This window comes from Brassica napus, chromosome C3, assembly GCF_020379485.1.
Source record: "Brassica napus cultivar Da-Ae chromosome C3, Da-Ae, whole genome shotgun sequence".
In the NCBI taxonomy this organism is placed as follows: Eukaryota; Viridiplantae; Streptophyta; class Magnoliopsida; order Brassicales; family Brassicaceae; genus Brassica; species Brassica napus.
In genome coordinates, this window is record NC_063446.1 from 67306671 (window position 1) to 67435795 (window position 129125).

At 36.3% G+C, this 129125-nt stretch overlaps 12 protein-coding genes, 2 long non-coding RNA genes and 2 pseudogenes across 16 annotated transcripts; 5 read left to right on the forward strand and 11 right to left on the reverse strand.

Annotated features, from left to right (window-relative positions):
* Positions 1 to 8796: 8796 nt before the first annotated feature.
* On the forward strand, positions 8797 to 9809 carry LOC106421778 (heavy metal-associated isoprenylated plant protein 25). The gene is made up of 2 exons (XM_013862597.3): positions 8797 to 9161; positions 9237 to 9809. The coding sequence occupies exons 1-2, from the start codon at positions 9084 to 9086 to the stop codon at positions 9621 to 9623; spliced, it is 465 nt and encodes a 154-aa protein (XP_013718051.1). The 5' UTR covers positions 8797 to 9083; the 3' UTR covers positions 9624 to 9809.
* A 9252-nt stretch (positions 9810 to 19061) lies between these two features.
* Positions 19062 to 20657, reverse strand: BNAC03G65600D (basic leucine zipper 19). The gene is made up of 2 exons (XM_013862538.3): positions 19520 to 20657; positions 19062 to 19345 (listed from the first exon to the last, which is right to left on the reverse strand). The coding sequence occupies exons 1-2, from the start codon at positions 20265 to 20267 to the stop codon at positions 19326 to 19328; spliced, it is 768 nt and encodes a 255-aa protein (XP_013717992.1). The 5' UTR covers positions 20268 to 20657; the 3' UTR covers positions 19062 to 19325.
* A 6568-nt stretch (positions 20658 to 27225) lies between these two features.
* LOC125583438 lies at positions 27226 to 29473 on the forward strand. The gene is made up of 2 exons (XM_048750368.1): positions 27226 to 28059; positions 28805 to 29473. Exons 1-2 carry the CDS (start codon positions 27243 to 27245, stop codon positions 28861 to 28863), a joined length of 876 nt encoding a protein of 291 aa, XP_048606325.1. The 5' UTR covers positions 27226 to 27242; the 3' UTR covers positions 28864 to 29473.
* Positions 29474 to 30125: 652 nt separating this feature from the next.
* On the reverse strand, positions 30126 to 32537 carry LOC106421796. Its single transcript, XM_013862612.3, has one exon. The coding sequence runs from the start codon at positions 32345 to 32347 to the stop codon at positions 30374 to 30376; it is 1974 nt and encodes a 657-aa protein (XP_013718066.2). The 5' UTR covers positions 32348 to 32537; the 3' UTR covers positions 30126 to 30373.
* A 2774-nt stretch (positions 32538 to 35311) lies between these two features.
* LOC106421743 lies at positions 35312 to 37487 on the reverse strand. The gene is made up of 2 exons (XM_013862575.2): positions 35915 to 37487; positions 35312 to 35739 (listed from the first exon to the last, which is right to left on the reverse strand). Exons 1-2 carry the CDS (start codon positions 36811 to 36813, stop codon positions 35343 to 35345), a joined length of 1296 nt encoding a protein of 431 aa, XP_013718029.2. The 5' UTR covers positions 36814 to 37487; the 3' UTR covers positions 35312 to 35342.
* An 8445-nt stretch (positions 37488 to 45932) lies between these two features.
* On the reverse strand, positions 45933 to 47195 carry LOC111213230 (PI-PLC X-box domain-containing protein DDB_G0293730-like). Its single transcript, XM_022714923.2, has one exon. The coding sequence runs from the start codon at positions 47104 to 47106 to the stop codon at positions 46150 to 46152; it is 957 nt and encodes a 318-aa protein (XP_022570644.1). The 5' UTR covers positions 47107 to 47195; the 3' UTR covers positions 45933 to 46149.
* A 4309-nt stretch (positions 47196 to 51504) lies between these two features.
* Positions 51505 to 55619, reverse strand: LOC106421768 (annotated as a pseudogene).
* Positions 55620 to 56759: 1140 nt separating this feature from the next.
* On the forward strand, positions 56760 to 59377 carry LOC106421700 (probable alkaline/neutral invertase B). 3 transcript variants are annotated; one of them, XM_048750369.1, is made up of 5 exons: positions 56760 to 56889; positions 57193 to 57618; positions 57690 to 58121; positions 58210 to 58768; positions 58838 to 59377. In XM_048750369.1, the coding sequence occupies exons 2-5, from the start codon at positions 57244 to 57246 to the stop codon at positions 59131 to 59133; spliced, it is 1662 nt and encodes a 553-aa protein (XP_048606326.1). In that variant the 5' UTR covers positions 56760 to 56889; positions 57193 to 57243; the 3' UTR covers positions 59134 to 59377. The 3 variants fall into 3 exon arrangements, with proteins under 3 accessions (XP_048606326.1, XP_048606327.1, XP_048606329.1); XM_048750370.1 differs by having other exon boundaries at positions 56795 to 56884; XM_048750372.1 differs by having other exon boundaries at positions 56805 to 56889; positions 57196 to 57618.
* Positions 59267 to 60812, reverse strand: LOC111213226 (type III polyketide synthase B-like). Its single transcript, XM_022714920.2, has 3 exons — positions 60594 to 60812; positions 59935 to 60501; positions 59267 to 59867 (listed from the first exon to the last, which is right to left on the reverse strand). Exons 1-3 carry the CDS (start codon positions 60775 to 60777, stop codon positions 59440 to 59442), a joined length of 1179 nt encoding a protein of 392 aa, XP_022570641.1. The 5' UTR covers positions 60778 to 60812; the 3' UTR covers positions 59267 to 59439.
* Positions 60813 to 61106: 294 nt separating this feature from the next.
* Positions 61107 to 62865, reverse strand: LOC106421765 (5'-methylthioadenosine/S-adenosylhomocysteine nucleosidase). The gene is made up of 8 exons (XM_013862592.3): positions 62705 to 62865; positions 62546 to 62609; positions 62375 to 62466; positions 62188 to 62294; positions 62007 to 62081; positions 61837 to 61911; positions 61605 to 61697; positions 61107 to 61519 (listed from the first exon to the last, which is right to left on the reverse strand). Exons 1-8 carry the CDS (start codon positions 62799 to 62801, stop codon positions 61322 to 61324), a joined length of 801 nt encoding a protein of 266 aa, XP_013718046.1. The 5' UTR covers positions 62802 to 62865; the 3' UTR covers positions 61107 to 61321.
* A 7068-nt stretch (positions 62866 to 69933) lies between these two features.
* Positions 69934 to 71011, reverse strand: LOC111207482. Its single transcript, XR_002659730.2, has 2 exons — positions 70344 to 71011; positions 69934 to 70247 (listed from the first exon to the last, which is right to left on the reverse strand). It is a non-coding gene; the product is annotated as an uncharacterized LOC111207482 (long non-coding RNA).
* Positions 71012 to 71856: 845 nt separating this feature from the next.
* Positions 71857 to 73107, forward strand: LOC125583440. The gene is made up of 2 exons (XR_007320435.1): positions 71857 to 72016; positions 72096 to 73107. It is a non-coding gene; the product is annotated as an uncharacterized LOC125583440 (long non-coding RNA).
* Positions 73108 to 77378: 4271 nt separating this feature from the next.
* On the reverse strand, positions 77379 to 79891 carry LOC125583441 (annotated as a pseudogene).
* Positions 79892 to 86022: 6131 nt separating this feature from the next.
* LOC106421787 (auxin-induced protein X15-like) lies at positions 86023 to 89963 on the reverse strand. Its single transcript, XM_048750373.1, has one exon. The coding sequence runs from the start codon at positions 87816 to 87818 to the stop codon at positions 87525 to 87527; it is 294 nt and encodes a 97-aa protein (XP_048606330.1). The 5' UTR covers positions 87819 to 89963; the 3' UTR covers positions 86023 to 87524.
* A 4883-nt stretch (positions 89964 to 94846) lies between these two features.
* On the reverse strand, positions 94847 to 97065 carry LOC125583442. The gene is made up of 2 exons (XM_048750374.1): positions 96512 to 97065; positions 94847 to 96191 (listed from the first exon to the last, which is right to left on the reverse strand). The coding sequence occupies exons 1-2, from the start codon at positions 96692 to 96694 to the stop codon at positions 95547 to 95549; spliced, it is 828 nt and encodes a 275-aa protein (XP_048606331.1). The 5' UTR covers positions 96695 to 97065; the 3' UTR covers positions 94847 to 95546.
* On the forward strand, positions 96901 to 98482 carry LOC106421742. The gene is made up of 6 exons (XM_048749928.1): positions 96901 to 96912; positions 96958 to 97118; positions 97204 to 97396; positions 97562 to 97608; positions 97716 to 97837; positions 97915 to 98482. The coding sequence occupies exons 1-6, from the start codon at positions 96901 to 96903 to the stop codon at positions 98151 to 98153; spliced, it is 774 nt and encodes a 257-aa protein (XP_048605885.1). The 3' UTR covers positions 98154 to 98482.
* The last annotated feature ends 30643 nt before the right edge of the window (positions 98483 to 129125 follow it).

The following is a 129125-nucleotide window of genomic DNA, read 5'->3' on the forward strand; positions in this document are numbered from 1 at the left end:
CTCTTCGAACTTCACTCGACGAACTTCTTTCTCCTTCGCAGCCTTCTCGTTAGCCTTCTTATGCTCCGCCTTTACCCTCTCAATGGCCTTCAACCTTGCTTGAGCAAGCTTCTCTGAAGATCCCAACTGGATCATCGTCTGCTTCAGAGCGCTGTCGTACTTCTCAACAAGGAAGTTCATGCTCCCGTCACTCTGCAGAACGACAAACACGGACCACGTGAGATGGATGAACCCAATAAATCAAAGAAGGAGATAAAAGGTGAAAGGTAGCGCAGATACCCGCGCTCTCGAGGAAGCAGCATCGATGTATTCATTCTTGAGTAAAGGTCTTCCAATTGCGGCATCTCCTTCGTCCCACCACGAATTTGACGCGTTAGCTCCGCGCACCTAAGGGGATTAAGGATAAGGGGAGTTGTCTCGTTGTAGGAAAACTCGACGCGATCAGGGAATTCGATCATCCTTCTCTTCGCTACGGAACCTTCAGATCCAGATCTTTTTCTCGCAGAAGAGTCTGGAGTAGACCTCGCGGGCTCACCACCAGAACCTCCTTCTCGTGAGCAGGTTTTCCCCCTTTCCTCTGATAGGTTTTCAGGAGTGCCGCTGGCCTCCCCAACAGCGTCGACTAAGGTCGCGTCACCAGCATTCGCGTCGGAGGTAGAAGGACGGGGCTCTGCCGCAACAGACCTCTTAGTTCTCTTCTTCGGGTGACCATATGATGCCGCCCCGACTAAAACAGCCTCCTGCCCTTCTGCTAGGCCTTCACCTCTATCGGCAGAGGAAGCTGCCCCGCCACGAGACCTTTTCCTCCCATCCTTCTTCTTTTTGGCCTTCGAACCCTCGGAAATCACATCGACGGAAGCAGACTCTTCGGGAGGAACCTCGTCGGTCGCTCCCACCTTAGTCCTTTTGGTCTTTTTCTTCTTCTTGGGACCTGAAGCAGAAGTCTCTGCCCTGCCCCCTTGATCGATTGCAGTAGGGCCCTCCTCTCTGGAGACTCCTTCTTTGGAGGCCCCTTCTCGGGAGTTTCCACCACCTTCAGAAGTGACGTCGATTCCGGAGTTTGACGGTCCTTGAGGATCGACTGTAGTCGATTTCTTCGTGAGCAGTTGCAACTTCCCTTTTAACAGGGCGCTTAGATCCGGAACTCCATCCATTTCTCTGGCTTTGTCGAGAAGTCTCTGTTGTTTGCGAGTAAACAAAGGGAGGCGCGACTTACGGGGACCGAGAACGCAAGGAAGCCTCGACTTCCAATCAACTACAGAAGCAGAGAATCAACATGAAAAATCGCAAAAGGAAACTCGAGTAGGCCTTAAAAGCAATCAGCAGGCTTACCTCTAGCGATCCTAGCTTGCTGACGACGTATCCACTCCCGACTAAGATCCGACCAACGAAGATGACTGTGCGCCGCGATCGCTTGAGCACTTTCAAAAAACTTCTCGGGTAGGCGATCGTATTCGGATGACGAACTGCAAATACAGGGATAAGAAGAGTTAGGACTAACGACTAAAACGAAACTCCAACAGACGAATCTCTACCGAGTTGCCGATTCCACAAAACGCGGTAGTCGTCCCCCGACGGCTCTTCGAAAGCATGTTCACCGGTTTTAACAAAGAAATACGCGCGTTGCCAATCATGCGTCTTATTTGGATGACCGGTCAAAACGTTGTAGTTCGAACGCATTTTCACCGAGAAGATCCCGTTTGGCTCCACCTTCGGCAGACGGGATGATGTAAGTAACGCCAGCACTGCCGCTCGCCCTTAACAGATCCCTCACGGTATGGTGAGAAGCAGAAGATCCAAACACGTTCCCCCACGACTGAGCCCGCGGGTCCCGTAGCAGTCCAGGTGGCAGGGGAGCCAGCTCTTCAAAGATCCCACCAGGATGGTAAATAGTTGGACGACAGTCTATCTGGTCGAAGGCGTCGGGGACCGACCAGACTCATCAGCGTTGCCACGTTCGGAACCAGTCGCAGTATCGCCTTGGTCTCTCCCTATATCCTCACTTCCGCTCACATCACTGTTCCCGAATTCAACACGATCTGCGCCTTCATCACGAATCATCCTATGAGCATCAGCGACCAAAAGACGCTGAGATAGAGTCATGTTTTCAGTGTCCCGAAGAGCATCGCGATGGATCAAGTCGAAATCGTCCAGTGGACTACCGGTCGCTGACGCAGCTCTGGTCGGACTCGGAGAATCTGCGATGTCCTTCCCTTTCTCTTCTCGCGACAATCGACTTGTCGGAGACATGTTCCTTAATTCAGGGGACGACTACAATCGCCGAACGATACCAACGAGTCTATACGAAGAAAAACCTATCTAGAGAGAGAAAGTAAAAGTAGAGAGAAGGGAGAGAAAACGGGATACTTGAATCTGCAGAGAAGAATGACGAAAGTAAAGGAGAGAGACCTATTTATAGCAAAAACGAAGGCACGTTTTCCGAGCACAATCATTAGGTCTACAAAGGCCTAAATGGGCCTCAAAAGGCCGCCTAAATGCCCAGACACCTACTCGCGACGGTTCGGTTTCTCGCTCGAACCGATTTTCAATCAGGTTGTCAGACCGGAATCAATTCTTGGTCTTGATTTAAACCGGCCCCCGGTTAACCAGCATAACTGATCCCCGTCGCTTTATCCGAGATGATCTATCACCCGAGTAAAATGTATCCAATCATAAAAGCAGGTAGGCAAGTAAGCGAGTCAAGACAGGCGCTACTCTGAGCGACCAGAGACACCTACAGAACACCACGCGACTAAAAGCACATACCGAGGAATAAACGAGAAGGGTTATCCCTTGTATTAGAGTCTGCTATCCGAATAAACCTGACCCACAAAGATCTGGATCTGAAGGTCCTGTAGCAAAGAGAAGGAGGATCGAATTCCCTGATCGCGTCGAGTTTTCCTACAACGAGATAACTCCCCTGATCCTTAATCCCCGTAGGTGTGCGGAGCTGACACGTCAAATTCGTGGTGGGACGAAGGAGATGCCGCAATTGGAAGACCTTTACTTCAAGAATGAATACATCGACGCTGCTTCCTCGAGAGCGCGGGTATCTGCGCTACCTTTCACCTTTTATCTCCTTCTTTGATTTATTGGGTTCATCCATCTCACGTGGTCCGTGTTTGTCGTTCTGCAGAATGACGGGAGCATGAACTTCCTTGTTGAGAAGTACGACAGCGCTCTGAAGCAGACGATGATCCAGTTGGGATCTTCAGAGAAGCTTGCTCAATCAAGGTTGAAGGCCATTGAGAGGGTAAGGGCGGAGCATAAGAAGGCTAACGAGAAGGCTGCGAAGGAGAAAGAAGTTCTTCGAGTGAAGTTCGAAGAGCTGGAGGGTAAGCTCAAATCCACCAGCACGGCGAAGAAAGAGCTTGCCCGAGAGAACACCCGTTTGGAGCAAGCGGCTGCGACCCTTGAGAAGGAGAAGACTGAGCTACTCGAAGAAAGGGACGCTGCAGTTGAGAAATTGATTGGAGAGAGGTAACGCTTGAGAGACTCCCGGGGGCTTGAGGTTACTCGTGAGAGGGAAAGGGTCGAAGCTACTATGGTCGAGAAGGCAAATCGCTTCTTTGGTCGCATGCGTGACCATTTTACTCACAAATTCACTGAGACCGCCGTGTCGCTCACAAGTGAAATGGGGGGGGGAGACTTATTGTAGGAGATGGATTACATCCCTCCACAAGGCCCATCGAATAACATGCCCTAATCCAGCCAGTTGGATTAGTTTGGTCGGCTCGGCGGCCAAACGTGTCGGTCGACCTTAGAGTACTTTTAGCCGGTCGAGTAAGCCGACCAAAAGTACCCGGCTTGGAGGAAACTTTGTCCAGGCCCGCATACTCGGCTTCTCGCATCAAGGCCCAAAGAGGTACGAAATTAGGGCATCAAGGACAGAAGACCTATAAAAGGGGGAGAAGAAGCAACAAGAAAGGGACTTTTGGACCATTGGACATACTAAGTGGTTAGATTTAGGGTTTTAGGCGATCTCTTTTATCTTGTTGCTCTTTCACTTTCCTGTCTCTCTTGTAACCCTTCAGTTCGAATCTAATAAAACGTTTTTAGTTATCCCATTTCTGATTTATTTCACTCTAGTCGACTGAATCCCGTTCAAATACTTTGCAAAGCCAAAGTAAGTGACATGTCCTGTTCTAAGTGCTACCGAAAGCTACAGCGGGGTTTCATATCCTTTACATGTGCCTGGTGTAATGACGACAATGCTGTTGGAGTAGTAAGGTGATGTATTCTCACATCAATAGCACTAATCGTTCATGCATCATATGATCATCTCCTGAAAACCTACGCCTAACTAACACTTTTTAACTGCGGGATTACACAATTGTGTCAAACGCTTCTGTTTTCGTTGCTTTTGACGCGGAAGTGACAAAGCTCACGAATGTGCGTGCAGCATAGATAGCACAGCTAATACATTAACTTTCCAACACTTTTTAGCAACCTGGAAAAATTCTTACGTTTATTAATGCCAGCTCAAACTTCCATGCCACCCTGCTTTGGAAATTGGAACACGAACATCAAAGTGAACTCCTAAAATGCCTCCAAGAAATTGTTCAAATTTTCGTCCACGCATCAGTCCATTATTGTCTCTCGGATTTTCGACACCCACCGTTGGCCAATATTACACACAAGGTACGTCCTAACACGTGCAACATGTTTTTCAGTTTTAAATATAGGCCTTAATAACAACAACGTAGCTATGGTTTCAGGGAGCTAATGACTATCCAGGGGATGACGTGTCCGGAGCTCAGAGTGTTACGGAGAAGCTCTCTGATCTCGCCCAGAATGGTGTACCAGTGAACAACAACCAATGCGATTCTGGACAGTGACTGCACCACCGCTACAAGCTCCACTGTGGCAGACGTAAGCTCTATGGAGGATCCTGCTTGAACCGAGGAGCAATGCAAAGAAGGCGCGCAAGTAGTGATGACTCAATTTAGACTCACAAGCAGTTATAAAGTTTAAAATTTGAGTCAAACTATGTTGTCCATTTCGTATTTCCAAACCCCATGTTATTTGGGTTTAGTCCTTTTTGTTTGGGATTGTCAAGAATAAGACATTAGTTTTTTGACCATATGTTTAATCTAAGTCAATTTCAAGTTTTTTACATCTTAACATCGTCATCCATATATGTAACTGAAATGGTCTTTAATATACTATGCTTTTGTTACTCTGCTAATTTGAGTTTAAGTTGGTGAATAACAGACTTCAAGACATAACATGTTTACAATTCTCAAATGGTCTAACAAAGGCCAATCAAACACCGACGTTTTTGGGAACAAATAATATGGGGTTGGTTGCGAGGCAGGAAGCATTTGCGAAACCATAAGAAGTATTCAAATAAAAACTTTGGCAAGTGGTCAACAAAGTCCAAACAAACACAAAATATATATATAGACTCTTATGAATTGAGCTTAAAGGTCCAAAGTCGTTACGACCCAAAAAATTAGTATTTCGTGGAAGAAAATTTTAAGGGTGGCGTTCGACGTACCCATTCGGATTCGGTTCGGATTTATTTGGGTTTCGAGTTTTCGGAATAAACATTTTAGTCTCTCGGGTATTTATAAATTTTGGTTCGGTTTGGATTCAGATATCCCGTTTAAACTATTTTTAAAATTTTGAAACTTATAAATATTTTAAAATTTTCAAAATCTAAAAATAAAAATAATATATAGCATATAAATTTGAGAAATGTATGCCAAAATATATAAATCTAACATAAAAATTGGTTTGGATTGAACATTTGGATGGAGAATCAATATAAATTATAAGTATTTTGAGGATTGTTTAGCTGCTTTAGATATTTACTCTTAACTATTTCTATATATTTTTCAAATATTTTTGAAAACTTCAAAATATCCTATTTATTTTAGATATTTTTGAGATATTAAATATAAAATAGCTAATATATTCAAGTATATAAAGCTGATTCAGATACATTCAAATATCCAAAATATTTTGGTTCGGACCGGGTTCAGGTTCGATTTCGGTTTCTAGATACCAAAATTTTGAACCCGTTCGGATATTTAACAAGTTTTGGTTCGGACTCGATACTACTTTTTTGGATTAGATGCAGTTCGATTCTTCGTATTTGGATTTTTTGCACAACCCTATAATTCAGTACATTTTAAGCCCGTTAAGGCCTAAAAATTTCTAAAACTCCTGTATGAGATTTGCAGTTCATTTTCTAAAAACAATTTCCAAATGTTTGTTATCAAAAACAAGTTACAGATACCACAAAGAAAGAAAATAACAACCAAGTTTGGGATAATGAACATTATTTTGAAAATACAACAATATCAAATACACCCCCACTAAATAATAGAATATTAGTTTATTGCCAAAATATATATATATAGTACGCTGCTACAACAACAAAACAACATACAGACTCGAAACACATTCATAACCACAATTCATCACTCCACCTCAACCCTGTTAAAATACTAATCTTTGCAAATCAAAGATCTCGTCAAAGTTATATAGAGCAACACCAACGTCTCAGACCCGCACTTGTGCGAGGACTATGCCCCTAATAAGGAATAAAGATTCGGTGTCTTCAAGTAAGACAGTAACCTCACCCAACTTTAATTGATTGGCGTTACATCTTGTTAAACAAAAAAAGATATTTATGAAATTGTCAAGTAATATTACGCCAGGGTATGCAGCGGGTATCCAAAATATTCGCAGTATCCGTGATCCACTCCGTTTGAAATGAATATCTATTTTTGTGATTTGCTTCGATCCGGAAAATTCGGGATATCCGAAGTTTTTTTTAAATATTCCCGGATTATACATTTCGATCCGTGAATTATTAAATAACTATATATATATATATATATATATTAAAGTTAAATAAAAAACTTCTAATTAAAATAAAAAATACAATATCATACTAGCAAACTAACATTTTCAACAGAAATTATAATGTAAAATTTAATATTAACAAACCTAATAAGAAAATTAGAGCGTTATCATTTGATTCAACATTAAATTAAATTGGATATGTAATAACCTAAAAAAATTGAAAAAAAAACTTAAAATAAAACAAAAAACGAAATTATATCATAAAATATGTATAGATATAATAGTTTGTATATACAATTATATTACATATCTATAAATACACGGATCAGTTCGAATAACTGGCTTTCCAAAAAAATAATATTTGTGATTTGCTTCGTTTTTACGGATATCATATTTTACTATTTGGTTTGATTCAAAACTTTATAGATATCCGGATTTTTCAGATCGGATCGAATCGAATCAAAACGAATAACGAATCGCATCAAATTTGACGGATAATTTTCCCACCCCTAAGTAAGATAGTGGTACAAATTATTATTGTAAGATCCAAAGAATGTGTATAACTTATGCTGCATGAAATCCATTTGTAGTGTAAGACAATAAAGCCTCACTCTTATTTTACGCTAAGATACAAAAGTAGAAAAAGAGTTTTAGGTTTTATATGTGTGTATTTTTATGATCTTTGAAAAAAAAATCTTTCTCTTTCTAAAAATTACTCAAATCTCTTTTGCAAATTCAACAAAATGTAATACACTGTCTCTGCTGCTCAACAGTTGCCATTGACGCAATATGGATGCAAACTTGCATAAGAATCTAGTTATATTTTATTAAACTCTTTAATAGGTCATAGTTTTATTTATTAAAGATATCATGGTTTTCTTTTTTTCTTCTTTTTTTTATGAGCTCAGGTTAAAGCGACGATATCATAGTTTATGTTATTTTTTTGTTTGTTTTTAAATTTTATAAATGTTTTTTTTAATTATAAGGCCATTTGAAAAAAAGTATGAAGAAAAAGGAACCTAAATAAAAACGGAAAAAAATAAATAAATAGAATTTTTAATAATAGCAGTTAGATATATTTGATTCACTGAAGGTACCACTGTAATTAACTATCATTAGAATTAACGTGAACGCGACACGTATGAAATTATAGAAATTGAAATGTAACCGTAGAAATTATTACAAAAAAAAAGATGAAAAATGAGACTTTATATAAAGTCTTATTCTGCAGTAGGTAGGAAAATAAAATCAATATTTCTTTTTTTTTGAAACTTACAAAATCAATATTTCTCTTAAGAGGTCAATTCAAAAACCATAACAACAAATATGATGTTAAGTTCTCGAAAATAAAATATAAAATGATGTTGAAACATTTGGCCGTCTAATAGCATGAGCACGTGGAATGGTCGAATAGAGCCCAAAACTAAAAAATATAAAAATTTAGAACTTTTTGAAAATAAATATATAATTATAGTTTAAAACTTCAAAATTTTAGATATAATATTAAATTTATAGCTTATAAATTTAAAAGATACGTCATATATATATAAATAGAGATATAAACTTTTAAAACTACTTTATTATATCATTAAATATAGTGTTAAAAATTTTTTGAAAAGGGCCCAGAGACGACACTGAAATGAGACATATTTTCGTGTGTGCATGAACATGTCAATAGTGGTTTACCATTACGTAACACGAGTCTATCTTAAAAGATTCCAACTTCCAATCCCAAATTAATGATCATTTATCTAATTGTTTAGTTTAGTCAGCTTTTAAATAATCGCGTACAAAAATATTTTAAGAAGTCCTTATATCGATCAATAGCAAGCATGAATTATTCTGCAAATGTCTGTTTCATATGTCTGTCAAGATTAATTATTGTTAGGTGGTGCGGTGCATATATTAGAAAAGCGACCTATATAGATTAAACTCTTCTTTATAAGAAGATTAATGCACACCAAGAATTATATATATAGCTATATTGGCTTTTCTTATTGTTCGGTAGTCAAACTCATACCCAAGTCACTAAAGTTGATGCCAAATACCAACACATATAGACATATATAAACGTATGGTCGAAAACTACTTATAGAGTTGCACAAAGAAAAATAGTTTGGTTGGTCGTATTTTCAAAATTTAAAACTCATTTTTGTGTTCACTCAGCCAGAAAAAAAAATCATATTGAATTTATCTCCAGACTTCAAAGTTTATATCTATTTGTTTTCTCTCAACCCAAAAGAAGAATCAAGAAAGCAAAGAAAAAAATGGGTGTTCTTGATCACGTCTCTGAATACTTTGATTGCTCCTCCCATGGTAGCTCCAAGAGACACAAAAGTCTACAGGTAACAAACTCGACCCATATATATAATTACGTTTTACATAACCACAACTTTTTAATATATTATGGTGGACATTAGACGGTGGATGTGAGGGTTTTGATAGACTGTGAAGGGTGCGAGAGGAAAGTGAGAAGAGCCTTAGAAAGAATGAAAGGAGTGAGAGATGTAACCATCGAGGCCAATGCTCAGAAAGTGACTGTGGTTGGTTACGTTGAGCCAAACAGAGTGGTGGCTCGGATCATTCACCGGACCGGTAAAAGAGCTGAGCTTTACCCTTTTGTTCCTTACGACGTTGTGGCTCACCCTTACGCGTCCGGTGTCTACGATAATAGAGCTCCGGTTGGGTACGTTAGGAACACCGAGTATGATCCACATGTATCGCGGCTCGCACGTGCTAGCTCCACTGAAGTTCGTTATACCACGGCGTTTAGCGACGAGAACGCCTCCGGTTGTGTGATTATGTGATTTTATTTGTTGTTCCTTTTGATTTTATTTTTCTGTGTTGATGTGTTTTCGATAATTGAATTTTGTTTGTTTGTTTGTTCATGTTGGTATGTAATGTATAACTAACACCGAGTTAAAAATGTAGACGGTATTTTGATGAATAGGTTATCAAAATGATAAAAAAATAAATATTAATTTGCGAGATAATAATGGCCAAAATGATACTAAAGATAGACTTTTTTAATATTTTCGGACATATTAAGAAAACACATTAAACTACCATAATAAATGTATCGTTTTCTGTAATTTTCAATTTTCAATAAATTTTAAACAATAATAATTCAATAAAGTCAATTAATTTTTTTGAAGTTTACAATTTTTTCGTAGAAAACACAAAAATACATTTTTGTGAAATAATTTTTTTTCTAAAAAGTCTATCTTAATGAAACGTATCTTAACGAAATGGAGGGGGTAAGTTGCATTATAACATTATTAAAAGATATTAAAACTGCTATGATTTTGTAAGTCTTTTAGAACGATTTTCAAATAACAATATAGTAAGTTACTCAAATAATTGTGGAAAAAAATTAAAAGTAAATTTGTCGTATTACAGGAATTAAAAAAGTCTAGTTTGTTTTCTCTTGGACCTAATATAGTTAGGTGGAATTGACTAGGACGAAAAATAATGCAAATTTGATAGCTTGCGGTGGCCATCTAATCATTAGCCATGATGAAGTAGGATTATTAGTTTAGTTGTCACTAATTTACCTGTTTAAAGGAAGCATCTCATTGTTAATGATGTGATTATGAAATGAGAGAAAGTATGAATAAACGTAGAAATCATTGAAGTTAAGGAAACAACATGGATACATGTGTAGCAATCAGAGCAAATAGTTGTCCCTTAACTGTCACAAGCGTTGAAATAGTGTATTGGTTGCTATAAATTTATCAATATGATTACACGAAGTTAGCCAATTGTATTTTCTATGAACTGTATTGTGATCACTTTGGATATAACTAGTCTATCTCCTTATATAATGTCAACACATATATGACCAGGGATTAATTTCGTATCAGTTGCATTAAATGCCAGGATGTGTTTCTATGAAAATAGTTTAATCTTTTATGAAGTCCAGGTTATGTTAAGATTCACATTTTATATTAACTAGAGTTTTCTCAGAGTTTTTCTCCGCGCTACGCGCAGATTATTTATTTTAAATTAATTAAATTTATAATTTGATTTTTTTTTTTGAACTGGCTAATTTAGAATTTGAATTGTGTGTTTTATATTTTATATCTTAGACTATATATATTAATTATTTTTAGTTATTCTTGTATTGATTTTCGATTAAATTTGATCTCTATTACTTAACCACATCAGTAACATATATATTTGTCATAACAATTTACTTTTGCAATATTATCTTTCACATATGGAAAGAAAGAAACAATCCTCTTTCCAATCACGTCTTGTTCGCTACCACGATCTTTAGTAACATTGACCTGGACATTCACAACACTGTGGAAGGAAAATGCAAAAGAGCACTTCAAGCTTCTAACGTCTAAGATAGCTCTCACACGTAAAAACCAGTTATAGACCCACTTTATTTTTTATTCTCTTTGACTTTTGTACAATCCAACATATTAATATATAAATATTAACGTTCTTTTTTTTTTTGAAACTCCTATAAATATTAACGTTCATAACAAAAAAAAATAGAATAAAACCGTCCGAGTTTAGCAAAACTTTTTCTTTTGGGACAGTACTGATAATTCTCTATACATGCATATACGTGTTATTTTTCTTCGGTCTGTTCTTTTAGTTTTGAATTATAGCCACTGATTTTAACTGTACATTTTCTCTTTTGGGTAGCTAAACAGAGTTGTTACTGGACCCAAATAGACTGGACGTCTTGATGAGTGAGTATCAGGATCCAGCTTTTCAGTGTTGCACAAGCACCACTATGATGGTAAGTTGGCTAGATATGCCTCGTGTTGTCCTGCAGTTAGTAACATGGTGAAACCTCATTAGGTCACTGATCAACACAGAGAGGATTCAGGTTTGATACATAATATCTTCTCATCCTATTGAGTACTGACTTCCGGTTCCAAGTAACTTCCATTCTTTTCATCTATATATATTATACCGTAATAAAAATTCATAATTTAGTTTAAAGTTACAAACTGTATAACATTAAGGAAAAAAGGTAAGCGATTCCATTAAGCTTAGCAGGACTAACACTTATTACATATTGCCATGTTGTCCTCTTGTTTCTCTCATTTATTTACTTTTTAAAATAATTTAAACGAATGCTAACACATATGACAGTATTTGTAATCTTAAGTAACGTTTGAGATGGGCTAAGATACCAATGCAAGAAGAGGACTGCTATATAGCAAGGTAGGTACGGGTGGTGAAACTTATTATTAGGGTAATTATATCATAAACATTTTGAGTTTTCAGATTCTTAGTAGTTATTGCTTAATTAAGGGCTAATCTTGCTGGTCTTAGATTATTTCAATGTAATTATGTTAACACTGAATTTCTCTAAGATTAATGCGTAAAATTTTATAAACTCACCGGAAACCTTGAGGGAGATATAACTTAAACATTATGTAGTTTGGTCTGTCAGCTTTCCATGTATTTAGTTAAAAGGTCGCACACATAAAATTAGGAAACGACTGGAATGAAAGAGCTACGTCATTATACCTGCTAAGAAACTTACTCTTAACATTTTACCAATGTGGTCATTTGTGGGCCTCTCTGAGTTTTTAATAGACGCCAAAAGATGAACTTCTCTAGATACCTCCCCTCTCTATATCCTTAAGTTTTGTTTTCTGAACTCCTCTCATCCATGTCTTTGGCAAGTGTTTTGTAAGCCTCGTCAAACAAAAAGAGAAGAAGGTTTTTTGGTCAAGTGACCCAATTAGTCTAATTAGATATCACCAACCAAATATAGAGCAAAATGTAAATATATTTGTGAAATCTCTATGAACTACTCGCAAACGAATCCAGGAAAAAACTTATGTACCATTAGTAAGGTATGATGAGACTCTCCTTTTTTATTCCATAAGTTAAAATCATAATAATCACGCATTCTGGTAAAAAAGCCAAATAATCACACCCATAAGTTGAAATTATAATAACTATAAAAAAAATCTTTCTAAGTAACCTTCTGCTGTCAAAAACTAGTTTTCATTTTTCATGATTGTTTCACAGGCCCCACTATGATGGTAAATTGGCTAGATACGCCTCGTGCTCTCCTACGCTTGGTGACATGGTTAGGCCCAATTATAATAGTAACTTTAGATATGCTTCGTGCCTATGCTTAGACATGGTGCAATATCATTTGGTCATTAATCATGGTCGCCTGCAACAACATCAACAATTGCCCCCTAGAAATTCTCTTATATGTACTTAAAGTAATTATTTGATGAGGTTATATGTATGGCCAAAGTCAATGACCAGTTTCGGTCAGCATCAGCATCATCTATACTAATATACTCATAAGCAGGTTGTTACACATCGTTTTCTATGGTTCATCTTCCTCTCACCACCAATATTCCATGAAACTCATCTGTCTCTCTATTACTTTTTCTGTTTATCAAAAAACCCACGCAAGCTCCTCTACCTCTCCATTGTGACCAATAAAGCCTCTAGATATATCTCTCTTAAGAACAATTTTTGCGCCTCATTCTCGATTTTATTGGCTAATCCCCAGTGTACAATTCTCTGTCATTTACCTTGTACACCATATCAACTCGAGCCCATTAGATGAGAGATGATATTATATTTTTTTCCAACATAGGGCAAACTTACTATTCCTTATATAAGCAGGAGTCTTCAATGTGGAAACAAAAACTTCAAAAAAGACAGTCTAGTAAAACTGATTTACCTTCTGCAGCCCACGCTAAGATTCAAATAGAGCCTTGACAATTCCAAGGATGGATGCATTCAGCTACAAAAAAATACATGTGATGTCGTTAATGATCACATTCACCCCGAGACCATAATTCAACTGCAAAGCTAGAAGGAACAGAAATGAATGTAAAGAGCATGATGTACTGTTCTTGGAAACTCACCAGCCCCACTTGTGAGCACCCATGGCAGAGAAAAGTAGCATTAAATTTGTTGTCCTTGCATGTGCGTATTTACTTTCAGCCATGAATCATATATAAAAGTTGTCTTCATCGTAGATTCCACATCCTCCATGTTGTTTCTGTCGCTATTACTGCCCCAAGCCCTCTCATTCCAAATCTGTAAATGTCTCGGGGACAAACAAATAAAAAAGGATAATCTTAATATCAAAAACAGTGATAAGAGGCATCACTAAGACCCGAACAGAACAACCCAAACATGTACTTTTTCATTTGTAAATGAGCCCAAGCGAAACTTCCTATAATACTATAAATCCGGACACTGAAAAACACACTGAAATTCACTCGAAGAGGTAGGAATATGTCATAATTTAGTGAGCTGTAAAAAAATCTTAAACAGGTATCTCAAAGACAGTAATGATAATGATCATAAAATTTAAAAATAAGTCAAACTATTCTATTCTAGTGGCCTTTTACAAAATATCAATGCTGTAAGAATACCTCAATCCTAAAGACATTAGACAATATCTAATAACCAAGGAGAGAGGCAACTCTTTTACACTGGTTTCAAGATTAAACAAAACATTACATATGTCAGAAAATCTTGTTAACTAAAGCTGAGATATTCAACAACCTAGTTAGAAGCAAAAGTCAGCAAGTAACCAGCTGTCTCACGACTGATTTACATTTTGAAAGAAAAAAAGGAACCTGCCAAAATTCTTTGTCTTTGAAAGTGTTATACACATTCATTATTTTCACATAATGAACACCGTTTTGTTCTCACCTTTGCATTGTAATTAGACTATAAGCTTAGTTGAGAACCACTCGTCTTGAAAATCTTAACCGAGTCTAGTCTAACTTTTTGTGATACTATTGTTCCTGTGAGCTATCACAATTCAATTCGAAACTCTGTCGTCATGAAAAAAACAGTGTAATTCAAAAGCTGAAAAGTGATCAGATCAAATTTCTTACAAATGGTGACTGTGTCTTTACTTGTGACTGTGTCTTTACCTGTGAACGACCCAAGGAAGATAAAACATAATATGAAACCTCGAGATTCCCAAGCCGTATGGAATTTGTATCCGATCAATGTGTAAGGAGGAGATGTACACAAGCCAGTTATGTTGCTGTCCATCGATTAGCTAATACCTACAGAGAGAGGTATACGTTACCAACAAACCATATATTAGATTTACCGTATAGATTGACTCTCCTGTCGCAGTTCGCATTGAACTCTTTGATCGAATGAAACCTGAATCCATTTATCTTCTTCGGTGGAGGCTGTAGGTTTTAGTTGATGTAAAAGGCTTCATACACTACAAGAAAACAGCCGCATACTGAGGGAAAAAATCGTCGGTATGTCGTCGGAATAACGCTATTCCGACGACATACCGACGAAAAAAGTCCTCGGAAATAACTCCTCGGAAATTCATCTTTCCTCGGAAATCCCTCGGAAATTTCCGACGGAATTCCGAGGAAATGAATTTCCTCGGAATATTCCGAGGACTTTTTTCGTCGGAAATTCCTCGGAATATTCCGAGGAATATGTCGTCGGAATATTCCGAGGGATACACTTCCTCGGAATATTTCCAAAATTCAAAAAAAAAATTATAATTTTTTTTTAAAATTGAAATTCAAAAATATAAAATTAAAATTGAAATAGAAAACATATTTAAAATACAAAAAATAATAAAATAGTTTTTATAAATAAAAAAATGTTTTATAAATACAAAATTAGTTTTAATAAATATAAATATTTTTATAAATATGAAATCATCTTTTTACAAATACAAAATAGTTTTTATCAATACAAAAAATAATAAAATAGTGTTTATAAATAAAAAAATGTTTTATAAATACAAAATTAGCTTTAATAAATATAAATATTTTTATAGATATGAAATCATCTTTTTATAAATACAAAATAGTATTTATAAATACAAAAAATAATAAAATAATGTTTATAAATCAAAAAATGTTTTATAAATACAAAATTAATTTTAAAATATGAAATCATCTTTTATAAATCCAAAAAACGAATTTATATACAAAGAACGTTTTGTATATTTAAAAATAGTTTTTATAAATACAAAAATAAAAAATAGTGTTTATAAATCAAAAAAATGTTTTATAAATACAAAATTAGTTTTAATAAATATAAATATTTTAATAAATATGAAATCATCTTTTATAAATCCAAAAATCGAATTTATATACAAAAACATTTTGTAAAATCGAATTTATATAAACGTTTTGTAAATACAAAAATAATAAACAATTTATAAAAAAAGTTCTAAATCAATTCAACACAACCAAATCACAATTCTAAACCTATTACACAACAAATCACAATCCTACCCAATCACCCTAACAAAAATCTATCAAAAAACTTCTAAAATCATCAAATCTACTTAAAAACCTAACAAATAGGACCTAAGAGAGTGGGATAAGGTCCTTACATGATTTGTAAAGGAATGGAAAGGATTCGCCGGAGAGATCGTCGCGAGAGAAGGTGGAGAACGCCGGAAGGAGAGAGAGATCGCCGGAGAGGAAGAAGAGAGAAATGGGGAAGAAGAGAGAAATGGGGAAGAAGATGCGGTTCGAGTTTATAAAACTCTGGGTCTGACGGATATTTTCCGTCGGAATTCCCTCAGTATTTTCAATTTCAATTTTCGCGAAATATTTGGCGGCTTGTTTGCCCGGTTAAATGAAAATATTCCGAGGAAATTCCGACGGCCACTTAAATATCCGTCAGAATTTCCTCGGAATATTTTCATTAATTCGAGGAAAAAGAATATCATGTGCATGTATTTCTATTAATTTATATTGTTCCTCGGAATTTCCTCAGAATATTCCGAGGAAATACCGAGGAACTAGTGTTTGGGGTTTCAAAACATCAATTTTTTTTGCCGTATTTTATTTCTTATACAATTGTAATGCATACCATTGAGGATTCTTTGTATAGATGAGCATAAACCATGAAATAACAAATTTCAAAACGAATTGTAAGTATTCCCTTTACCGTTCATTAAAGTGTATAAGTGTTTCTCTTATGTTGTGGGGATTTCGTTCATACAATCGGAAAAGTGTTTATTATAGGGTAATGAACAAATTTTTGACTTCATAATGAACGTAATACACTTAATAAGGGTTATATAGGTGTTATTCAAACCGCAAAACGTTGTTTTCGGTTTAAAAACCCTATTTCCTCGGAATTTCCTCGGAATATTCCGAGGAAATTCCGAGGAAACCCTTTTCTTCCTCAGAATTCTGTCGGAATATTCCGAGGAAATTCTGAGGAACTAGTGTTTGGGGTTTCAAAATCTCGAATGTTTTTTTATAAACAGATCGATCGATGTATTTATGTCCAAAAACGCATCGATCGATCACTAAGATGGACCAAAGCATAACAATGTGATCGATCGATGAGATTATCCCATCGATCGATCAAGGATATCAAGTGTTCCTCGGAATTTCCTCGGAATATTCCGAGGAAATTCTGAGGAACTAGTGTTTGGGGTTTCAAAATCTCGAATGTTTTTTTATAAACGGATCGATCGATGTATTTATGACCAAAAACGCATCGATCGATCACTAAGATGGACCAAAGCGTAACAATGTGATCGATCGATGAGATTATCCCATCGATCGATCAAGGATATCAAGTGTTCCTCGGAATTTCCTCGGAATATTCCGAGGAAATTCTGAGGAACTAGTGTTTGGGGTTTCAAAATCTCGAATGTTTTTTTATAAACGGATCGATCGATGTATTTATGTCCAAAAACGCATCGATCGATCACTAAGATGGACCAAAGCGTAACAATGTGATCGATCGATGGGTATATGTCCAAAAACGCATCGATCGATCACTAGTTCGTCGGAATTTCCTCGGAATATTCCGACGGATTGATGTTTCCTCGGAATTCCGTCGGTATATTCCGAGGAAATTCCGAGGAAACCCAAATTTTGGGTTTTCTCGGAATTTCCTCGAAAATTCCTCGGAAAATTCCGAGGATTTCATTTTCCGTCGGAATGTCCGTCAGAATACCGATGTTTTCTTGTAGTGATATAGGAAGAGAAACAAATGAGGTGAAACGAAATCATAAAGAAGAGAGTAAATAACATATTGAATCACTTAGAGTGATCGTGGTAACGGTGAATTTCAGAGAGTTGAAACGATGAAGATGAAGTGTAAAGGTCAGAGACGATCAAACTTGGAAGTAAAAGGCTGGGCTATCTCGAAATTTAGAAACCCATATGAATGGCCCGATTTTTTTAAATGGTGGTCAAATAAATGTTTCTGATTGGGTGATTTTCCATGCTGACGTGGATAGTCTTATTAGAGCTCATATCCCTCTTTTGGTATCGTAAGATATCTAAATGTATACAAAAATAAATGGATGGTGACAAGGATGAATGCCTAAATTACTAGAACTATGCATGTAAAGTCTTTATTTTCCAAAGCTGGGCCTCCCAACGAATAGTCCAATACAAATTTTTATTTGTCAGCTAAAACTTTCGTATCAACATGTTATCGTGAAAGACAGTGCATGCCGTGTGTGCGTAAAATAAACGGCAGAGCATTTTCTTGCAGAAGATCAAAACATCCTTGTACGCGAAGGCCTAATGGGACATGAACAAGAAGGTTATGGATTGGCTTGGAGCTCCTTTCTAGGAAGGTTATCGTTTGAGTGGGCTCACAAGGTTTGAAAATCTGCCTCTGGGATGTTTCAGCTACTGCCGATGATAAGATTTTGAATGCAATGCATGTGTATGAGTTAAAGGGCGAGTAGCTCCTTTTTTAGGTTTTACAATTTCTCAATACTCATTGTAGCTCCTTTTGTTCATTTCTTGAAATGATATTTACATATTTAGCAAAAAAACAAAAGGGCGAGTAGCTTTAGGTCCGCCAGAAGGCGTCTACCACTTTTTTAACTGCTGTTAACTTATTTGAGCCAATCTATATATACAACGTTATGGCTGTATGCTATGATTCCTATTGCAAAATCCTAAATTTTGAGATTTATTTCAAGTGAAAAGAAAAGACTCTACATGACATCAAGATATCTTTTGTTAAGCAATCTGTGATCACATTCTTGTGAGAACATTGCAACCTTACAGTAAGATTGAGGACAACACAGGTCACTCAAAATCTTAGTCACTCTTGTTCTTCATCAAGCAACATGATGCTGAATGGCAAGTAATCTCTACCTTAATACCTAGTCTGGGTATTATTAATCAATAAGATTCAAGAATCCCTAAGTATAGCTTTTTTTTTTTCATTTTAGTTGCATATAAGGTAGGAGACCTCAGGAAGTGAAACTTTTATAATGAAACACCACACCAACACCATTCAGCAGATAAAACAATTGCTACTCGTCATACACAGACATAATATCAATCAACTTAGAAACAAAAGGCAGGACCACAGTTTGTATTAACAAATCATCCTTCTTGCACCGCAAAACTCAACAAGAAAATAATACAATGGAAGGAAAAGAGATCCAAAAAAGCAAAAGGAACCTGAGTGAAACTGATGATGCAGCTGAACTCTACAACTTATTTGGAATATAAATATGAAATATCTATCCAGGTGTAAATAGATGATACAAGCTTGATGGTGGTTCAAGCTGCTTTATGCCCACCTAAAATGAAGAGCAAACAAAAAAAAGCATGAGTCAACGAGTCATACTAATTCTATGAAGCAACAGCAAAGAAACAAATAATGAAGCCCACCAAATGAATCATTGATCGACAAACTATCTCAGAGTTTCACAGTTACCCAAAAAAAACTAAACTAAATGGAGAAGAGTCTCTACCTTTTCTCTTATTGGAGGCAGATGCATTGGCACTGCTGTTAAATGATCCGTTTCCATTGCCAACTAAGTTCTGATTAGCCACGCACTGTTGTAACTGATCAAAACCACAACCATCATTGATCGACACACCTCCTTGGCTACTCCCTCCAAACCCATCCTGAAGGCAATAAACCTCATCACCACACTCCACGTTACAAGGATTCATCAACATGTGTGAGAAAGAAGGAACATTAGGTTTCTGGTAAGGAAAAGACCCAATCTCCCCATCAATCCTCCCTCTCAAATCCACAAGCAAGCACTTGAGCCTCGAGACCTCAGCTTCCAAGGCCCCCTGACTCTGCAGCCTCTTCACAAGCTGGTGATTCACAGCCGTTAGCCTAGCAACCTCGTCCTCCAAGGAAGCGGCCTTAGCCTTCTTCTTCTCTCTATACTTTCTAACGGCTTCTCTGTTCCCCAAAGGCCTCTTATTATCTCCCTTCTTCCCGCAGGACTCGGCTGTATCGTCGGTGGAGACCTTCTCGTCGCTGTCCTCTGGGAGGATCTTGGTGTGGACGTGGAAGCAGGTGTGAGTGTGGGCGTTCTCAGGACCCGTGGGGTTACAGGTGTGTGTGTGGGTGCAAGCTGCGTTGGAATCCATGAGAAGCTCGTCGAAGAAAGTATCCATGGAACAGTTTGTAAGAGGTAACCCATTCATGTCGGAAGTTGAAAATACTTCCTGGTTCGAGAACTCGAGCTCGCCGTCTTCCATTGACAGAGCACACCAAGGTCGGTACTTTCTAGCTAAACCAGTGAAACTCTCAAAACTCTGATTTCACAGCAATTCGATCTGTAATTGAGAAGAGAGATTGTAGAAAAGCCCTAAAAATCAATAATACTTTCGGGCTAAACCAGTTAAATCTCCAGCTTCCGAATCGATCAAAACCCTAATTTCACAACAATTCGAGCAATTAGATCCAAGAAAACCCCTAAAAATCGACACTTTCTAGCTAAAACCCGTGAAATCTCGAGCTCCCGAATCAATCAAAACCCTAATTTCACAACAACCCGAGGTGGAATTCGATCAGTTATTGAGAAGAGAGATAAACCCTAAGATTCCAAAATTGAGATGAGAGTGATGGATGATGATGGGAAGGGGGGAGAGAGAAAGGGGGACCGTTGATTATATAGTAGCTTTTACAATACAGTTGTCATCACTCAAGTGGTCGGCTAAAAGACATGGATGTACGATCGCGATTTCGAGTTGAAAAGAGATTCTCTTTTTCTTTTTTTATTCTTAAAAAGTTTAATTACAAAAATATGAACGTGATTGGCTCAGCATCTTCTATATTTAAATAATTAAGTAGACTTGTATTATCATCATTTTTTATTTGTCAAAATTATGTTATCATTATAATAAATGAGAAAATGATTAAGATAACACTAAAAAAGTTTTTGTCATAAATATAGTCTCTAAAAATAAAAATGACTAAAATAGCACTTAATATTTTATCAAAAGAGATAAATATACACTTATACCTCAATGGTAAATTAATTTAGACATTAGGGTTTAGAGTTAAGGTGTGAGATTTAAGATTTAGGATTTAGAGTTCAGAGTTTAGGGTTTAGGGTTTAGAGTTTAGGGTTTAGGGTTTAGAGTTGGGGAGTCGGATTTTGGGATAAGATTTCAAATTTTGAAAAATAAAAAAATTTAAATTTTTCAAAAGATAAAATGTTATTTTGGTCATTTTAGTTTTTGAGGCTATTTTTGTGACATAAACTTAGAAATGTGCTATTTCGGAGATTTGTCCGTAATAAATTGATAATATGGGGATGTAGCAAACAACTTACTTGAGAAAACAAAATCTATATTAATAAAATGGACTAATCGAGGATCCAGAGAGCGTCCACATCGTTTTAGAGACCCTCTTCGAAAAGAAGCCACCTGACATGACTAATATTATTACCTTATTGCAATAAATCATATTACCATACTACACATTATTACCATATATACGTTATATCATACGAAAATATAAGTAAATATACATTTAAATATGTAAATATATAATATAAGAATTATATATACAATAATAAATAAATACACAATTTAAAAATATATATAATATACGAAAAATAATATTAATAAGTAAATACATAATAAAAAATATATAAAAAATATATTAAGCATTAAAAATTTATCTTAAAATGTAAATACACAATTTAAAAAAAATAGAAAAGTACATTAAACCTTAAACATCTATCTTAAAATGTAAAATATTGATATTAAGTAAGCATATAATATACTAAAATAATATTAATAAGTAAATACATAATATAAAAAAAATCTATACTAATAAAAAGGACTAATCGAGGTTCCAGGGAACGTCCACGTCGTTTTAGAGACCCTCTTCGAAAAGAAACCACGTGGCATAACTAATATTATTACCTTATTACATTAAATCATATTACCATACTACACATTATTACCATATATACGTTAAATCATACGATCTATACTAATAAAAGAGACTAATCGAGGCTCCAGGGAGCGTCCACGTCGTTTTAGAGACCCTCTTCAAAAAGAAGCCACGTGGCATGACTAATATTATTACCTTATTACATTAAATCATATTACCATACTACACATTATTACCATATATATGTTAAATCATACGAAAATATAAGTAAATATACATTTAAATATGTAAATATATAATATAAGAATTATATATACAATAATAAGTAAATACACAATTTAAAAATATATATAATATACGAAAAATAATATTAATAAGTAAATACATAATAAAAAGTATAAAAAATATATTAAGCATTAAAAATTTATCTTAAAATGTAAATACACAATTTAAAAAAATAGAAAAAGTACATTAAACCTTAAACATCTATCTTAAAATGTAAAATATTGATATTAAGTAAGCATATAATATACTAAAATAATATTAATAAGTAAATACATAATATAAAAATGAAAAAATATACATTTAAATATGTAAATATATAATATAAGAATTATATATACAATAATAAGTAAATACACAATTTAAAAATATATATAATATACAAAAAGTAATATTAATAAGTAAATACATAATAAAAAATATAAAAAATATATTAAGCATTAAAAATTTATCTTAAAATGTAAATACACAATTTAAAAAAATAGAAAAAGTATATTTAACCTTAAACATCTATCTTAAAATGTAAAATATTGATATTAAGTAAGCGTATAATATACTAAAATAATATTAATAAGTAAATACATAATATAAAAAATGAAAAAATTACATTAAGAACTAAACATCTATCTTAAAATATAAAAAAAATAAAGAATGGAAATATTACAATAGACATCTATCTTAAAATATAAAAATTAAATACATATAAATATACATTTAAATATGTAAATATATAATATACAAAAAGTAATAATAAGTAAGTACATACAAAAATATAAGTAAATATAGATTTAAATGCATAAATATATAATTTACAAATTATATATACAATAATAAGTAAATAATTTAAAAAATATATAATATACATACATATTATTAATAAGTATATACATAATATAAAAAATATAAAAAGTACATTAATCATTAAACATTTATCTTAAAATGTAAATACACAATTAAAAAAATTAGAAAAAGTACATTAAACCTTAAACATTTATCTTAAAATGTAAAATATATATATTTTATGTAAATATATAATATACGAAAAATAATATTGATAAGTAAATACATAATATAAAAAATGGAAAAGGTACGTTAAGCATTAAACATCTATCTTAAAATGTAAATAAAAAAATAAAATTTAAATGAAAATACTACATTAGACATATATTTTAAAATGTAAAAATTAATTATATGTAAATATTCATTTAAATATGTAAATATATTATATACAAAAATTAATAGTAATTAAGTACACAATTTAAAAAATGAAAATACTACATTAAAAAGTAATATACAATGTAGAAAATGTAAATACTGCATTAGTCAAAATAAAGTTGGTAGATATTAATCTATCAATAATAGGAATCCAAAAGAATGTAAAAGAATTATCGTTTAATTGTAAACATTACATTAGTTTTTTTTATGAAATTATTAAATTTATAAGAATTTAATATTTTATAATTAATTATCTATTTTTCATATTAAAAACCAAGTGTTTTCCATAGACACATAAATATAAAAATCTTTTTTTTCAAAAAAACCCATGTGGTACAATATAAATAAATACACAATATAAAAATAATAAGTTAATATATAATATCAGAAACATAAATATTACATAAAACTTCTATCGTAATATTATCATTTGATATGAGGAAAATAAAAATATATAATAAGTAAATATTCAATATAAAAAATATAAATATTACATTAAATCTATCTTAATATTACTATTTAATATAAAAATAAAAAAAATAAGAATAAGCAAATATAAAATATAAGAAAAATAAACAATAAATAAATATACAATATAAGAAATATAAATATTACAAAAACCATCTGACGTAATATTAAAATTAGTAAATATACAATATTGAAAAAATAAATAAATAAATATATAATATAAGAAATAGAAAAAGTTCATCAAAATCTATCTGCAAAATGTATAATAAAATAAATAAATAGTGAATATTACATTAAAATACTATTATAATATTATCATTTGATATAAAAGAAAGAAAATTATAATAAATAATATAACATTTGAAAATCAATATAAAAGCAGGAAAAAACTAAATTACACATCGATCTAAAAAAGGTATAGTAAAATAAGTAGTAAGTAAATATGAATATAAATATTACATTAAGCATCTAAAGTAAATATAAACTAAGTAAGTTAATAATATAAGAAAAAATCACTACTATATAAATATATAATATAAGAAATATAAATATTTCACTAAACATCTATCATGTTATTATAATTTGATATAAAGCAAGAAAATTAGAATATGTATATATACAATATAAGAAAAAAAATAGAAATTATAAAAATGGAAAAACTAAACTAAATATCTATCTGAAAAATATATATAAAATAACCAATATAAGAAATAAAAATAGCACATTAAACATCTATCATAATATTAAAATAAATAAATATACAAGAAATAAAAAACTACATTAAACATCTATCTGAAAATTGTATACTAAAATAAATAATAAATAAATATACAGTATAAAAACAGAAATATTACATTAAACATTTATCATTATATTACCATTAGATATAAAAGTAATAAAATTAGATTAAGTAAATATACAATATAAAAAATTAAAAAACTACATTAAATATCTATCTAAAAAATGTATACTTTTACATTTTTATTATTTCCAAAAAAATTTATAAGTAAATGTATGATATAGAAATAAATAATAAGTAAATATACAATATAAGAAATAAAAATATTACATTAAACATTTATCGTAATATTATCATTTAATATAAAAGCAAAAAATTAGAATAAGTAAACATAAAATATAAGAAAAATATACAATAAGTAAATATGCAATATAAGAAATAGAAAAACTAAATTAAACATCTATCTAAATTTTTTATACTAAAATAAATAATCAGTAAATATAGAATATGAAAATATAAATATTACATTAAACATCTATCGTAATGTTAGAATAAGTAAATATGCAATATAAGAAAAAATAAATAATAAGTAAATATTCAGTAGAAGAAATACAAATATTACGTTAAAATATTATCTCAATATTGTTATTTAATATAAAATAAAAAAATAGAATAAATAAATATACAATATAATAATAAAAAACTAAACAATAATTTAATGTACAATATAAGAAATAAAAATATTACAATGAATTTCTAGCGTAATATTAGTATAAGTAAATATACAAGATAGAAAAAATAAATAATAAAAAAATTATATAATATAAGAAGTAGAAAAGGTTTATTAACTATCTATCTGAAAAATGTTAAATAAAATAAATAATAAGTAAACAATATCTTAAAAATATATTTTAGTATTACCGTTTCTATAAAACAATAAGAATAATTAGATAATTAACATTTGAAAATTAATATAGTTCCGCGCGTAGCGCGGATTAATCCCTAGTATTGACTTAAAACGAATAATAAAGTTAAAACAATAATAAGTTTTTGTGATTAAAGAAAAAAACAAATAAGATCGTTAAAACGAATATTGTCTTCAACTTGTTTTATTTGTCTTCTTTTTGGAAAGCTTTCTTTAATCACCATCTACTAAAGTAAAAAAAAAAATAGATCGTTAATCACGTTGACGTGAACATTAGCGATCGTGATGGACGTAGGTTTTGTACTTTATATCTTTACTTTAGATCATAAGAATAAAAGCAGGTTTGATGCAGAAATTCTATTTCTTTTGGGCTAGTGGTGTACTTATTGTAAGTAATTAATTTATTCAATGTTCTTGGTTCTAACGAGGATGATGGGAACACCAGGAGCATATTTGTCAGTTCAGTAACCCACTGAGAAACAAGAAACAAGAAACCAAAACCGAATGATGAAATGAAACCTATCAGAACCACTTGAGAAATGTAGAAAACAGGAGCGAAAATAGAAAGATGAAACCTTTTAATATAATTTCATCACTTCCTTAATGAATGATTGAAATTTTGATCTTGAGCTTGCATAACATTTGCAAGTAGGCCATCCCATTTCTGTTGTTAACTGATATTTGACAAGTTCAGTTTGTGGTGGGTGACAGGATGAAATGATGCATCCTTTAGAGACTATGCTGAATCGCGCAACAAACACTCCTGAGCTCTGTTTCAACTCCACCTCCTCTGCGGTTAAGACGGTCGCAGACAGTTCTGGCACAGAGCGCGTTTGGGGTTTGCGATTGCTGCTGCCTTTTGGTTACTTTTACGAGATTCGAAGTAAATGTTGGAAGGAAAACACACACGAAAGCAGTAAAGAACCTTACTTATTCTCTTATTTGGCATTAAAGAAGTATTAATAATCATCAATAACATTTCTAGTGCTCATTGCAAAGGGAGGGAACTACTATTAATAATCATCAATAACATTTCTAGTGCTCATTGCAACGTTTGTGAACTACATTGGCATAGTTGTTCAGAATTCAGATCATCACATCTGCGAAACTATAAAGAGAGGGAGGGAGGGAGGGAGGGAACTACTATTAATAATCATCAATAACATTTCTAGTGCTCATTGCAACGTTTGTGAACTACATTGGCATAGTTGTTCAGAATTTGAGGGAGGGAGGGAGGGAGGGAGGGAGGGAGGGAGGTTGTGTGTTTTGTCATATCATTCTTCATCCCATTTGTCTTTAGGGATCTCTCCAGAATCAGCAATCACAACTTTCTTCCTGGGTTTGCCACTGTAAGTACCAGCTCCACCTTCAATGGCGAACACATTGTCCATGCTTATCTTTCCACACCCATCCAAATATATTGTTCCATGCTTATATTCTACATGTAGTTATCCATGTTTTTCAAACATCCACACATCACTCATCCTTAACACAATAATTGAATACATGTAATGTATAAGTATAGATTTTAAAATATAACAAAAAAATATATCAAAGTGGATATCAAATTATAGAGAATTAAAAAATATAATTTATTATATCAACAAAATTTGTTATATGTATTTTTAGTTTAAAAATAAATAAAAACAGAATATTAAAAAGTAGACTAAATAGTAATAAAGAAACAGCACCAACTGGATGAACACAGCCGTTCTTGTAACGTGCATTAGGAACTTCCGGAGAAACCGTGGTCCTGTTTCAGGGATTCTCAAAGGCTACGTCGGCTTGAGCACTGCTATTTTCACGGTGGTGTGCACTGCTCTGTTCTCCTCCGATCCAGCTTCCTTTCTCGTCCTCCTCTCCGTCGTGCCTTTCGCCGTCTGTCTCACGGCGGTTTTCTTCCTCCGTGAAGTCCCTCCGGCTACTTCCACCGCCGAGGAAAACGAAGAGTCTCGCTACTTCGCAGTGTTCAACATAGTGGCAATTGTCGTCGCCGTGTACCTTCAGTCGTACGACGTTATCGGAATCAAAACCGGAGCTGTCTCCGTCGCATTCGCCTCCGTGCTTCTCATACTCTTAGCTTCACCTATCGCCGTCCCTTTCCACGCCTACGTTCGGAGTTTAAATCTGAACGAAGAAGACGTAGAAGTACGAGTCGATGAACCTTTGCTGAGATCGGAGATCGCCGAAGAGACGGTGGTTGGTGCTGCCGCGGCGGCGGATAATGAGTTACCACCGTCTCCTACGCTTCTAAAGGAGGAGGAAAAGAATCAAGGAGGTATAAAGAAGAGGAGACCGGTGCTTGGAGAAGACCACACCATATTAGAAGCGGCGTTGACCGTTGACTTTTGTGTCGTTTTTGTGTGGAGTAGGAACTGGTTTAGCTGTAATGAACAACATGGGTCAGATAGGGCTTGCGCTTGGTTTTACAGACGTCTCCATCTTTGTCTCCATGATGAGCATTTGGGGTTTCTTTGGTCGGATTCTCTCCGGTACCATCTCCGAGCACTTTATCGTAAGTCACTTCACTAAACCCTAAAGATTCGTCTAAATATGGAAACTAATTTGATAATTGGAAAGAAACTAATTGTTTAACGTGACTTGGAAGCTTCTCATGATCATTTTAAGAGAAAAGTATATTTGATTTCTTTTCCAGTTACTCTGAATTAAATATTTTTCCATTTACATGATCTTTTATTTATGATGATTTTTTAAAATAAGACATGAAAGTAAATTCCATTTACGTAGTTATTTAATTCCTTATGTAAAAGTTTCCTTGTCTAATAATGGACCGGTACAATATCTTGTACCCGGGGACCATTAAAAGATCTTTTATAATTTTATTTGACATGAAATCATGGAAATTTTGAATAGTTTAGACCATGATTATCGGTAAAACCCCAAATGAGATCCTTAAGAATATCTTTTTTTCTAAAAAAAAATAATATTAAAAAATAAACCAATCGCAGGTCGCCACGCGTCGGTGAGACCCGCAAACAGTGCAAAAACTCCCCAAAGACCAATCTTTATTTCGTGATTTTGAGGACTGTTTTTTAAATTTTTTGTGGGACCCACGCGTCAGTGGGGCCCACGCGTCAGTGGGGCCCACGCGTCAGTGAGGCCCAGTTCAAAAACCTTATTTAGAAACCAGCGATATTTATGCTCTTAGTACTTTTTCTTTTAGGACAAAGGCTATTAAGAGAACTTTTATTACATTGACAAATCTTGTAAGTTTGATATTTTCCTTTCCAATTTTATAGAAAAAATGGAACACCAAGACCATTATGGAACGCAGCATCTCAAGTTGTCATGGCCGTAGGATATCTACTGATGGCTTTAGCTATACCCGGTTCACTCTACTTCGGTTCAGTTGTTGTTGGGGCTTGCTACGGAGTCCGGTTAGCCATAACAGTACCAATCGCCTCAGAACTCTTTGGTCTCAAGTACTACGGACTCTTGTACAACATCCTCATACTTAATTTTCCTCTTGGTTCATTCCTTTTTTCTGGTCTTCTTGCGGGTTTGCTCTACGATGCTGAAGATACACCGACTCCTGATGGAGGCAACACGTGCGTGGGAGCACATTGTTACCGTTTAGTCTTCATTGTAATGGCATTTACATCCATCATTGGAGTTGGTCTTGACCTCTGACTTGCGTTCAGAACTAAGGAGATTTATACCAAGATTCATGCGAGCAAGAAGGTTAAGAGATCTAGTGGTAGTGTTAGATGAAAAATTGTGTTTAAACTAGATAGCTTTTGGGTAAAATCATTTTTGGGTACACTAGTTCTATTAGTAATATGTAGACTATATTCGTTACCATTGGATGGGATGTTTGTACACTTTCACTTTTGAAGTGTTTGTGTAAAAACCAGTTGTATGGTTCAAAATTTCAGATAGGAAATCAGTATTTTACATTTTCACGATTACTTTCTGTTTGTATCTTGTCTTTTTTTTTTCAAAGTTGTCCAAAAATTAAGGTTTAACACTTAACAGTATGTTTTATGTAGAATCACAAGTTTAGGTCCTTAGTTTTTGGTCAATGAAACGAGCCTAAACGCCTAAACCAAAAACATGATTACAATATAAGTCAGTCTAAAGAGACTTAGCAATGTTTTCATAATTGTTGTTTACTTTTTTATGCACTTTCTCTGTTAATCACACATTTTGTTTGTAAACTATCCAAATAATGTACTTAGAAAATGGAACATTAAAAATTGGAAAACATAAACCATGTACTTTTTTGGACAAACCATACTTCCATTCATTCATTTAGAGTTTCAAACTCCATTAGAGGAGGAAATATTACAAGATAAAAAGGCATAACCAGCCACCACAAGAGCCATATAACATGCCAAATGAAATACAAGATGAAGATACAAATCATCAACAACCAAGATATCGAATAGCGAATAGATCCGATGAACATCATTTGACCTATTCTCTGAAAAAGGTGAATGAGTTCTTGACAGTCTGACTTGTAGACAAACTTTGAAATGCCTATACAGAGGTCAGAACATGTGCAACCAAAAAGGCTAGACACTCTTCAACAATGGCAGAAAGGTCATAAACCATGTATTGACAAACAAAATACTATGAAATTAGCCTGATAAAATTGAAATCCACATAACACATGAGACTATCCTATATATAATAACCTAAAATAAATATATAGTTTTGACTTACAACACATTCTATACACTTAAAACAATGTCTATGAGCATCACCAATGTATATACAACGAGTATCATCAAACATTGGAGAAGACGAATAGAACACATCAAAGAAGAAAACAAAAAGAGAATGTTCATACTAGAGAGTGAAGCTCATCAATGAAATCCTCTTGACCCTCTAGATTGATAAAGCTCCAATCTACTCTTTGCTTCTGGCAAAATCTCATCAATCGTCGGTGCTTCAACCAAATGAGATTGCTTTGTCGACCATTCAAGCACAACAAGAACCTCTTCTTGCGCTAGAGTCTCACTGTCAGGTACATTCAATGCGATGTAACATAGTAGTACCAAAGCCGGGGCTTGAACCATCTGTTCTCCAAAGTACACCAGCTGAATCAAATGCTTTGCACCTCCTGCTGCTATGATGGCCTTAGAGTGGTTATCGCGCAAGAAATTCTCAGTACATGCGAACTTGATAAGCGCCACGGCTGCTTCCATTGCAACCTCAGCTTCTCTTTCATCAAGAAGCTTCACAAGTGGTGCAATGATTCTTGTCTCCGTTGCACGGAACGTTCTTGAGAGACTACCTATCGATTTGACACACGGGATTAGAAGGTCCGGTACTTCGTTTTCGATCACTTTTAGTAGCTGTTCAACCACAGCTTTAGCAGCAGGAGAGGTTGGTTTGAAGGCTGAGCGTCTTAGCTCCGAATATTGCTCAGCAACATCAGTGATCTCCATCATTGCTAATGCAGAATATGACTTGACTTCATCGTCTCCTTTCTCTAACAGAACCGCGAAACAGAGTAACGCTCTTGACTCTGTTATGCTTCTACATATTTGGAGATTCCCTCTTGAGAGTTGCCATAATGCTCTTGCGGCCATTGCTTTCATCTGAGCTTTAGTTTCTGGATCCTCATACTCTCTTCCTTTAATGCTTGTCCCCATCAAAGAAACATGTGTTGGATTGTTCCCTCTAGGAGCTGGACCACCTTTTGTATGATGCTGGTGTTGTTGATTACTTTGTTTCGTCTGATTCTTATTAGTACCCGAACCCGAACCTGAACCAGAACCCTTTATTGCAAACGTGTTTGCAACCAAACTGTGCATCTGGCTCGGTGTTTGGTTACTCATAGGATGTGAAATATTGCTGTTTGTCTCATCCTGGTCGTGGTTCTTATCACTCGGGTTCGTGTTGCTAGCCATCACAACCGTGTGGATCGAAGACAAACTTTGCTTGTTACTCACGATAGCGTATTTGCTATGCTCCTGAACCGTCTCGAAAGCGAGATGGCTCACGAGGAAGCGTATGATGTTGTTCTGAGCGAAATGGTCTTGACATTTGGGATGATTAGATGCTAGTTCCGACACAGCCCATGCAACAACGGTCTGAACCTTCATATGACCTTCTTTGAGAATCTTCGCAAAGACTTGACACACACCTGAGTTAACGATCTGCTCGACGCTCTCAGGGTCTCGCCCTAATAAACCAATGGCCCGAGCCGCGTTTTCTTGCCCTTCAAGTTTCCCTTCTTTAGCGAGTTTCAACAACGGAGGCACCCCACCTTCTTCAATAATCAACCTCCCGTATCGATCATTGTCACGTGCGAGCGACACGAGGGAAGCCGCCGCGTCGGAACGGTCGTCGAGGGAGCCTGTGAAGAGGATAGCGACTTGCTCCCATATCAAACAGAGGATAGGTTCGTTTGCAGCGATAGGAGGGAGACCACCTAAGTACTCGTCGTCACGGTCGTCCCCCGAGGCGGAGACACGGAGGAGCCAAGATACGTCTCCGAGCGAATTCTCTAACTGCATCGTGATCTTTCTAAACGCGGCGGCGGGGATGATGGTGAAGAGGCGTTTCATCAGCCCCGTGGCGCGGCATTTCTCGACGAGGGCTATGGCTTTGAAGAGGACTTGCTCCGTGTCGTCGATGATGCGGCGCGTGGGACGTTCGTAGAGGTCGTTGCTTGCACGCGCCGCTTGACGGAGGAGACCGGCTAGCTTTTCGGTCTTGGCTTTGACCTCTAGACATTCTTGTCGGAAGGAGTAAGCCTCGTCGGCTGCTTTGGTTATCTGATCCGCTAATTGAATAGGTCTCACTAAAATCTGTTTCACGATATCAGCCATGAGAACCAATCAAGATAAGTAATATGACGTTGATGTTGGTGGCGTTTATGGCCGGAGACGACGGCGGAGAGAGGAAGAGAGAAATGAAATATAGGTGAAACGTTAATTTCTCCGAGATTTACAAGGAAGAAGGAAAGCTTCTAAAATTAGACGTTGAGCTTGGCTAGAGGTTATATATAACGGTCTAATGCTGACTGAAATTATGGAATAAGTCCGGACGAGGTAGTCCAAGTGGAAGGACGGGCCTGTGGTGGTAACCACCATCCGGGTTCGATCCCCCCATGCGGAAACTACTCTGCCTCATCTGGACACCAAAGCGGGTACTGGGCCTTCGGGCTCAGGGAAAAACTTCCCGGGTAAAGTTGGCCTGCTGCCTGACCGGGCCCAGGGATTGATCCGCGAAGCGGGGAACCCTGGATTACAAAAAAAAAAAAAAAAAAAAAAATTATGGAATAAGAGTACGTAATACGTAATGCGTAATATATAGTTTAGTCATATAGTATGGTAAAGTTTTTATATGTTTTTGATAAAATATGATTTTTTGAGGTATGGTATTTGAGGTTATGATAAATTAGACGTAACATAAATACTAAATAGAGTATGGTGTTTGAACCGCTTAATACAAGCGTGGACAAAACCAAAATATTCGATAAGAGCTGGAGGAACAAGTACAAACTTAAAACAAAAAAAGAACTAAGTACAAACATAACTTTGTCTCTCAACACTAATTGACCATGTTTCAATGCAAACATATATACGTCTATACGTTCATATTAAGAATGTTTTGATACTTTTCGTATAAATTAAGAAAAAAATGTTTCAATTATTCTATAAGTCCATCCGTACTAAGATTTGATTATTATGGATACTAAAAGTAAGACCAGTAGTGTCCAACGTCCTGTAACCAAGGCCACATTCATATGTGTAACGTTCGGTTCTTTCCAAGTTGGCACGACGTGTGGTGGGTCATTACATAAATGCATTGGGTCTAACTGCGAAGAGTTTATTGATGAGTCATGATTCTTGGTACGTTTGGATGCAAGCAAACTACGGTATAGCATAACACAGTCAAGGACACGACTTTGTCCCTCTTTAATAAACGTATCCTATTTTCCTATTTTAAAATTTTGTAAATTTGTACAAAACTTAAATGGTTAAAGCATGTACAGAAATAGGTTAGTCTAGTGTTTCATCTAAATTATTCAGAAAGTTTTTTTTACGTCTTCGACAATTAACAATCTAATCGTATGCTAGCTCAAATCTACAATCAGCATGCAACGCGAATCATAAATCATATTAGCAAACACTTCAGAATTAAACTGAATGCATTTACGTTATGATATGGTCCCCCAAATGCCGTACTGTTCGAATTATTTACAAGAATCATGATTCATGACTCATGAGGTACTTTTCAAATGGTTTACAAGATTAATACCAGTGAAATATGTTCAGAGGGTTATAATATGTGTAATTTATGACATCAAACAGTAGAAACTCTATAAATTAATACTCGATAAATTAATAAACACTATAAATTAATAAATTGATCCAGTTCCAAGTTGGGTCGGTTTAAAATATGACACATATCGATAAAATAATAAGATAATAATTTTTAGAAAATCCTATGTAAATCTATGGTCCCATTAAAATCATAAATTAAAAATCTATCTATATATACATTTTAAATAAATACAAACTAAATATTATATTGTTGGTCGTATATTCACAATAAAATTATTTCTATTTTTCTTAAAATTTCAATATATTTTGATAATATTTAGTAAAATTATATCGAAAACCACATTTGAATTCTATGAAACATAAAAATATACACCAAATAATATACTAAAACAATATGAAAGTCTAATTTATAAAATTTAATTAATGTATATACAGTAAAATCAATTATATTTGTATTTTATAAATAAAAATATTCAGAAATAGAGAAAAAATCTAAAAAAGTAAACCTTTTGTAAATTAATAACTATATAAATTAATAAAATACCATAGTCCCAACATTATTAATTTATAGAGTTTTTACTGTATATGTTTCTTGATATTAATTCATTTCAGTCTCTTGTAACTTGTAAGTTGTAACACTACATATATCGTTGTATTTTTTTGGTGGTAAAATATCGTTGTGTATTTACCAAAAATATTAATACAATTCATTACATATTTTATACTATATAATTTACACGTTCCCTGACAAAGAAATATGTTTACATGGATATAAAAACATACTGTAGAACCTCTATAAATTAATAATGTTGGAACTTTAAAATTTTATTAATTTATAGATATTAATTTAAAAAAGTTTCTTTTTTTAGTTTTTTTCTATTTTTTAATATTTTTATTAATAAAATAAGAAAATATTCGATTTTACCGTATATAAATTATTTAAATTTTATAAATTTAACTTTGATATTATTTTATTATCTTATTTGATATATATATTTATGTTTCATAGAATTGTTATGTGGTTTTCGATATAATTTTACTAAATATTATCAAAATATATTAAAATATTAAGAAAAATAGAAGTATTATCATTGTGATTATAAAACCAACAATATAATGTTTAGTTTGTATTTATATAAAATATATATATATATAGATTATTAATTTCTGATTTTAATGAGACTATATATTTACATGGGAGTTTTAAAAATATTATTATCTTATTATTTTATCGATTTGTGTCATATTTTACATCGGTCCAAATTGAGACGACGAAATTTATTAATTTATAAAGATTATTAATTTATTGAGTATTAATTTATAGATGTTATACTGTATATACAAAAAGCAAACATCTACACGTCGAAAGCATAAAGTAAATATATTTAAAAGGCAAGCAAGCAAGGAGATGTCAAAAAAAGAAAAGGCAAGCAAGAAAAGAAAAAGCAAATCTCCAAAATAGCACATTTCTAAGTTTATATCATATTCGTGTTACATCAAAGAGATCAACGATCGTTCAGTGTAGTACATATAATCAAATTCTTCCATTGATTCTAGCGTATGTAAGCCCAACGCAGGCATCAACGAAATCCTCATCGATAAAATCCGTCGAAAAAATCTGCAACTTATCTATACATCCCTCGGCTTTACATCTAGAGATGAAGAGCCTTGCGTACCTTCGGATACGATCAGTCACGGGTCTGACCCACACAACCACGTTATCTGCTTGTGGCGTAAGTGTATTCTCAACCCGGTAAAAGAATCTTCTAGAAGATAACGATGGTTGGTCTTTCAAATGGTTCATATTGCTTTGAAACTTCGTCCATGGAAGATCCGTATCGATCCAGTTATCTTTTAGATAGTCATAGTTCCAGAGAAGTCCACCGCGGCTCGGCCTTGGGGACTCTCTAGGTTTCCAGATGCAAATAACCAGTGGCGGAGCCACATGCAACAACATGGGGGCAATGAACCCAACAAGATTAAAAAAATAGTGTAACTTAAAGCTCAATCTATATGATGTCCCCACTCATAATTATTTTTTGCTCGCATACCTTTTTTTTTTGCCCCCAACAGAAATATTTTCTGCCTCCGCCAATGCAAATAACCCTTTTCGGCAAGATCTCGGATAATGACTTGTTGAACAAGTTATCGTTTTGGTGTATCAAGAATTGACCTAACTTGTTAGTCAAGTAACTTTCAAACTCCGGAGGGTCTCTGTGTCCGTACTCCGTCCTTATCTCTAGGATAATGATCTCCGAGTGAGTCTCCGACAAGAATCTGATGACGTCGTCGATGACGAAGTCCACTTTGTATGACGCCAAGATCCCGTGGCAGATATGGCGATCCTCTTGTACACGGACGTCGAGGAGTCGTGTTCCACGAACTAGCTGCTCGTAGATGGAGAGCGTTTGGCACTCACCCAAGGGACGAGTTACCACGTCTATCCCGATTCCGTTCGTGGCTGAGTCGTGCGTCCCTGGCCATACGATCTTGTTAAGAGTCAGTTTCTCTACGGAGAGATGGGCCATCCAGTTTTTCCGGTCGGGGGAATGGTAGTCGTCGCCAGGGAAACGTGAACCGTTGGATGCGAGGAGATTGTCTAGGATTTTTTCTTGCTCAATGACGTCTCGTGGCCGCTGGAACTGGGTTTCGATGAACGCTACGGCCGGATCTATCACTTCTCTTACAACGGTTCTTGCAGAATCTTCTACAAAAGCCACTGTTGGATCTACCACTTCTCTTACAACAGTTTTTGCAGAATCTTCAGCAAAAGATACTGTCGGATCTATCACTTCTCTTGCAACAGTTCTTGCAGAATCTTCTACAAAAGCTACTGTTGGATCTACCACTTCTCTTACAACAGTTCTTGCAGAATCTTCTGCAAAAGATACTGTTGGATCGACCACTTCTCTTGCGACAGTTCTTGCAGAATCTTCTGCAAAAGATACCGTTGGATCGACCACTTCTTTTACAAAAGAGTCTGCCAAATTTTTGAAAAAATCCATCTTTGAGAGAAAATGAGAGATAAGAACTTTGTCTTGGGTCGTCAGTAATAAAAATGGAATGGCGTGAATGTCTTATAAAAAAATGACAATTTGCTTTGTTGCCTCTTTGTGTTGGCTTCTCAACCTAACGATTGGCTTATCTAAAAGTTGACCAACTCTCCGTCTTTAAAAACTTTGGTCTTCTAAAACCCATATAGAATATATGAAGTTGTTGGTGTATATAAATGTATAACCTAACTTTCCCAAATAAATCTTTGTTAGAATGCTCTTATAAACTCTTGTTCTTAATTATTTTAATGATTTCCTGTTTCTAATGGTTTTGGTCTAACATGGACTACTTGTTTTAGATGTTGATAATCATTACTTGCTTCGATATTATAGTAGAAATTGATAAGGTCTTTAACAGTATCGACAAAAATCCTAGAGATATTTTGCACTTTGCATAAACAGAAAACCTCAATCACTAGGGAAGAGGAAACCAAAGCACACCACCTAAATCTTACGGATGAATCTTGAAAGGACAAAGACATGTTTGGATGACAAAATTGGTATAGTACACTACAATGTTTTGATGGTTTGATAGAAACAAGAAATACAAGATCTGGCATCTCACTCTTACACCCCAAGTTTAAAGTTCTCATTTGGATGATGAAAATTTCAGATAATTTCATGTGACTTTTTTTACGTATTGTTCTCGATTGGTAAAGATAGTTTTAAAACAAAAAAAATACAATGAATGAAGGGAAGTTTCAATATGTTTGAGATTACGTATGTACCCATGATTTAAAATACAAGGACGGATAAGTTCGTGTTCGAAGTTAGTCATTTTACGTTGTCCAGATAAACATAGAGTTCCCAATTTAGTTAAGCTAGTCTTGATTAAATCAAATCGTTGATGGCAAAAAAAAACGAATGAATTGATCAATATTCGAGTATACATTTTTCAGGCTTTGAGATAACTAATTCAATAGATATGTCTTCTTCAAAATGATTTGGATTTTCCCACTTATAAATTTGCTTATTTTTTTAAACAAAATTCAATTAATATTGGGCCAAAAATAATTTGTTTAGGAGCCAAACATTGTTGACGTCGGCTTCTGACCAGTGCATGGTTCTATAGAAATATCAAAACTCGAAGCAGCAGTCCATTTTGCTAAACGGAGCACCTCTGATCAGATTGGGCTACACAGAAACTGTCCCTCTTTTCATCCAAATTGTCTTTGCATGTTACATTTTCGTCTGATATCAATCAATCAATACTTATTTTTTAGAATTGAATTTTCTGATTTGTCATGTTATCCATAATTTTAGGGTGATTCATTATTTTTAATAAACAATTTTAATGCTTTAGATGATAATTTATCAATATAAATATTTGGGATAAAAAATAAATAAATATTAACAAATTTTAGAGATAATATCACAGTTAAGTTTATTTTATATTTAGTTCAGTAAAATTAAAATGATTTTATCTTAATACATATTTATTTGTCATTATACTATATGAGTAACACATGTTTTGTAATTTATTATTTTTGTTTTTCGTCATATTATTTAATGTCTAAATTGTTGATAATGTATAATGTTTATTGGGTATTGTTATTTTGTTTATGTTTTATGTATTGTGAATGTGTCTAATGCTTTCAATACCACTGATATTCTTTTCAATCCACAATTGGAAGAAGTGATTGACACGTGATTATGATTTCAAATCCAAGTTGACTAATGATAGTTGGATTATTACTAAAGAAGATTTTGATTCAAAATTTTCACCCTTTAAATAAAAGATAAAACAGAAAATGAAATTTAACAAATAATTTGCCATTATGAATATTGGAGATATATACTTTATAACATTCATGTACAACATATATATATATATATATATATATATATATATATATATATATTTAAGGCCATTCAAAAAAATATTTAATTTAATAAATTTAAATAAAAATTAACATTAATATAAAAAATTATTGGCATATATATTAGTTCCCACTAGTTGTGCGGATTCGCACCTAGTGAAGAGATAACAAACAAAGAATAATGCATAATCTTTAAGGAGTTGATGTTTTAGATGTTTGAGAAGTACAAAAGACCCTGAAATTTTCAGGGGCTATAGACAATTTAGTAAGATCACTTGCGAAATCTTTAAGCGAAATTTCCCATATGTCAATATAATATATATATATATATATATATATATAATTTAACTCTCTAATATTTTTTTGTTCTTGTTCCTAGAAACTTAGTTAAATTTCCGATATGAGTAAATAAACTATATATATAATCTAACTCTCTAATAATTTTTTTATTCTTGTTCCCAGAAATTTAGGGAAATTTCCGATATGTGTATATAAACTATATTTATAATCCAACTCTCTAATATTTTTTTTGTTCTTGTTCCTAGAAACTTAGCTAAATTTCCGATATGTGTATATAAACTATATATATATATAATCCAAAACTATTTTGTTGTTGTTTATAATATATGAAGTTGTTGGCAAACCAAAATTAATTTGTTGTTGTTTATAATATATGAAGTTGTTGGCAAACCAAAATTTCCTATATATATATGTGTATATAAACTATATATATATATATATATATATATATATATAATCCAACTTTCTAATAATTGTTTTGTTTTTGCTCCTAGAAACTTAGCAAAATTTCCGATATATATATATATATATAAACTATATATATAATCTAACTCTCTAATTATTTTTTGTTCTTGTTCCTAGAAATTTAGCGAAACTTCCGACATGTGTATATAAACTATAGATGTAATCCAACTCTCTAATATTTTGTTTGTTCTTGTTATAATCCAACTCTCTAATATATTTTTTTTGTTCTTGTTATAATCCAACTCTCTAATATTTTTTTTTTGTTTTTGTTCCAAACTTAGAGAAATTTCCGATATATGTATATAAACTATATATATAATTCAAATTTCTAATATTTTTTTGTTCCTGTTCCTAAAAGCTTAGCAAAATTTCCGATATGTGTAAATAAACAATATATATAATCAACTCTCTATTTTTTTTCTTCTTAACGAAATTTCCAATATGTGTATATAAACTATATATAATCCAACTCTCTAATAATTTTGTGTTTTTGTTTCTAGAAACTTAACAAAACTTCCGATATGTGGATATAAACTATATAAATAATCCAACTCTCTAATATTTTTTTTGTTCTTGTTCCAAACTTAGCGAAATTTCCGATATGTATTATATAAACTATATATAAAATCCAACTCGCTAATATTTGTTTTGTTCTTGTTCCAAGAAACTTAGCTAAATTTCTGATATGTGTATATAAACTATATATATAATCCAACTCTCTATTTTTTTTTTGTTCCTAGAAACTTAGCAAAATTTCCGATATGTGTATATAAACTATATATAATCCAACTCTCTAATAACTTTTTTCTCTTGTTTCTAGAAACTTAGCGAAACTTCCGATATGTGTACATAAACTATATATATAATCCAATTCTCTAATATTTTTTTTGTTCTTGTTCCAAACTTAGCGAAATTTCCTAAATGTGTATATAAACTATATATAATTCAACTCTCTAATATTTTTTTGTTCTTGTTCCTAGAAACTTAGCAAAAATTTCCGATTTGTGTATATAAACTATATATATATATATATATATATAATCCAACTCTCTATTTTTTTTCCTTGTTCTTAGAAACTTAGCAAAATTTTCGATATGTGTATATAAACTATATATATATATATAATCCAACTCCTTATTTTTTTTCTTGTTCCTAGAAACTTAGCAAAATTTCCGATATGTGTATATAAACTATATATAATCCAACTCTCTAAACTTAGTGAAACTTCCGATATGTGTATATAAACTATATATATAATCCAACTCTCTAATATTTTTTTTGTTCTTGTTCCAAACTTAGCAAAATTTCTGATTGTATATAAACTATATATAATCCAACTCTCTAATATTTTTTTTGTTCTTGTTCCTAGAAACTTAGCAAAAATTCTGATATGTGGTATATAAACTATATATATAATCCAACTCCCTATTTTTTTTTTCTTGTTCTTAGAAACTTAGCAAAATTTCTGATATGTGTATATAAACTATATATAATCCAACTCTCTAATATTTTTTTGTTCTTGTTTCTAGAAACTTAGCGAAATTTCCAATATGTGTATATAAACTATATATATAACCCAACCCTCTATTATCTTTTGTTCTTGTTCCTAGAAACTTAGAAAAATTTCTGATATGTGTATATAAACTACATATATAATTCAACCCTCTAATGTTTTTTTGTTCTTGTTCCTAGAAACTTAGCGAAATTTCCGATATGTGTATATAATATATATATATATATATATAATCCTACTCTCTAATATTTTTTTGTTCTTGTTCCTAGAAACTTAACGAAATTTCCGATATGTGTATATAAACTATATACTTAATCCAACTCTCTATTTTTTTTCTTGTTCCTAGAAACTTAGCGAAATTTTCGATATGTGTATATAAACTATATATATATATATATATATATATATATATATATATATATATATAAATATGTATAATCCAACTCTCTATTTTTTTCCTGTTCCTAGAAACTTAGCGAAATTTCCGATATATATATATGTGTATATAAACTATATATAATCCAACTCTCTACTAATTTTTTGTTCTTGTTTCTAGAAACTTAGCCAAAACTTCTGATATGTGTATATAAACTATATATATATAATCCAACTTTCTAATATTTTTTTGTTCTTGTTCCAAACTTAGCGAATTTTTTTGATAAGTTTATATAAACTATATATAAAATCCAACTCTCTAATATTTTTTTGTTCTTGTTCCTATAAACTTAGATAAAATTCTGATACGTGTACATAAACTATATATATAATCCAACTCTCTATTTTTCTTTTCTTGGTCTTAGAAACTTAGCAAAATTTCTGATATATGTATATAAACTATATATAATCCAATTCTCTAATATTTTTTTGTTCTTGTTTCTAGAAACTTAGCGAAATTTCCAATATGTGTATATAAACTATATATATAATCCAACCCTCTAATATGTTTTTGTTCTTGTTCCTAGTAACTTAGCAAAATTTCCGATATGAGTATATAAACTATATATATAATTCAACTCTCTAATATTTGTTTGTTCTTGTTCCTAGAAACTTAGCGAAATTTCCGATATGTGTATATAAAAAATATATATATATATATATAATCCTGCTCTCTAATATTTTTTTTGTTCTTGTTACTAGAAACCCTTGTTCTAAAACTCGGCCGCATCACCGATTACACGGCCGAGAAAACGGTAATCAGAGATGGAGCGTGGCGAGTTCATGCGGATCGGTGATGTTACGCGGTGGTCTGATTTGTGTCCGCCTGGACCGTGGAAGTGGAGAACCCGGCGCGTAATCGGTGGTGATTTCAGACCTTTTCTATGGCTGGGTTGGATGATTAGCAAACGAAGAAGAAAACCACGTGCTCCAACATTTTTATTTTATTTCTTTCTTTATTTTTCACAATCCCAATCAACCATAAGCTCTAATTATACAATTAATTCTAATTATATTTTTTCATACACTTAATTATTATGTTTTGCATGTATTATTTTATATTAAAAATTATATTACATAAATTATAGTAAAATTATTTTAATTTTGATAATTTAAAGATAAATATAGTTAAAATATATTAAACTATTTGTAATGGATGTGAACTAAAAGAAGTACAATTATATTTTGTGATCTAATTGGTATGTATTTATAAATCTATGACTTTTAGTACCAATGTATTCTTCATAAACACGTATTATACAATTTTTTGTATTTTACGTATAAATTGTGTATTATATGTATAAAATGTATGACTTTAATAAATATTTATTATATAAATATTTGTATTATATGTTTAAAATATGATATTTTACATATAAAAGTACAAAAAATCCCATCCCGCGTACTCCCCGATTTTTTTCCGCTTTTCCAATAAATCGCTAGGCCCGTGTGTGCCGCACGCGTAGCGCCTAACGAGTTTCCGAATAAGGCTAGAAACTTAACGAAATTCCGATATGTGTATATAAACTATATATATAATCCAACTCTCTAATAAGTTTTTGTTCTTGTTCCTAGAAACTTTAGCAAAATTTCTGATATGTGAACATTCTATAATAAATCTTTGTTAGAATACTCATAGAAACTCTTGTACTTGTTCTTAGAAAATCATAGTAAAATTTCTGTTTTGTGTAGTGTATATAAACTATTTATATAATCCAGTATTTTCTATTATCATAACTAAACGAATTGATCAATACTTCAATATTCATTTAGAGGCTTTGAGATAACTAATTCAATAGATATGATTTCTTCGAATTATTTATATTTTCCCACTTGTAAATTTTGTTTTGGAACCCAAACATTGTCGAGGCCGGTTCTGACAAGTGAATGGTTCTGTAGAAAAAAAACAGAACTGGACGCAGCAGTCCATTTTCTTTACGGAGCAGCCCTTATAAGAGTGGGCTGGATGGAAACTGTCCTTCTTTCCATCCCATTTGTCTTTGCATATTGCATTGTCATCCGGTATTGTTAGGATTCAAACCTACTTTGTGCTATAGAACTTGGAATAAACTTGATACCAAAACTTATCTTTTATTCACTCGCAAAGGAATAACTAATGTTTCTCAAGAACAAAAATAAAGATCACAAGGTAATAACCAAAGCAAAAAAACACTCTTGTTATTTTGCTAGCAACTTGATCTCTCTATCTCTCATTGTTCTTATCTTTTGGATTGCCAATTGAGTGTCGCCTGCTTCTTTATTATAGTAGATGATTTACTATATCCTAAAAGGATTATGATATCTTAAGCCCATTTGCATTTTATAATTTCCTCTTCTTCATGTGTTTATCCACATTATTGTCACAATCCATATTATCCGAAGAACCGAACCGAACCGAACCCGATCCGAAAAAGTAGTACCGAATCCGAATCGAAATTGATTAAATATACGAACGGGTTCAAAATTTTGGTATCTAAAGAACCGAACCCGAACCCAAACCGAATCGAACCCGAACCCGACCCGAACCGAAGTATCTCGGATACACGAATGTAACCGAAATAGATTTATATACCTAAATATATTACTTTTTTAGATTTAATATATATTAAAAACATCCAAAATATATAAGATACTCTAAGTTGTCAAAAATACTTGAAAATATACATAAATAGTCAAAATTTAAATATCTAAAATAGCTAAAAGATATTCAAACCACCAAAATACTTGAAATATCTATTGATTTTCTATCCAAATATTCAAATCAAACCAATTTATATGTTAATTTTAGGTATTTTGACATATATTATACAAATTTATATGTAATATATTATTTTATTTTATAGGTTTTGAGAAATTTTAAGCATATAATGAATATTAAAATTTTAAAAATAATTTAAATGGGCTATCCGAACTCGAACCAAACCTCCAAAGATCCAAACCGAGCCCGAATCAAAATTTAGAAATACCCGAATTTGGATGAAATTTTTAAACCCGAAACCCAAATAGATCCGAACCAAACCCGAATGGGTACCCGAACGCCCACCCCTACAATTCACTAGAGGAAATTTTCCTTAATGAACCTTGCCTTGGCTTGGTCTGTGCTGGAACTCAAGCAAGAAAGGAATTGGGCATATTCCTAATTGATATGAAGAGAGAAACAAAAAAAAAAATACATTCTTTGAAGAGTTCATGTTTTGCATGGCAGATCCTCGAATTTTGGGGACTATAGACAATTTAGTCGGATATTGTTAGGAACTTTGCTCACTTGCGGCCCAGGTTATACTATTTTGAATCAAGGGAATACGAATACAAAGGCAATACATTCATCATCTAAGCACTGGATGAGCCACCATTCTTTATTGCTTCATCAGTATATTTTGCGAGAAAGGAAGCGATCAAGTGGCTAGAAGCGAGGTTGGTTTTGCCAACTGGTTCCCTCTGGAGACTCCAGCGACACGGCTGGACACGGATCGGATATCCGGATTTTTGAAGGTATTTGTAATTTGTTTCGTATGTTACAGATATCTAATTTTTCGATTCGATTTGCTTTGCTTCGGAAAAATACGGATATCCGGAAAAATAGATATCCGAAAAATAAATAGATATTTGCGGATATTTACGAATACTTATGAATATATCATCCGCTTTGATTAATATAAATAATCTTAAAAAATTAATACAAATTTATTTTTAATATTTTTTTTGCATGATATACAAAATAAAAACTAAAATAAATAGTGAAACTACATATTTTGTAAATTTTAAACTTAGTTAACAATTATAATAACACAAAACTTAAGAAAAAAGTTATAATTGTTTTATAAATATTTCTCTTCTTTTTTATGTAATACTTTTATATAAGTAATAATGTGAATAGAATTTGTCAAATCATATGTTATAATAATAATTATATAAACTTATACATTTAAAACATTAAGTATAATCAAGATGTATATATATATATTTATATATTTCTGCTTTTCAAAATTTTGATATTTGTGATTTGCTTCGATTTCAACGGATATTGGTTTTTATTATTTTCTTTGCTTAGAAAGTTTACGGATATCCGAAAATTTCGGATCGAATTGAGACGAATAACGAATCAAATCAAATTTAACGGATAAAATGTCTAGCCCTAGACACGAGAACGTATTAGACCGGCTTGTTCTCACGAGTTTACAGCTCCTTTGCGTTTCTGCCTTAACTCCAAAGCTTAGTGTTTGAGCTTGTTAAATCAAACAAAGAGGTGTAAAGATCGTTCAAGATTCAAATTCTATTGTAAAGATCTGTTGTTCCATACGAACTCTGAATATTTTTTTTGGTAAGAGACTTGGCTTTGTCCAAGTTCATCCTTCTGGTCAAAAACCTTATTCAATCTGGTAAGCCCGTCATCTTTTTCTGTTTCGTTTTCCACTGTTTTCAGATACAATTAACCCAATTGTCCTGCCGTTCTTTTTTTTATCCATTTGGACCATTTCTTTAAGTAACTCTTTTTCTTTGATATACTCGTATATATTAATATCGATGAAATAATACACTGGTAGGTGATGGTCGATCAACTAATATCGGACCTATTTATTCAATAAATAAATCAGCAATAGCGATCATGTTTCGTTCTTTTGCAAGAAAAGAAACTCTTATGATATGAGAAACTTTCAAAGGATACACACTTAACACTTTATAAAGTAGCGTAACTTAAAACACACGTAACCCAAACGAAAATAATCTTAGTTCCAGTGCTGATGTAGAGTTGTATTAAACTTTCCCTTCAATTCTTGCGTGAGTGAATCCAACACAAGCGTCAACAAAGTCTTCTTCAATGAGATCCGTCGACAGAATCTGCAACTTATCTCCACACCCCTTGGCAACACACTGAGATATGAACAGCCTCGCGTGCTTCCGGATCCGATCAGTCACCGGTTTAACCCAAACAACCGGGTTATCTGCTTGCGGTGTAACAGTATTCTCAACGCGGTAAAAATATTTTCTTGAAGATATAGGTTGCTGCTCACTCAGATGCTTCAAGTTGCTCTGAAACTTCTTCCATGGAAGATCGGTATCGATCCAATTATCTTTCAGATAGTCTGAGTTCCATAACAGTCCGCCGCCGCTCGGCTTCGGAGACTCTCTAGGTTTCCAGATGCAAATAACCCTTTTCGGCAAGATCTCGGATACCGCCTTGTTGAACAAGTTATCGTCTTGTTGTATCAAGAACTGACCTAACTTGTCAGCCAAGTAAGTCTCGAACTCTGGAGGGTCTTTGTGTCCGTACTCGGTCCTTATCTCAAGGATAATGATCTCCGAGTTAGTCTCCGACAAGAACCTGATGACGTCGTCGATGACGGCGTCCACGTTGTATGACGTCAAGATCCCGTGGCAGATATGGCGATCCTCTTGGACACGGATGTCCAGAACACGTGTTCCAAGAACGAGCTGGTCGTATATGGAGAGCGTTTGGCACTCAGCTAAGGGACGAGAGACCAGAGGGATACCGATGTCGTTGGTGGCTGAGTCGTGAGTCCCTGGCCATACGATCTTGCTGAGAGTTAGCTTCTCCACATCTAGACCGGCCATCCAGTTTTTCCGATCGGACGGACGGTAGTCATCGCCAGGGAAGTGTGACCCTTCGGATTGTTCGAGATCGTTTAGGGTTTTCTCCTCTTCGGACACAGCTTTGTGCTTGTCGATCTGGTCGGAGAAGAAAGAGAGCATTGTTTTGAGAGATGGACGATGAATAAGAAGAAGATAAGGTTTGTGATTGTGTTGAGTTTTACAAAACTTTGTGTTGAGGCCTTTCGGTTATATAAAATCTAGAGAGAGATCGTGGAGTGATGGTCCTTAATGTGTGAAACGTTACATCAAAGACAATTATTTGGTGTGGATTGGTTGGAGTTTGACTTCTTTAAGTTAATTGATTGGCTGTCTAATTAGAAGTTGCCACAAATTAATGTGATTAACATGAGTTTGTTAAAACCGAATATGCGATGTGTTTTTGTATATTATATCAAAATCTTTTTTGATCTATAGAATATTTGTTAGGTTGTTTACCTTTTGTCTTTTTCATTATTATCGCTTTAAAAGCTCAGCATAGATAACTTATAATCAAATCTATTTGAATACTTGAAGTTACTTTTTCTTTTCAAACTATATAACTTTCCGTCAAAGTTTGTTTACAAAAATTGTTACTATCAATCTATTTGTTTTTCTCTTACCTTTGAAAATTCTCATGACATATTAGAATCAACTCACGGTATATAAATTATCAGCTGAGTCATTATAGTTTTATATCATTGAGTTAATATACTCCATCTGTTCCATAATGCTATTAGTAATATAAATTTAATATAAATTAACCAATTATAAATAATGCAGTAAAATATTATTAGTTAGCCAATTTTTGGTAAAGTTAAAATGATTTTAAACGTAGCAAAACCTCTTATTATATGAAACATTAAATTTTCTCTAAAACATCTCTTTATATTATGGAAAGGAGTGGATAGTTTCACATTCGTTGGTTTGTTTTGTTTCATGCGATTTTCTAATTTTGCTATCTATAATTCTGTAGGATAATGATGATTGTATATATTAGTATGTACAAGTACAACATATATCATCCGGTAGATATCCTTTTACATTTGGGTTCATATAAGCAAAACAATCAATCAATTGATGACACATGCGGCCACGGGCCACGGCACACGATAATTTATCCAAACAACAAACGTGCAAAAATATTGCGCTTGTATCCCAACAAAACTAAGATAGAGACGCAAGTGAGCTAGAGTGTTTCCGACCCTACAAAGTTTTGGCACTTGCAAATTAATACCACATGGCAAACCATTATTATGAGAGGTATAACGCATCGTCAGACTCATAAGCATACAAAAAATTATATCGGAGTAAATTAACTCAAAAAGATAATAATATGCTCTCAAAAATCTCTGTCTGCTGATTGCTAGACAAATCTACACTATACTAAAAGGGCTTGAGCTAGCCTTTTTAGGGTGTCCACGTCGGATTGGAAATTCATCCAATCACAAGGTTTTATTATGCCACATCACACCCGCTTTTAGTCTATACAGATTTTTCGAAAGCATACTCATGTGGGCTGTTAATATTTGGACGTGGCCCATTATCAGCCGAACTCTCTTCTTATCACAATGTTCTTCGATATCATTTCATCTCTTCCCCTTCACTGGCATCGTTACTGATTTCTGCGATTCAACGTTTATCCCGATCCACTCTCACTCATTCAATTCCGTAACTGACCCATTCAACAAAGTGTTGACCCTCGCTTCAGATTTTTCTGCGCTCTATATAAATGTTGCTCGACACTTCCATGGCAGCCCTAATTATTACTCAAATATCCATCGGGTGAAGCTGCTCTGAATGACTCACGATCGGTCGCGAGGTCAAGATATCAGAGAACTGTTATGTGAGTCTACCACTTCCTTTTTTTCCCTCGCATATTGTTTCACAAGGTTTTTGATTAGTTTTACTCAACTCAGGACGATCACGATCAACTGATTTCATCATTCTTAGACGTATGAGAAAGTGATGCTAATGTCAAGGCAAGATTTCGGGAGTAGCCATCTTTGAGCTGTACCACAAGCGCTGCAGCAACGCACAACTTCTATTTTCATTACAAGCTTGAATCATATGGGTTTTATCCGGTTAGAAGGTAAGGAAGAAGAGAAAAACATCAACCGCGATGCATAGAATATAATAGCAATCATTATCTTAAGTTCAGTGAAGTGATACTTAGGAGCAATCTGTTTGTTTTTATTCAGGGCGTGTTGGAGAACGGAATGGAGATAGATGTGAAGAGGTTGCCAACAAACTCGGGCCAAGGAACGGTAGCGTTTAAGAATGAGGTCAAGCTGAGGAATCTCATGAGGATTTTAAGATGTTGCGTTGAACTGGAGGAAAATATGTTGATATAAAAGTATCTACCAAACAAGCGTGTACATTTTCATATTCGGTAGGTGCTTACTTTTTTGTATCATATTTCAAGTTTCTTTTACGAAAAAAACAGTGACTTTAATTTCTTTCCCTACTGTCAATTAGATGTAGAGCATAGACCCTTTGGATTAGCCAAATCGGATATACATAATCCAAGGGAAAGGAAGAGGGAAGGCTTCAACCGTAGAGGATATGAGTCGTGAGGATCAGAAAGAAGTCTGAGGCAGATCTCAGCGCTAATTCTTATCTAATATCCAAGGGGACAAAGCCTGCTTATGGTTCTTTTGATCAAACAGTGTGTATTTGGAACATTGAACCTCACACTGATCTAATATCTTTGTCTTACGCTTAATTATAAACGTTTGTTTCTTTGTGATTTTACAACTGCGAAAATTTATATATGTTTTTGCTATTAGTGTAGTTTCCATTGATTTTTTGAGGCATATTGCATAAATGAGGAAAACATTACTTTCTTATCAGATAGAATAAGCTAGAATCACTTTCAGCGTAACATCAATGAACTCTCATATCAAACAAACCCGTGATTATTGATTCTATTATTAAGAAAAGCAATCTGATACAAGATTGATATATTAATCATCATTATATTTAACAATAATATGAGTTTCTCAGCAACTGATGCATTTGTTTCAAGTGGTCTCTCTACAATAGGTTGCAAGTATATCAACATACGTATAACAAATACGGCGTGTTCGGTGTTCGTTACTTTGTTTTACTTATCTCTTTTAGTGTTTCTATACCTGATTTTGTTTGTTTTTTTTTACTGAGATGTTTTGACAATTTAAGAATGAAAATGAGATGTGTTTCTGATATATCTGACAGGGAAACCTGGTTACGATTATCAAAGCTTTATCAGGTTATGTTCATAGCAAAGGGCTTAAGCTTGGAATCTACTCTGATGCTGTGTATATACACAACTGCCACTCATTATTATGGTAATGCAAGTGAAAAGCAGAGTTATTAAGATTTTTGATCTAACCACTAACAATTTTAACAATACCTCTCATTTAGGTTCATAAGAGATCAGAGATCTCTGGTGATATAGATTGGTGCCAGTTTCATCTTTTGTGACGTATCTCCTTGATGTTTGAATGATCATATTGAAACATACAAGTCGAAGGAGGGATATCTCATTACAGAACAAGTTCCATACAAATACGGAAACAACTGTTCCTTGAGCAAAATAAAAGGAACGCGAAGAAGTCAATGTGAAAATCGAGAAAACAACATCTGAAGTGAAATGGTTAAAGGTAGAATCGTCTTTCTTGGGATTGGAACTTGAGAAAGGAAAATCAGTATTTGACTCAATCAAACAAAGAAAAGGAATGGAATCTATAGAGATAACTACTCTAGAAGATGAGAACGAGATAAAAGTCGTTCTTGCTGAGTCCAAGGAAAGGAAGCCAGCGAGGAAATGGTGGAGCTACTGAAGCAGTTGCAGCAAGCAACTCGAGAAGCTGATGAAGCGAGATCATCCTGGCCTTGCTTGTGAAAAGCTGCGAATGTTTTGAGAAGAGGCAAAGGAAGAAAAGGCTCGACCAGGTACAATGTAGAGCAGTTTATTTGCAGCTAAGAAGAAATTGAGGCTGCTAAAGCTTTTTAGAGGTTTGCATTAGCTGCCATCCATCAAGGTTTTCGAGAGCAAACATGCTTTCAAGTAAAACAATGTTGATTGTCCGTCAAGCCTAACATTGTCACTAACAGAGTAATATGAGCTTAGCAAGTGTACTCATGAGGCTGAAGAAAAAGCCAACACAAGGGTTGCAGAAATTCTGAGATCGAGGTAGCCAAAGAAACAGAGAAAATAAGCAAAGAGAGGTTGGAATAAATAAACAAAGATAGGGTTGGGAAAATGGAGACACTCGCAGAAGCAACTGAGAAGGCTAAGAAGGCTAAAGAAAGAAGTTAGGTGTAGAGCAAGAGGCAAACAAAATGGAGAAAGAACATGTAGTAAAGAGAAAGATTGGTGATAATGGAGAGAACATTGAGAATATTCAAAGGAAGGTATTAAGGCGAAAGAGACCAAAGTCTAATGAACCTCAAACAATCATTAAAAAACATTGTGTATATTACCAAAAAAATTAGTAGCTTAAAAATTCAAAGGATACCAAAATAGAAATAAAAGAATAACAATCATAAACAAGTTTCATTAACTTCTTATATTTTTTGCATAATGTACATTCTAATATTAAGAAAAAGCTAATTTTGAGTTCTATTTTAAACTTTGACAATTCTTTATATAAAATTATAATATGCACAGTATATATGAAATAAGAGTTTAAATTAAATTACATTTTTGAAAATAACCCGGGCTACGCCCGGGACCGTCTCTAGTAGACCTAAAGATTGGTATGCTCTCGTCTCCTTTCACTTGTGTAATCACAACGAGTCAAAATTTGATTAGACATAAGCAAAACGAAATAATGTTAAGCTGTCCTTTGTTTCTTGGTCAGGCCATCACTAGATCCTTTACCATCTTTCTTCTGGCCAACGCCGCCACTACGTCCTCTCTTAGATCCCTGGTTGATAGAAGAAAGCAAACAACATAAAAAGTTAGTACTAAATATACAAAAGCAAAGAAAAAAAAGAGAGAGAGATATGTTAGTTATATTTTACATTGGCGCTGAAGGTTTTGAGAGGGTCACCGCCTTTTCTTGATCGTTTCTTGTTTGCGTTGTTGCGACCACCACCGGATCTCCTACAGTTGCCCATTGCTGCTCTAGCTAGCTTCACCATCTTGCTTGCTTCTTGAGTCTTTGGGTCCACTAGATACTCAGGAATATCCTTCAAATGCGGCACAGGCGCAGTCTTACTGAGAAGCTTGTCATGTTTCAACAGATCTAAGTCTCTTGGATTAGCTTCAAAATGAGACTTTAACCTGAAACAGAACCAGAAAAAGATTAATTAAAACATCCACCAAATTAACACATCTTAACAAGATTTCTCTTCTTGCTTACTTTTCAGAGTTAATGATCTCATTTCTTAAATCCTGAGCTCGAGACTCTCGAACAGCAATCTTTGTAACACTCTTTGCAACATCCTACAAAACAAAACCAGCTTTAAATACTACTCACAACACATATTCAGAGTTTCCATTACTCACCTCAGCTCTATATCTTAAACACTCAACAGCATTCTCGGTCAACAAAGGGAAGGGTGTGATGACATCACTATCCTTGTCCTCTTCCCCTGCCAAGAAGGATTTTATTTCTTCAAACCCTTCCATCTCATCAGGAGAAACCTGTGGCAGACAAAGCAGATCATTAGACTTGCAAATATGAAGAAACCATGCCAATAGAACAACGATAAAAAAAACTCACAAGAGAAACAGAAGAACCGCTGCTATATGCTCTCCCTGCACGCCCTATGCGATGAATATATCCTGTCACACTTTGAGGCATATCGTAGTTTATAACCTGTACATAAAAAAAAAAAGAGTCTAAGATAAGGCTAAGAATCTAAGGCAAAGAGAAAAAATGAAATACACACCGTGTGAACTTTTTTGAAATCAATTCCTCTAACTACACCAAACTCAGCGTCCAGCTTGGGTTTGAACCGCTTTTTGTTTTTGGTTTTCTCCTTGTTATCTTCGTCTTTAGCCTCTTCCTTTGCTTTTGTCTGTTGGCTATTATCATCCGTTGCAATCAAATAATCAAAAAGACCTGCATTGAATTGCTGTACAAAACATACAGTGATTAAAATGAAAATGCAGCCACTTCGGAATAAACTAAAGTCAGGTGTGTGACTTGGTGATGTACCTCAAGGATGTGAAGCCGAGAGTTCTGAGGCAATTCTCCGTTTAAGATTGCAGTTTTGATACCAAACTGGCAGAAACAAAATAAAAAAGAATTACTTTACTAATATTACTACATGATGGTACCACAGATGAAGCTTACCTTTTCTAAGAATAGTTTCAACTTGAAACCCATGTCAATGGTATTGATGAATATAAGAATTTTCTTCTGAACCACCTCTAGCTTCAGGAGAGCAAGAATGTGAAGCAGTTTATCCTGAGCACTGCAAGATATCTAAGACAAGGTAACACACGAATCATCATCACTCATAAACCAAACATAACCAGCAAAAATATGATTTAGTCACTGAATCATACCCAAAACTGCTGAACATTACTTGGGACGGGCTCTTCCTTGTCAGCACCTTCTTGCAAGGTCAAAACGACCGGGTTGTGCAGAAACAATTTCTTCAGTTTCTCAACATCAGAACTGATATTTTGCAAACATAATTTCATCACCTCCCAGAAGAAAATGTGAGGGTTAACGAGAATTATTTATTAATTACCTTGTCGTAGCAGACATAAGAAGACACTGGCAACGTCTTGGAACTATTGAAGCGACCGACCTTAGATTGTCTTCATATCCATACGACAACAAAAGATCTGCCTGATGATATAGCAGAAACATATCAACATCTCCTCAATGACACAATCTCTAAAGAACAAATCGAATGCTTATCCTCATATTTAATTTCCAAGAACATATAATCAAACAAACCTAACAGCTTGACTATCTAGAGCTACCGTTACTAATCATACCTCATCAAGAACCAAATTTCAAGCGAGTCACTGATGGCTGCAGGATCTAAAACTCCGTCAGCAAAACATTTTGGAATACAAGCAGGTGTCGTCACAAGAATCTCAGGCAGTCCAGCCAATGCGTTACGCTATAATCGAAAAATTTCAAAGCAAACATTTAGAAAAAGGTTATTACATATAATAGGAAGGTTATATATATATATCAATGGTGAAAAGTGTAACACAAACCATATCAGATAGAGGCATGCTACTAGTCAACTGCACTGCTTTAATCTGAACACGACACAACTCTATAAGCGAAGAAACCTCTGCGTACACCTGTATTTTCCAAACCAAAGATTATTAAAATCTATGTAAGTATGAAACATATGAAACAATTGTCGGAAACACATACCTGCTGGCATAGTTCTCGAGAAGGAACTAGAATGAAAGCAGAAGGAGCAGGCTTCTTCTTCTTGCTTCCACAATCTGAGAACAGCTTCTGGAGCAATGGAAGAAGGTAAGCCAAGGTCTTACCTGAGCCCGTCTTAGCCTTAGCAACCACATCTTTCCCTTCCTAGAAAGAACACAGAGACGACAGTATCAGCTACAAGACTCTTAGCAAGCCTTAAGGTGGAGACTTTGGTTGTTTACCAGAATGAAAGGAATAGCTGTTTGCTGAATAGGAGTGGGTTTCTCTATTCCCTTTTTAGTTAAGGCACGAATGAGACGAGGATCAAGACGTAGCTCCTCGAAGCTCTTATCTTTCTCTTCTTCTTCTTCCTCTTCTTTCTCTATGACGTCTCTCTGTTCTTCAACTTCCTCTGCCTTCTCAGCTTCTTTCACTTCTGGGTTCACATCATCAACAGGTTTCTCCTTCGTGTTAGCCATTGAAACAGTTTAAACTACGAGGGAGGAGAAGGTGTTTCAAAAGCGGCGGAACAGAGGTGGTTAACAAAGAAGAAGAAGAAGAAACACTCTTGTTTTTGTTGTTTTGGGCCTTTTTATCATGTTGATTTGGGCTTTTTTATTCAGTGGGCTTTACCGAAAAAAGGAACTTCTCAGACAACATATATATATTATTCTCCCAAAAATCCAGAAAATAAATAAACCAAATCAAGCATTGGCAGCAAAAGACATTCTCCCAAGCATTGGCAGCAAAAGACATTCTCTCTAATCAAGCATTGCCGGGACAGAATAGCCTAGTGGTAACACTAGAGTGAACTGGATCCCAAAGCACCTGGGTTCGAGTCCTCTGGAATTTCGGAGACCGCCCGTGACAAAAAAAAAAAAAAAAACCAAATCAAGCATTGGCAGCAAAAGACATTCTCCAACTTTGTAAACTAACACTAATTTAGACCTTTCTTTTGTTTCATTACCAACAAGAATGATTAAATATTGTATGGTTCCAATTAAAATTTGATTAAGTTAAAAAGTAAAAATATTTTGAAACCAGCAAATAGTCAGCCTGTGCATGGCACCAGATCTGACGTCCAACCATCTTATTCACTGCTCAGACTGCTAAATATGTCCACCAAATGTTTTTTTTAACATATTTTGATTAAATAGTTATAATTTATTTTCTTTCGAAAAACAAAATTATTAAAAATTATGTGTCTATAAATAAAGTTCTAAAAATATCTCATAGAGAGTTTTTTTCTTAACATGTTTAATTGTGAACATATCATATGAGAACTTATACTGTAGGGGTGTTCAATCCGGATATCGGTTCGGTTTCGTTTAAGTTTTTTTCGGTTTTTCGATATTTCGGTTAGTAAAATATAACTATCATTCTAAATACATATTTACTTTGGTTCGGTTCGGTTTATATACTGTCGGTTTTTGGTTTATTCGGTTTTATACCAAAAAACATAATTCTTTATTTTGGGATCATATTATATGAATTTTAGAGTCTTGTTGTCAACACATTCATTTATTAAAAAATATTACAAGTTTAAATAAAAGAACAAAAATAAAAATGGTTCTATCATCTAATAAAATAATCAAATCTATAATTAAAATCAAAGCTCAAAATTTTGATAATAAAAATAAAAAACAAAAAATAAAACAGAAGTACGAAGCACAAAAAATAAGTTGTTATATTCTTTCGTATTTAGCGTTCATCAAAGTCATGTTTCTTCTACTAAACACGAAACTCTATTCGTTTATAGATAAAAAAAATTGTGAAGAATTTTCACTAATTGTTATCATCAAATTTATAATATTTATTTCAATTTAGTCAATGCTAAATTAAAGCAAAAAGATCAAAAGAAGACTAAAAAAATAAGAAACATGTTTGCGATGAATTGTTATTTAATTATAGTTCAAGTGTTTTACAAATCATGACTATTTTATTACTGTAAAAAATATGGTAATAGTTATTAGCAAAAAAATTAACTTTTGATTTTCATATGTTGTTATAAAATATATACATATTTACATGTTTCTATTTTTTGATCGGTTTTATTCGATTTTATTCGGTTTTTGATGATAACAATTAGTGGAAATTCTTCACGATAATATCCAAATCCTACGGTTTTTTAGAAATCATATTCATTCGGTTTGTATGGTATATACCAAATCCAAACCATATTATCTATTTCGATTTGGTTCGGTTTGGTACAGTTTGGTTTTGCTATATCTAACAACCCTAACTTATAGTGAAGATAAATTCAAAACTCAACAACCCCATATGATTTTTTTGTCAACTCAACAACCTCATATGATATGCATGGCTTCATGAAGACTTGAAACTTTTTCACCTTCCCGATAGCTAATATCACATCTTGCCCGTACACGTGGACCCAAACCCTCGTACGTCTACCCTTCCGCCGTTTAATTACTTGTTCCACTAAGTGATATATATATATACTTTCGCTTCTCTTCTGTTTCGTGATCAGAGAGACGCAGAGCAGAGCAGAGTGCGAAGCTCGTTCGTTTCTTCTTCTTCTTCGTTTCTTCGACGCTCGATTATAAGTAAGGTTCGTTATCTCTCTACGTCTTTCTCTGTGGTTAGGAGCTACATTTACGATTAGTAAAAAATGGATCTCCGTGCAGAATCGCTTACGTGCTTTAGCTCGATGATAGTTTCGTTTTCGATTTGTTATATGTATAATCGAGTCGAAATCACTTCTTCTTTGAAATTAGATGAGAATCCCGACGGCTCGATGTTATATCTGTTCGACGTTGCTGTTGTTCGTGAAGCTTCTTTGATTGATTACGTTTGATCATGCCATTGTTGTTGCGAGCAAAAAATGGATCTGATTCGATTTTTGAAAATGCAGCAGGGAGTGATCATTGGACTGTTGGCTAGGATTTGAATCAAATCCTGCGCAATGTCGACTTTTAATCTGAATAGTGATACATCGGATATCGATATCGATTTCTCCAAGTTGCTAGAGAAGCCAAGACCGTTGAATATGGAAAGACTGAGATCACTTGAAGAAAGGTCTCTTACTGAACTATCCACCTCACCACCACAGCTTAGAAACGGGGATAACGCTGCTTCTCGTGTCCAAGATCGCGCCGATTGTGTGGTTTCACCTAGCGTCGGATTCAATACCCCTCGTTCGCTGGCTGGATTCGAGTCTCATCCTATGGTGGGAGAGGCCTGGGATGCTTTGAGAAGGTCTATGGTGTACTTCCGTGGACAGCCTGTTGGGACTATTGCTGCAGTGGATAACTCCGAGGAGAAGCTCAATTACGATCAGGTGAAGAATCTTATTACTTCCTCAAAGTTTCTGACTTAAAAAAAAAAAAAACACATTTTTTATCCTCTTAGGTGTTTGTGAGAGACTTTGTACCAAGTGCTTTAGCATTCCTAATGAACGGAGAGCCGGATATTGTGAAAAACTTCCTTTTGAAGACTCTTCGTCTTCAGTCATGGGAGAAAAAGATTGATAGGTTCCAGCTTGGTGAAGGAGTCATGCCTGCTAGCTTCAAAGTTTTTCATGATCCTGTCAGAAACTATGAGACGTTGGTAGCTGATTTTGGCGAGAGCGCAATTGGAAGAGTGGCGCCGGTTGATTCTGGATTCTGGTGGATTATTCTGCTCAGGGCCTACACCAAGTCTACTGGAGACTCTTCTCTTGCTGACATGCCTGAATGCCAGAAGGGGATACGGTTGATACTAAGCCTGTGTCTCTCTGAGGGTTTTGATACTTTTCCCACTCTCTTATGCGCTGATGGTTGCTGTATGATTGATCGTAGGATGGTGAGAAAAGTCTATCTTAGTAGTTTTTTTTGTAGTGATTCTTTCTGGAAGAAGACTGTTTGAAGCTATCTGTTTTATGTATTTTTAGGGAGTTTATGGTTACCCGATAGAGATTCAAGCTCTTTTCTTCATGTCATTGAGGTGTGCCTTGCTCCTACTCAAACATGAAGGAGAAAGTAAAGAAATGGTGGAACAGATAGTGAAGCGGCTTCATGCATTGAGCTACCACATGAGGAGCTACTTTTGGCTAGACTTGAAACAGCTTAATGACATTTACCGATACAAGACAGAGGAATACTCTCACACTGCTGTCAACAAGTTCAACGTGATCCCTGACTCTCTTCCAGAATGGGTCTTCGACTTCATGCCGCCTCAAGGAGGGTTCTTCATCGGCAATGTTAGCCCCGCAAGAATGGATTTTCGTTGGTTTGCCCTGGGAAACTGTATAGCCATATTGTCTTCCTTGGCTACTCCTGAACAGTCAACTGCAATTATGGATCTCATAGAAGCTCGCTGGGAAGAGCTGGTTGGAGAAATGCCACTCAAAGTTTGCTACCCTGCAATAGAAAGCCATGAATGGAAGATAGTAACTGGCTGTGACCCCAAAAACACTCGATGGAGCTACCACAATGGAGGGTCCTGGCCAGGTAAAATTTACTAACTCTCCTTCGCATTGCTTGTGATTACAAAAGCTGACATGATCTTTGCTGGTAAAGTGTTGCTATGGGTACTGACGGCTGCTTGTATCAAAACGGGTCGACCTCAAATAGCAAGACGAGCGATTGAAGTAGCGGAAGCTAGGCTTCATAAAGACAACTGGCCTGAATACTATGATGGAACGGTAGGGAGATACGTGGGGAAACAAGCGCGTAAATGCCAGACCTGGTCAATTGCTGGATACTTAGTGGCCAAGATGATGCTGGAAGATCCGTCACATGTCGGTATGGTTTCTCTTGAGGAAGATAAACAAATGAAACCCGTTATGAGAAGATCCAACTCCTGGACTTGTTGAAAAGTTTGATCATCTTGGTCATGGTAACGTAGGAAAAAGATGAGCTAATGCTGATTAAACTACTCTTTCTTCGTTTTTCAAATTCCACATTTACCTGTTTTGCTTAGTATTTTTAAACTATGAGAGATTTAAGCATCATAAAAAAGATTTCATCTGGTTTAGCTTTCATTATCTTATTATTATATGATTTCTCTCTCTGGTGAAATGACTGTATAACAGAAGAGGATTCTTTCTTGAGCTTCAAGTTATCACCAAACCACAGTTCTTGAGCTTCAAGGTAATACCAAAGCCCCGTTACTTTTTTGCTCAGACATCAATGTTTCGAGCAACGATGCCTTCAAATGTAACACCAGGTCCAAAAGCCAGAATCAGACCCCACTCGTTTCCACCTTCATTCATGTTCCTCGCTTTCCTGCTCTCCTCCAACATATACTCCAACACATAAACGATCGAGTTGCTACTTGCGTTGCCGTAGTCCATGAGAGCTCTCCTGCTTGGACTCAGCTTCTCCGGTGAGAGGTTAAGCCGCTTTTCCATTCGGTTCAAGATGGCCGGTCCACCTGGATGAACCGCCCAGAACATTTGGTTATAGTCTTTATGAGCCAGTCCAGCTTTTCCTATTAGCTTCTTGCAGAAACTATCCACGTTGTCTTCTATTATCTGTGGAAGCTCTCTCGACAGCGTGAAGTTTATCCCTTGTTCCGTTAGCTTCCCATCTATCGTCTTCTCCGTGTCTGCACCATGAAAATGCAATCCATGTTTAGTCTAAGTTATAGGTTACAAAGTATCTTGTAGCTTTACCAGGCAGGAAGTTCTGAATTGCAGTGTGAAGCTCAAAGAGAGGCTTCTCGCGAACCGGATCTGGATCGGATCCGATGATCATAGCTCCGGCTCCATCACCAAACAAGGCAACACCAACAAGATCATACGGTCTATCAGCACTCGGAGGTTTGAACCCAATGATGGTCGTCTCAGACGTGGCAAGCAAGACTCTACTCCCCGGATTGTTCTCAGCTATGTCTTTGGCTACACGGAGACCCGCAACGCCACCAGAACAGCCAACGAAGTAGAGCAGGACACGGTGTGTCTCGGGGCTGAGACCAAGCCCTTTGGCTAAGTACAAATCGCCACCAGGGAGACGAGCTTCGCTTGAAGAGACATAGACAAGGTGAGTTATGTCGGAAATAGAACGGCCCCAGTTCTCGATGCAGGCTCTAGAAGCCTCCACTGCCATTTCGGTTACAGCGTCGTTGCATATGTCAAGACGTTGCTTCACGGTGGATCCTCCTTCAGTGGCGAGCTCTGGATACTTGTTTAGTATCTCCTCTGACATTACAACATACCTTGTCTTCACCGTCGTTGTCTTGCCTGTATAGTAATCGAAAGTGTCAAAACAACCTCAGGTTCTCAGAAAAGCTTATACAAAGTAAACTCAAAAAGGGTTAAAGTGAAGACATTACAGAGACGAGTAAGCTTCTGTTTGAGTTCAGGGTCATCACAGTTGGTGGTTTTGAAGTAGCCATCCACCAAATACTCTTGCATTACTAGCTGCTGAGGAAAGGCTTTTCCAATTGCAAGAATAGTCGCTTTCCCCGGATTTGGTTTCTTCTCTGAACCCAACTCTGTTGCATCGATGCTTCCCATTTCTATCTCTCTTTTTTCTTTCCTTTCTTGGTCTATTTAAAAGGGTCAAAGTGAAGGCATATATATACACTGCAGCTTTTGAGGTATATGGTCTGCACCTTGTGTGGTGTTTGTCTAGTTTAATATTTGGTGGAGATTAGGTGTGAGATTCAGAGGCTTCATGTTTATTGCATTGGCTCTTTCTAAAAAATCTTAGGCCTTAACTAAAAGGGATACTAGTTACTAACCAACACAAGAGTAAGTAATTTTAAACTTGAAAAGAATGGCCAGAGAAAGTTTATTGCTATTTCAAGCATAAATAAAAAAAGAACATCAACAATGCAATCAAATATATGAAAGCAAATCTTATTATCTTGTTGGGTATCAAAATTTGTTGAGTTTCTACATATAAGATTGATCCATCATCATATGAAAGAGAGCCAAAAAGAGAACTCATGAGGAAAAATGGAGTTAAAATGAACTCACTGCTCCAACCTATTGCCTAATTTGCCTAAACCTCTCCCTTTTGCTTGAATCTTTATTAAAAACGTGAACCTCTCTCTCTTCAGAGGTCTGAAAGACACTTGCCACTGATGAAGTCAATCACTTTGGTAATGGACTCATCAAGTTGGGCAGTGACTGCAGCTAAATTCTCCAAAAACTCCTCTGAGGTTGGTCTATTTCCGTCCACAATATCAGTTACTCCTTTTATTAAAATCGTAGGAACCTTAAAAATATCAGCCACATAGGCCACTGCTGCTCCCTGAATTTTGTGGAGATAGCCAATATAAGCAGTTGCAACTGATTAAAACACATAGATTGGAGCAAAAGGTTCATGGATTGTTTACCTCCATGTCTTTAACTGTAGCATCATTTGCTGTGATGGATTCTTTGTCATGTGGAGACATATCCATAGAATCACCAGTGGATAATCGTCCCACCTGTGAACATCAAGATCAAAGTGTAAATCTACCACTTACGGCACTTGCATATATGTACAGAACAGATCAAGAAACAGTAAAAAAAAACTTGAATGAGGGATCACAATGGTGAACACAGAGCAACAGATGAAGTATACACCTTTAAGTTCAGCTCCTTAATAAGGTTGGGTGTAGGGAAGGCTTTGCGCATACCAACACCATATAGATCAAGGACCTGAATAGAAATTTTTCAGTGAAAAGCAAAACATTTTACATAGAGAAAGCAAGAACAACAGCTTTATTTTGTAACTGATACAAGAGAGCACTCACAGGAACAGGTATCCTTCTGTCATGGAAAGCAGAACTAGAGACGATATAAACATCGCAAATTCTTGCTCCTTTGCCCTGAAAAAGAACCACAACAAAAAACATCAACGATAATGTTTATTCTTTCTGACACATAAGAGACAAAACTTAAGACAGAGAAAGCATTATGTAATAATGTATGTACCTTAAACCCACCAGCGGTTCCTGCATTAATGATTAGGTCCGGCTGAAGCGCTTGTATAGATGCATACGTCACGAGAGATGCAGGAACCGTACATACACTATCAACCCCTAAACATAATCAAACCCAAATAACAATGACCATTAGAGATCACATCAGCAACTCCAAAATCAACAAACCGCATACATACCAAGAGCTGAATCTTTTCCTGGGCACACTATATTAATGTTCAAGTCTTTATACATTCCTTTAAACAGAATCCAAGCCACCTCTTTTGGAAACCTAAAATAAAAATAAAGTTTTCATTTTTTTTTCAAAGGAAGAAAGAAATCACATTTGGAGAAGAAAAAAAAGAACTCACGGTGAGTTAACTTCTTTGACGAGGCGGAGCCTCTCGATAAGAGGCTGAGCTTCCTTTTGCATAGCTGCGAATACACAAAAAAAAATCATTAGAAGAATAAGAACAAAAGAAAATTCACAATCGAAGAAGAAACATCAACGGAGGAGAAGAGAACAGTACCGACGATGAAGACGATGGTGAAGATCGGCCGTTTCTCTACGTGGCCCATAAGATTTTCCATGGAAGCGTTTGAGAAGTCGTCGCCGTTGGCAGCCATGGCGATCCGTCAAGATACAAATTTCTTGATTTCCCACCGGAAAGTGGAAACTTGCATAAAGAAGAGGTGGAAAACCGGATCCGACCCGAGACCTATCCGGATTTAAACCGGAACCCAGACCCATCAAAAGAATATAAAAATTAGGGGTGGGCGTTCGGATACCCGTTCGGGTTCGGATCGGGTATTTCGGATTTTTGGGTATTTCGGTATAGGGATAGAAAACCCGTTCGGGGATTTCTGTACTTCAGGTCGGATTCGAGTATTTTTAGTTCGGGTTCGGTTATTTTAAATCGGGTTCGGATATTTATATTTTAAAAGAAAAAAAATTATTTTTTTCGTTTTTTAAGTTTCTTGTATTTAAAAATATAGATTTCACTTAACTGATTTTTTATATTTTTTATAGATTAGATGATTAATAGGTTTGGAGATAATATTTCAAAAACAAATAGATATTAATTTGGGTATTGTATTTAAATTTGAATGTAACTTTTATTAATACATGAAACAAAAAGTTTGACATGCATTTTAAATGAATATCAAATTATTTTCTCCATAAATATATATATACTTATGATCTTAAAGTATGTGTAACAACAATATAAATATTTTAAAAAAGATAAGAGATGTAAACTAGAAATATCAGGGTAAGTATATATATGTTCGGTTATTTTCGGATATCCATTCGGGTTCGGATATTATCCGTTCGGATTCGGATATCTAATCTCTCCTAACTTAATACCCGTTCGGGTATTTTGCTACTTCGGTTCGGATTTCAGTTCGGGTTTTTCAGGCCAGGTTCGGGTACGGCTTCGGGTATCGGGTAAAGTATCTACCCCTAATAAAAATAGCTATATGCATTCAGGTAGGCCTGAAGTTATTGTCGGAAAAGTTCGGTTTCGGTTTGAAAGTTCGGTTCAGTTAGAGAACTAAAAATTTTACGGTTTCAGTTTTAGTCAATTAGTTCGGTTTAATTAAAACGGTTTAATTAAAATTTTCTTTTACCAAACATAACCAATCTTAACCGAAATTATGAACCGAACTAAACAAAATCTAAACTGAAAAAGAAAATAACCGAACTTTATTCATTTTAAACCAAAAATTTAGCTGAACTAACCGTAAAATCAAAAATTTGGCAAATTTTTTTGAAACGAACTAATCAAAAATGGGACCGTACCAAATTTTTTTTGGTTTAGCTGAATTCAGAATTAACCGACCCGAATTAATAGAAGAAACCAAACTCGCAAGCGTACGTTAAGGTATCCATTGGAATTTGGATTGGATTTTTTATTAGTTTTCGGAATCAACTACCTCTATTACTGACTTGTCGTGGCATAAATTTATTGCGTAAATCAAATTGACAATTTGATAGCCTCTTATCCTACGTCTTCATATGGTCCACAATAGTAAGTGAACGGTTCGTTATTTCAAATATTCATCGCACCGCACCATTTAGCCGTTAATAGTAACAAAATCTCTATATATACGTATGTATCTATACGTTTTGGTTAGTATTAAAACCGCAATGCAATTGTTTTGTATGTTACCATTCGGATCATCATCGCTCTTCTCTTCTCATTTATCCTATTGGTTCAGGATTAACGAAGACAAAGAATCTCATTGATTTGGATAACTCACAAAGCTTGTTACTTAACATTTAATAGTCAAAATTACCTTCATTATAAATATATAATGTTTTTTTGGTAAAAATAATTATATATATATAAAAGAATAATGTTTATATAGCAAAAGATGCTATTAGTTAAACTCGTAGAGTTATATCAATTATTCTGATTCTCCATGATTAACACAAAAAATACATGGGAATATTGAAAATGTACATCCTCAATCTCTAAGAACAAATTTTCAAGATCTCTATAAATACAATTCTCCTAAAAGCATCCAACTTTTTAATAACATTAGTATAACCGAGAAGCGAAGAGATCAAGAAACACTTCTTCTCTACAAGGAATAGTCAAGCCTCCCACTGGATGATTGAATCCAAACTCTTCCTCTGCTCGACTAAGGAACTCTCTGAAGGAAGGATGATTCAGAAACGATATTGGAACCACATGTCCTTTAGGGACATGGTCCGAGGATGTTCGGTTCATGTTTGCCAACGAGCTTCAATATCAGTTTTGTTGCATTTGTGATAGCAAAACGGCCCAAACCCATCTTTGTTTTCGGCTTTAGGACCAATGAACTTTTTCTATGTAAGTTTTGTTTCTTAGGGTTTCACTTGAGATGAAGAAAGGTGGGGATGATGACTGCCTCTATTTATAATAGAAACAATTACATATAAGGTCACTTTTACACTTATTAATAACACTCTAGGTTAGTTTCTACTACTCACACACTTTCTTTAACTCTTATCTCATATTTAGTTAGATTTGTCAACTAAAAAAGAACCATATTATAATTGATGGGTCCCATTTCTCCTCTCTTTTTGTTTCTCTTTTTCTTTGTCGACTCTCTCTTCTTCTCATTTTTATCAGATCCATGGTGGTTCTCATTCTTCTCTTCTTCTTTATCATTAAAAAAACTAAATTGAAATTTTTTCCCCGTAAATCTATGCTTCTTTGGTCACCAAAATAAATAAGATGTATGGTCACCATCGACCGTCACATACCAAAAATGCCGGGACTGCTCCAAAATGACAAGCACTCCTCTGGAATCTTCAGTCACGGCGAGCTTCATCCAACGATGTGTTCTTCCTTCTCTACACGTCTTTTCTTCCGTGGTGCTCAAGCTCGATCGGCGAACATGCCTTCGTGATAAGCCATCACCGACGTGACGGAGTAGTCAGAGAGTTCCGTCGTCGCCGACCTCATACCGCGAGCTCTTCGTTTTGTCAACATCAGCTTCTCCATGTCTCAAGCCCACAACCTCTCCATCTCCGGGTCGTGCTTTCAGCCTTCGCCGTCGTCAGTTTCAAACCTCGACGTCGTCAGTTTCAAACCTCGACGTCGTCGTCAGTGAGATCCGGCGAGAGGATATATTGGGCAACATCAGTGGAGGAGTTTCATATTTTTTCAACTTTCATCCTCTAGTTTCCATCTTCTTTCATAATATACCTCAAACTTCCAATTTGATCAAATTATTTCACAAATTTACCCCAATACTTTTAATGTTTCAATCTAGCATTTATTGTATTTGCAGAAATGGTCCGTCGGCTTTTGATTTTTTTTAGTATGGCACTGAAATATTAAATGCAGATTAATCTCCAATTTCATTCCCAAACGTTCAATTGTACATTCCCAAACTTTCAATTTTTTATGTACATTCCCAAACGTTCAATTGTACATTCCCAAACTTTCAAATTTTTATGTACACATTGATGTACATGTGGATACTACGGTATCTAATATACACATGAATAGATTTTTATGTATGTATGCTCTACAATTTTTAACCATAAAAAATATATGTATATGTAAACCCAAATATATATTGCTTTCTGACTCGTCATGCTTGTATATATTTTTAACCATCACATGAATAGTTTTTTAATGCTATATATACAGTTAAATGAAATTGAAATTGATCTAAATGAACTCAAACAAGATACTCAAATGAACTGGTGTACATATATAAATGCACTTAAATCAGATATCATATTTGTGCAATGTACAAACGAACCGGTGTATATGTATTTTTTTGTGAAACCATTGTATACATGGACAATGAAATATTTGTGTACATGTTGATTTTTGCACATGTATTAGAAAACTTACATGGTCTCTATGTATTAGTGTACAAGTTAATTGGTGTACATATGAATTATTATACATGTGGATAATAATAAATTGGTATAAATGGTATATAGTACATATGAATTAAGATGGAGCTAATAGATTTGTCTAAAAAACCATTAAAATGCACTATACACACCTAAATAAAACCTAAAATGATATAAATTAATTTAAAAATACTTTAAATTTATCTAAATAAAACCTAAAATGTATTTACCAAATTTATTAAGTGTACAAACTAAATGGTGTACATTTGCATCGTTGTACACGTGGACAATGAATATTTTGTGTACACCTAATCATGTATATATAAATATACACGAAACACATACATATGTATGTACATATAAATATAGACAAAACATCATATGTATTGCACAAATTATCACAATTTGCACAGTGTACAAATGGATCGGTGGTGTACCTATAATTTTCTATGAATCATTGTACATGTGGACAATAAAATATGTGTGTACAAATTAATAATTTTTTACCGTCTAAATTTTAAAACTTGCAAATATATATCAGATGTACACCTTAAATTGTGTACATATGAATTATTATACATGTGGATAATATCAATTTTATGTACATAGCGTAATGTACATAGCGTAATGTACATATAGATATACAAATGTATCACAATTCTGAAGTTCATAACAAAATTAAACATGTATTTTACGCAGTTTGTCACTACAATTCAAAACTTTCTCATTTTACTTTATTCAGTTCAATATTAATAGAAATTAATATTCTTAACAGTAGTTAATTAGAATCGGAGCCATTTAATCTGTGGCCAAAAAAAGGTATGAAAAAATAAGAAAATGTATGAGAAGTATATTATAGGGGCTAGATTGCACAATTAGAAGTTTCAAGGCAATTAGAAAAGATGTATGTGGACATTTGGTTGTTTAGGCCCTACTTGATAATAACCTAAAAATAAAGGATCAAACATGCAAAAACATGAGATTTGGCCATTGTTGCTCGAGCTTCATTGTGAGACTGAATCTTCATTGTGCGACAGAATCGGTGGCAACCGTAGCGGAATTCGAGCATCACCTACCACCACAAGCTGCTGTCACAGCCAAAGGGAGAAGAGTTGTAGACCACGACGTGGAGGAGGAAGCTGTTCATGTTGATTTTACGGCGGAGGAGATACGAACCACCAAAACTTGGCAATCGAGCTTGCTTGATATTACCAGCGCTCATGGAAGAGGACCAAGAAACACACCGTATAGGAGCATAATTTTCAAAAACAAAAAATTGTGTTGCAAGTGGTTGTTGTGAAAAGAAGGAAAGATAAAAAGAATGAGAAAAAGACAAAAATAGCACTAAATCAAGTTTATGTTCTCAAACTAGCATTCAAGGTCAAAAGTCACAAAAATAGCACTTAATGTTTTATCAAAAGTCACAAGCTTATGGTTTAGAGTTAAATGGTGGGATTTAGGGTTTAGGGTTTAGGGTTTAGAGTTTAGGGTTGTCTTTAGTAATTTATTAGATAAAATATTGAATTCTAGTTGGAAAAAATGTCTGTGTACCAACATGTGACCTACACTGTAATAAAAAAAAACTCAAAAGTGACCTGGAGTGTTAAAAACTCTTTATAATATATGGGAAATCTTTCAAATAACGATTCATAGCTTTTCAATGATTTTGCTAAAAAAAAAAGAAGCTTTTCAATGAGTTATATTTAATGGGTTCTTCTTTGAGTGTTTCATATATATGGTCACATCCTGAGTTTTTATTACATAAGAGTACTGATAAGACACTTTGTGCAATCATGACACTTTATTTAACTTATTCCTTTCTTTTTTTTAACTATATCATAATTAGAATATAAATCAGTAGGACCCATTTTTTCATCTTCTTTATCTTTTTATTTTTCATATCCTCTACTCACCACTCGCTGTAAGCCAACTACCACCTCCTCCTCGTTCCCCCACTTCTCAAAGCTTCACTCAATGGCATTTTTCTCATCACCTTGATCAAACTCCATCCACTGTTACTCTTTCTCCTTGCCGCCTCCACCGGTCACCATAACTCTCCAAGAAACATTTATCTTTCTCAAATCTCAGTTCTTTTATAGATTTGTTGTGGTAGATCTGTCATTTTGATTTGTTGTGCTCTGCAAGTCGTGCTCACTATTCCAAGCCACTGTACCTCCTCTGTCACGGTGTCTCATGAACTGCGCCGCCACTATGCAATCATCTCTGCCGCATCTCCTCCTTCTTTCGATTCACAGCCAGAACCAAGCTCAATTCACAACTGCTCATTCTCTGCCATAAAGCTTTTTCCTCGACAAGAATCCATTTTGGACCTAGATCCAAGTGAGAAATGAGATAGAGTTGGGTGAATGAAGCGATAAGAAATATGGCGGTGAGCATAATTATGCTGTTTGTAACGGCAATCTCATCAGGAGTTTGAAGAGTTAAGACAACTACGCCGGAATCATTAAAGAAGCCACACCTTTCTTGAAGATTTGGAGAATCGTGTAGTAAAGATTAATGAATTATCTGAAAAAAGGAAGTTGTTTACGCAAGATCCACCATATATCCCTTTGTTGTTTCTAAAAGGTATAACTAAAATGATTGACCAGATTGTGAAAAAATTTGGTGTGTCACATGTGGGTTTCTATGTATCGGTGTACACATGGACACTATTATACATGTGAATCATTGTACATGATTGTAAATTTTATGTGTACACATGGACATCACTTAGTTGTACACATTTTGAAACTGGAAAATTTGTCTAATTAAGTGGTGTGATATTATGGTAAGGTATAAACATATTTCTACTATCTCGCTTCTAAGTCGAAGTACACAACTTGAAACTTGTAAGTTATTCAGATGAGTAATGTTATGCCATGGTAAAGTGTACACTTATTGCTACAATGAGACTTCAAAGAAGAATATTTTTTACTTCTTAAAGCCAAACAACCATACACTTTTTGAATCATGTCATAGATTACTTAAATCTTATATAAATGATATGTGATACATTTTAATTTGGTTGTTGCAGATGATGAGAATATCATAGCCGAATATAAAAGTACAAGCTCATTTAAATTTTCCACATGTACAACATTTTAATGATATTTATGTGTATAACAGTTTATATATCCACATGCAAAAAAAAGTATGTATGAACTGGTTGTACATCGATTTACATATCTACATGTACAAAAGGGCGTACAACCTTTTTTTCCTTACATATTGTCCATCCTCGTGAATACTTCATGTGAAGATAAAGCAAAAGAAAAAGAGTGTCTATGAACTGGTTGAACAAGTGTAAAGGGATAAATGAATTTAACTTTATGCTATTGTTAGTGCTTGGGACGTGTCAACAAACAAATATAACACGAACATTCTAGCTTTATGTCATAGATGGAATAACTTTGATTATATGATAAAAAAACACACCTCAAGTTTCTCACTCATAAAGGATATCGATACAAACTGAAACAATGAACAAAGTCAAAACGTGTTGCTACAATGACACAATCATATATCCCACGTTTCTCTGAAATGACATAGTCAATGTTATAAACTTCTTAAAAAGCTTAAAAGGTTCAAGATCTAAGAGAGAGAAGACTTACAATTTCAACTTGCTCGTCTTTTGGAGTCTCAAGCAAATATTTTTGGGGGTACCACTTAAAATGATGTAATCTAATTTCTGAAACTGCAAGTAAATTAACCTGCAAATTAACTCACAACAATGAGCAACAAATCAAAACCAATGGCTAACCAGTAACATCAAGCCACAATCATTAAGTTCAACTCTTTGTTGTCACCTAATAATCCCCAAGTAAGATGGACCCGTGTAGCATAAAAATCAAAACTTTTCTTGTTGAAAGTGACACGTGTACCAGCTGCATATTTAAAAAAAATCTTTAAAACAAAGATGATGAAACACAATCATCATCTTTCCATACACAAATAAGCAAAAAGAAACGTGAACTAGGAATCTTTGTTTCCAAAACCATGTTGAATATAAAAATCAAAACAAATATGGTTGTCGAAGAAGCTAGTTAAGGTTATGAACTCGATTTCATCAAGGCTTACCTCAGCCTCTCTTCCCTAAATTCCTCTTTTTATTCAAGTTTCCTGAAAAATCCTAATAAAGATGGAGGATCGAAGTTGAGATTACTTCAAGTACCATAACCATACAACACTGAAATTAGTCCTCGAGGCCTCGACTGGGTCAATCAGCCTGCCTTTCCGCAAAGACATCATCTTCATCAAAGTTTTGTCATGACTCTGACAATGAAAAATAACAGTGGCGGAGACAAGATCGTGAATCATGTAATGAGGAAACTAAAGCCAAATCGAAAGAGAGAGAAAGAGGATTTCTTCAAGACAGAGTTTTATGTGGTTTTTGGTCAACAGCAGAGACAAGAAAAAAACAGACGATGTAAAAAAAAAAAGATAAAATAAAAGGTCGTGTGAAATGAAGGGTTATGGGTTAATGACAGAAAATAAAAACAGATATAATATTTAGTTAGTTTATTTAATTAGTTTATAGGTAGAAAGTGGATCTTAAAATATAATAATAAAGTAGAAAAGTGACTCTCAGTGTAAACCTTTCTTCATTTTTTCTCTGATGCAAGTTGTTTGACTTATCAGCTTGTCCCATGGGTTAGTTAACTCACATCGAGCTATCCAACAAAAAAAAAATGCCCTGTTCTTACTTATATGAAAATAATAAATGTATGTTGAAAATCAAACGTATTATTATCATAATACTCTTTTCTTATTATTAAATTGAACTTATTAGAGATGTGTACTTTTAACAGATAATAACAAGTGGACAGAGAACTTTTCAAATAAGACTGAGCGCAACTTGTCACATTTCTTTTTTCATTGGATAAAATAACAATGAACATGAAGCAAAAATTCAGGATACAAATAACCAAGTTGATATTTCAGATCTAAATATAGAAAACAATGTCAAATTGGCTAATCATTGGTTTGGTTTTCTTCTCATAGATGCGAATCTTCTGAGTGGTAAATAATTAATGCCACAAATATATTGAATTTCTTGAAGTTGCAATTAACAATCATTACATATATATCTTTCATTTTCTGAGTCGCACATCTAATCACCCATATTCCAGTCTCTAATCACATTAGATGCTTCTTGGAACCATTTTTGATTGAGATTATTGGCCAGATATACTTTAGTGTACGCAAAATTAGGGAACTACCCGAAAGCAAAAGAAACCCGTGATCTATGTAGCAACTTCTGTATGACTTGTCCAAAATGCCCCTAAAGCAAAGACACGTACGCTAAAAAAGTGAGGAGAGATAGATTTGGTTTGCTTTTTTTATAGTACATTCGTAGACTTCTATGTAGATGTAGGTCTACAGACTGCAGCTGTCCAATAATTATTTAATAATGTACTATCAAAAGCGAAGAAGCTGGTTGTGGAAATTGGGGAACACCAGGAGAAGAAGTTGTTGTTGTGTAAGCATTTTCTGATGTTTTATCTCATAGTAGTGATTGTGAAATTGAATTAATAAAGAAGCTCTGGTGTCTATTTTAGGGAGACTGAAGAAGTTGCTGGTGTTGAGACTGAGAAGCCTGCTGGTGATGAGGTTGCTGCTGATGCTAACAAGGAGAACATTGCTGAAGTGGAGGAGCAGAAAGAGTCTGAAGATAAGGTAAGCAGATGAGTTAAGAGAGATGTTAGGTTGCTAGATTAGGACATGGAACTGAACTTACTCTTGTTTCGGCTTTTTTCTTTATTATCCTTCAATGCTTATTAGCTTGTGGTTTGGTAGGAAATGACTCTGGATGAGTACGAGAAAAATACTTGAGGAGAAGAGAAAAGCCCTTCAGTCTCAGAACACCTCTGAAAGAAAAGTTGATACTAAAGTGTTTAAATCAATGCAAAAAATCTCAAACAAGAAGAAGTCTCGATGAAATCTTCATCAAGTTGGTAAGACATATTACCTCCCTGTCTTGTCGACTAGAAACACTCTTAACCGGTTCTGAACTTTGCATTTGATCTATCTCCCAGGGTTCTGATAAGGACAAACGCAAAAATGACAAAGAAGAGAAGGCTAATAAGGTTTACATTGTTGTCTGAATGAAAGAGTTTGTAAAAGTCAATAAGTTTGCTTATGGATGTGTTATGTGGTTTACAGGCTGTGAACATCAACGAGTTTTTGAAACCAGGTGAGGGTGAGAACTACTACCGAGGAGGAGGTCGTGGTGGTCGTGGAAGGGGACGTGGTGGTCGTGACGGGGAAGGTGCTTCTGGTGGTGGATTTGATGGTTACCGTAGTGAAGCTGCACCTGCCATTGGAGATACTGCTCAGTTCCCATATCTTGGGGGCAAGTAGGATCCATCCTTGGAAACTTGTGCTGTCTCCTTCAGTTTTCCTCATCAAGACTGAAGTGTTTCATGCTGAGTGTTTGCCGGTCTGTTGTTGTCAGGTGTAAATTGTTAGTTGTCGTCAGTTTTTAGAGTTTCTGCAAACTTATGCATGACCTGTCTTTTTTTTAACGTTTGAAACAATACCCTTTTCTATTTTGGTTTACCACTTAGTCTTTATAGTTGTTTGTTGTCTTCTCAATATGCCTTTTTTCACTCAACTCATCGTCTCCCATCTCTCTTGATTTCTTATATACTGATTACGTAAAAATCTCAAGCGATCATAACCAAAATCAGATGAACCACTATAAAAAACGAGCCCCCAAAAGAGATACCAACATCTGGTTGTCTCATTCTGTCCATCTCCACGTTGATGTTATTATCTCTTTGTTCTAAAATGATTACCGATGCGGTGATGCTATTTCTGACCGATGCGATTTGACGATATTCACCCTTGCCAAATTTCAAAGGAGATTAGTGGTCATCATCTCCGTTTCTGAGATTCACGTAACATCATGGGTATCATCCTCTTACTTTAAGATGAGAAGGTATGAACATCATGACCCTTGCACCAACTCATTAATTCATTACCATATTTTTAGCTTTGAAACAAATCATTTTTTATCTTAGACATGGCGAATTCATGGGCTTTCTACTTTGATTCTTGATCATGAAAAGTTATTTCAGTATATATACTTAAAAATATGTAACTTTCTGTTTAGAATATGTGACTAATAACGTCTTCACTCATTGTCCACATCATATTGTAATCCATGGCTTCATTTCAGCCTGACTTTTTTTTGTCTATCACAAATCATTTTCAACAAAGTCCAGTAAAAACTATAAAAATAAATAATTTTGTAATTATATAATTTTATAAATTTTTAGAGTTATTAATTTAATAAAAAAATTGTATACTACAATTCTATATTTTTGAAGTTAATTTTGGATAAAATAAAAAAAATAATTTATTGTTCGTATAAATTGTTAAATTTTTAAATCCGAATATTATACATTTTTTTCTACGCTATTTGATTTATATACTAACAACTACCTAAGTAAACACTAACCAATCCCTTAAATTTCATCTTTTGAACATGGAAGCGCTAATAATGTTAATGTCCATCAAATCATTACGAAGATAAGATAATAAAATATCAACAAATATGAATTTGCCGGTCATTCTTATATCACCTTAATCAAACTGTGTGATATCCGATGTTCTATTCATCACCATAATAAACAACACGGAAAAAACGACAACAACCCATATACAACACTACACAACTTATCAAACAATGTATCCGGCCCCGCGCTTGCGCGGAGGCTATGCCCCTAGTTTATATAATAATCCGACAATTTATTTGCATTTGATACACACCTTGATCTCTGGTTAGAAAGTTGAAATCGAAATCTCCATATTTACAGCTAAAACATATTCCAATAATCAACTCAAGATTATATACATGCTACGAAACCATAGTTTCAATGCACCCATGTCGGCACACAAAACTATCATATTATATAAAATGATTTTTTAATATTACTGAATCTTTGTTTAGCGTTCTTTTCCTCAGATATCAAATTTTCTGTAACTAGAAAATCAAAAAGAGAAATTAGGTCGTGTATACACAAAATATGTTAAAATTAGAAGAATACCCCATCAACTGTTAGACTTTTTTTAATACGAAAAAACCCCTATAGACCTACAGCTCCACTATCGTATACTATTATACTATGTGTCAATCTAAGATCATAGCTCCCCTATTACACGTCATGTTATGTACAATACCTTTATCTGAAAAGACGTCGGAGATTTATTATGTTTGTGAAAAGTCACACTCTCTTTCCTTTTTATCCCTAAACTATAACGAATTTTTTTTTTGTTCTAGAGATCCAAATAGGTTATTAGTTGGCGTAATGGGAAATTTGCAGTTGCTGGAGTACTCCCTTGTTTGTTTACGGGGAAGAGTTGTCGACGAAAAGATTAATACCTACCACATACCAAAGAGAATTGTACCCATAATCGACGCTCTAGATCTGGAAGAGGTAGATTTTTTGCGGTACACAACGTTTGAGACGATCATATTGAGAACCATTTATCCTCCGAGAATTTTTGCCAGTTCGTTGTTGTCCGCATGCTTAGAGTGAAGAAGAAGTACGAGATTTGGGTGAAATGATTCCCAAGAAGAAGAAGAAGAAGAAGAACAAGAAGAAGAACAAGAAGAAGCTAAGGTTAGTAATGTTAAATGTAACTTTCAAAGGAATCAGTAGGTGTCAATAATAATCTTTTTCATTATCCTATCGAAATATCTGCAATAGGAATAGTTATCAAACTAGACGTAATCTCAGAAAGTTCCGTGTAAGATATGTAATAGACGTTACTGATTACTGATATATAATCTTTTCAGATACCATGTTAAATTATCTTTAGTGTTACTATAGTAGAGTCTAAGGTTAACAATTGAATGCTATCTCGGAAAGTAACGTCCAATAATACTAGTAGATGTTTCATATCATACTGGTTATTACCTCGCTGATCAGTTGTGTGTATTTTTGAAGACTGATCTTGATATCTATGAATGAGGATACTACACACTAGTCTGGTATGATGAAGTAGAGGACGAGGCTGAGCAGTAGGTTCCCGCTAAATATTATTGGTAGGTAAAATGTTATAAATAGTTCAATTAGTTATAACATTTTGCCTACCAATAATATTTAGCGGGAACCTACTGCTCAGCCTCGTCCTCTACTTCATCATACCAGACTAGTGTGTAGTATCCTCATTCATAGATATCTAGATCAGTCTTCAAAAATACACACAACTGATCAGCGAGGTAATAACCAGTATGATATGAAACATCTACTAGTATTATTGGACGTTACTTTCCGAGATAGCGTTCAATTGTTAACCTTAGACTCTACTATAGTAACACTAAAGATAATTTAACATGGTATCTGAAAAGATTATATATCAGTAATCAGTAACGTCTATTACATATCTTACACGGAACTTTCTGAGATTACGTCCAGTTTGATAACTATTCCTATTGCAGATATTTCGATAGGATAATGAAAAAGATTATTATTGACACCTACTGATTCCTTTGAAAGTTACGTTTAACATTACTAACCTTAGCTTCTTCTTGTTCTTCTTCTTCTTCTTCTTCTTCTTCTTCTTCTTGGGAATCATTTCACCCAAATCTCGTACTTCTTCTTCACTCTAAGCATGCGGACAACAACGAACTGGCAAAAATTCTCGGAGGATAAATGGTTCTCGGCTTGTAATATGATCGTCTCAAACGTTGTGTACCGCAAAAAATCTCCCTCTTCCAGATCTAAAGCGTCGATTATGGGTACAATTCTCTTTGGTATGTGGTAGGTATTAATCTTTTCGTCGACAACTCTTCCCCGTAAACAAACAAGGGAGTACTCCAGCAACTGCAAATTTCCCATTACGCCAACTAATAACCTATTTGGATCTCTAGAACGAAAAAAAATTTCGTTATAGTTTAGGGATAAAAAGGAAAGAGAGTGTGACTTTTCACAAACATAATAAATCTCCGACGTCTTTTCAGATAAAGGTATTGTACATAACATGACGTGTAATAGGGGAGCTATGATCTTAAATTGACACATAGTATAATAATATACGATAGTGGAGCTGTAGGTCTATAGGGTTTTTTTGTATTAAAAAAAGTCTAACAGTTGATGGGGTATTCTTCTAATTTTAACATATTCTGTGTATACACGACCTAATTTCTCTTTTTGATTTTCTAGTTACAGAAAATTTGATATCTGAGGAAAAGAACGCTAAACAAAGATTCAGTAATATTAAAAAATCATTTTATATAATATGATAGTTTTGTGTGCCGACATGGGTGCATTGAAACTATGTTTTCGTAGCATGTATATAATCTTGAGTTGATTATTGGAATATGTTTTAGCTGTAAATATGGAGATTTCGATTTCAACTTTCTAACCTGAGATCAAGGTGTGTATCAAATGCAAATAAATTGTCGGATTATTATATAAACTAGGGGCATAGCCTCCGCGCAAGCGCGGGGCCGGATACATTGTTTGATGAGTTGTGTAGTGTTGTATATGGGTTGTTGTCGTTTTTTCCGTGTTGTTTATTATGGTGATGAATGGAACATCGGATATCACACAGTTTGATTAAGGTGATATAAGAATGACCGGCGAATTCATATTTGTTGATATTTTATTATCTTATCTTCGTAATGATTTGATGGACATTAACATTATTAGCGCTTCCATGTTCAAAAGCTGAAATTTAAGGGATTAGTTAGTGTTTACTTAGGTAGTTGTTAGTATATAAATCAAATAGCGTAGAAAAAAATGTATAATATTCGGATTTAAAAGTTTAACAATTTATACGAACAATAAATTAATTTTTTTTTATTTTATCCAAAATTAACTTTAAAAATATAGAATTGTAGTATACTGTTTTTTTATTAAATTAATAACTCTAAAAATTTATAAAATTATATAATTACAAAATTATTTATTTTTGTAATTTTTACTGGACTTTGTTGAAAATGATTTGTGATAGACAAAAAAAAGTCAGGCTGAAATGAAGCCATGGATTACAATATGATGTGGACAATGAGTGAAGACGTTATTAGTCACATATTCTAAACAGAAGGTTACATATTTTTAAGTATATATACTGAAATAACTTTTCATGATCAAGAATCAAAGTAGAAAGCCCATGAATTCGCCATGTCTAAGATAAAAAACGATTTGTTTCAAAGCTAAAAATATGGTAATGAATTAATGAGTTGGTGCGAGGGTCATGATGTTCATACCTTCTCATCTTAAAGTAAGAGGATGATACCCATGATGCTACGTGAATCTCAGAAACGGAGATGACGACCACTAATCTCCTTTGAAATTTGGCAAGGGTGAATATCGTCAAATCGCATCGGTCAGAAATAGCATCACCGCATCGGTAATCATTTTAGAACAAAGAGATAATAACATCAACGTGGAGATGGACATAATGAGACAACCAGATGTTGGTATCTCTTTTGGGGGCTCGTTTTTTATAGTGGTTCATCTGATTTTGGTTATGATCGCTTGAGATTTTGACGTAATCAGTATATAAGAAATCAAGAGAGATGGGAGACGATGAGTTGAGTGAAAAAAAGGCATATTGAGAAGACAACAAACAACTATAAAGACTAAGTGGTAAACCAAAATAGAAAAGGGTATTGTTTCAAACGTTAAAAAAAAAAGACAGGTCATGCATAAGTTTGCAGAAACTCTAAAAACTGACGACAACTAACAATTTACACCTGACAACAACAGACCGGCAAACACTCAGCATGAAACACTTCAGTCTTGATGAGGAAAACTGAAGTAGACAGCACAAGTTTCCAAGGATGGATCCTACTTGCCCCCAAGAGATGGGAACTGAGCAGTATCTCCAATGGCAGGCGCATCTTCACTACGGTAACGATCAAATCCACCACCAGAAGCACCTTCCCCGTCACGACCACCACGTCCCCTTCCACGACCACCACGACCACCACGACCTCCTCCTCGGTAGTAGTTCTCACCCTCACCTGGTTTCAAAAACTCGTTGATGTTCACAGCCTGTAAACCACATAACACATCCATAAGCAAACTTATTGACTTTTACAAACTCTTTCATTCAGACAACAATGTAAACCTTCTTAGCCTTCTCTTCTTTGTCATCTTTGCGTTTGTCCTTATCAGAACCCTGGGAGATAGATCAAATGCAAAGTTCAGAACCGGTTAAGAGTGTTTCTAGTCGACAAGACAGGGAGGTAATATGTCTTACCAACTTGATGAAGATTCTTCTTCTTGTTTGAGAGTTTTTGCATTGATTTAAACACTTTAGTATCAACTTTCCTTTCAGAGGTGTTCTGAGACTGAAGGGCTTTTCTCTTCTCCTCAAGTATTTTTCTCGTACTCATCCAGAGTCATTTCCTACCAAACCACAAGCTAATAAGCATTGAAGGATAATAAAGAAAAAAGCCGAGACAAGAGTAAGTTCAGTTCCATGTCCTAATCTAGCAACCTAACATCTCTCTTAACTCATCTGCTTACCTTATCTTCAGACTCTTTCTGCTCCTCCACTTCAGCAGTGTTATCCTTGTTAGCATCAGCAGCAACCTCATCACCAGTAGGCTTTTCAGTCTCAACACCAGCAACTTCTTCAGTCTCCCTAAAATAGACACCAGAGCTTCTTTTTTAATCCAATTTCACAATCACTACTACGAGATAAAACATCAGAAAATGCTTACACAACAACAACTTCTTCTCCTGGTGTTCCCCAATTTCCACAACCAGCTTCTTCGCTTTTGATGTCACCCCTTCACCAAAACTTAAAGCTTAACCTTAAAATATTAATGCAACAACAACAACAAAAATTGAATGAGGTTAGGACAGACTCTCTGCCAGTTCCACTATGACGCTCGAAGGTCCTTCGAGGACGTTCACCGTCACCAGCTTCACCACGTCGACCACCACCACGACGAGCACTGCCATATACACTACGTTTCTCATAGAGAGGCTTTGAAACGCCTGCTTCCTCAGAGGGCTTACTGTTACCATCACCGCCTCTAAAATCACGTTTGTAACCACCACGACCACGGCTAAATCCACCGTCTCCACCACCACTTCCACCTCCACGTGGAGCATCAATCTTAGCCTCTCTCACTAATCAACATCATTAAAAAAACAATCAGATACCACGAATGGAATCAAATAGAGACGAAAGTTTAATAACTTGTTAATCGTGTTAAGCGAATCTCACCAGGTTGAGCAAGCTGCCTCGACGGAGCAGATGACTTAGCAGAGACGGCGGAAACAAGTACAGGTTTCTTAGGCTTATCTGCACCGATGGAAACGGCGATCTGGCTCGGATCCTCAACGCCGTCATCTAACAGATCAAAAGGGTTCAAAGTTGCCATATCTTCAAATCAATCGAATTGATTACAACCCTTGTCTTTTTTTCCTTACCAAAATTATCACACAGACAGAACACAACTGATTACATCAGTTGGTGAGAGAAATCTATAATTGCAGCGAAGGTGTAACATTTCATATTTGGAGGGTTTTTGCGAGGAGACGTACATGAACCTTATCAACACCTAAATTTACTACTGAAATAAATCGGTTGAGATTCAATAAACAATTAGATTTAGTTTTGTGTATCGGCTTCAGGATAGATCTCCATCACAGCCACATCAGTTTTGTGTATCGGCTTCAGGATAGATCTCCATCACGGGCTCACCGAGGAAGACCCCGCCGGTTCGCCTAAGCTATAAAAAAAATCAAAAATTAGATTCGAAACAAAAAAAAAACTCAGATTCGGACAAGAACTAACGTACAGATTCAATAGCGGCATCGATCTTAGCCTTAGATCGCTTGGTAGAGCGTAGAGACAATGAAGACACAGTTCAGGAGATGAAGAAGAAGAACAGAAATGTTTGGAAGCGAAGAGCTACGTCTCGTCTCAACCATATCTCAGGAAATCTAAAATATCGGAGAGACTTTATGTAAATGTGGGACCCACAAACATAAAGGAGTTGCTGACGTGTCACAAAGATTCAAGACCCTCAGAGGAAGCCAAAGGGCAAGAGCTTCCGACCTTCATAAGTATATATTAGGTTCGGCCATCAATGTACAAAGGTATCAGTTAGCTTAGTGGTATAAATGTTGGTGTTTATATTTCAATAACCTGGGTTCGAGCCATGGGCTTGACACTATATAATGTATATAAATTTATAATAAATTAAATGCAAATTATTCCTCGAATTAACTGAGAAAAAGTCGACTGTTAAAAGTTAATTAATATTTGGGCTTTGGATCCTTTATCTATCCACAACATATGTTGTTGATCTGGATTATGGCAAGATGATAGTCGTGATAGATGGCGCTAAAGAACTATGTTTTGATGCAACTGTTGATTTCAAGAGCGGTGAGTTCTATGAGGAGGAAGCACCGGTTCTTCTCAAATATGAGAAACGGTTTGGGTTCCGTAAGCTATGTTTCAAGCTCTGTCATGATGAGGATCATTGTCCTTTGAACCCAAAGAATCCTGTTAAAAAGAAAGAAACCAAGGACGAATCAGAAAGCAAGAAAGAGGATCGTGCAAGGAGCTACAAGGGAGTGGTGATCAATGGTGACGTGAGCAATCAAGAGAATCTCAAAGATCAGAGAGGCTACTATGGAAAAGGCAAGGGAAAAATGTACGAGGAACCAGATACTAAATGGGTAAAGGTTCCGGAAAGAGGAAGCAAGAGGCCTTCATCCTATCGTACCAGCAGCAGAGTGGAGGAAGAAAGATCAAGGTTTCGGAATTCTCGTTGGGAACAACCAAGGAACCAAATGCAAGACGATAGGAACCAGTATCAGCGTGACGCAAGACGTGCTAGAAGTCATCTGGATAGTGAACGTGAGGAGCCAAAGGAGGAGTACAGCAGAATCTTCAGAAGGTGGAGAGGTCTACTACGGCTCTCGTTCCTCATCTCGTTTCGCAGGAATCAAACGGGGAGAATATCAACTCTGTTGAGGTTAGTGCGACATCTATGGAGTTGGAATGTGGTCTAGGTGATAAATTAGAGATAGGGAACTTGGTGATTGGTCTCGAACGGACTAAGGAATTGGTGGGAAATGGAAATGATGATTTAAAAAATGAGACAATGGAGTTTGATGGAACCGGGACACATGTAGAGGGTAAGGAAGAGTTCATTTGTGGAGGTGATGATTTCCAAGCTCTCACGGATGGGGAAGTGGAGGAAATAGTCATGTTACAAGAGGATACTAGAGTGATAACGGACGGGGCTGATGAACTGGGAGGGAATGTCGATCATGGCATTCTTGCAGGTGATGATGAGAAGAAGAAAGGAGCACGCAAGGCCCTGTTCAAGAAGACGACTACGGTTGCAGTAGGAACCTCTAAGATGCGGTTTGTCCAGACAGTGCTTTCACCACGCAAGAATGCTCCAGTTAAGACAGGCAAGCGTCAGGGAGAAGGAGAAGGAGCAAAGCAGACAGAGGATAAGGGTCCCTCAAACCCTAAACCTACCTCTTCAAAACCGTTTAATTAATTTATGTGTATCAAGAACCAAGAAGAGTTTTGGTGTGGTAAGTGGTGGGGATTGGGTGCATTTCATTTTGTTTTGTCAATAAGCTTTATGAGCATTTCTTGGATTTTGGGGTTTGGGGTTTTACTGCATTTTGTTGGCCATTCAGTATCTGCATATCTAGATTATTCGGTCTTATTTTGAAATAAATTTGGTGCTTTTTACGTTTCTTGTATTTGTCTTTGGACATGGTTGATATGGACTATGAAGGACTTTGTGGTACTTTTGTATTCATCCAGTTGGAGGGAGAGACATTGGTCTTTGGGTTCTTATCGGGTCTATTGAAGCTTGATAGAGTCTCACGGAGAGCTTTTGCAACAGTTTTGGTCTTTGGTCTCATTAAACCAAAGACAACCAGAAAGTTCACTATTCGGAATTGAATATGGAGATCAAGGACGTGTAACTGGATATATATTCTCGTCATGTTCGGAATACTTGTATCACAAGGGAACGATTATTTCACAGTCTTATGTCCTAGCGTCTAATCGATGTTATACATGATTTATCCTAATTGGTTTTATTAATTGGTGTTATATTTCTTTCCTCATAATATTGGAAGGGAGACTTATAATTTCTCTACCACACAGTTTTATACATGTACTATTCATACATAATTCATGTATGAAAGGAGATGAGGTCCGAGTTTATTCTTTTGGATTCTCTACGGTAACCATGAGAACAACGGTTCCCAAGGAGCGTTTGGAGACTACAATTTTTTTATTGGTTACTGAGCATTGTAAAACCTTATTTCACAACGGGACAAGCATAAGTGTTCTTTGGATAGTTCAAGGAGTCTTATTATGAGATTGGGAGATAGAGAAGCTTAAAAGTTTGGTGGCGTTGACATGTTGGTAGGCCTTTATCTTACGGTGGTTGAGAATTCATGGTATCGTTACACCCAAATTAGATAGTCCTCGGGGGCCTCTTCATATATTTTTTAAATGAGAGTACTTTGTTGGAATTGCCGAAGAATGGAAAGCAAGTGGACCATAAGCTATTTAAGGAAGATATGACATAAACATAAGCCGGATTTTTTATTTTTATCCGAAACAAAACAAGATTTAGAGTTTGTTCAAGATTTTCAATCAGAGTTTGGATTTGATAATCTAGTCACAGTTGATCCAGTGGGAAGGAGTGGTGGTCTAGCGCTCTATTAAAATAATGAGTATCAGATTAAGGTTTTATATTCTAGTAATCGAATGATAGATGTGGAAGCAGTGGCTCTTGGGAAAATGGTTTATCTGACGTTTGTGCACGGTGATCCAGTTCAAAAACTGAGGGAACAAGTGTGAGAACGTTTAACTAGATATGGACTTTCACGATCCGAACCTTGATCTATTATTGGCGATTTAAATGGGATCAAATGAAATCATAAAAAGATGGTGGATCTTTGAGAAGTGCGGACTCATTTGTTCCTTTCAATAATATGATAAGGAATAGTGGATTACTGGAGTTTCCAGCTAGGGGAAACAAGATGTCATGACAAGGGAGAAGAGGCAAAGGGAAAGGGGCAGTAATGATCAGATGTCGTCTAGATTGCGCATAGCAAATGAAGAGTGGCACACTCTATTTCCATGTTCTTATACAGAATATTTAGGGATGGTGGCATCTGATCATCGTCTAGTGGTGGCTTACTTAGAAGATAAAGTTTTCAGGAGGAAATGACAGTTTAGATTTCATAAGAAATGGGTTGGACAAGAAGGTCTTATGGAATCAATTATAGTGGGATGGTCAGATTATAACGAAGGAAGCGAAAATTAGTAATTGTCGCCACGAAATTGCTAAATGGCGGAAATATAATCCACCCTATAGGAAAGAAAAGATAACAGACTTACATAAAGCTCTCGAAGAGGTACAAACAGATAACACTAGGTCTCAGGAGGTATCTAGGAAGTTGCAAGAGGCGTGTTTTTGAAGAACTATTTAGTACAACTTTTCCATCAGAGTTTGATAGTTGCCTCTCAGAGGTACCACCGGGTGTTATGCCTCAGATGAATCAACGATTGAAGATGAGGTTAGAGAGACTCTGTTTATGATGCACCCAGAGAAATCGCTAGGGCCGGATGGCATGACAGCTCTCTTTTTTCAACATTCATGGCATATTATTAAGAATGATTTGGTCGATATGGTGAATAATTTTTTGGTTTCAGGAGAAATAGATTCAAGGTTAAATATTACTAATATTTGTATGATTCAAAACATGGAGAGACCTACAAGGATGACAAAGCTGCGTCCAATCAGTCTATGTAACGTAGGGTATAAAATTATATCAAAGGTTTTGTGTCAACCATTGAAAATATTCCTACCCTCCCACGTATTAGAAACTCAATCGGCATTTGTGGCAGGACGGTTGATCTCTGATAATATTCTTATAGCCCAAGAAATGTTTCACGGATTACAGACTAATAAAGCGTGTCAAGAAAAGTATATGACAGTTAAAGCGGACATGAGTAAAGCGTATGATAGGGTAGAATGTAATTTTATTAAGGCATTACTACAAAAGATGGGTTTTCATTATCATTGGATTAAACTAATGATGTAGTGCATATCATCGGCCAATATCGGGTCCTACTAAATGGCCAACCACGGGCCTCATTGTTCCACATAGGGGTTTACGTCAAGGAGATCCGTTATCTCCTTATTTATTTATTCTGTGTATTGAGGCTTTGATTGAAAATATTAAGAAGGCGGAGAGAGGACAATAATTAACGGAAATTAAGGTAGCCAGAGCATGTACATCGATATCTCATTTGCTTTTTGCGGACGATAGTCTCTTCTTTGGTAAAGCTAAAAAAGAAGAATGCCACACCATCTTCAGAATTTTAAAGGAATATGAAGTAGTTTCAGGTCAGCTCATAAACTTTGATAAGTCTTCGATTCAATTTGGGCACAAGAGTTACGAGACATTTTGGGCATACATAATTTGGGAGGAATGGGATATTATCTTGTTTTGCCAGAAAATCTTGGGGGCTACAGGATACAAGTTTTTGGCTTTGTGCATGATCGTCTAAATAATAGGATCAATGGTTGGACTTTTAAGTTCATCACAAAAAGAGAAAAGGCGGTGATCATTAAATCGGTGGTTACGACATTGCCAAATTATGCGATGTCTTGCTATCGTTTACCTAAGGCAACCGCAAAAAACTAGCTAGTGCGGTAGCACAATTTTGGTGGAGTCCTAGAGGTATTACAAGAGGAATGCATTGGAAATCGTGGGACAAAGTATGTGTCAGTAAGGAAGAAGGTGGTTTAGGATTTAAAGACATCACTGATTTCAATATAGTGATGCTTGGTAAACAGTTATGGCGGCTCATAGAAAAGCCAAACACTTTATTTTCTCGAGTTTTTAAAGGTCGGTATTAAAGGAACGCCTCACCACTGAAACCGATTCGTTCATATTCTCCGTCATATGGTTGGTGGAGTATCGTATCTGCTAGATCTTTGGTAAGCAAATGACTAATAAAAAAGGTGGGAACATGATCCTCTATATTTGTATGGAATGATAATGCTCACAACCACTCGCCCGAGACCAGCTAATAAAAACCAACACAATCTTTACCCATACCTCACAGTGAATTCCCTCATTGATTCTACTTCGTGAAGGTGAAATTCGCAGGTGCTCCAGATTTTGGTTGACCCACAAGATGTAAAAATCATAGAAAGTATACCACTGAGCAGAACCCAGATGGTAGATAGGGATGGATGACATTTTATAAACAATGGAACATATACGGTTAAATCAAGATATCAGGTTGAAAGGATTTACCCAGATAGGGAAAGACCACCATTATTATTTGGAGCCACAGTTGATGTTCTGAAGGCATTTTGTTGGAAAATACGGTGTTCACCGAAGATTAAACATTTTCTATGGCCATTGGTGACATGGTGTGTAGTAGTTAAGAAGAATTTGAAAGCGCGAGGGATACAAGGAGATATATGTTGTGCAAGATGCAGAGCTGATGAGGAATCGATTAACCATGTGTATTTTGAATGTCCTCCAGCCCTTCAGTTTTGGGCTCTCTCAAAGATACCAACAAATCTAGCTATTTTCCCAACAAGCTTTCTCTTTACAAACATGGATCATCTCTCCTGGAGGGTTTTCCCAGATGGATAATCATCAGTTTGCATGAATACTATGGTACATTTGGAAATGAAGGAATAATAAAGTTTTTAGTAATCCGGATATGGATCCTAGAGACACACTTAAATTGGTAGAAACAAAATCTACACTCTGGACTGAGACACAAATTTTCAACAAACAGAAGACGGTACCACAGTTAGAGGTTACGACTCTTCCGTCAATTCCTGGAAGATGGTGTTTCACTGATAGATCCAGGAAAGAGGATGATATTTTCTCCGGTCAGGGCTGATTCAGTACTTTAAAAGGATTTGAGGGGTTGGTGGGGGCAAGGAATGTTCGGGCTACTCTCTCTCCTCTTCATGTAGAGATGGAAGCGCTACTATGGGCTATGGAATGCATGAGAAACTTACGACAATTTCAGGTTACGTTTGCAACGGATTGTTCTCAATTGGTGAAGATAGTTTCGGAACCAGAAGAATGACCAGCTTTTGAAAGTTATTTGGAAGATATTAAGAACCTGAAAGAAAGTTTCCTCCGATCAGAGATTTATCTATATACCAAAGACGCAAAATAAAAAGGTGGATAGTTTAGCATGCAGTGCCATGAAGCAAACGTCTTTCGTCTTGCATCGTTTACATAGATTAAGATCTCTCGGTATGGTTCGCAGAATTAATATGAGTCTTTAAAGTTGACGATAAAAAAAAATTATATGGTTTTGTATAGACAAATTGATCGGCAATGAGTGGAATTTGATTGTCAGTGACTAATGAGTTTGTAAAAGTTGGTTAAGTCAAACGCCAAAACAACTAAGTTATTATATGCACAGATAACAATGTAGAATATGGAGTCGAAATAAATGGTAGTGACATTTTCTAATACAGAGTTTTCTAATACAGAGTAGTTGAGCGAGAACGATGGGAGATTTTAACAAGGCTCTCAATTTTCTCCTTTAAAAGAAAAATATAATGTTTATACTGTATTAAACATGTATTTCATTTTCAACTTGGAAACCTCATACAATATAATTTCATTTTAAAAATTGTTCTCTAACTTTATAAAATAACTTTTGTATAACATATGTAATATTTTTTGAAGTTTGAAAACCTATTGTGGAGACTCCTTACAAGTGCTTTCAGGTTTAAATCAGCTGTCAAGCTAAAGGTACTTTGGATATTCCGAATGAACTTATATAACAAGATTATCTTCGCAAACATGATTTATATCAATGTTTTTGTGGAAGTACAAAATATATACATGTTGATGCAGACTGTGTTCTCCTTTGAATAAATAAACAAAAGGAACAACAAAAAAATCTATAAAATAGAAAAGAAAAGAAAATAAAAGAAATTTCTGAGGTTCCCGAAAAAAAGATGCTCAAGTTGAAACAATACAACCATAAGAATTCAAAAGACCTACGAATGTTTCTTCTCTGCAAGGAATCGTCAATCCACCAACGGGATGATTGAAACCGAACTCTTCCTCTGCTCGATTAAGCAAACCTTGAAACAAAGGATGGTTCAAATACGAAATGGGAACCACGAATCTCTTATTGTTCTCCATCTCTTCTCCGACATAAACCGCAACATGTCCTTTTGGAACCCGAGGCCGAGATTGCTGTTTTTGGGACTGTTTAGAGTTGGTAACACGCACCAATCGAATAACCACCATGTCTACACCAAGAGTTTCTATAGAGACTATAAGAGCAATATGTTTTATGAAAGCGGAGAAAGATTATTTTTTTTGGTGGAGTTGTGTTTCAGTTAGTTGCTATTTATAGAGTAGTTTAAAGGTTAAGGAATCAAATTTCGAAGTTGTGTTTAATGATACAATAAATTTTTGTTGTATTTAAAAATGAAGGGTTTCACATGGGATCTTCTTAATAAAAACTAGGGTTTACCTATAGCATCAAGCTGATTCTGATTTCTATGAGTGACTAAAGAATATAACCAGATAGGGCCCACCTAAGTTACAGGAATCACATGCTTTCTTTGTCACTTATTGAAACCTCTGGCCGTTACATGAAACAGGTTTGGTCATATTGGTTATGCTGAATAGACAACAGAAATAAGTGTCCTCATTGTCATTGATGAAAATAGACACTTTTGACAAGTCTCTTGTTCGCTCTTGAAAATTGATGATTTTGGTCTATATGTGGTTACCCCTATAGTCCACTTGAGAGGACCTTCTAATGTCTAAAATAAAATTGACTATACAATCTTAAAAATAAAACTGACTATTCAAATTTGTTATCTATACTTATTTGTGAATTGATTTTTCGTAATCGAGCTTTCAATTTAAAAATTATAGCGGTTAATGTTGTTGTTACCCTTAATGAATAATTATATTTTATGTTATTTATCATATCTACCACTTACAAAAATAATATTTTTTTTTAGAAATCTATACTATTTTTATTACAAATTATATTTAAATTATATTATTTTATTAAGACCCAATTATCTACATATCCTTAAAATTTGTTATACGAGCTTGGTTTATATATACAAGCTTCGTTTTTGACTTCCAACTTTAATCTTCTCACTCGAGTTGTTACAAAGGAACATAAGAAAACTAAGAAGTGGTACATCCGAGGAAATTTTGAATCAGCGGTAGCTGTTGAACATTTATAATCCTAGAGTTTGGAGATGTTTTCTCAATCCTATGGTTTGAACATGTTTTATTAAAAAAATCCTAGGGTTTTGTTAAAAACTCAATAATGTATGAATATTAATTAAGTAAAAAATCAAATTATAACTAATAGAAAAAATATTTAGTGATTTAAATAGTTAGTATCTAGAAAATAGTATGTATTGTGTTTTTATCTTAAAAAAATTTAATTATAAATTTTTTAAACTAAAAATAAAATCAAATTAAAAAGAAATGAAATTAGAACGTTAAATATTTGAGTGATTAAAAACACTGACATCCTTAATGAATAATTGAATTTCATCATTATATAATTAACCATAAATTAGTATAACACACTCAAAATTTTAATAAATAATGCATATACCGGTAAATATTTGTAAGATGAATATGCATTCCCGCATATGCGGGCAAAACACCTAGTTGTTAGTATTTTATTATTATTATGATTATTATTATGATTATTATTATTATTATTATTATTATTATTATTACACATCTATCCACATACTTTAAGAAATATTTAAAATTAAAATAGTAATAAGAAAAAGTTAGAAGTAGAGGTTTTTGTTTTATTAACTCTCATAATTTATGAGACACTCAAATTACACTTTTTATCTAATGATTCAAATTTTTGAAAATTTTAAATTATTTTGTAGTTAAAACTATTTTTTTTTAAAAAACATCAGCAATAGGGATGATTTAAAAATACTAAGGGTATGATTGATTCTCGCTGTAGTTCGCTGTAGATGCCCTTCACAACTATAATATATCTAGAGCCCTAAATCTATACCAATCTTGATTTATAAATTTTTCAAAGTTCAAAGCTTTTTTTTATAATTCATGTCTTTATAAATGTTGCGTAGGGATAAATATCTACAGTCCAACTCTAAGGACTCTTAAGAATTAAAATCTACAGCCAGAACAAATCTATTCACAGCTATAATTTCACAGCTAAAAATGAAAGCTACAGCTCTTGCTAATCGGACACTAAGCTTGGAGACTTGGAGTGTTTGAACATGCGTGGTTTCTTTGTGTTATTACAATTTACAATGTAAACTCAACAATTCAAGATAACATTTACGTTAAAGTTGTTAGTCTTAAAGAGTTATATATATATATATAGTCTTTGGGCACAACAAGCTCCCTTTTTTGCATCCAACAAACTCCGTCAGAACACCAGAAGTTAACAACAATAGTTCTATTGTCATCTGAATATTCTACAATAACATAAAATTGTAAGAATTTATTTAAGACCATACAGTTTGTTCTCTACCATACCACGGTGAAAGGTTCGGAACTAGATTCTTTCAATAAATAAAAGAAATCACTCTGTTGAAATTATCAGTTCCATGTAACATGTTTGATCTCAAGGTATCATTAATCACAGTATTTTTTTCGTACAATTAGTGTAATTACGCACAGTATTTATATATATATATAAGTCGTACATATATTGATGTATAATTAGTGTAATTACGTACAGATTATTCGAAGAATTTTCTGTTATTATTAATAGACGGCCACGTGTTTCATTTGCATTTTTATGATCACAATTATCTCTTCCTAACAACGTAGAGTAACATGATGTGCTTGAAAATCTAAAATGTGCAATCATTTAGATATGATTTACATTTTTATTATGATAAATTTCACTAAAACAATATTGTTCAATACTGTTTCACTTATTTTAATAATTATTATGCGTTTATTTGACGCTAATATGTCTTCTTGTGATTTGTTAACATTGATTTACATATTATAGTAATCGTTACTTACAACCCATTTTAGTTTCTTCATAGTGCATGTGATCCACCATTCCTTTAAATATAGTTTGAAGTCTTATATATAGTTTTAGGATAAAAAGCAGAAAAAGCTCTGCCTTCTCTCTAGAGTCTTCCCCCGCTAATAGTGTTTTCCGGCCGACGGAGTGGGCTCCCTCAGCCACCGTCGGTCCGATTTGTTTTGTTTTTCTGTTGTTTGTTCCTTGCATGTCTCTTCGAGAGGGTGAGGGATCGTTGTGTGCCCTCTCTGTTTTGGGTTTCATCTAATCGGCTTTATGGTTCCGGGAGGTAGAGGCCTTTACAGCTCTGTCGTCGCCGGCTGTTGATCCCGGAGGTGGAGGCTTCTTACGCTCTGCACTGCCGGCTTTTGGTTACAGTTCTGTCATCTTCGTTCTTATGAAGATGAAGGTGCTTTGGTTCTCTGGAACTCGGGTCTATTCCCGATGGTGGGATGTTGAGGTTGGTTTGGATTCAGTATTAGCTTGAAGCCTCTTCTCTGTGTTTGTGGCGTATGGTGTCGGATGAGATCTCGAACAGATCGATTGATCCTCTCCGATGTTCGGAATACATGAGATGGTGGGTTAGTTGAGAGTAATGATGTTCCCGGCAGGTTTCCGGTGGTTTGTGGCGCTGATGAGGTTGTTCTCCGGCGTAAAGCTTCGGTCGGTGGAGGCATGGAGACGGTCCCTTGCGTTCGACACGTGTCTTTCGCTTCCTTCTTTCGGAAAACACGTTTCGCATACGTGTCTTTTAGATAGGGTTTACTTTGTTGCGCTTTCTTTGGGCCTCGTCCCTATGTTTTTTTAAGTTTGCCCGCTTGTGGACTTTTGTTTAGTTGTTTGTGTTGTTTGGGCTTATACTTGCTCTTTGTTTAATATTAATACAAGATGGAAAAAAAATATATATATAGTTTTAGGATACTGTATTTATAATGTAAGTCAGCTGGCTATGGTGAATTAATAAATGTACTTATATATATATGTGTGATACAGATTTCTCATTATACAAAACGTTCCATTTTTACAATAATCTATTTCTTTGTTCGATTCGGGATGGGAGAGACTATTTATTTACAATGCTTGGATTGCAAAGAGGTGAAAATACAAAAAATAATGTAGTGTTCCAAATAAATAAATAATAATAATGTATTTTTTAAATGTAATATTCGAGGCAGTACTATAACATCTAACGATGTCACTTTTTTTTTTTACGATGTCATATTATAGAAACCGCTCAACATATTATCTTCGGTATTCTAAATTATAGATCAATATAACAGCGCTTTTGAAGTTGGAGAGCAGATATTATGTTTCAAATATATATATTTGTTCCCAATATATTAAGCATTTACACACAACAAATTGGTAAGAAAATAAAAAGAGATCTAAATCTCCTATACACAACCCTTAAAGCTTAGAATGCAGTCACCCTCTAAATCTTTTTTTTTTTTTATGATAAGTTGCCACCCTCTACATCTTGACCTTTTAATAGTTTGAATATGAATACTAGTACAACTTTTAGTATCTTATTCCGATGTACTAAAAGTTTCCTATAATTTTCCCCTTAGAGAGAGAGAAAACAAAGTTTCATCAAAACCCTTAAGACTACTAAATATTAATAATTGTGTTCCTCAGTGCAGCTGATGAGAAGTAATGAGATGAAAAAACGCTTCTTCTCGACAAGGAATCGTCAAACCACCCATTGGGTGATGAAATCCGAACTCTTCCTCTGCGCTATTAAGAAACTCTCTGAACATAAACGGCTACGTGACCTTTAGGAACAAGCCCTGAAGTTGTTGTTGATGATGGTGGTCCGTTTTTGTTCCTCATAGATTGTGATTTGAAGATTTGCTTTGCATTTGGAAGCACGGACCGCATTAAACCCATCTTTGTGTTTTCTTCAATGCAACTTATCAATTTGAGAATGTACCAAATATTTGAAGCAAGTGACCTGATAGACAAGGAGGAGAAGAAATTTCTATTTATAGGAGTGAACTTAAAGCTAGCATGTGACTTCAAGATAATGAAAAGACTTTAATGCTAAAATAGCAGTAAGATGCGATATATCTATCACCAAAACTTCCCCCCCAAAAGTTGTGGGCTGTTGGACCCTTCCATCATCCATCTGGCTCACATGGCTTAGCTCATATTTATGTAAACATACATATATAAAAGGAGAATGCATGCAACTATATAATGTAGTTTCAAAAAAAAAACTATATAATGTATGTGTTTATATGATTGCCAATATAAAAGTCGGGTATGTATATTTAATTAGAGCCTCGAAGTGGTGAATAGTGTGACCTGGTCAGGCTAAGTGAGTCCAGTTCTTGAAATGGTTGATAGTTATATATGAAAACATTACGTATAATAAGTTCCAAGTCCTAAAGTAGAATTTTCCTTTGCTCTCAAACTAGGGGCCGTACTGCTGGAAACTATGAGTAAAGAGATGGTTTTTATGTGTGTATATATATATATTTGTAAATGCAGCTCTATCAATAATTTGAAGAAGTTATATGCCATTGGATAAGATTTGACTAGTACATCTTTGCATGTGATTATGATGATGATGATTGCAATTGTTGTTAAGACTGAGTTTTGAATATACAATATACTACTGTTTAGTGATGAACCTCTTTTCGACGGTGTCCCAAGAGGTCTTCGTGGTGATCTCAGCCTCTCTTCGTGCCTCCGGTGGACCGAAAAGGGAAGTCGCCGCCGCATCCGAGATTAGATCGTCATTGTTGAACCTTGAAATTAAATTTCCTTAATTTTCATATGTGGTCCTTTTAATTTTAAATATTTCCACTATTGCCCTGAAACTTTCAGATTTGCAAATAAGTCCTCTTCAGTTAACTTAAAACTTCTAAATTTGCATTTTAAACCCTATCGAATGAAATGAAGAAATAATTGTACCAAAAACCTCTAAATACATCTTTTTAGCAACTATACTCAAAATCATTAAAATTATTAAATATCATAATTTGAGAAATGTACAAATGAATCCGTGTACATGTATCGTTTCTTATAATATTGTACACATGGACAGTAGAATATATGTGTACACGATGAGAATATTTGACACACCGAGTACCTTTCAATTATCATTCAAAATGTTATTTTTGGTTTTTGGGTTTTTAACCAGACAATGTGATTTGCGATTTTAGTGGAAAAACATGATATCTAATTGTGATCTAACCAGACAATTTTGTTTTAATTGGGATCTTGTAGGCAATTGTGGTGCAATTTATTTATATCTAAAGAACATATGTAGTGTACACATGTACATTTTGAAGTTGATGTACATATGTACACTATTAAATAACTAGGCCTGGGCGTTCGGGTCTTCGGATCGGGTTCGGGCCTGTTCCTTTCAGGTCCGGGTCTTTCGGGTCCTAAATATTTAGACCCAATAGGTACTTAAAAATTTTCGGTTCTTCTCGAGTCCGGGTCGGTTCGGACTGAGAGGTTTACACAAACGAGGGAGGTGAGTTACCAGTCTTACCTAACATACCGGGGAGATGGTGTTTCACGGATGGAGCATGGAAAGAAAATAATATTCATTGCGGACAAGGATGGTATAGCACTCTTGAAGGTTTTGATGGATTAATGGGCGCAAGAAACACAATGGCAAGTTTATAATCACCACTTCATTCGGAAGCTGAAGCCCTCATTTGGCCAATGGAATGCATGAGAAATTTAAGGCATTATCACGGCACGTTTGCAACAGATTGTTCTTAATTGGTGAAGATGGTTTCGGAACCAGAAAAATGGCATGCTTTTGCAAGTTATTTGGAAAATATCAAGATACTAAAGAGAAGTTTCAATCACTCAAAGCTCATTCTTATACCCAAGACGCATAATAAAAAAGCGGACAGTCTTGCACAGAGTGCTAGGCAGCAATTGTTGTTTAACGTTCATATGGATGCAGAGTTACCGTTGTGGTTTGCAGAATCTTGGTTGAGTATGTTTATATTGATGTAAAAAAAATCAAACACATTTGATATCTAATCATAATAGTCTGTAATTTCTTTTAATATCAATAAACAAAATACAAGATCCCTACTGGTATATAAATTAGTGGAAATTATTACCATAGTAACCATGGACAAATCATGATACAGATTGTAATTGTTTTTTTTTTTTGAGAAAATGATACAGATTGTAACTGAGGCATTCATTTATACAACATGTAGAGATGATTAAATTTTGGGAACCAAATATATTAAAATGTGACATCTCATACATTAATGGTGCATAACGGTAATTGAAGTAACACCTGCAAAAAGAAAATGGAATTATTGATGAAATCTTGGATCAGAAAATTAAACTGATCGGCTACTCATTGTTGGTCACTTAATCATACATCGCTATGGAAACTCCATCAGTCCATTGGTTTGATTTAAAGTACGTTGATATTTTTACATCAGAAAATTTGAGTTTCGATTTCATAAAAAAAAAACATTATGTAAATTAATGGAAAAATTTATAAAAATCTACAGTATGGTGTAAAGAATACAGTTAATTAAGTGAAGATTTCACAAGGCGGCTCGAGTATTGCCGTTAGACGTTAATCCTCATAAGACAAATATAATTGTCGATTGTATAATCTTCAGTAGTATTTCTCATAGTTCAAATATCATAATAATCCAGCGTTAAAAAACATACATAGTTGAAAGATGTCACCAAATCTACATAAAGCATAAAACACCAAAAAGAAGTTAAAATAAAAATGTATTAAAAGGATTATCTTAAATAATATTACAGATATTTTAAGATATTTTCCTTTTTTATTATTTCCCAAAACAAATTTGAAGAATTTTATTAACTGAAAAAGGAAATTAAAACAAAATATTAATTATTAGCAATAATAAGTCATAACAATGCTGATTTATTAAGAGTATCTAACTGATTGGGGCCAACTAATTGTGGTGAAAAGAATGTGAGTGTGACATGTAAAAAACTCTTCAATGATCTCTGCTTTCACCAGTTGCAAAATCCAAATAAAGAACCATGTTCTCATCATCTCCATAAAACAAGAAAGTCTGACGATTCGCAACATCTTCTTTGAGGTGGTTAATTGAAGCTTTGTAGAGAGGAGACCACATCCTTACAGCAGACAAGGAGTGAAGAACCTCAATGGCTCGAAGTTGACTACAACTAAACTCAGGATGATTCTCTATTAGATGATTCTTGTGGGAAAGAATCTTGTCTCGAGACTCAACACTCTTCCAAATCACATCAGCCACAGCTTGTCCTGCTTTTACAATCCTTGATTTTTTCCTATTAACCTTTGACCTAGAAGAAGAGGGGCCAACATTCTTTGATCCAAAATTTCTTGATTCAGATGCAACATCAGTTTCTTGAGTAGGGACACCACGCCTTGCTTCAGCTCCAACAGCTTCTTCAGTAGGAATATCACGCCTTGACTCAGCATCATCTTCACCATCAATCTCATCATCATGATCTGAGTGCTCTGTGTCTAAAACATCTTCACCTTGCTGAGCAGACCAACCTTCACCTCCACTAATATAAACTGTCCCAAATACCTTCTCCATCAAATCCATATTTGCTATCGGCTTGTCTTTAAATTTTCTAGCACCTGGCCACTCCTGAAACAAAAACTAAAATCAAAGTGAGAACACTGTATTTTCATAGAGATACAAGATACAACAATACAAGCTATTTGAATTAGACATGAATGTTCTGTTTCTAGCACAAAAGTAACAGAGACACAATCAGAAAATGAGATAGTAACAGAGACAGTAACAGAGACACAATTATGACCTAGTTTCAACTAAGGACAGTAACAGAGACACAATCAGAACACTCTTTGCTTGAACATAACAGAGAATCATCATCACATCATTATTATTCCAACAACACAATCAAAACTGAACCAGTAAAATTAAGAGGATCATAGAACTTGTACCTTACATCGCTCATTCCACCAGTCCTCACTCATGTTGATGAATCCGGTTGAATCAAAACCAAGCCCCGTTCTGTTCCGAGTCAACTTCTTAAAAGACTCATACTGCTTCTTGCAAGTATTGTACTTTATCCCAAATTTTCTCCATGGAATTTTTATACCAAATGCCTCATAGAACTTATCCATTATCGCCTGTCACCCAACCTCATTAACCATATGTTTTCTTATGTTTCCTTTCAGATTCTCATCAAGTCTTAGTTGAAGAAAGAAGCGTGTTTGTCCGTCACTCCATGTAAGATTCTTATTTGGATTCAAGACAATAAGAAAAGCATTTGACAAAACCGAGATCAAATAAGAGACTAGAGGGGAAGATACTCACATCAGTTCTAGGGATGGATGTCATTGTTTCTCTTCAAAGTTTCTGCAACTATCTTCCATTTTTTCATTAGGCGTTGAAAGTTCAAAGCTTGAAGAGGGTGTGGTTTCCAGCTGGTTATAGAGTGACAAGGATTGCTGTCCAAAGGATCCTTAATCATGGTGGTTCATATCGCTTCCTTTTGATTTGGAAACACAATGATGAGATAGTGAAGAACAGGAGAATTACTGGACTGTCTCTCTCTCGCCAGTTCCAAGTCGATTCAGACAAGGTTTTTTTTGCAATTTCGGCTCCTTTTGTGACATATAATTTAATGCAGTTTGAAAAGTGAGATCTGGGGATGGACACTGTTCTACGCAGCCGTTTCAGGCTTGGCCTTTGGCTCTGGTTATTATCATCTCAAACCTGATGACAACGGAATCGTATGGGACACTTTGCCTGTTCGGTTTTCTCACTTATCACTCTGCTTTAGCTTTCGTGAAAATAATTGGAATGAGTCTTCTTTAAGTTATGCATAGCTGTTTCTTGGTTAATGATTGTAGATACTGATTAAGAACATCTTGCACACAGAAGCTCAAAGAATTGTCTTGACTCTAGCTATGCAAAGAAGCTTTATTATATGAATGCAGATTCTATTAATAGTTTAGTTTTATTGGCTTGTTTGTACTAATGGAAAGATTGCCTTGTTTCTGTTCATATCATTTTTCAATGTTGCTTACGCCAGGTAACATTCAAACCCAAAAAAAAACATTGTCTTCTCATATATATATAGTTCTTGATTTTTAGCCAGGTTCAGATTGAAGTTATTATATGTGTCTTAGTTGATGGCAGAGTCTTTAATGATCTCCGGTTATACATGACGTTCCAGTTGATTCCGTGTCGGGCCATTCCCCTCATAACCGTTTTGTTACCTCCCAAGTATACTCACTCTAGGTTCTGGCTCTTGGCAACAGGTTGTTCCTCACTTTTGAGGTTGTCTTTGTTAGAGAATCCACTATCTTCTGATATACCTGATTAATTGTGAATGCAGCGGCTCACTCTGTTTCCAAGATCAATGGATATATCATCGGTGGACATTCACTGGGACATTTGTGTTCAGCATTGGCTATGCTTTTACTTACCGTTATGCTTTTGTATAGAAGCATTCGGTTTCAGAGGTATCCTTTTCAAACTGACTCTCTTGTTCTTTCTTTGATCTTCGAGTTGCTTACGACCCGAGACATTCTTTATTATTGTGTTTGTGTGTGTGATGAAACCAAAACAGATTAAGTGAGCTCAAAGGCCATCTTTGACAACCAAACAGACAAAAAACACAGTTATGTGTCCTTTTTCTTTATTCAAGGCGATGGCCCACCAATTATGCGATGGCACTAAAGGATGAGCTTGATGGTGGTGAAGAGAAGAGCTTGATGCTTTTAGTTCATGTTTTCATGTATAGATTTTTAATTCATGTTTTCATACATTAACTTCGTGTGTTTTAATTTTTTGATGGAAAACTATAGAAAACTATATCACATCCAAAATATATTTATTAATGCTTGTGTTTTATTAGAGTGAATTATATTTATTAATGATTTTAAAAACACTAATAATAAGTTAGAACAAACAAAAATAACATTTTTTACCTTAAGTTTTAAACCCTAAACATGCCCTAAACCCTAACTACATATCTCAAACCTTATATCTTAAATTTGTTATAAATCATTATGTGGATGACCCATAACCAAGACCAAGACAAGGCCCAACCGTGGCCAAAGGAGGAGAGAGAGTCGGCGTCCGAGGAGAGAGAGTCGGCCCATGCCTTGGCCGACTTTAGACTTATGACGTTTTCCATTTATCTGTTTTAGATCTTTTCCTATTTCATGTTGTATTAGGTTTTGGATAATTTTTTTTCCTATACTTTGTAATCCTTATAAAAGGAACCTCTATTGTTCATTAATAATACACAGACAATTTCCCATTCTTTTACGACACGTTATCAGCACGATCGTCTCTAGATCCCTGAGACAAATCGAAACCTCTAAACCCTAAAAAGCCAAAACCGGCGACCACAACTAAAAACCCTAGACGTTCTCAGTTCATCCAAGAACTCATTTGATCCCTCTTGAATCCTTGACGTTCTCAGATCACGTTCCAGCTCAGAAGAACCCATCCAGCTCGCATCCACACACAAGACGCGATCGCACCCGAGACGACCCGATCTCCGCGCAGCTCGCACCCGAGACGCCTCCAGCCCGCGACCGTCCCGTTTCCGCGACCCGATTGCATTCGATCGGTCCTCTCTCCCTCTCTAAAGGTGGTCCGGTTCTAAACCTCTACAAACAAAGGTATAATTTAATCTGAGAACCTAGATTGATCAGAAACCCTAATCCATTATTATGGAAACTTTGATCTTGATCAAAACCCTAAAAACCTACAAGATTAAAATCGGCAATCTCTTAATTAGAAATATAGAAATCGATTCCTTAGAACTTAAATTGATTGTTCCTGATTTGATTTTGAGAAACCCTAATTTAAGAATCGAAACCCTAAACCCTAAAGGACTAAATTCGATTTTTAATTGATTGAATTGTTTGTTGATTTTGAGGTTTTAGGATTGTTAGATTGATTGAAGTAATCTGATCTAGAAATTGAATCCTAAAGGCCTTGAAACCTTTTATTAAAAACCGACAGCCTTAGATTTAAAAGTAGAAACCCTAAATTCATAAATCAATTGCTAAGGTTGTTTGCATTACATATAAATTTGAATTGAATTGCATTCGTATTGTTTAATGAAATCGACCAGCATATAGAAACATACGAATTCGAATCTGATTGCATTGAAATTAATATGGCTGTGTGGCCTTAATCCCTCTAGCTCTTGTAGAATCAAATATTAGGATTGTTCGCACCATGGTCAATTAGTTTTACACGTCCGATCCTATTGCTTGTCCACTTAGCCGTGCGGCTTGTTTGATTCGCACCATGGTCGATTAGATTGATTGTTTTCTCATAGATGCGTAATACAAGTTTGTGGCCGAGCTTGTTATACCATGCGGCCACATGATCACATTGTGAACCTAAATTGAAATGATGATGTGATTCAGATGTCGAAAATCTCAAATAGAGACTATGCAGCCCTTAATCTCTCCGGAGATAACTACTTGCAGTGGGCGCTAGATACAAAGATCAGCTTAAGGCCAAAAGGACTTGGTGATACAATCATCAAGGACAACAATGAGACCGATAAGAATCGGTACAGGACTATAAGTATAATACACCAGCACCTCATTGAAGGTCTAAAAGATCAGTACATTACGATGGAAAATCCACTAGAGCTTTGGGATGCTTTACAGCATAGATATGATCACCAGAAAACAATGTTACTCCCAAAGGCTAGAAATGACTGGAAGAATCTAAGATTCATGGATTATAAGTCAGTGGATGAGTACAATTCGGTCTTGTTTAAGACGGTCTCCATGCTGAGACTTTGTGGTGAAGTAGTAACCGAAGAAGAGTTACTTGAGAAAACATTCTCTACGTTTCATTCCTCAAACATAATTCTGCAGCAGCAGTACCGAATGAAAGGCTTCGCCACATACACTGATCTGATCTCGTGCCTGCTACTGGCCGAGGCAAACAATGAGCTCCTGATGAGGAACAGTGAAGCTAGACCTGTCGGATCTGCCCCATTACCAGAGGCCAATGAAGTTGAAAAGAAAAATCCCAACGAGTACAATTACATCCAGAATGATAAGAGATCACACGGCAAATGCCGTGGTGGATACATGAACCGTGACAATTACTCGAACGGTCGAGATAGGTACTTGGCCGGCCGGAAAGGAAACTACAATAACTGTGGTCGTGGTTCCAATCCCGGCCGTGGCCGAGGCGGCTATGGACGAGGTCGACGCGGTATATCCAAACCGTCTTACTCAACCAAATCCGTTTTCATATAACTTCTTAGTCTTTGTTTCTAGATCTGGTTGTGAATTTTAAATCAGTCTTTTCTGTTTTTGTCCATAACATACAGAAATGTGCAAATTGTTCTGCGATAAGGTCTGCGATATGGCCAGGGGATGGGGTTGCTACGAGCCCCTGCCTCTTGAATTCGAGACGAATAAAATCATCCTAAAACTCGAAATCGTAAAAGTAGTTGAAGTTGTTGATTGGAATGAGATGATAGAATTTAATGGTTTCCAGTTTCATTATTCTCAGGTATTTTCTATTTTTTGTGTTTTGAGGTTTATATGTTATCCTTTCTAGGATGACTTAGGAATCAAACAATGTTCTGTCTATCTCGAGTGAGCATTTAGGATTTTATGAGACACATATATATATATATATATATTTTTCTTGCTGGCAGGTTGAACCAGTTAATTCGCTTTTCCTGAATCACCATAGCTTGACCGAGACTGAGCTAAGCAACGCTCGCAGCGACCTGGTCGAGCTAACAGAAGCAGGTTTCAAGGTAAAGACAATGCTTGATGAGGTTTCCTTGGATAGGAATAAAGAAAATATTGCTGATCATGGGTCACAAGTCGAACAACACATCAAGGAGAAAGTCGAGGCTGCTAGAGACTGGCTCGAGGGTGCTATTCACTCTTGGAAAGGACATTTGGGATTTGTTCATCTTCGTAGTGAGAAAATCGACTGAAGACTAATACATTTTAATTTATTTATTTTTCCATATATATATATATAGTTTCATGTATCTCCTATTAGCTGGAACGATCGAACCAAATAGTTTTTTTTTAGTCAAGTCAGATTCATATTGTGTCTGATCCCAATGTCTCATGCGTGCACCAACCTTATTTACATAACTAACTTTTATGAATGGTAATGTAAACGAATAACTCTTATTCTTGGAACATGCTACATTGTCAAGACTGAATTATCTAGTGTATCCTAAACTCTGTTATTTACATGATCGTATTCACTACTTTTCACGGACCCCAGTTAACTAGCTGTTACAGCAACTATTTGATTCTGTATGCAAGAATGCCGATACAGCCAATGGCCAAAGCAAAAAGAATAGGTACGGTGGAAGATTCCAGGTTCTGTGTTGTGCTGTTTGTTCTGTCGCTTTCTACTCTCTGTACGAGACCTTTCTCCAACATAGTCCTGAATAAGATTGCTCAGTGTGCCCATTTGAAGCATTATCTGACGCTCTCTACCAGCAACAAGTTCAACCTGTCCAGATATAATAAGAGATAATGAAATATTTTTTTAAACAAACCATATACCAAGATTTGATATTTAAATCATAGAAACCAACAATGACTCTTTAAATTAAGCTTGTCTGCTTCATCTCAAAGACTTTAGTCTTTTCTTTTATGTTGGTTTGCAGTTTTAATGATTCTTTTTCGTAATAACTCTAGTGACTGGATTAATATGTCATTTTGAAGCTGAATGTCATTGTACTACAAAATTGGAAAAGGAAAATGGCTAAATCAGAAGTATGGTCAAATAGACTAGACTAGCACAGCTTTTACTTGAAGGCTCAAACTTTACCCTTAGTTATCATACTCCATGTAGAATCAAACTATTGAAGATGTATATACCCAGGGCCGGCTTAAGTGGTGGGGCCAGCAGGGATACCGCCCAGGGCCCATGCACAAAAGGGTCCATAATTTTTTTAAATTCTTGTAGCATTAAATTATTTTAGGTTTTAAAGATAATCATTAGAGTTTAAATCTCTGCATGGTCGATTAAAAATGGGTAACGGGCTTGAATAAAAGTTTTTTAAATTTCTCAATTTTAGGCTTTAAAAATATGTTTTCTTGTTTTGTACACGGTCATAAGAAATAAATTATATATGATTGTTCTAGAGCTAAACCGAAACCATATTGTTATTTGGTCATTCACTTATTTGTTAACACGCTTTCATCAAAAATCATTGTATGCTTGAAGGTGGTCAGGAAGAAAACCCAACAGATTCCTAAATACCGTTCAACTTATATCTATTTTTCTTAATATATTTTTGTTTCTTAAATACAGTTCAACGTATATTTGCTGGTCTTTTCCAGCTTTGTTTTTTTTTGGACGTTCAGATTCCTATTCCTAAGTGTTATTTTTCCTTTTATTTGAATTTTTTATTCAATCACACAAAAGGTGCTTCAAGTAGATTTATGAAAAGCTTAAGTGCTGATTAAAATTCGGGTTTGATCGTATGAATAACGTTTCTCAGTCAAATGATTTAGTTTCTGTTGGTTTTAGATTACGACATTAGTTATTTCAGTGAGCAAAATAAGATGTTACACATTTGTTTTGCTTGTTTTGATTAACACAATTGTTTTATTTTGTTGCAATAAGCCATATTTTTCTTGCTTTACGGAGACAAAAAATTTTCTCGCCCCAGGGCCTAAGTAGAGTTTAAGCCGCCCCTGTATATACCTTTAGTAGCTGTAAGATAAATTCAACAGCTTCTCGTGGGATTTTCCCATCAACACCACTAACCATTGCAATGGTATGTGGAATAGCCTAAGACGTAGCAACGAAAATAAGTTTAGATAAGTACATTCAAAGAGAGAATTTGCTAATACTACTGCAACAAAATAATAAAAAAGACTAAGGAGATCAAATCCAGACGTCCCTACTGAGACATATTATAACATGGTTCAAAGTTCAAGAGAAGAAAGCCACTGACTAACCGACAGAAAAGTAACTGTCAAAAACAACAGTATCACGGTAAATAACCATGGATACCCCCAAGAGCAAAGTAGTCTAAGAAGGGAAAAACTAGGAGTCACACCCCTCTGCCGTACAAATTATCCCGAAAATTTACTATACGAAAGGAGCTTCTGGATGTACGTCCTCATGCTCATTACTTTCTATTGTGTTCTTTGTTGGCTGAACATTCATTGTTTTGCAATTTCACCATTACACAGCAAGAAAAGGGCCTAATACTTATATGTGTTATGAAGTTTATATTTTAATTGTGAAATTGTAGCTTAAAAAGATAACAAGTGTGTCCACCATTAGATTAGATTATCCAAAAGGTTACTGCACTACCAAACTAATTTCCTACGAAATGATAGTTTGGTCGGATGATAGGTTACAAAAAACTATATCGTGTCCTGACTGTGTTACAAAAAATATATTTCCTAATCTGCCATACAAAAGCACAGTTCAAGTACAAATAAAACATCTTTAACCTTGCGAGTCATAAGTTCTCATGTTCTCATCATTGTCTTTGTTCTCTTTTGAATGACATTCAGGAGTCACCTTAAATATATCCAACGCTATCTTCTCCCTTATAGCCTTTGCGTTCTTATTACAAAACTCAGGAGGAAATGACATCCCAAGAGCATGACATTCGATGTACTTCAGAGTGAACACGCCACAATCACCAAATCGGCACTGAGGTACTGTAGAAACCCATTAAAAAAAGAAAAAAAGAAAAAAAGAAAGAGAATGGTCGAGTATCTTTTGGGTGGTCTAGTCGCGGACGATCAAATTGTTTTTGTCTGAACCATGAGTCAAGTATCCCACTAGACAGTGGTTAGACAATGTGGTATATTTACTCAAAGGACATTTGAAGCATGACACTTTTGTAAGCACAACAGGAAGACCGGAAATTGGGCGAAAAACCTTAATTTCGGTATTATGGAATTTTTCGAAGAAGCCGAAAACTCGGGAAATATTTTCCATCAAGTCATGATTCATTTGGAGCTTATTAAAAATAATCAGATCATCAGAACGGGCGTCGAAAAATATTGGGAATGATCGCGGGACGAAAAATTCACTGGAAGGCTGATATCAGACAATTGACCGAGAAGCTCGAGGTGGCTAGATGTGTGTGTGTTCAGGACGTGGTGGCAAGCTCCTGTCAGTGTGTGTGTCAAGGGAAGCAGGAGGTGTTGCAGTACATGCAACCTGTACATGCAAGTAGACATGTGGAGCACGAGGTGGAACGGCCAAGCACGAGGTGTTGCGATGCATGCAACCGAAGCATGCGGCCAGCCATGTGTGAGATGGTGTGTCGACCTGCCTGCACTTCAGTCATGCAGCTGGCCATCTGGACGTGGGTGTGTCATCCTGCATGAGACTGAGACATGCAGCCAGCCATGTGGAGCACGAGGTGTCGCCGCGCATGCGTCCGGAGCCATGCGAAGTGACACACGGGCTGCCACACGGCTTGTTCCTGATTGGTTGCTGTTTCCTATAAATAGCCCACGACCCCCTCTCATTTGAACACATTCAGAACACTTGAAAGTCAGTTCAAAACGTGAGAGAGAAAGCAAAGAAAGAAAGATCGAGTTTCGATAGTTTTCGAGCGATTTAGGCAGTTTTTGAGAACTGTTATTCTGCCGATTTTGAGTCAGCACCTGAAGAAGGTTCTGTTCAAGTGAAGGGAGATCATATATAGTGGAGACCAGTTCAAGACCAGTATGGACGTGGGTCTACTTGAGAAGGTCGAGAAAGGGTTCGGATCGCAGAAGTTGGGTTTGGGGTCAAGGCCACGGTCAACCAAAAACTGTGAGTTATAATCGATTGATTGCTGAGTTGTTTTCATGCAGGGTCCCGTTACTTGGAAGTTGGATCATGGCAAGTGATCGGGTCTAACTAAGTAACGGTTTGAATAATTGAGGTTATGTTGATTGAGTTGATGGCATGCTTGTTATTGTTTGAGAACCGTAGTAGCATGCTAATGGTTAGGTTGATTGGTTAGTTAGCGGATGCGGAATGCTTAGATGATATCGCTAAGTTGTGGATAGTTAGGTATTCTGGAATTAGTCTTTATGCTAGATTCTGGAATATGATTGATTGTGTTAATTTGCGATTAATACTAAGAACCTTGTGTTATTTTTACCGGGTTTAGTATTAATCATATTTTGGCCATATAGCATTTGTGTAACCCACAATGCTAGGCATGTTTGAGGTGGAATGTGTTGATTGTGTGGTGATTAATACTAGGAACCTTGTGTTATTTTTACCGGGTTTAGTATTAATCGTATATTGGCCGATAGCATTTGTGTAACCCACAATGCTAGGCATATTGGGGTGAGTTAGTGTTCCTTCAGACCTCGTACCCGGCGGGTTCAAGGAAACCCCTTATTCGCTGGATCGGGAAGACTCAGATAGACGGGGTCATGGCCTATGGCTGAGTGATTACACGACGGTGTAATGTGGCAGTGACCGGAAGGACTGTGGGCTGTCGCGCGGTGACCCGAAGGACTGTGGGCTGTCGCGCGGTGACCCGAAGGACTGTGGGCCGCGGTCGATTGAAAGTTCCTTCTTCTGGCCTTTGTGGTAGGATAATAGGATATTGCCGATAGTGAAGGAGGAACATAACGTCACCAGGGCCCGAGTTTGTTATATATATTATATCGTGTTTCGGGTTATAGAACCCTGGTTTAAGTCGAGTTTGAGTTTGGTGATGAGCTTGTAATTAGCATAATGCTAGTTATCTTGCTATCGTTTACCTCTGCGTATTTCTGATATTGCTTATTGTTATTGAATTGTGTTGTTAGGTGAACTTCTCGCTTTAGATTGTTTGGGGTGGGATAGCGAGGGGTTGTATTTGTTAGTTGGGGATTGTAACTCGCTGAGTAATGCTAGATTACTCACTTCTCACTCGTTTTTGTTTCAGGTGACCAGTAGCGAGCTTGTAGAGGTCGCGGGAGGCTAGGCTGGCTGGTGTAGATTAGCATCTTTTTGCTTAAGACGCTTTCAGACTATACGTATGTATTTTTGCTTTCTTGGCATGCCACTACTTGTGTAATATTTTGTGTGTTGAAAACCAGATATTATATAAGATAAATAAAACGATGTTTTGTGTAAATGCCTTGTTGTTTCTGATATTAGCTTGTCCAAGCTAACACAACGTCAGATTGGGGTACGGGTTGAGAAGCCTTAGGCTTTGGTCTGACGGGACGTGTTAGCGGGCGGACTGGCCTAGTTACGAATTGCACTTTTCGTGACCTTGGCCGGGTCGGCCGTTAACCCATCATGTAGCGCTCTGATCCTTGGTAGACGGTCGGTCCGTCGGTCATGTTCTTGTTTGATTGTTGGCCGGTGGTTTGACCTATGCCTAGAACGGTTCGGAGGCGTTACAGGTACTCCAACGGTGACTCTCTCATATGTGTATGGTTCCAATGTGGGTTGGACATGTTGTTCGTCAGAAACAGCGCACTCAACAAGCAGATAAGGAACCATTGTGACAAAAAGCTCCATTACCACATCGAGATCTTCACGGCAGATATGTGATACAATGCTGTCCCAAACAATTGTGTGTCTCTTAGGGATCGAGATCCACATAGCAATCCAATGCTCGTTCCTGAAGTGCAATGGTGCATAAATATCATCCACATCCACCCACAAACCTTCATAGATTGGCAAAATGTTGGTACTATGCCTGCATGATAATTTCACGCCCCACCAGGGAGTCTTCTTCCTAAACCGTTGAGATCGCCTTCGACACTCTTAAATTCCGGATACTTGTCAGTGAGCACCTTCGACATCTTTTTGTCAAAAGGTACAAAAAGATCATAGCCTTGGCCAACCCTTTTATTTGGAATGATCAGCTTGGCAGTGCTATTTTCCTTAAAAGAAAATTACTGTGAGGCAGCAAGTTTCCTTTCTCTCTCACTCTTTCCACAGACAAATTCCATAGCCTTAGCCTTTTTTGTCTGCTTTCTAGCTTCCCCCTGCTGTAAATCGGAAACAGTGGGTGCTCCTTTGTCCAATACAAGAACGTTAGGTTCACCTCGGGCTCCTTTGCTATCACAAGACCCAGCTCTTTCGAGGAACTCGATTCTTGGGCGCCATTTTGTCCTGCTTTTGCTCCACTCACACTTTCACTCTGCAATTTTGATGTACAAGAGGAGTTTATAAAATATTAACCAAAGATCCGATTCACACATCAAATAAAATATTAACCAAAGATCCAATCCACACATCAAATAAAAGCCAAAGATCCAATTCACACATGTTCTAATATACAATGAGTCATCCAAGCACACACACGAAACAAAGCATATCAATCCTTATTCCTAACACTTTGCCTAGTGATTCTCTTCTCTGTGATTTTGGGAGAGGTTTTGGTACTAACCCCGGGTTCGTGGCCACGTTTAGGTAGACTTGAAGCTGTGATTTGAAAATCATTAGATGTAGTCCCCTTTTTGGTGATTCCCACCTTCTTCTCTACAGCTTCCTTTATATCCCCAGCAACTTGATCTCCTCACAGATGTGGGATGAGCAACCATTGGGCCAAGAATTGTAAAACTCCTAAGCACTTATGTGAGCTCTACCAAGGAAGTCTTAAGGACAAAAACCCGGAGGCTCGTATGGTCCATGATTCCTTTTATGAGGCTGATAAAGAATCCGATGTTGCAAATGACGACCTCATGGATTTTGAGACTTCTGATTGTCTCAAAGACTAAATTTTTCGATACGACTTGTTTTATTTCTTTATGATTGTTTTATGATTGATTTGGTGTTTTTAATTTCGGTGTTCTGCAACTTTAATAAATGAAAGTTTTGAAGTCTCTGAGAAATGAAATCTTATTTATAGAAATGAATGACGAGATGAGCATACTCGTGGTGGATAGTGGCACAAGTCACACAATACTTAGAGATAAAAGATATTTCTTAAATCTCACAATGCAAAGTGCAAACGTACACACCATTGCAGGTGTAGCCGGCCTGATTGAAGGTCACGGCCAGGCTTATGTGTTGATGCCTAAGGGCACTCATCTAGAGATCAAAAATGCCTTGTATTCCCCAAGCTCTATAAAGAGCCTATTGAGTTTCAAAGATGTAAGATTGAACGGTTTCCATCTTGAAACATGGGAAGAAGGAAATAAAGAATTCCTTAACATAATTTCAATCACCAAAGGCTATAAAAGGATCCTAGAAACATTACCTGCAATGTCTACTGGCCTATACTATGCAAAGGTCAGTATGATCGAGGCTAATGCCTGCGACAATTTCACTTTATGGCATAACCGGCTTGGCCATCCCGGTACTAACATGATGCGAAAGTTGATGATGAATTCACTAGGGCACACGTTCAAAGGAGTTGTCCCATACAATCTCACATGTGCAGCATGTGCACAAGGGAAACTCATATCCAGGCCATCATCAGCCAAAGTTAATAAAGAGATCATAAATTTTCTGGAAAGGATTCAGGGAGACATATATGGACCAATACACCCACCTAGTGGGACGTTTCGGTATTTCATGGTCCTGATTGATGCATCGACCATATGGTCGCATGTCTGTCTACTGTCCACACGAAATTTGGCATTTGCACGCCTGCTTGCTCAGATAATAAGACTGGGAGCACACTTTCCAGACTTTCCTTTAAAGACTATACGTCTAGACAATGCTGGTGAGTTTACGTCTCAGACGTTTAATGAGTATTGTATGTCCATGGGGGTAAGTGTAGAATACTCCGTGGCACATGTACATACGCAGAACGGCTTGGCCGAATCCTTCATTAAACATATCCAGCTGATAGCCAGACCATTGCTCATACGGTCTCAGCTCCCGGTATCAGCGTGGGGACATGCCGTATTACATGCAGCAGAACTGATTCGCATCAGGCCATCTAGTGAGCATAGATATTCGCCATCCCAGTTACTCACGGGTCATGAGCCAGACGTGTCCCACATCAAAACATTTGGATGTGCCGTCTACGTTCCAATTTCTCCACCACAGAGAACGAAAATGGGACCACAAAGGAGGATGGGAATATACGTAGGATATGACTCCCCGAGCATTATAAAGTATCTTGAGCCAAAAACGGTGATTTGTTTATGGCCAGATACGCAGACTCACAGTTTGATGAGTCCACATATCCGACCTTAGGGGGAGATAACGGCCGGTTGAGCAAAGAAATCGAATGGTCTCGACCATCAATATCTTGGCAAGATCCTCGGACTAAAGAATGTGATATGGAAGTCCAAAAGATTATACATCTTCAAAAGCTAGCTAATCAAATGTCAGATTCATTTGCTGACCCAAATAGAGTGACAAAATCGTATATCCCGGCTTGTAATGCACCAATACAAATAGATGTCCAGAAGGGACAAGGTCAAGTGGCTACAGAGTCTAAACAACGTCTCAAACGTGGTAGACCTATTGGTTCCAAAGATAAACAGCCTCGGAAGTCCAAGAGAGGTGCTGGATCCGAGAGCATCAAGGAAACCGTCCAGAACATTGATGGACCGGCCGAGCCGACCCAGACGGTGGAGCCAAGTGAGCCGGCCATGCCAGATGATCCGACCGTTCCAAATGATGGGGTTTGGGATGCCAAACTTCATGGGACACAAGGGCCGGACAATCAAGAGATCTCTATAAACCATATAATGTCTGGAACGAAATGGAACAGAAATGATATCGACGTCGATGATATTTTTGCTTATAAAGTAGCACTTGAGATCATGGAAAAAGATGAGGATCTAGAACCCACGTTCATATATGAATGCATGCAAAGATCAGATTGGATCAAATGGAAAGAAGCTATAACGTGGAGTTAGAATCATTAAAGAAAAGAGGCGTTTTTAGCCCTATAACCGTGACACCTAGAGATGTCAAACCAGTGGGATACAAATGGGTCTTTGTGAGAAAGAGAAAGGAGAAGTAGTGAGATACAAAGCACGGCTTGTAGCACAAGGATTCTCACAGAGACCAGGAATAGATTATGAGGAAACTTATTCCCCTGTGGTGGACGCAACTACATTACGATATTTGATCAGTCTGGCCGTGAAAGAGAAGCTTGATCTGCGCCTAATGGATGTAGTAACTGCGTATCTGTACGGTCCACTGGATAATGAAATTCATATGAGAGTTCCAGAGGGTATTGAGCTCAAAGATAATAAAAATTCTCGAGAACAACATTGTATTAAGCTGAATAAAGCCTTATATGGTTTGAAACAATCAGGTCGAATGTGGTACAACAGATTATCAGAGTACCTAATGAAAGAAGGTTATAAGAACGATCCAATAAGTCCATGTATCTGTGACACCCGTCACCTCCTATATGGAGGACAGCGTGTCACCCCCGACGCGTCATCATACAACAATGTGATACCCGTCTCCCTGACACTAAGGACGACGGGCCACCAACAATATCCCGTAATATAAAAGCCCATAAACCCGACAACTCTCACCCATGCCCAAATAAAATCCGAAAGAAAAGTCCAATAGCACCAAGTCCGTCCAAATATCACATACTTGTTTGTCTCACCTGAAAAGGGGAAGAGTGAGGGCTGAGCGACAGGGGAATCGCTCAGTGAGGTATGGGATGCCACCCCGAAGTCCATGGACCCGGACATAGCACTCCGAATAAATATAATTTAATTATAATGCATGTCAAACACAGTACCTAAAGTACCCAAACAACAAACAATGGTCCTAGCGAGGTGCACACTCGCCGCCCACTAACAGGCAAAAACACTACCGAAAAGGTGCTCGGTTCATACACACACCGAAAAAGTGCTCGGTAACACACGCCCGTAGACGATTTATCGACACTTCCAGTCTACGGCTCAACCGGTCGACTAAAGTTGGCCGTGACCTCCATACAATCCGGCATACAGCAGTCCGACTCTGTATCCGTCTCCAAACAAAAACAATCCTAGCTAAGAATTTACATTAAGTGAAACAATCAATGTTGAATCCTCTAACCCCCTAGTTCCGGTTTATGCAAAGAACCTAAAACTAAACAAGCAATGACAGACTCGATTTCACACAGACGGAACACATTAGAAATAAATTATACTTATTCGAGGTCCTAAGCCGAATAAGAGGAGTTCGGGAATAGACCCTCACCTTAGAAATAGAAAAGTGTTGTCTATGAACTCCAGCTGCTCAAATGGACTCCAAATCTGAAATCAGATCGAAATTTCGAGTCAGAACGCCTTTCGAACGGTTTAAAACGGGTATTTACGGGAAAGTCAACTCGCTGGTCAAAGATTAATTATTTAATTAATTAATTAATTAATTAATTAATTAATTAATTAATCCGGTTTTCCCTAACCGATTTCCAATTGATTTTAACCGACCGGTTTAACCTAACCGAATCAAAATCGATTTAAACCGGTCAAACCACCGGTTGACCGAGTCAACCGAGTTGACTCACTGAGTTGACTCGGCCGAGTTGACCGAGTCGCCGGTGAGTCACCGGTGTCGGTCACCGGCGGCGACGGCGGAGCTGCGGCGGCGGCTTACCGGAAAGTTGGCCGGCGGAGACGGCGGAGCTGCGGCGGCGGACGGTGGTCCGGCGGCGGAGCTGCGGTGGCGACGATTTCCGGCGGCGGCGCGTGCGTTTCACGCGCGCGCGAAGGGCGGTTTTCTGGAGGCGCGTACGGCTTCGTCCGGGCTCCGTTTGAGGCGTGCTTGGTGTCTACGGCTTCGTCTCGACGAGAGGAACACGATGATGGGCTTGGATGCACGAGATTCGCAACGGTTAAGAAGTTATGGTCGATTTACTAAACGGACGAAACTAAGCTTAACTGCATGGCGGTTTCCGGCGATTCTAAGCTGCAGCGAACGGTGGTGACGAGCTCAACGTGGCCTCGAGGCGCGGTGGCTCCGGTGACAACTCAGGTAAGCTGTCTCCCTTCCTCTTCTCTCTCTCTCTCTCTCTCTCTCTTTCTCTCTCTCTCTCTCTCTCTCTCTCTCTCTCTCTTTCTTTCTTTTTAAAAAAAAACAAGTTGGCCTTTGGAGATACCCTGGGGTTGGGGTCATTACAATTCTCCCCCACTTACAAGGAATTCGTCCCCGAATTCAAGTCATAAGCTGACATACACAATGTTATCGTAGAAAAAACCTCCAAAACCTCGAATTCTAATCCTCGCTCGGCCTTTCAGGTCTCCTCCTGAGTCTTATCTCCCTCCCAACGAACTCGGACAAACACGGTCGCCATTCCCCGAACTGTTTTCTCTTGATGATCCAAAATCTTCAATAGATGATAAGGTCCATAAAATCTTTATGAACTCACTTGACGTCAACTGCAAAATAATTATAGCGCCTTCTCAACTTTTGCAATGCTGTCATATGAACCAAGTCCTAGAAGGCTGATATACTGCTGATAAAGTAACTGCAAGCAACTAATCCAATCCACTCCAGTGCAGGATACAATTCCATGTGTCTCGGTTTAAGCTCCTTTATCTGCTGAGTCTTAGGCCCCTCTTGAAATGTCCTTAATTTCAGGTATATTAGGTGCCCATATGTAGCTCCAAATCCTTACGGCGCTTAGCTGCATAAATCTTTTGACGTCATGGGCTTCCGAAAGCCAATCCTTGAGCATGTCCTTTGCTCTACTGTCTCTTGAACTATTAATAGTTCTAACTCATATTGCTCCCCCACTTTGGTCCAACAAAGTGGTATACTATAAGGTCTACCATAAATAACCCTCATATAATTTTTTTTAATACTCAAAGATAGCTGTCGATGTAGGCAAACTCTGGTATGGGTAGATGCTTTCCAAAATTCCATCCCACACAATCTCTGAACATATCCTTTAAGTTCTGAGTAGTCCTCTCTGACTGACAATATGTCAACGGGTGATAAGATGTACCCATATGATCTTTGTCCCAAGTGCCTTCCGAAAGGCTCTCTGAAATGTAGATGTGAACTTCGATTCCCAATCCGATACAATGTTGACATCCATGAAACTTCCCAAACTCAATAATGTAGGTTTGCTCCAATTGATTAGCCCTGATTATCTTCTTAATTACTTAGGAAATGGGCTGACTTGGTAAGTCTATCCATGACTACCCATGTGGCATCCTTTCCACATATGGTGATTTAAAATCCAATAACAATGTCCATAATCACCATGCCTCATTTCTACTCCAGCAAAAGCAAGCTCAAAAATAACATGATAGATGACTGATCCTCTGTTATTGCCATATAACATGTCTGGCACCGCGACGTAATGTAGTTACAAACATCTTCATACTACACCAATTATAGTTAACTCTTCATATCTTTGTACCCTTTGGTCTTCCCGATGGGTAGAGAAACACGAGTGATATGTTTGTTGTAAGATTCCTTTTCTTAACAACTTATCGTCCAACACACAAACTCGGTTTCAGTACAAGTATATCCTGCTCAAAGCTGTATGATATCCAATACTCCCAATCTCGATCTGTTCAACCAATCCAGAATGCTAACTTGTGCTTGTGTATCCTCCATAGCAAAACTGCCTGCTCCAAAGTCCCAAGGACATCTGTCTCTCCATTGATAGTAATGGCACCCAACCTGAGACTAGCAAATCTCCAACTCATGAACCTTCTTGGTTCCTGAGATACAGCTCATACGCCTACCCAAGGCATTTATCACCTGGTTGTCCTTACCAGATAGTATGCGATATCCAGACTATAGCCTGCTACAAACTCAATCCAACTGCACTGTCCAAGTACAAGTTTTTAATAAATGAAGATAAATTTCACATTCTAATAATCTCAGAGAATCTGAATTTCCTTCCCGTACAATTACGATTTCCAAAACGATAACGCAAATACCACTACAGCCTCTCTGGCGTGATGCATATGAATGACTTAATCCTCATACCTTAATTTAAATCCAATCCAGTATCTGACACATCACAGTAAGCCTCAGCCTCAGTAGAACCCAAAACTGGTGTCTTCATTAGTTGTGCTTCAATTCAGTGAAACTCCTCGAACAAAAATCTATCCAGCCACACTTAACGTCTTTACATGTAGACCGCGTCTTTAACATTACTATACCGGTGAAACCCTTGATGAACTTCCAGTAGTACACTATTAACCCAAAAAGAACGGCAGATCTTTGTAGCGCTCTTAGGTTTCGACCTTCCCGAAACGGTATTAATCTTCTTTGAATCCATCAAAATTCCGCTTCCAAAACCATGTTATCCAAAATACAACATTCCTCTGCCAGAAGCTACACTTCCTCAACTTAGCGAATAACTGATGCTCTCCAGGCTTATCCAATGCAATCCGCAAAATGCTCACAAATCTCCTTTCTACTCCAAAATAAATCAGGATGTCATCGATGAATACAATCGCACACATATCCAAATGTTCACGAAAACGTCATTCATATCTTCATGAATGCAACGATGCCTTTGTCGAGCCAAATGGTATCACTGCGTCCCATAATATCCATAATGTATACAAAAATTCACATTCAGTAGATACTCTTCAAATATAGTAATCTGATGGTGTTCTGATGCCATGTCAACCTTCAAGAACTATAAACTTCCTGTAATAATCCAATAATTCATCAACGCGCGGAAGCGATACTTATCTTTAATGGTCACTTTGTTCAGACCTTTGCAGTCGATACAAAATTGAAACTCCCACCTTTCTTCTTTACAACAACAATGATGATATTCCCCACGGTAAAGTACCCGGTCTGATAAAACCCTTGTCTGATGAATCTTCAACATGCTCTTTCAGCTTTTTCATCTCTGTTGATGCTAATCAGTATAAAACTTGTGAAACTGGTGTTGTTTGCTCCAAACAAATTGCAAGAGTTTCTCACGTGTCATGTGGTGACCGTTCCAAAGGTCACAAATATATCCTCATACTCTGCAATAACCGGAAGATCCTGCATCTCATGTTGGCCATCAGCCTTAACCATCGAGATGGTAGTCAAAAATCTCTATGTCCTTGTATCCCATAACTCCTCAGTATGTAGCATGCATGCACTAACAACTTCCATCTGCTCCAGCAATCGGAACTCTTGCCCTCAGGCAATCCAACACTACTTGATGCCGTGACAATCAATCCGTCCCAAGGATAACATCGTAAAAACGTAGCTCCATCTCTGATGAATATCCGAACAAATCGGCCCTCCAAGCATAACTGGTACACTGCGATGGATATAAATAGCTCCCAATGTCCTATGTCAGTTGTCCAAACTGACACATCTCTGAAACGATCAACACTGCCAAAATTGGTAAACATACCAAAGTGTAACTCCAACACCCACACAACGCAAGCTGCTGCACCCCAATTCAAAAGCGATCTCCACGAGTTCACAAAACAAATATATCTCCAAAATAGTCAATATACTCGTACACACAACAACACATGCCAACCAATGGCTCATACCACACACCACATAATCTCCAGTAACAAAACTCGTGGAACGATTGCTTGAAGTGGGCTGGTGGCAGAAACGTCACATATCCACTCCTGGATAGCCTCGAAATCATGACCGAAGAAACTGATAACTCCCGAGAAAACTGACGAACTTGGACTTCACGCAACTGCTGAACATCTGTCGAGAACCTTGATTACTCATCGTCATAGAAAGAGACATTTGAGTTAGTAATTACAGGACAGAATGGTGCTAAAAGAATTTCAAAATGTATAAATAAATATATAGTTTTTTTTTTTTTTTAAGTTGAAAACCGATGAAAACCGAATCCCCTGACCGCCATCCCGGACGGAACCGGGATGGAACCCGCTCTGATACCAAATTGTGACACCCGTCACCTCCTATATGGAGGACAGCGTGTCACCCCCGACGCGTCATCATACAACAATGTGATACCCGTCTCCCTGACACTAAGGACGACGGGCCACCAACAATATCCCGTAATATAAAAGCCCATAAACCCGACAACTCTCACCCATGCCCAAATAAAATCCGAAAGAAAAGTCCAATAGCACCAAGTCCGTCCAAATATCACATACTTGTTTGTCTCACCTGAAAAGGGGAAGAGTGAGGGGTGAGCGACAGGGGAATCGCTCAGTGAGGTATGGGATGCCACCCCGAAGTCCATGGACCCGGACATAGCACTCCGAATAAATATAATTTAATTATAATGCATGTCAAACACAGTACCTAAAGTACCCAAACAACAAACAATGGTCCTAGCGAGGTGCACACTCGCCGCCCACTAACAGGCAAAAACACTACCGAAAAGGTGCTCGGTTCATACACACACCGAAAAAGTGCTCGGTAACACACGCCCGTAGACGATTTATCGACACTTCCAGTCTACGGCTCAACCGGTCGACTAAAGTTGGCCGTGACCTCCATACAATCCGGCATACAGCAGTCCGACTCTGTATCCGTCTCCAAACAAAAACAATCCTAGCTAAGAATTTACATTAAGTGAAACAATCAATGTTGAATCCTCTAACCCCCTAGTTCTGGTTTATGTAAAGAACCTAAAACTAAACAAGCAATGACAGACTCGATTTCACACAGACGGAACACATTAGAAATAAATTATACTTATTCGAGGTCCTAAGCCGAATAAGAGGAGTTCGGGAATAGACCCTCACCTTAGCAATAGAAAAGTGTTGTCTATGAACTCCAGCTGCTCAAATGGACTCCAAATCTGAAATCAGATCGAAATTTCGAGTCAGAACGCCTTTCGAACGGTTTAAAACGGGTATTTACGGGAAAGTCAACTCGCTGGTCAAAGATTAATTATTTAATTAATTAATTAATTAATCCGGTTTTCCCTAACCGATTTCCAATTGATTTTAACCGACCGGTTTAACCTAACCGAATCAAAATCGATTTAAACCGGTCAAACCACCGGTTGACCGAGTCAACCGAGTTGACTCACTGAGTTGACTCGGCCGAGTTGACCGAGTCGCCGGTGAGTCACCGGTGTCGGTCACCGGCGGCGACGGCGGAGCTGCGGCGGCGGCTTACCGGAAAGTTTGCCGGCGGAGACGGCGGAGCTGCGGCGGCGGACGGTGGTCCGGCGGCGGAGCTGCGGTGGCGACGATTTCCGGCGGCGGCGCGTGCGTTTCACGCGCGCGCGAAGGGCGGTTTTCTGGAGGCGCGTACGGCTTTGTCCGGGCTCCGTTTGAGGCGTGCTTGGTGTCTACGGCTTCGTCTCGACGAGAGGAACACGATGATGGGCTTGGATGCACGAGATTCGCAATGGTTAAGAAGTTATGGTCGATTTACTAAACGGACGAAACTAAGCTTAACTGCATGGCGGTTTCCGGCGATTCTAAGCTGCAGCGAACGGTGGTGACGAGCTCAACGTGGTCTCTAGGCGCGGTGGCTCCGGTGATAACTCAGGTAAGCTGTCTCCCTTCCTCTTCTCTCTCTCTCTCTCTCTCTTTCTCTCTCTCTCTCTCTCTCTCTCTTTCTTTCTTTTTTTAAAAAAACAAGTTGGCCTTTGGAGATACCCTGGGGTTGGGGTCATTACAGTATCTTTATAAAGAGATTTGACAGCAAGGGCTTCGTGATTGTGTCTGTCTATGTGGACGACCTGAATGTGGTTGGGACCCCTAGAGAGATTTCCCAAACGGTCGAATGTCTAAAGAAAGAATTCGAAATGAAAGACTTAGGAAAAACTAAGTTCTGTTTGGGACTGCAATTTGAGTATGTGGATAATGGAATCCTTGTGCATCAAAAGACATATACAGAAAAGATACTCAAGCAGTTCAATATGGACAAGGCTCATTCGTTGTCGAGTCTTATGGTCGTGAGGTCCTTAGACCTTGAGAAGGATCCATTCAGACCAAGGAAGCCAGACGAGGATATGCTCGGGCCGGAAATACCTTATCTAAGTGCCATTGGAGCCTTAATGTATTTGGCTAACCATACAAGAGCGGATATTAGTTTTGCCGTGAGTTTACTATCTAGATTCAGTTCATGTCCGAAACTTAGGCACTGGAACGGAATAAAACATATGTTCAGATATCTGCAAGGAACAACCGATCTCGGTTTGATCTATACGAGCCGACCAGGAGATAGCTTGGCCGGATATGCAGATGCTGGGTACTTATCTGACCCACACAATGCTAGATCTCAGACAGGTTATGTGTTTACACACAGTGGGGCTGCAGTAAGTTGGTGGTCCACAAAACAAACCTTAGTGGCAACATCATCTAATCATGCCGAGATCATAACCATGTATGAAGCAAGCCGAGAGCTTGTGTGGTTGAGGAACATGACCGGCCATATCCTTAAAGAGAGTGGCCTGGCCGTGGGAAAGGAAAAGGAAGAACCAACGATCATCTATGAGGACAATGCAGCTTGTATTGCTCAGCTCAAAGATGGATACGTTAAGGGAGATAGAACGAAACACATCTTGCCTAAGTTCTTCTTCACCCACGACCTGCAGAAGGCCAAAGAAGTTCAAGTGGTTCAAGTTTGGTCCAGTGACAATTCGGCCGATCTGTTCACTAAGTCTCTGCCGACCTTAACGTTCAGGAAGCTGGTTCATCAGATAGGAATGCGCCAGTTGAAGGATCTTCAGTGATGCCTTCATCAGGGGGAGTGTCATGTGTTGTACTATTTTTCTTGTCTACGGTTTCCATTTTTTCCCACCTTGGGTTTTTAGTTTTCCTAGAGAGGTTTTAATGAGGCAACGTCGTGCATGATACAAACCCATATGGTTATGGCATCCAAGGGGGAGTGTTATAAATCATTATGTGGATGACCCATAACCATGACCAAGACAAGGCCCAACTGTGGCCAAAGGAGGAGAAAGAGTCGGCGTCCGAGGAGAGAGAGTCGGCCCATGCCTTGGCCGACTTTAGACTTAGGAAGTTTTCCATTTATCTGTTTTAAATCTTTTCCTATTTCATGTTGTATTAGGTTTTGGATAATTTTATTTTTCCTATACTCTGTAATCCTTATATAAGGAACCTCTATTGTTCATTAATAATACACAGACAATTCCCCATTCTTTTACAACAAAATTCCATTTTATACATAAATATTCAATTAAACATTTTAATCAAAACACTCAGATTATATATATAACGCAGAAATATTCAACTCTAAACATTATAATACAAATCCTACATATACCCCTAGCCCTACTTATAACTCCAAACCGTATATCATATTCTAAACTCTATACAAAAAGTATTAAATGATAACATTTTAAATTTATAACACTTATTTATACTGAATTATGTATATATTTATAACTATGTAAATAGTTTTAGAAAATTATGTAAATAGTTAAAGTATGTCAGCCTACGGGCGGTTTCTAAGGGCGCGCCACGCTATCAGCACTCAATGATTCTCAGCTTGACACGTCATACTATTCCCCCTGGGCTACGTGAGTATGTGGGCCTCTGATAGTTATGATTAAATACTCGAGATAATACTATTATTTCTATTAGATTGAGCCTTACTAAGTTATTATTCATTTGGTATTATCAGCCCAGATTGAAGTCGACCCACTGTCTTCACCGTCGACTTCGAGAAAACCAAAACCACCATAGCGTAGATCTGAGTAAACCCTTAAAGACGATACCATTAACCCTTGCATTCAATCTCAGTTAAGTCGACCCCCCACTTCACCACTTCCGTCCTCTTCAGTTTCTTCCCGATTTCATTATAGTCATCTCCGGCTTGGTGGTTTTCACAGATTCATCGCTCATCTCTGCTCAAAATTAAGAAACACTCCTGCAAGAATGATGGCTGAGACGGTAATAGGAGGATAGATTCCCGAACTAGAAACCTTACTTGTGGATTCGAAGAATGGGGATACACAAACCAAAAAGATGATCGTTGGGAAGAAAGATCTCCTTAGACGTTACGTGTTCGTAAGCGAAGCTTGAGTAAAGCTCTTGCTAGATAACTTGAGGGATAAGTAAGATAGGAAAATAGTTTATTGAATTGTGTTGTTCTTGGCTATCGTTAGAACTACATATATAGTATAGCTAAAACAAAGATAAGGCTGAAGCTAATCCTTATCATAAAAGTAATAGGAATCATAAACTAACTTGATAATGATAAAACTAAAAACCAAACGAAAATCGTTAAAACCGGCAGTGACGTGTCCTGTCACAATACTCCCTCCTTCAGAACATTCTTGGCCTCAAGGATGAAAATCAGGAAATTTGGCAATGAAATCTTGATAGAACTCCCATGTTGCTTGCTGAGGAGTTGAACCCTTCCATTGGACAAGAAGTTTAGTGACTGGTCTATTTTGCCGATTGACCATTTTCTTCTCCAAAATAAGTTCGGGTTCCTTGTCTATCCCCACGTCATTGAGGTATTGAGGCAGCGTAGGAGCCGAGCTTGGTGGGTTAGGGCACAACTTGAGCTGACTTACGTGAAACACGTTATGGATTGAAGAAGTCGATGGAAGCTCAAGCTTGTAAGCTCGCGAACCAACAGGATATTGTATGCGAAAAGGGCCGTAGTAACGAGGTGAGAGCTTATGAGGCATGTGTCGCCCTTTGAGAGAGTGTTGGCGATACGGCTGAAGCTTCAAGTAAACATAATCTCCAACTGTAAATTCACGATCAGAACGTCTAAAATCCGCATATTGTTTCATTCTGTTTTGAGCCCGAAGGAGGTGAAATTTCATGATATCAATGACTGCTTCTCGCTTCTGAAGCGACCTGTCAGCAGCTAGGGAAGAACTTTCACCAGGTAAGTAAGGCATGTGAATTGGAGGTGGTTGTCCGTAAATGATTTCAAAAGGTGTACTATGAATGGCCGAGTGGTATGTTGTGTTGTACCACCATTCTGCAAGGGGAAGCCAGGAACTCCAAGAGCGTGGAGAATCAGACACCATACACCGTAGGTACGTTTCCAGAGTCTTATTAGTAACCTCTGTTTGGCCATCAGATTGAGGGTGATAGGCTGTAGAGAAGTTGAGATCGACGCCATGAACTCGAAACATTTCTCTCCACACATCGCTCAAGAAAGTTGGGTCACGATCACTGGTAATGTCCTTAGGCATTCCATGTAGTCGAAATACATGATCCATGTATAACTTCGCAACGTCCATAGCCGTATACGGGTGTGATAATGCCATGAAGTGGGCGTTTTTACTGAGCCTATCAATGACCACAAGGATACAATGTTTTCCAGCAGAGGGTGGGAGACCTTCTACGAAATCGAGGCTGATTGATTCCCAAACACCTGCAGGGACCGGAAGAGGCTGAAGAAGACTAGGCTTGGCAGCTAAATCATACTTATTCTTCTGGCAGGTATGGCAGTTACGAACATAATGTTGAGTTTCTGAACTCATCTTAGGCCAAAAGAACAATGTTTTGATGCGTTGCAAAGTTGAGTCACGGCCTGAGTGTCCTCCTATTGCTGAGTCGTGGAGCCAATTAAAAATGTGGAGCTTGACTGATTGATCATTGCCTACTACAAGTTTTCCCCTGCGACGTAACTCGCCGTTTATGAATGAGTATGCTGGGTGAAGAGACTTGTTTACCTGCAGCTCTGCGATGATCTTTTTAAGAACTGGATCAGTTTCCCACAAGGCTTTCAATTCCTCATAGAACCCATGATGGATCTGAGATAATGTAAGTTGAAGCAGCTGAGAACCAGAAACGCGGGATAGTGCGTCTGCTGCGACGTTTTCTTTGCCCTTTTTGTAGTGAATTTCAAACGTGTAACCCATCAATTTTGATAGCCACATGTGTTGAAATGGTGTAGTGATCTTCTGCTCCAATAAAAATTTAAGGCTCCTTTGATCGGTTCGAATGATAAACATGTTATGAGCCAAGTAAGCATTCCATGTTTGGACTGCATGGACCACTGCAAGAAGTTCTTTTTCGTAAACTGAGAGGTTCTGGTGTCGAGGCCCTAGTGCTCTGCTGATGTAGCATATTGGATGGTTGTCTTGCATAAGCACTGCACCTATACCGGTCTGAGATGCGTCTGTTTTGACCACAAATGGCTTAGAGAAGTCAGGCAGAGCGAGGACAGGGGCTGTCATTAAGGCTGTTTTGAGAGCCTGGAAAGCCGTATTTGCCTCGGGGCACCAAGAGAAGCCATCTTTTCGGAGTAGCAGAGTAAGTGGGCGTGCGATTATACTATAGCTTTGTATAAAGCGCCTGTAATAATTTGCAAGTCCTAAGAAGCTGCGTATCTGCTTTTGGTTACGAGGAATAGGCCAACCTTCGACTGCTTTTATCTTGGCTGGGTCGGTACTTACGCCGGTTGCAGAGATGAAGTGACCGAGATATTCGATCTTTGTAGCTCCAAAGGTACACTTAGAACGTTTAAGGTAGAGCTGATGGTGACGTAAGATTTCGAAGACCATATCCAGATGCAAAAGGTGATCCTCCCATGTGTTGCTATATATTAAAATATCATCGAAGAAGACAAGTAGGAACTTTCGAAGAACTGGTTCAAAGACGTGATTCATCAAGCCTTGGAAGGTGCATGGAGCATTGGTAAGACCAAATGGCATGACGAGGTATTCATAATGACCAGAGTGGGTCTTAAATGTCGTTTTATACACGTCCTCAGGTGACATACGTAACTGATGGAAACCTGCGCGTAAATCCAGTTTTGAGAAGAATTTGGCACCACCCAACTCGTCTAAGAGGTCTTCCAGTAGGGGTATAGGATATTTGTCTTTGATCGTCTGCTTGTTTAAACCTCTGTAGTCCACGCATAGTCGCCATGAACCATCTTTCTTCTTTACAAGGACCACAGGAGATGCATACGGGCTGGAACTATATTGAATGATTCCTTGAGTTAGCATCTCTCGAATCATTGTGTCAATTGAGTCTTTCTGTAATGATGAGTATCTGTATGGTCGTAGATTGACGGGGTTAGCTCCTGTTTCGAGTGGTATCTTGTGGTTGAAACCTTCTCGGTATGGAGGAAGAGATGATGGCTCGTCAAAGACGTCCGTATAGGAGTCGAGTAGTTGTTTTAATGAGCCGTTCTCATCAAGTTGTGGGTCGCTGGCTTCTATGTGGTAGAAGATGGCATCGGGTGTAAGTGGTTGTTGAGGAAGTATTGTATCATTGACTTCTCTTAAGTGGAGTAGGGCTAGTTGTGGATCCTGCAATATTATTTTGGTTAGGCTGCTTCCAGTGATGACCTTAGAGATGTTTGGTGTTGTTCCTCGGAGAACATGTTTCAGTCCTTTGAAAGTGAATTCCATCCGTAAGTTCAAAAAATCCCAGAGAATAGGGCCCAAAGTGGAGAGCCATTGAACTCCCAATACCAGATAACTACATCCCAATGGTAATGTTCTTGTTTCAGTAGTGAATTCGTAGCCCTGCATCTTCCATATGAAAGAGCTGCATTTATACTTTGTGATCAAATCACCACTAGCTGCGACGACGGACATTGGTTTGATTGGTGTCAAAGAACATCGTAGACCTTTGGCGATCTGCAAATCGAGGAAGTTATGTGTACTGCCAGGGTCGATTAGTATATGTAGTTTCCGCTTCCCGTATTGACCCATTAGGCGCATACAGTTGAATGTCGGGCAGCCGTTGAGGGCGTGTACGGAAATAGTGGGGACCTTATCGTCTTGATCTTCGATAGTTGTCTCGCGTATTTGCTCCTCCAAAGCGATTTCGTCATCAAACTCTGTTGGATCACCTTCTAAAAGTAAGAACTCAGAGCGCCGATGCTTAAGCTGATGACCAGGGGTGAAGGGTTCCTCGCAATACATACACAGACCTTTACGCTTTCGTTCCTGCATCTCTTCGAAAGAAACACGTTTCTGCGGTGCGTTAGGGATGAGTGGTTTATTGTTTTGATTCCCCGTGGTGGTAGTTGCAGTCGGTGGTGTGATGTTGTATTGGTTCTTGTTTGGAGTGAAGTTTGATCGTTGAGATGAGTTGAATGTTGATCGCTGCGTTTTTGTTGGAGCGTGTGACAGAGATAACTCGTGGAGTTTTGCCATCTGTGCTGCTGCTGGTACGGTTGTGACGTTGAATTGGCGGACGTGAAGAGCAAGATGTTGATTCATGTTTGTCAAGAAGATGCTCAAAGCATGACCTGGAGCAAGTGTGATTCTTGTACTAGCACAATCGAACTTGTCGAGGTAAACGTCAATAGAGTCATTTCCTTGTTTTAAGCTTACTAACTTTGATAAAGGGTCGTCGAAAAGCTCACTGAAGCGCTCTGATATTGCAGGAACATATTCCAGCCATAATGGAAACATGTTATAACGGTTGGCCATATATGCATGGTGCCATTGTAGAGCTTTGCCTGTCATATGGAGAGAGGCGAGACGAACCTTCAGTTCTGGTGTGGTGCTATCAATAGAGAAGAATTGCTCGCAACGATAAATCCATTCTCGGAGTTCAGAACCATCAAACATTGGGAATCCAATTTTTGTTAGCCGTGTTGACAAGCTATTGGGGATATTTTAGTGTTGGTTCTGGTTTTGTTGATCTTTAGTTGCGCTCTGTTCTGTTGCTAGTCGGTCTGGTGGTTCTCGTCGGTGCTCTGTTCCTGCTGCGGTAAGATCAGATGATGTTTGTTCTTCATGTTGTTTCCCTTCGCGTTGATTAAAGGGTTGGGAGTTAGCAAAATATTTTTCTAATGTCTCTTTGATTGCCAAGATTTCTCCCCCGAGTTCTTTGCGTATCTCTTCACTTTGTTGAGTTTGTGAAGCACGCAAATCTTCAATTTGTTTGTTCATCTCGTTTAACATGGTGGTTTGTCTGGTGTCCATAGCTTGGTCCTAAGGTATTGATTGCTCTGATACCACTGAAACGGTAATAGGAGGATAGATTCCCGAACTAGAAACCCTACTTGTGGATTCGAAGAATGGGGATACACAAACCTAAAAGATGATCGTTGGGAAGAAAGATCTTCTTAGACGTTACGTGTTCGTAAGTGAAGCTTGAGTAAAGCTCTTGCTAGATAACTTGAGGGATAAGTAAGATAGGAAAATAGTTTATTGAATTGTGTTGTTCTTGGCTATCGTAAGAACTACATATATAGTATAGCTAAAACAAAGATAAGGCTGAAGCTAATCCTTATCATAAAAGTAATAGGAATCATAAACTAACTTGATAATGATAAAACTAAAAACCAAACGAAAATCGTTAAAACTGGCAGTGACGTGTCCTGTCACAATGGCCGCTTCCCAGATCTCTCTTTACGAGTTGAAGCCAGGGCGTTGTACTCGAACCGTTGTCACAGGCCTACTCTGATTTTTGGAACCTAGGAATATGAAGAAAACTGGTGAACTTATGGGCCTAGATATGCTGCTCTTGGATGATCAGGTCTTTGTTTCAGCTTATGTTTCCATTGTCTTGTTTTTTTATTACAAATCTCCTCTTTCTGCAATCATCTCTCATCCAAGCAAATCACAGATCAACAAATTAACAAACTAACGCTTAAAAACCACACTGCAGGTGCGTATGAAGAAGGAAATCACAGATCGGCGCGTGTATCGTACGAGTTTAGATTTTTGAGAAAAAAATTGATTCAATCAAATTCTATCTAAAACATTTGTTAAATCTAAAAACTTGGCAAAAAAAAAAGAGATCAATGAAATTCAAATTTATTATCGTCATTCAGACTTTTCAATCGTATGTAAACATAGATAGATTGGCTATTGATTTTAGATTTATGATTTGTGCTTACGTCTACGTACATTAAATTCATCTTTCCGTCTACGACTTCTTAATCGCATGTATGCATAGATAGAAAACATCATATTTGTGTTTATGATTTAGGAAGACTACCCCTTTTATTTGTACAAGTTGTATCAGCTAAAACTGGTGTTCAGAGAGACAGAACCATCTCTAAGGAACATCAAGATTCAGTTCATGTTGGGTTTTCTAACTTTGGTCTGAGTTAAATCTAAGTAAGGTTTAATATTCTGCAGATGGGAAAAGAGACCTCAGAGTTGAGGAAAGAGGTGGATATTACTCAATTCCTTCTTGAAGATACCATGAGAATGGTTGAACACGAATACACGATGAGGGTCAAAGGTATTTCTGGCTCCTCCAAAGAGCTGCGATGAAAATGTTATGGATACAACCTGCAGGCTTTGCTTCTGCTACAAGCAAGCTAAGAAATTCACACCGAAACTCTGAATATACTTTTAAAGGCTAAACAGATTAAATGTAACCAGAAAAAGCATGCAGGTTTCCCGTCAAAACTAGCACATTACAGTCGTCACTTATGTTTGCTGTTCTCTACTGCTAATATTGTCTACTTTAAAACTCCACCTTTCTGCATTATTACCGCGCACAGATTTTCCGAGAAATTGCATAAGATAGAGACTATGCTTATTGCTTATAAAAACATGAGTGCACATTTGGTTTCTATTTATATATAAGTTCTGCAGCCTCCAATAACCATAAATGGTTGTAAATATATGAAGACTATTATTTAATGACTTTATTATGAAGGTGGCTACTTATTACAGTTTTTAAATACACAATGAAGTTAAACCGACTCAGAGAACAAATGGTTAAATATTCAAAAGAACCCATCTACAAAATTGTACGATCACTGACAAGCCATTATACAATTAAAGGGCATAAAAAGGTCAAGATAGTAAAATTTGAACGATTAAAATCAAACAATACTAAAAGGAACGTATCAATCCCTCTAAGTTATGTCACGTCGGATCAGAAAATCAGCCACTAAAAATGCATCAATCTTCCACGTCATTAATGAGTTACTTTGGTTTGGGCTTCGGGTGTTTTCGGCCTGTCTGTTCTGAAGTCTAAAGCCCAAATTACGTAACTGATGGCCAGATGTGTTACGCGATGTATGTCGTAAACTTAATTTCGTACTTTGCCCACCTTTCGACTTCCACCTCTTCCATTTCTCTCCTATCCAGATCCGTTTCGACGAGTAATTTTACTACTAATTGCTCTAATCAAACCTGAGATTGAACTCATTCAATGGATTCCTTTCATCTTCTTCTATATTTATATATATATATATATATATATATATCTCTTTTCCTAGCTTATGTCTCCATCAAAATTCATAAGATTCTCTCATTTACTCATCCCGATGGAACCCACCGGCAACTCTACCGTCTCTAGCGATCGCAAGCCCAGCAAGAAGACCGTCGCCTCCTCCGCGACTGCGAAACCAAACGGGAAGTCCACTGCTTCCTCCGCGATTGTGATGAAACCTAACGAGAAGACTGCTGTTTCATCTGCCAATCCGATGAACCCAAACGCTGTTACCGCTCTCCCCTCCGCGCATGGCGATCAAGTGATGTTGTTCAGAGATATTTCGCTCGGCCCACGCGAAGCCGAGTTGATGTTTCGTTTGATTCACTTCTGGGAGGCTCGAAATCCAAACACTAAGATCCTCATTGGACAAGAGATGCTCCTTATCGACGAAGAAGTTTGTCTACGGATCTTAAAACTTTTGGCTCTTGCTTTGATATTGCTCGATTGAGAAAGTACTTATATTAATCGGTAATTTGATTTTGTTACAGGGAACTGTCATTCAAGGTTTTGTTCCAGCCGGGCGGGTAGGGACATATAAACTGATAGCTGGTTCCGTCTATAAGCTAAGCAACTTTTTTCGGATCCAGAAGCAAGGTTCAGTATCGAGTTGCTGATCATAGCGCCACCGTCTCATTCACCTGGAATTCTGCTTTAACTGTTCTTGAGAACCCTCCGGTTCTAATTCCAGAAGATAGGTTCAGGTACACAGCTACGAGGAGTTTAAGGCCAACTGTGACTCCAAGGGTGATCTTTATGTTAAGCCATGTTGAACTATGTCGGTGTTTATGCTTAGATCTTTAGGTTATAATTTTGATAGCTATTTAGTGTATCTGTTATATTTGAACAATTAATGAACTATTTATAGACACGTTGGATTTATTATTATAGTATAAGTTTGATGTGAACGGATTTAAATTATTCTATTTCAGATTACGTTGGCCACATGAAGCTGGTGAATGGGCATACTATCCCTGAACATACTGTTCTTGAAGAGATTGACATAGCAGAGAAGTGTCATCTATGTGTTCACGTTCAGACACATGAGTAACTTTATCCATTTGTTAGTCGCACTCATTGTGTGTTGTCCTTAACACATAATTTCAAATACTTGGCGGAATGATTTTTAGAAAATTATGTAAATAGTTAAAGTAAATATTCAATATAAATTGTTATATTTTAAAATATACATATTAGTTAAATTTTGTATATGTTATTGTATTTGACGACTAAATATTTCATGTTGTATTGATAACTATTTTTTTTTATGGTGCCATCACAAATTTTTAGTAATTTTCTGAAATTGGATGAATCTAAAGAGTATCGTGAGGAAAGAGACAAACTTGTAATTATAGATTAAGTAAACATTTTTGAGTAAAATTTATTATTAGGTCGGTTAATTATTAGTTGTGTAAACCGGAAACAATAATATTAAAGTATTGTATCATATTATAATAATGTGTGTATATAATGTGTTAAATGTATGTTTTATATTTATTTGTGAAGTTTTATCAATATTAGTAACTTTTGTTAATGTAAAGGACTATAATATAAATAAATAAACTCTTAAAGATTTTTTTGAAGATTCATGGTTAATCTTCATTTTGAGGTTTTGCTCTTTTTAAAATAAAGTTTTGGGTCGAAGATGTTGTGGCTTTGAATATGTGATTTA

Coding starts and splice junctions, on each gene's coding strand:
- LOC106421778 (XM_013862597.3), top strand. CDS start 9,084: ATGGGTGTTCTTGATCACGTCTCTGAATACTTTGATTGCTCCTCCCAT. Junction 9,162..9,236: donor AGAGACACAAAAGTCTACAG/GTAACAAACTCG, acceptor GGTGGACATTAG/ACGGTGGATGTGAGGGTTTT.
- BNAC03G65600D (XM_013862538.3), bottom strand. CDS start 20,267: ATGGAAGACGGCGAGCTCGAGTTCTCGAACCAGGAAGTATTTTCAACT. Junction 19,346..19,519: donor TGCCTCCAATAAGAGAAAAG/GTAGAGACTCTT, acceptor TCTTCATTTTAG/GTGGGCATAAAGCAGCTTGA.
- LOC125583438 (XM_048750368.1), top strand. CDS start 27,243: ATGAACACAGCCGTTCTTGTAACGTGCATTAGGAACTTCCGGAGAAAC. Junction 28,060..28,804: donor CCATCTCCGAGCACTTTATC/GTAAGTCACTTC, acceptor CCAATTTTATAG/AAAAAATGGAACACCAAGAC.
- LOC106421796 (XM_013862612.3), bottom strand. CDS start 32,347: ATGGCTGATATCGTGAAACAGATTTTAGTGAGACCTATTCAATTAGCG.
- LOC106421743 (XM_013862575.2), bottom strand. CDS start 36,813: ATGGATTTTTTCAAAAATTTGGCAGACTCTTTTGTAAAAGAAGTGGTC. Junction 35,740..35,914: donor TCCGAGATCTTGCCGAAAAG/GGTTATTTGCAT, acceptor GGCTCCGCCACT/GGTTATTTGCATCTGGAAAC.
- LOC111213230 (XM_022714923.2), bottom strand. CDS start 47,106: ATGCTCTCTTTCTTCTCCGACCAGATCGACAAGCACAAAGCTGTGTCC.
- LOC106421700 (XM_048750369.1), top strand. CDS start 57,244: ATGTCGACTTTTAATCTGAATAGTGATACATCGGATATCGATATCGAT. Junction 58,122..58,209: donor GTATGATTGATCGTAGGATG/GTGAGAAAAGTC, acceptor ATGTATTTTTAG/GGAGTTTATGGTTACCCGAT. Junction 58,769..58,837: donor CAATGGAGGGTCCTGGCCAG/GTAAAATTTACT, acceptor TTGCTGGTAAAG/TGTTGCTATGGGTACTGACG.
- LOC111213226 (XM_022714920.2), bottom strand. CDS start 60,777: ATGGGAAGCATCGATGCAACAGAGTTGGGTTCAGAGAAGAAACCAAAT. Junction 60,502..60,593: donor ACAGAAGCTTACTCGTCTCT/GTAATGTCTTCA, acceptor ATTACTATACAG/GCAAGACAACGACGGTGAAG. Junction 59,868..59,934: donor AATTCAGAACTTCCTGCCTG/GTAAAGCTACAA, acceptor TTCATGGTGCAG/ACACGGAGAAGACGATAGAT.
- LOC106421765 (XM_013862592.3), bottom strand. CDS start 62,801: ATGGCTGCCAACGGCGACGACTTCTCAAACGCTTCCATGGAAAATCTT. Junction 62,082..62,187: donor GAACCGCTGGTGGGTTTAAG/GTACATACATTA, acceptor GTTCTTTTTCAG/GGCAAAGGAGCAAGAATTTG. Junction 61,698..61,836: donor TTAAGGAGCTGAACTTAAAG/GTGTATACTTCA, acceptor TGATGTTCACAG/GTGGGACGATTATCCACTGG.
- LOC106421787 (XM_048750373.1), bottom strand. CDS start 87,818: ATGGTGGTTATTCGATTGGTGCGTGTTACCAACTCTAAACAGTCCCAA.
- LOC125583442 (XM_048750374.1), bottom strand. CDS start 96,694: ATGGATAAGTTCTATGAGGCATTTGGTATAAAAATTCCATGGAGAAAA. Junction 96,192..96,511: donor GGTGGAATGAGCGATGTAAG/GTACAAGTTCTA, acceptor TTTTTGTTTCAG/GAGTGGCCAGGTGCTAGAAA.
- LOC106421742 (XM_048749928.1), top strand. Junction 97,397..97,561: donor ATGAGTCTTCTTTAAGTTAT/GCATAGCTGTTT, acceptor ACTAATGGAAAG/ATTGCCTTGTTTCTGTTCAT. Junction 97,609..97,715: donor TTCAATGTTGCTTACGCCAG/GTAACATTCAAA, acceptor AGTTGATGGCAG/AGTCTTTAATGATCTCCGGT.